Source organism: Sceloporus undulatus, chromosome 2 (assembly GCF_019175285.1).
Source record: "Sceloporus undulatus isolate JIND9_A2432 ecotype Alabama chromosome 2, SceUnd_v1.1, whole genome shotgun sequence".
Classification (NCBI taxonomy): domain Eukaryota; kingdom Metazoa; phylum Chordata; class Lepidosauria; order Squamata; family Phrynosomatidae; genus Sceloporus; species Sceloporus undulatus.
Genome location: NC_056523.1, coordinates 188876585 through 189019786, shown reverse-complemented (window position 1 = coordinate 189019786; position 143202 = coordinate 188876585). Strand labels below are relative to the sequence as shown.

The window sequence follows — 143202 nt, the reverse complement described above, 5'->3', positions numbered from 1 at the left end:
GTGCCTGTTCACTGAATGAGCTCCATGACACAGTGGGGATCTGTACCTAGATGTTCCAAGCCCCAGCCCAATGCTGTAACCACTGCACTGTTATCTCTTCCGACTGACAGTAGTGCTCCAGGATTCCAGGAAGATTTCATGACCAGTCCTGCAATGTGCAAAACTTTGGAGTGGAAATGGTGGAGGTTGAACCTAGGACATTATACATGATCAAGCATGTGCTCTTCTCTGTACTTGAATTATGGCCCCTCCTTATCTTACGCAACACCTTCCAAACCATCCTGCCTACATTACACTAATTAAAATAGGGTGAGTTGGGATTTTGGCGGCTTGTACAAAAGGTGTTTATTTGGAGCTTGGAAGAGTTACGTCTTTGAGATCCAGCACCCATGATCATCCAGCCAACATGGTCCAAAGAGTAACTTTTCCAGATTGTCACTATGTTTATATCCATCCATTCATGTAGACAGGTTTTGGGAAAATGCACAATGGTTTCACTTTAAGGGTACTATACCTCTCTGCCTGGGAGTAGACCCTATTGAATTTAATTTCAGAGAATAGGATTAGACCAGCGGTTCTCAACCGGTGGGTCCCGACCCCTTTAGGGGTCGAACAACCCTTTCACATGGGTTGCCTAAGACCATTGGAAAAACATATTTCTGATGGTCTTGGGCACCAAGAAACCACAATTTTATGATTGGGGGTCACCACAACATAAGGAACTGTATTTTTTACATTCTTTGTTTATTATAAAACATAAAATCATAACCTACGTAGTACACTTAAAACAATACAAAACATACAATCTAACAAGACATACTCCTTACATTTAAAGATCTACCTCTAACAATAGTAAAAAAGAAACACATTTAAAAACAAATCTTCCTTGCTTTTCAAGTTATGCTGATATATTATAAGCTTTTCTCCCTATAAGCTATGAAAATGAAAAAGATTTTTCTACATAATTTTAATCAAATCAAAAATATTTGTAATTTGGTTTTTTCCATTCTTGTACATTTATACATTTTGTAGACTTTTATTAATCCAGGCCACTGTTCCAGTTTTGTCCCCATTTGTTTTCTAAGTAACAAATCAAAGGATTCCAATCCTTTTTGAATTTTTTTAGAGATTTCTTTTGCAATATTTGTGTTAATTTATCTATTTCCATAAAATCAATCAATTTGGACAACCAATCTTTTCAATCTGGAGCTGTTTTTTTCCTTCCACTTAGATGCATACAACAATCTAGCAGCTGTTGACATATAAAACATTAATCCTCCATATTCTATGAGGAACTGTATTGAGGGGTCGCAGCATTAGGAAGGTTGAGAACCACTGGATTAGACTGTGGCTAGATCCATATAAACATAGATGTACCCATTTGACGTTCCTAAATTCAGATTAATACAATATTAATTTCTTTCCTCCCTTTCTCTTGCTTCCTTTAGGATTTCATAAGGGCTCTCATAGGAGCTGTTGCCTTCCTCATTACCTCCCTTATTGTCCTCATAGGGCACCGTGACGGAGCAGGCATCACTGCTGGGGTAAGTGAAGATGCAGAGATTCATGCAGGGCAGGGATAGGAAGCTGAAATATTAATTTGCCAGGGAATGTTGGCATTCAGAAGTGTTGCCTTTAGCAATGGCTCCTTGCCTTGGGCAATCCTAGCAGGGATAACTCTCCAGTAATGAAAATCCTTGGCTGCATCACAATCCAACACAATGGCTGTAGGCCAACAGCCTCTCAGTGTTGTGTAAATATCCTCATGTAGAGATAAGCAAAGTGCCAGCATGGTGTAGTGGTTTTAGCAGTGGACTATGACTATGGAGTCTCTCTGCTCAGGCATGGAAACCCACTGAGTGACTTTGAGCAAGCCACACTGTTTCAGCCTCAGATGATGGCAACATCAAACCCCCTTTGAAGAAACTTGCCAAGAAAATCCCTGATAGGGGTTTAGGGTTGCCATAAGTCAGAAATGACATGAAGGCACATAACAATAACCACAAAGAGATAAGCTAGGCCAGCATTACACAAAGCCCAGGCAGAATAGCAACACTGCCCAACACACGTCACTAACTGTAACGCACAGCCCCATAACCTCAGCGTGCAACATTGCTGTATGTGCTACTCTGGTCCCATCACTGTCAGCAGAATACAGACATAGCACTAAGGCTATTAATTGTGTGTGTGTGTGTGCATACCACACACATCTAAAGCAACTTATGCATGCATATGTCAAAAACAGGGTGTCAGCCAGAACTCTGTACCCTCCAGTCTGGAAAGGAAAAAGAGCTGGTTATGGTAACAGCACAGAGGTCTTGTCTCAGGAGCAATCCATGCTAGGAAAGGTACTGAGAAGACTCGTGTTGTGGAGTGATAAGAAGAGACAAAGCAGATCATCGTGTAAATTACTGCAGGAGGCCCAATTATAAAAATACCCAGTCTAGCCACAAATCAGGTTTCTGCATCAGATTGCATTGCTTGCCATCAGGTTTGCTGTATTCTTTGGTTTTAAAGGGATGTCTCCCCTTTTTCTGGATTGTGCTCCGTACATACTACGCCAATGTTGTTTGTTGTTGTTGTTGTGTGCCTACAAGCCATTTTTTACTTATGGTAATCCTCAGTCGAACTTATGGGGTTTTCTTGGCAGGTTTCTACAGAGGAGGTTTGCCATTGCCATCCTCTGAGGCTGAGAGAGTGTGTCTTGCCCAAGGTCACCCAGTGAGTTTTTATGCTCAAGCAGGGAATGAAACCCTGATTGCCAGAGTCATAGGACCTTATCACAAGGGAGGCAAAGTGCCCAAATCCCATGGATAAACGGGTTTTAGATCCCAGGAATTTCCCACAAAAGCAGGATTGTTTTCAGACACATCGGGCTAATTGAGCATTAACCTGACATTAACCCATGCAGAAAGCGGGCAAAATCAGCCACTTTTTACTTTCGGGGAAAAGTAAGTCCACAGGTTAATGTCAGGTTAATGATCAATTAGCCCGACATCGTCTGAAAGCGATTCCACTTTTGCGAGATATTTGTACAACTAAGTAGCAGCCTTAAGGAAGAGCTGGAAATGCTATTTTTAGAGCATTTCTAATGTCCCTTTACTCCTTAATGTTGCCATTCCTCCTTGTAATTTTACAAAAGTAATTTGTGATGCTTGTTATTTTTCAATTGCCTTTTTACAAAAAAGGAGAGAGAAAGGGAGGGGAGAAAGCCTTAAAACTGAAGGGAATGGCATGAAACCATGAAAAATTCCTGACAAAACGCCTCTAAAAATGCCCTTCAGAGGTAACTTTAGGAAGTAGCTTTGATGATGATGATGAAAATTATATTCCACTGCCCTATTCCCATATTTGGACTCACAATTTAAAAGAACAATACAATTAAAAACATACATAAAACAAGCATTAAAATAGAATTAAATGAGTACAGTATTAAAGCTCACCACACATTAAAATAATAAAATTCAAGTGAAAAAGATAAAAGTACAGATTAAACAGTACAGCACTCCTTAGCCCATTCTTTTTAAACTTTCTGTTTTTAAAAGCATGTAATAATCCTGGTCTCCTTGGGAAGGGAGTTCCAGAGTCTAGGGGCAGCCACCAAGAAAGCCCTCTCTTGTGTCCCTCTTGGGTTCGTACTTGGGATGGTGTTGGGACTAAGAGAAGGGCTTCGCCTGAGGATCTCGGAGCCTAGGTTGGCTCATTAAAGGAAAAATGGTCTGCCAGATAGCCTGGACAGATAGCCTGGTGTCCCTCTTATTCTTTGAAATGTGACATTGGTTCATCCCTTGTTAACACTTCAGATAGTAATTAGTTTCTAGGTAACTATGTTTCTTGTGACTGATTTGTTTCATGTGCAGCATTAAGCAAACAACTGTTGGAGAGATAAGGCTGAACAAACACAGGCTGTTCTGGCAAACCAAATCCCCTTTCATGCTTGGACAGTCCTTCTATGAAAGGTCCAAAACACACTGCAGAAATAATCCAGTTTGAGACTGCTTTAACTGCCCTGGCTCATTGCTAGAGGATCCTGGGAATTGGAGTTTATGGTGGCACCAGAGCTCTCTGTCAGAGAAGACTAAATGTCTCACTAAACTACAGTTCCCCAAATCCCTTAGCACTGAGCCAGGGCAGTTAAAGTGATCTCAAAGTGGATTATTTCTGCAGTGTGTTTTGGACCAAAGTGTGTTACAGAATAAGACCTTCTCAGAAGTGGCTGCTATGCTGTGTCTTGAATTTCCTTCCTGTGAGATAGATAGCTGGAACCATTTGTGGCTTTGCTTAAGAGGCATTTAAAAACTCAAAATAGTTTTCCTTTTTAAGTTGAAAAATATTTTTCTGATGAATAATCATCTTTTTGAATTGTGTCTGTGATCCTGCACGCTTTACATAACTACAATGACACAACTCCATCATTGCCATTACATCTGATGATGCTCTGACCAAAATGTGTCAGGAGTACTGGAAACTGATACACTGGGAATTGACATAAGCAGAATTGACGTGTGGCAACTGGAGGGATCCCTTTGGGTTCCTGCCACAACCGCTTGTCCCAGCTCCCCACAAACATGAAAACACTACAGATGCCAATTCCCCATGTCCCAGTCTCCAGCACTTAAGAAATGTTGCAGTCAAGGTGTTGGCAGGCTGCAAATGTAGGTTTGGAGGTCACATTCAACCATTCACAGGTACAATAGCTTATGATCTCAGAACTGAACAAGATGTTAGCCGTTATTCTGTTGAAACCTGAAGTCTATCTACAATGGTCTCTATTCCAAATTACTTAATGGCCTAAATCCTGTTGTCAGCACCAACTGGATTTGCTCTTTTGTTGACTCACCATGCAAGAATTGAGTCAGTGGGCTGAATCTAACTGGGTCTGCATCTACACTGCAGAAATAGTCTTGCCGTGACCACAACTGTAGATATTTTAGATGAAAATAGGCTGTATAGCACACATAAGTGGGATGCGGTGGCTTAGTAGTTAAGATGCCAATTCTGACGATTGGAAGATTGGAAGGCTGGCATTGTGAGGTCTGAGTGCTGCATGATGGAGTGAGCTCCTGTCACTGGTCCCAGCTTCTGCCAACCTAGCAGTTGGAAAGCATGCAAATGCTAGTAAATAGCTACCACTTCGGAGCAGTCCTTGGACAAGCAACAGAGATGAGCACTGCACCCTACAGTTGGTTACATCTAGACATTCATGTCAAGGGACTAGCACACATAAAACTCTCCCAGGGTGCATCTGCACTGCAGAATTAATTCAGTTTGAGACCGCTTTAACTGCCATGGCTCAATGCGATGGAATTCCAGGATTTGTAGTTTTGTGAGACATTTAGCTTTCGCTATCAGAGAGCTCTGGTGCCACAACAAACAACAAATTCCAGGATTCCAAAGGATGGAGCCATGGCAGTGAAAGCAGTGTCAACCCGCATTAATTCTGCATAGGATTCTGGCCAGAACGTTTGCATTGTTTTTATACTGGAAAGACCGTGGTTCTAGAAACAGGTTATGAAATATAAATTAATGTGAAGTAAAATGATCTAAGCTAAACTGGCATTTCCCTTCCACAGGTGATTGGAATTCTAACAGGGATCCTCTTTGGCTACGATGCTTATACCATCTTACCAAAGCTCAGAAGAGCACACACAGCAGCTCCCACTGGTAGGTTCTCTTGGCAAAAATGCAATTAAATGAGTGATCTTTTCTGGCTGACTCCATGATGGCTTTTCTTTGCTGCAGCAATAGTGAGATAGTTGTAGAGAGATCTTGTAGCACCTTTGAGACTGACTGAAATAAAGAAATTGGCAGCATGAGCTTTCCTCAGATACATCTGAGGAAGCAGACTGAAGTCTACGAACATGCTGCCAACTTTTTTCTTTCAGTTAGTCTCAAAGGTGCTACAAAATCTCTCTACAACTGATTCTACAGACTAACATGGGTATATCTTCAAATTCTAACACAATAGTGAGATAGCTAACAGATGCAAGAAACCTTTTAATTTGTGCTGTTTTAAATTTGTCAGTAGGGGCCTGTACAGACAGGCCAAAATAAAGCTGCTTCGGGTCACTTTGGAGGTATGCTGTTTCAATGCTGCATGCATCCTAAGAGCCCAGAAGCCATGCCAAAGCCACACTCCAGTCCTAAGGACTGGAGCGCAGCTTTGGTGCAGCTTCTGGCCTCTTATGATGCGTACATCATTGAAACAACAATCAGCAGCTTTATTTTGGTCTGTCTGTACGGGCCCTAGGAAACAAAGAGGAGACAAGCTCCATAGGCTCAAAGATGTCCAACTGTTTATTATTGTTTAAAAAGCTTATCTCCTCTTTGTTTGATGCTTGGTTAGGTGCTTTCAGTTCCTTACCAATACTGTTAAATTTGTTGGTAGCCACCTTGTGTCCCTATATCAGGAGAAAGGCAGGATAAAAATAAATGAGATAAAAATAAAAACAGATCTGGGAGCATCTCCAGGGGCTATACAGACTGCCAAAGACACACACAACCCAGAGGCCCATGTCTGATTTTGGCAAACAGATACTTTCTGATGTTAAGCAGTGTGGAGGACTCTGCAACCTATTTATGTGGTGATATTTATGTGGCCACTCTGGAAGACAGTTTGGGGAGCCTGGAAGTGTTGATGGCTGCAAAAGCAGCCTTAGAGACCCTAGTTGGCCCCAGGGCTGCACACTGCTTACCTATGATTCAAAGGTTTGCATGTTAAGATATAAAGAACAAGGTAAATCCTTCCTGTTTCCTGCCACCTGCAAGCTCTACCCTTGTTCACATTATTGATGGGGAGCTGCCATGCCCCTTAAGACTGCTCTGGGCATCAGTCAGCCATCAGATATTTATTAACCATACAATTTTTAGCGGGGGGGGGGTCAGTTTAAATACTTGAAGGGATGCCATGTTGAGGAGGGAGCTAGCTTGTTTCTGCTGCTCCAGAGACTAGGACCCAGAGCAATGGATGCAAGCTCCAGGAAAGGAAATTCCACCTCAGCATTAGGAGGAACTTCCTGACAGTAAGGGCTGTTCGACAGTGGAACAAACTCCCTCAGAGTGTAGTGGAGTCTCCTTCCTTGGAGGTCTTTAAACAGAGGCTGGATGGCCATCTGTCAATTGGGATGTTTTGATTGAGAGTTCCTGCATGGCAGAATGGGGTTGGACTGGATGGCCCTTGGGTCTCTTGCAACTCTATGATTCTAAGGCTAAATATCTCATAAAATTATTTCCCAGCATTGAGCCAGGGAAGTTCAAACAGTCTCAAACTGGATTATTTCTGCAGTGTGTTTTGGACCTAAGTAGAATATGAGCAAAAGTATTGATTGTGGAACTGATTTGGTTCATTCACCTATATCACTTAGGTATCCATAAGATACAATGATCTAGTTGTAATCTTTCCACGTTTTCCCAGTCCTGTTTCTGCATCTCTCTTTATGCCAGCAACATCAGTCTCTCTTCTGTAGGATGGAAATGAGTTTTAATGCTCTTATTATTTTATGGCTGTCTACATGTTCAATAAAAGTGCATAAAATGTATAATAAAAATAAGAAGTGCATTAAAAGTGCAATACAACTCTATATATGATTCAGTGGCTTAGTGGTTAAGATGCCAATTCTGATTGTAAGATCATAAAATTGGCAGTTTGAGGCCCAAGTGCTGCATGATGGGGTGAGCTCCTGTCACTAGTCCCAGCTTCTGCCAACCTAGCAGTTCGAAAGCATGCAAAGGCAAGTAGATAGGTACCACTTCTCAGTGGGAAGCTAACAACATTTGGTACAGTCATGCTGGCCACATGACCACCAGGGCAGTCCTTGAACAACACTGGCTCTTCGGAAACAGGGATGAGTACCGCCCCTATAGTCGGTTACGATTAGACATTCATGTCAAGAGACTACTTTTACCTTTATATGATCAATTCTTATTTCCACCCCAGTGTTGCCATAAACATTGCATTTTCATGATTTAAAAAAAGGGGGGTGGAATAGAGGAAATTGGCAATCACTGTGTCTCCTGCCTCAGCCCCACCTATCCCTATTAAATATATTGATGTATTTTATTCAAGTACATCCTGCTTTTACCCAATAATGGGACTCAAGCTGGCTTAAACCTTATTTAAAACAACACAGAATAAAACTATGCAAAAACATCAGTTAAAAATACAGACCTAAAAGGTGTATGAAAAACAGTTAACCAATTTGTGGAATTAAAACCAATTAAAACCATTAAAAGGCCATAGGAGAAAATCAAGCACCTCGGGCGTGCAAGAATAACTTCACCTGTACCTGTTTGTGACACATATATTTCTTCCTTTACAGGGCCCACAGAAGGGATCTGAAGAGAGTGTCTCCCAGGTTCATCGTGATGGAATACCACACGGGACTCACCGCCTCTTGCCTCCCACCAGAAGGATATCCCAGTCTATCAGTTCGGCAGCATCATGTTTCTCTTCCTCCCTTCCTTCTTTTTTCCTCTTGATATCTCAGTGTGGGCCACATTCCTTCAGACAGATAATTCCTCCCTCTTAATCTCCACTAGCTAACTCCCCTTTTCTGATTCCAATTTAGCAGAGGAAAGAAAGCTTCATAGACTGTAGAGAAAGATAAGTATCCCACCCATACACACATGTATAATCAATAAGATTACCTCTGTATACATTGGTGTATGGAGGAAGTTTCAGGTCATCTAAGGGAATAAATCAATCAATATAGGCTTTCGTGAGATGGTCGGGCAGAAAATGAGACTTAGTTTCTACTGCCATTTCTAGAAGAAAAAAGGGGGGGAGAGGAGGGGAGTCGAAAAGGGCTTTGGAGACTTATTAAGTGCCTTCCCTTTTCTGTCCCCTTTTCCAGATGGGGGACCATAGGCTGGGGTTGCCTCTAATTTTATTTCATTCTGGGTCTCCAGATTCGGGGGCACTATTTTGGAGGAATCTAATAAGCATTGCTTACTTTTTTAAAAAAGCTTTTAAAGATAACTCTGGAGAATAGGTCTCGTTCCAAGCCTTGTCAAGGATGTGTTTTGAGACTTTTTATTAAGCTGCATTGCATGCCAATTATGATGGGACAAGTGATTATTGTTTTGTTTTTTTAAAAAGAAAAGGACCCCAACCCTTTAGTTCTTTTGTTCACTGATTATCAAACCCTTCCCTCTTGGTTTAGGAAGTAAGGTATTTATATAAAATCGGGCACCAGATTTTAAAAAAGCACCAGGTTATGGGCCCAGCTATATAAGCAGAGCAGTTACAAAGCGATACTTGAACCTAGGTAGGTGACAGCTACTGAAACCTTACAGGCAAACCTTTCTGTATTTGGCTCAGAGGGGGAAACTCTTGCATAGTTCATTGCCCCTCTCCATTTGTAAATTATGTAGAAATAGTAGACACTTCGGAATAGTATGAGAAAAGAAATAGTCAAATTTATATACTTGATAATGGTCACAGAATTCAGGGTTTGTTTGTTTGTTTCTTAGGGAATTTGGGTGGCCTTGCTGCAGGTTTCTGGATTATTTTGGTGAAATGCAGAGTGCATGCAGCCATGGCTATGGGCTCTGTATTATTTATAGATCTATCTGGGAATCTTTTCTTTCATCTTTTATAGGAATAGGGGGCTATTACAGCATGTACATTAAAAATGTTTCTCCCACCGATTTGGAATAGGGACACCAAAGAAAGGAGAGGCATGTTTGTTTTCTTCAAACTGTCAGCCCGTCCAGATCTCTTTTGCTCTCCTTCCTTCTCCTGTTGGTCCCTCAGGCAGCTTGAAAAACTGTTTTGTGCTTTTGTTAGAGGAAACAAAACAAATGGTTTATATGCAAATAAAACATAGCTAAATTGGTACTAAGGCTTGGGCCACATCTGTGAACATTTTGCTTCAATTTGGAGCATGGAAAACTTTGCATATTCTCTTTGAGATAATGCCTCAGTTGCTTTCTTACTAAGAAGAAATGTGAGTTTGGCTGACATATTGACTCCTCGTGGACATATGAAATTTTATATGTCTATAGGAGGCAGCATCATTGCACCTTTGCATCTTATTATTTTCTCCGCCCACCTTTCCATTTTCAATCTAGTTCAATGGTTGTTTGGTGGAGTGTGTGTGTTTGTGCAGCATGTTCTCTTCCAAAAGCCATCACTATTAGTGATTCTGTCCAGGGCTGATGATATCTGCAGTCCTGACATTTGGAGTGCCATGCATTCCACATATGCTGTACTGAAATAGATGTTCAGACAATAGCTTTCAGTCAAATATCTGTTGCTATCTCTTGGGTATTTTGAAAAGGTCAGTTGCCTGAAGGGAAGGGGAATCTCTCAAGAGCCATATTAATTCCTTGTTCATTTCCATTCTCCCCTACCCTCAACCATTTGCAAGCCAAACTCCTGTTTTCCACAGCTGTCTTGATAACTTCTGTTTGTAAAAGATAATCTTCCATAAGGAACAAGACTATTCTGGTTCTGACTGCTGGCCTGGGAATGAAGATCTTGGTTGAAGCTCAGGCCAAGGGATGGTGGATGTCTAAGGCTGCTTGGACATTATTCCATACTATGTGGATCTTCCCCAGGCTAAAAGGGGAAGTGTGATAAATACAATTGTTAAAATGAGCCCCTATTCGAAATTATCCACACTGGCCTATCACATGTCTCATGTATTGCTCCAAGCAGCGGCTGCCACTGTGCTTTGATTTCTGATCTCTAAGGCTGTGTGAAGTGTGTTTTAATATTTTTCATTTATGAGGTTAATAAGAAAAGAACTTCTAAGTGAGGGAGGTATCTGTGTGAGTTTACTACTCCAAAAACAACAGTCAGGAGTCTAGCTGCAACTTACAGTGTAAGTATGTGGAGAGCCAGCGTGGTGTAGTGGTTTGAGTGTTAGGCTACAACCCTGGAGACCAGGGTTCAAATCCTGGCTAGGCCATGAAATCCACTGGGTGACCCTGGGCAGGTCACACTCTCTCAGCCTGAGGATGGCAATGCAAACCCCCTCTGAAGAAACTTGCCAAGAAACCCCAAGAAAACACCTTAGGATCACCATAGGATGGAAACTACTTGAAGGCATGCAACAACAACATATGTGGCCTAAATGAGAGCCAGCATGGTGTAGTTGTTTGAGCATAAGAATAGGACTCTGGACATCATGGTTTGATTCCCTGTTTGGCCATGGAAACCCACTGGGTGATTTTGAGCAAGTCACACACTCAGCCCAGAAAACCCCATGATAGGTTCACCTTAGGATCGCCATAAGTCAGAAGTTACTTGAAGGCACACAACAACATGGCATAAATTTTTGTGGACTGCATCAGATGAAGTGGGCTGCAATCCAGATAAAGCCAGTTAATCTTTAAGATGCCACGGAACCCTTTTTTGTTTAAAACCAGCACACAGAGGTTGGCATCTGTTGTTGACAGCATAACCTCAGGTTGACATGCATATGCGTAACCCATCCATGTCCTTTTTAAACCTTGAGAAGCGGGTATTCAGTACCTCCTTGCATAACATCAACCTGCCTCAAGAACTTCCATGAGTCAGGATGCAATGCCATGGCCATTTAGTGCCTAGGAAAGGAATAGCAGGAGGCTGTTGAAAAAAGATAGCTGAGCATTACCCTCTGATATGCAGCAAGATCCTGCCATCTGTCCCCACACCTGCTGCCCTGCAAATGGCTGTGGCAGTGCTCCCTGACATATGGAAGCTGCCAAAAAGGGGGCAGAAGGGATGCACACCGAGTAGGCAACACTCCACCCACATGATCCATGATCTCAGCTTTCAAATATATGATTATTCATGTAATTAATATGTCTTAAGATCTAAAATAGTGAATGAAGCTCATCTGGTGGCCTTAGCCAAGCAAAAGCTACCTGTGGCTTGTCTTCTGTAGAGTTTTCTTCCAACTACCTTCTTGGGATGCTTATGTGTCCAAAAAAATAATAATGAGAATGTTCTGAGAGGGAAAGAGTCGGCAAATCTAGAAACCAGAGTTCAATTCCTCGCTTGGTCATGAATCCCACTGGGTGACCTTGGGAAAGTCACATGTTCTCAGCCTCAGGGGAAGGCAATGGCAAACCTCCGCTGAACAAATCTTGCCAAGAAAACCCCATGATAGGTTCACCTTAGGGCCACAATAGGTTGAAAATTACTTGAAGGCACGCAACAAGGACAACTCTCTCTCTCTCTCTCTCTCTCTCTCTCTATATATATATATATATATATATGCATGTATGCTATCTGCCTTCCTTGGATGAAAGACAATACAAATTAGGTGAACACCCATATCAACAAAAGACAATGGCCATGAATTTGGATATCCAAGCTAAAAATAGTTTTAAAACGTAAATGCACAATTTGCAAATTGGTGATCATTAATTTCTAGGACCGTGACTAATCATATTGCACTGTCAACATATAGACTTACATCCAAGTAGTCACTGTCAGAATAGCAGCCACGTGCATGAGAATTTTTGCCTCAACTACAGAAGGATTCCTTGTGGGTTGAATAATGCCATGACATGATCCATTATCAAATGGCACTGTTGGTGTGCAGATGTTGAGTGTAAAAACACAGAAACATACAGCTAGCTGTACAGAGGGAGGAAATTTCTCTGCAGAGTACAAACTCTAAAGTCAAGTCAGTCAGTATATGGTGCAACTGAGCCATCAGAATAAAGTCTTGCTGTGTCCTTAACAGTGCAGGTTAATCTAGACTGTTAAGGAGTCTATATGTAGATGCACAAAATAGGCAACATACTGCTAATTGGCGCTTTCATTTATTAAATTTTAAAACCAAAGTCATCCAATTTCTAGCTCATATGGTTGCAAAATACAAACACTGCTAGCTGAGTTATCCAAAACCAGCAGCTTTTTGTACTAAGAGTTTCCAGTGGTGAAGGAAGAACTTTTGAAACAAGGGTCAGTTCCAAACACAGTGACTCACTATGAGCTGTTGGAGGCAGAGCATTTCAAAAATATCTTTGGTTGGACCAGTTTCTAGTGGCTTGGTTATGAAGCTTGTAAACAGTTTTGCCTTGAAGTCTACAAATGTGTTTTAAAATATTTCCTACCTGGTGGTACCAATGTCAAAGACTCCTTTTATTTTACCTTTAATGTACACTCTGAGAATCAGTCCTGCTACTCAGTATGCTGATGCACAAATGTCTCCACAAGCCACCAGAGCACTGCTGCTGGGTTACTGCTCTCCCTGCCACCCCACAAAACAAAAAGCACAAATATCTTCACATGCCCCCTCTCCATTTGCCCAGCTCGCTTAAGGCCTAGCACCATGGAATGGTCCAATGCAGCAGCATAAGAATGCTTTCATATGTTTTTATTGAAAGTTCATTTAAATTAAAACCCTTAATTAGAAAAACAAAACAGTCTGTTAAAACCTGGAAATTTGAGAGAAGAGCACAAAGTGCAAAGGGAATGGACAGAGGAAAAGGGGAGACCAGTGCCAGTTAAGACTGAAAAGATCTGTTGTCGATTCTGGGGCAGAGCTTAGAGAAGGTGGGGATATGGGGAAGGAACTATAGCTCCCAGAATCTCCCAGCCAATACAGCCACTTGCCATGCTGGCTGAGAGATTCTGGGAGTTCTAATCCAGACAAGTAACTCTGACTCTGCTCACTGAGTGTCCATATTCAACAGAGTGCAACACTACCAGCTAAGGAATGGAATTCAATCCCACCCAACACATACATAACCAAACAACATCCTTATAGAGAAAACACACCCCAAAGCTTGAAACCACACAAACTTGTTACATGCTTACATTAATAATGGCAACTTGAAAGAGCAAAAGGTTCACCCAGGAGAGAGGCAACAAAGATTCAGAGGTCACAGTGGAAAGGTCAAAGCCAGAGTTCAAAGGCTCCCAGGTAAGAAGTAGCACTTTGAAGTTCACAGAGGGCACAGTGCAGAGAGGTTCTAAAAATCAACTCTGAAAGTTCAAGACAGAAGGGTCAATGTGTATCTGAGAGGTCACAGTTGAAAGGTCAAAAAGGCCACAATGGAAAATAAACACAACCAAACTTCCAAAATCAACACAGACAGGAGTTCAAGATTCTTCACAGGAGGGTCACACATCTAAAAGGTCCAAGGTCACCATGGAAAAGCCAGTGCTCAAGTGTCCCTGAGGAAAGGTAGAAGAATTCAATGATGAAGAGGTCACTTTCTGAGGTGGATCCCTGGAAAAGAACCATGAATCAAAGAAGTCAAGGTGGAAGAAGAAAAAGTCAATGGTCCCATTTCAAATTTTAGAGCCTACCTCCCACAGAATGTCAACACGTAATGCTTTCAACAAGCCAGAAATCCTGATTTGATACTGGTTCATTATGTCCCAAACCTAGAAGTTAGTAAGGTCAGGTTTATGCCACAACACAGTTCTTGTCCCGGACAACCCTCAGTCTTCGGCGCTGTTGTTTACATGTAGAGTCTGTAGAAGGTGCAGCCTCTGTGGGGCTAGCTCTACCTCGGAGGTGGGGGGGGCAAAGGTATAGGCTCCCCCAGAAAGTAGCCTTCCTCCTCTGAGGAAGAATCAGAGGAGTCAGAGGAACTGAAGTCCCATCCTCGATGTGGATAACGTCGATGCCAGGCCGGAAAAGCACCCTCAGAAGCTGAATAAGAGAGGTTGCCCCGTCTCCCCTCCTTGCTGCCCTTCCTTGGCCTCCAGCCTTGGTTTCCCAAGTTAAGTGAGTTGTCTGAGGTGGAACGAGGGTGTCCCCGGCCGGCACCTCCATTCTGAAGCACCTGAGTGCTCATGGAGGTCTGCTCAAGGCAAGGAATGCTTGGCTCTCCTGCAACAAGAGGTTCCCGGAAGCTAACTCGAGGTACCCCTCCCCGGGCAAAACTCCCTGTCTCCATCTCGGTTCCTTCACTGAGTCGTGGCCGAGCAGATGCTTGAAGCTTGGAAGCTGAACTGCTGCTCCAGTCAGGGATTTTAGAAGGGGGAATGCCCAACTCTGGCATGGAGTGGCGCAAGGGAGAGGCACGCTGGAAACGTGGCTGGATCTCAGTCCCTGGAGGAGAAACAAGACTGTTAGCGAGACTCAGACATCAAAACAAGAAGCCTCTCCCTGTCCACGATCCCACAATTTTGTAATAATAATAAGGTACCCAGAACCAGAGAAGTTAACTTCCAGAATTCCTAACCAATCAGCACAGCCAGAAGTCATGTAGGCTGAGATATTCTCAGAGTTGTAGTCCCCCACCCCCCACCACCAAAAGGAAAAGTTTTTGAGCTCCAGTTCTATTTTACCTGTTCCTGGCTGGTGGTTAGTGGCTGGTGGTGGGCAAGTGGAAGTTCCTCGGGAAGTACATTTCACTGGTTCTTTGCAATTCTGGCTGCCTCCTGACCCATTGCTATCTGGATCTGAGAGCTCTTCCATTTCTGCTGGCGTCTCCTCCCCAGGTCCAGGCAATCCACTCCAGCTTCTTCGGAGCCTCGGGGTTGAGTTAGGCAACACCAGCTGCCCGCCAAAGGAAACAGAACGGGCCACATGGGAGGATGGTGAGCGCTGGGCCTGAACTCGCCGTTGCTGCCAGCTGGCTCGCCGCGAGTCCTGGGAACGGGCGCTCTGGAAGGCTGAATCACATGAATCTGAAGCATTGGGGTCTTCGCCCAGGCTGCAGGCCCGAGAGCAGAAGATCTGGCCTTGCTTGGGCAGAAATGGCTTCCCCAGGAGAGGTTGGTGGCAGCGGGAGCAGCAGAAACAAGCATCAGTGGCATGCCAGTGCTGACCCTCATAGGTCATCTGGCCTTGGTCAATGCCTGCAGGGAAGAAGCAAACCGAGGCATGCTTCATTACACAGAAATCACAGAGCTGGAAAGAACAGCAAAGGCCATCTGTTCCAACCTTACTAGCATTGGTGGCTCTAGTAAAACCACAGTGAGCTGGAAAGTGGATTCAGAGGCATCCCCCTTATGCCCCAGCCAGGAGGTCTGGAAGGGATTTCATCTCTGCTCCTGAACACTGGCTACACAAAACATGGTCGGCCCCTCGATGTGCACCAAGATCCTTGCGTCAATTCTGGGCAGACACACTCATTACCTTAAGCATCTTGGATAAGTACAATAACCTCCAAAATCCACAAAACAGCAAGACTTTGATAGGCCAACAAAAGACATGATGCAAAGCTTTCAAAGTTCCATTGGCTTGTTCATCAAGTAAAGGTATTAAAAATCATACAGGAGAAAGAAAGAAAAAGTTTGTGTCATAGGCCTACATTTTGTCAAGATATTGTCATAGTTGTTCTCCATTACAATGGTACAGAGGGAGATCCATGTAGGCAGAAGCCATTCTTTCTCTTTGGCCATACAGGCTTTGGGGGCAAAGAGTTGTAAACTCCAAGAAATTAAATTTGCAGTCCATTAGAAATGCAAAAAAGAAACCTCTCTTGAAATCCAGATTGTCTCTGTCCTGTGCAAGGCTACCTGCCCCTTCTTTAGCAGAGAACACCGAATTTCTCAATTTCTCTGTATTGCTGCATTTGATAAACTCTACCTACATGGATATCACTCTGTACCATCTTAACTGAGAACAATTATAAAAACATTTTGGCAAAATGTAGGCCTATGACTCCAACATCAACATTTTTTTTCTTTCTCCTGTTCAATTTTTAATTTCTTTGCCTGATGAAGAAACCAGTGGAGCTTCGAAAGCTTGCCTAATGTATTTTGTGCATGTTGGTTGCCAATAAAGGAATCACTGTTTGGTGGATTTTAGATGTTACTGTACTTTGCTATGTGGCCAACATGGCTACCCCTGGACATGATATCTTGGACAAGAGTGGGAAAGGTATCTCTCATGTTGGCACAGAAAAGTATCTGTCATATGTGGCAAAAAAGGTGCTCAGTTCATTCACAGTACAGTTTAATATTGCATTTATTCTGAAATTCCTCCAGAAAGGGGCTGATCTACACACTCTGTTATATGAGCATTACATTTAATTTTTCTGCCTTAAATAAATAAAAAAGAAAAGCAGCCAGGGAGCAGGGGGAGGATTGTGTGGTTCCCTCCTATCACTAACCCAGAGAATGTATGAGAAAGTCAAGACTGTGGGCTCTTGGGAAACTGTAGAGCATTCATTCTGTTGTTCTCTATGGATGGCAAGAGCCCTCCCCTCCTCCTGGCAATGGGTTCCATACCAATGTGCTCCCCACAGGCATCACAATACTCTGCATACAGGCTCTCATAGCAGCGGCAGCAGTAAGGACGGCTCTGGCGCATGATGTACCGTTGACCACCCAGGGCCTCCTCACACTCGAAGCAGCAGAAATGGCGCATGTGCCAGTGGCGGCCCTCTGCCTCCGTGCACTCATCCGCAAAAATGATCTTGAAGGGAGAGGAAAAGGTGGAAAATGAGTCAAAGGAAAGAAAGATAGCAGACAAGAAAAAAGGGAAATGCCTCATTCTAAAAGAGTGTTCCTCATAGACATAAACTAATTATTTTTCCAATAAGACTAAAGGGTTGGCAACTGTTGGAGGCAAGGTGTGTGTGTTAACTCCCAGGAAACCATGGGTGCTGTGCCCCACCACAATTTTTAAAAATCTCTCCAAATGCCCTCCAAGGAACACAGGGAGCCTTTTAGAATCATAGAGTTGGAAGAGACCTCAAGGGCCATCCAGTCCAACCCCCTGCCATGCAGGAAATCACATTCAAAGCATCCCCGACAGATGGCCATCCAACCTCTGTTTGAAGACCTCTAAGGAAGGAGACTTCACCACACTCCGAGGGAGTTTCTTCCATTGTTGAACAGCCCTCACTGTCAGGAAGTTTCTCCTAATGTTAAGGTGGAATCTCTTTTCCTGCAGCTTGCATCCAGTGTTCCGGGTCCTAGTCTTTGAAGCAGCAGAAAACAAGCTCGCTCCCTCTTCAATGTGACATCCCTTCAAATATTTAAACAGGGCTATCATATCACCTCTTAAACTTGTCTTCTCCAGGCTAAACATCCCCAGCTCCCTAAATCGTTCCTCATAGGGCATGGTTTCCAGACCCTTCACCATTTTAGTCGCCCTTCACCATGTTTTCTCTCTCTCTCTCTCTCTCTCACACACACACACACACACACACAAGCTATTTAAGTCCAGGAGAGGCTTTTTTAACCATACAAGTCACCAGAAGTCACTTCCTGTTTACTTCTTGTTTTATGAAAGGTCTCTTCTGGGCCTAACATTGTTCAGAGGGTCGAAAAATGAGACCACCAAGATAAACAACATAAAGATTTGCATCCCTAATCAGAGGATTGGGCTAGATTAGGATAGGTAACATTGCCTCCTGAAAAATTAATTAATTAATGGACCAAATTAGACCTGACTTATACAGCAGCAACAGTCAGTTGTGTTTGCCTTGTTCACCTATAAAAGAATGATGACAGAAGGCCTGCTTTTCACATTAAAATAGGTCACTTGGCACCCTAATGGCTCATAGAATCAGAGAATCATAGAAACCATGCCCTATGAGGAACGACTTAGGGAGCTGGGGATGTTCATATTCATATTTATTTTTTTAATATTTATTTCCAACAGAATTACCATTTGCTGGCTAAGTCAACACAGCTAACTTTTAAGTAATAAAAAAATACATTATGGTGCCCAGTTGGCATAATGGATTTGAAATGATTTCATCTTTAGAGAGATCTTGCTGTTGTTTGACTCCACCTTACAGTGAGACTCTCACAGGGTTTTCTTGGCAATATTTGTTTGGGGTGTAGGGTGTTGCCATTAGCTTCTTCTGAGGTTGAGAAAGTCATGCCCAAAGTCACCCAGTGTTTCACTGGCCAGAGTCACAGTCCGACACTCAAAGCACTACACCACAGTGACACAGAACGTGCTTGCTGCATGCCAATGAAATAAGTAAAGACAGCCTTCCCCACTTGAAGGAAGCAATTCCAACTGTTACACAGCTGTACTCAAGCCCTCACCTCATCACAGGCTTCGCAGCGCGGTTTGAGGCGTTCAGCATGGTGACGCCCACAGTAGATCTTGCCATCCTGGTAGAAGTAGATGAGGTCGACAAGGAGCTCCCGGCAGGTGGTGCAAACAAAGCACTGTGGGTGCCAGCAGGCACCATGCCCTGCACGGCTGGCAAAGACAGCAATGTCCCCACCACAGATCTGCTTCCCACACTGCCAACAAAAGGACAAGCATGTGTTAGTGTAGAACACTTTGCAAACAGTTCAAGTCATTTGAGATACACATCTCCAACAATCCTTAACGTTAGACCACAGAATGAATATTTCCAGATTGCAGTATGGAAGCATCAGTGACCTTTCCAGATAACCTGAACCCTCCTCTCATTCCCCGGAGAATGAGCACACAGCTCTCACTTGGGGAAATCAGACACCTTCCCTCAAGGCAACTGTTCTGTTCAGCTAATGCATTTTCCCCCCAAGACGCTGATCCCAACACCCAGGAGGGCATTTAATCTAACTGATAGTATTCTGTGGATGGTGAAGACTGCCTTGCTCCTCATCTGTAACATTCTACTCTTGTTGATCACTAAAAACATTCTAAACTTTTCCGATTCTTGATCACCACAAGAATTATAAGCTAGGTGGCATGACAATTTATCATATATGTTTTGCAAGTAAAATATTTGGAAAAACAATGGGATAATGTCAGTTTTTTCCTTCCAGCTTGCATAAGGGTGAGCCAGATTGGAGCAACATAGTAGTTAATGTAAAGTTGCATTTTAGACTACCTAGACCAGGGTAGTTCTGGGGGGATCATTTTATGTCCCACAGAGCTTGCTACAGACCACGCCAGCCCTGAAAATGTAAGGTGGGGGGAGAGAGAAAACAAAACTAGAAGTTTGCAGATGTCCACCTTCCACCCTGTGACTAGGGAGGGCATAACAGGGTGCAAGGGAACTCTTCATCTTATTTTAATGTAAAATGTCTGCTTCCATGAGTGGAAAATGATATCCCCCCCATCATTCTTTAAGGAGTGCTACTGGGAGTTTATGGGAGGGGACCATGGAACACCAAAACATTATTTGGGCCACAGATGGCCCATGGGCTATACAGTCAGCCCTCCACATTTGTGGATTTGACTTTCACAGATTTGATTATTCATAGATTTGAATACTATTTTCTCTTTAGGAATCTCCATGTCCTCCAACACAACTCTGCAGGAAGCTGAACACAGAGTCATGACAGAGAACCTAGAGATTCCTAAAGAAAACATTTTAGGCATTTGTAGGTTCTTCAGCATGATGTCTCAATGTCTGGTGGATGTTGTACTGGAGGACCTAGAAATTTATAGATAGGTATTCTCTCAGGTTAAAAAAAGTTTATTTGCATTTTTCCATGTTAATAATATATTTTTTTAATAATAATATTTATTTGTATACCGCCCTCTGGCAAACCAATCCGGGCAGTTAACAACAGTAAAATATAAAATATGACAATTAAAAACACTTTATCCCTCCCCCCCTTAAGACAGTATTAAATAGTATAACATATTAAAAGTACAATATCAAGGATAAAAACAGCAATTAAAACTAAAAACCCTGATATCCCTCTGTTGATCCTCAACCCTCTCTAAGATGGGGCCACGGGAGGAATGAGGGAATCAGGGAACCTGTTCACAGGAGTCCTGCACCCCTAACCCTAGTGAATGTGGAGGAGCCACTGTACATTGCCCCTGTCAACCAATTTGGCAGGGGATAAAGCAGGCAAGGCTTTGAGGCAGCCTCTTCTCCATATGACCCTTTCTAGAAAACAAAATCTCAAAGGAGCAAACTCCAGGCAGTTTCTTTCTAGGATGCAAGAGGGTGTGAAATTCAGGGGGTCTTCACAGGGGCAATTGACACCATCAGCAGCCTCACCTGCTGCTCACAAAAACAGACTGGTTGCTCAGGCAGATGAAGAGGAACATCTTGAGCATCTTGTGAAATGAGCATCTTGTGAAATGACCTTGCTTTTGCTACTTTTTTTGTTTTTTGTATACAGTTGGCAAAGCAACATATTTTAAATAGAGGAGAGGAGAGAGCAGGCTGTCAGTTTTTTTGTGTGTTTTTGTGTGTGTGTATGCACACGTGCATGTGTGTGTGTGTGTGTGAGAGAGAGAGAGAGAGAGAGAGAGAAAGAGAGAGAGAGAGAACATAAATAGGAGCCAAGAAAAATTAAACTGCTCATTTGAGCACCAGATGTCACTGTTGTTCCATCAACCTATTTATATCTCTAAAATGGCCTGTCCTACTTGTCTAGGATCAGGTCCATCTCAAATCACTGAATCCAGTTTTGACCTGTCTTTTGAAGCAACCCTAAGCACTAAACTCTTCTACACAGGCAAGGCAGAGTTGTTGTTGTTAGGTGCCAGCAAGCTTTGACTTATTACAACCCTGTGAATGAGAGACCTCCATGTCACTCTGTCATTAACAACCCTTCTCAGGTCCTGAAGACTCAGGACTGTGGCTTCTTTGAATCAATCCACCTGTCTGTCTTTTTGTACTACCTCCCACTTTACCAAGCATTACCATCTTTTCTCAGAAGTCATGCTGATGCCAAGCAAATGCAGGACTGCCCAATATTGCTAGAGAGTAGGACCAAGAGACAGATACACAGAGACTAACTTTTTCTGCCTTGATCCTTTTAAACTTCCCAAACTCTGTTCTCATTCCTTACCAGGAAGATAAGAATTCCCAAGACTTTAGTCTCCAAGGAATTCCTTAACATGAGGGCTCAACCTTGGGACATATAAACAACACTCAAGTGGTTATGCAGAGAAAAGCCTTTACCCCACCAAGAAGTAATCTCAGAAGCCCAATCCATCTAAAACAAAACAAAACAAAACAAAAAGTCCTTCTGTGTCAAAAAGGGTGATTTTTAAGGCAAAGCCATACTCTAGCTCAGTGCTTCCCAATATATCTGATATGAGATATTGGCAATTATTTTTCCCCAGTGTGCCCGGAACTGGTACATATTTGTTTCCAGTCATTTCAAGTGTTGCTTTCTTGGAAACTCTCCAGGGACTGGCAGCCAATGTCTTGGGGACCACTCCTTTGAGTACCAATGCTTTCTTGTTGTTGCGTTCCTTCAAGTTGTTTCTGACTTATAGCAACCCTAAAGTGAACTTATCATGGGATTTTCTTGGCAAGATTTGTCAGGAGAAAGTTTGTCATTACCTTCTCTGAGGATTTGAGTGTGTGACTTGTCCAAGGTCACCCAATGGGTTTCATGCCTGAGTGGAGATTTGAACCCTGGTCTCCAGAGTCGTAGTCCAACATTCAAATCACTACACCACAGCCCTCCTCTGATTTATTTCTGATATTCCAGAGACAGAGGTTTCCTGACTCATACACTGAGATACATGATGCCACCCCAGGCCACACAGATGAAACCCCATGGATCTTGGTGCCTTCAAATGATTATAGCAGCCAACAGTTTTGGCAACTGCTACAATCAGTTGTAAAATTGTCCTCTTTCCTATTAGCCCACTCCTTCTACTGCTAGCAGTGCCAGAGTTCCTCAGTTTAGACCAACACAGAAACCAGAATGTTGTTGCAGCTACCCTGATCCTCTCAGCAGCTCTGAGTCCAAAAATGAAGCCAGCACCGCCAAGGAAAGGCAAGCAAGCAGACACATGACAATAGCACCACCGGAGAGTTGGAAAGATGCTCTCTCCAGGTCGCTGTAGCAGCTGTCAGAAATACCAACTGCTACAGTCATCCATCTTATTCAGTATCTCCTATGAGAAATCAGTGCCATGTCAAAAGCAGCTTAGGTGGGTGGAGAATTGAGCTCTTTATCAACATGTAGTGTGACCTGTGAATGAACTGAAATAATAAGCAAGGGTGTGTCCTGGAATCACCCCCAAAGTCACTGCCATTATCAATGGATCACTGCCCTAATTCAGCAACCAGAGACACAGACTCAGCATCCAGAGAGGAATTAAATCCCACCTATATACTTGTCTCTATGACAGCAACACTACTGTCTCTATGGCAGCAGCACTGCTGGCACAGGAACTAACTACATAAAGCCAGAGAAGCCCCACTAAGGAGCAATTCCATCCAAGGACACAAGTCCCAAGTTCCAGGAGAGGCTTTCCAGCAGCCACCAAGCAATACAAACTTGTCAGAATCCAATTATGGAGCCCAACTGGTGACATACTAGCATCTTCATTCAAGCCCTGGTTTAGACTTTGCAGTGGTTTGGGAACTCCATCATTTACACCCCAAGGTGACCTCCAAGAATCTACTGTTGTAGAGACAGAATTCAGAGACCTAGTTGTGTTAGTCTGGAATATCAGTATGCAGGATCTTGTAGTACTTTTGAGACTAACTGAATGAAAGAAGTTATAGCATAAACTTTTGTAGATTTGGGTGGTGCTTGCACAAGCCAGAATATTCTGGGAACAGCCCAGAATATTTGGCCCTGGACCTGCTCTGACATCCACCCCCTCATTATCTTGTTGAGACACTGGGCAGCTGTCCATAGTGTGTACCTGTGTGCTACCCTGGTGTAGCCACCACCATGGCGAGTTGTTCACTAAGAGATCAGGACAAAGTTCCCAGTGTCGATTACATGGCTGGGCCAGAGCAAGTTACTCACTGCAGAGGCAGCTGTAAGAGGCAGCACAGCAGGATGCATGTATGAACAGCTGCTTGACATCACAACAAGGGCTCTCAGATCTTCTGAAAAGATACAGAACAAAGCCAGGGTTCGGTGCTGAATTGGCCAGAAGTTATCTGGACTGTTCACACTGGAACTGCAGTTTGGGCTATGTGTCGTCTGGACTTCCTGCCAAGGATTGGGGGAGGACATTGTATCTGGCATATGCAGACAGGACCTAGATCTATTTCCTCAGATTCATTGAATCTTCCATGCATCCTCCATGCATCTGAAGAAGTAGACCAAGTCTACGAAAGGTTATGCTGCCACTTCTTTTGCTATAAGATCAATTTGAATAATATTGTAAAGACTGTGAGTAAATGGCCTACTGTATGTCTCACCAAAATACATATAAAAGGTGACAAAGGAGATGGGAGGCCTCAATTTAAAGGGAAATAATGTCCACTTCTTGTTCTCTTTTTCCCACTTTCCCTTTGGCTTTACCAACTACATGTCTAGGAACCTCAGCTGGGAAAAGTTGCTCAGGGTAAGAGTACACTGGGAAGCTCTGGTGGTGCAGTGGTTTAATGCTGGTCCTACAGCCACAATGTTGTAAGTTCGATCCTGGAGGGCTCCAAGGTCAACTCAGCCTTCCATCCTTTTGTAGGTCAGTAAAATGAGTACCCAGCTTGTTGGCAATTGTAAACTGTTTAGGGAATGCTAGTTCACTGATAAGCAGTATAGAAATGTACTTGCTATTGTTATAAATAGCAACCATGGAAGGGCTAAGAGAGCATCTATCTTCCCCTGCCACCCCATATTACTTCTGCCCTTTAGACCATATCTTCCCCACTGTTACTTTCAATGTCTATTAAAACAAACAAACAAACAAACAAACAATCCAAAGATTCCCATCTTCTGTCAAACACTGTGGCGGGGTACAGACCGCCGCTTTGCAGCGGTCTGGCGCCGCCGCCAGAAGGTCCGCGGGGGAGCCGGAGCCTTCAAACGGCCCGACTCCCGCGCGGACCGAAAAAAGAAGCTCCAAAATGGAGCTTCTTTTTGCGTCGCGTTTGCGACGTAGCGAGGCGCCAGGGGCGCGCTCGCTACGTCAGCAGCGGCGCGACGCGTCTGGACGCTGTGCGTCCAATACGCAAAGATGGCGGCGCCCATGTAGAAAGGGCGCCGCCATCTTTTACGTATTGACTAAGTTTTAGGGTTAGGGGGGGTGCGGAAGCACCGCCCCTTCCTAGCCCAAATACGTATTCAATACGTATTTTTTGGCGGTTTGTAACCCGCCTGTGTTTGGTTATAAGTTCTTTTGTTCTCCAGTTTCCAAATAACAGTACAGTGCTCCCTCGGGTTACGAAATTAATTCGTTCCGCCGCCGCTTTCGTAACCCGAAAAGCCTTCGCAAGCCGAAAACCCATAGGCGCTAATGGGGAAAAGCCGCGATTTCGTGTGAAATAGCGCTGAAAAGCACCAAAATTTTCTTCGTAACCCGAAATAACCTTCGTAACCCGGAACAGTTATTTCCTATGGGATTTTTTCGTATCCCGGAAATTTCGTAACGTGGGTATTTCGTATCCCGGGGTACCACTGTAAACCCCTATCTTTCCAAACTGTTTTGATGCTAAGAGGAAACAGAATAAGGCTCCTCTGTGTGTTTGTGTGTTTTCAAGTCATTTGTTGACTTATGGGAACCCCATAAATTTCATAGGGTTTTCTTAGGCAAGGAATATTCAGAGGTAGTTTGACATTGCCTTCCTCTGAAATATCACACATAGCACCTGGCATTCATTGGTGGTCTCCCAACCAAGTTCTAACCAGGTCTGACTGTGCTTAGCCTCCATGATCAGATGGGAGCTAGTACTTCTGGGGTATTTATCATGGCTACCAATACCTGCTCACAAATGGCTCCAGTTATGGTGACAGGGAAGAGTCGGACAGTCCCACGGCCAAGGTTCTCTCTTTTTCGTTGCTGAGAGAATAACTTCAGCTCTTTTGCCTCTTCTTCTTCCAGGGAACTGCAGTACTGAGCCTGAAAAAAATTGTTTGGGAGGCGAAGCAGGGTGGGGTGGAGGACAAAGAAGAGAACAGTCAATCAAGAAAGCCTGTGTTACCTCACACTTTCTTGTATGGATGCCCCTATAGATGCCTGAAGGACAGGGTAGATGTTTCTGTTCCAGAAGCACTGCAAAGAAGAGAGGAAAAGCCCCAAGCTACTTCCAGTGCAATTAAATCAAACCCAAAAAGGACCTGGACAAGTAGGTTTCACTGTGAGCTGAGGCCTAGGGCAGACATATCAAAAGAAAAGGAAAGAATGTATCTGCATGCCCTTGTAGCAGCAGAGTAACCCCAGGGAAACTGAATTCTTGTAAACAAGAAAATGGGTGTTCTGTTGGGATAAAATCACCTAGTATGAGGAGGCATATTCATTCATCCACTGCAGAGCTCAAAATCTTTTCAGACTACATTTCAACACATGCACAACTGTTACAAATACTTGTTTCAGGCGGGTCCAGAAAGAGTTGCTCCTACAATCACAACCATTGCTTGGACATTAATGGGCCCATATAGACAGGCCAAAATAAAGCTGCTCCGGGTCACTTTGGAGGTATGCTGTTTAAATGCTGCATGCGTCTTAAGAGGCCAGAAGCTGCACCAAAGCTGCGCTCCAGTTCTTAGGCAGTTCTTAGGACTGGAGCGTAGCTTTGGCGTGGCTTCTGGCCTCTTAGGACACATGCATCATTTATATGTATTATAAATATTTATAATTTATATATATTAATTAACATAGAGGCCTTGTGGGATTGCTGGGGAAATGAAGTTTCCTCTCTGCAGTGGCAACAATACTTGTGTATTATCTGCAAAGTACCACAAAAGTAGGATAGCTATTTACAAAGCAGCAGTCTCATCCTATCTGTACCATTGAGAGATGTTTGCCCAAACATTTTCAAGCTTATATTTATGGTCAAAAGCCCAAAATCTACTTACAACCAAACAAAATCTATAAAGTGAAATATGGAAAAATAATCAAGAATTTGATTAATCAAGAAAACAACAAACAATACCAGAAATGGAAGACTGGATAAAGAAGTTATTTGATGCAATTCAGTCAGATATTTTGACTAAAATTATATGTAAACAAAAAATAGACATGAAAGAACTGGAATAAAGTCTTGGAATACAGTATATAAAAACTGAATGGAACTTAAGCCACCAAATATGAAAAAGCTACAATATATAGGTATATAGATTAAATAATTTGATAATTACCATATTGTATATAGCAAATGTGTATCTGGTATTGGCAATAATTATATCATTCTTATTAGTTTAAAAGAAAGAAAATTTATCTGTATCCTAAAGTGTTATGATGGAATATAAGATTTAGAAGACACTGTGTGCTCACTTGTATTCTCTCTTTTGACTGCATCCTTACTAAGACAAGCAAATCAAATGGAATGAAAGCAAAAAGAAACATAGTAAAAAGGAAAATGAAGAGACAAAATATGAAGGGTTCGAAACAAGTGTTACTTCAACCTGAACAAAAGAAGTACAAGGCAACACATGAAAAGATAATCTGGAAAATATATTCATTTGGAAGTATATTTTAGTTAGGAAGTATGGATATGTATGATAGAAGGGAAGAATTGATTGGTAATGGTTAGTACTGTTATATATGTGATGTAAGTTTGTATATTTTGCAATAAAAATTAATTTTAAAAAAGGAAAAATAATCAAGAATTTGGATAAATTTTGCACACAATCCTGCACTTTATATCTGAACTGAGGAACCTGAGCTTAATCAAATGTTAGTCCTATGTAAAGAAGATCCACTTAAGTCAATAGGACTTAATTTAGTTGCAAAAACAAATGCTATTCATTTGAACAGGTCTCTTCCTATTAACTTTGGACTTAGCTCTACAATACTTGCTCCATAAGTATCCATCCTCACTTACTTACTTTCCATAGCATCAATTCAGCGTATAGCTAACAAATTCACAGTGCATTCAAATGCACTGTATATACATTCCACAGTCCTTTCCCAAATTATTATTATTACCATAATCAGTGTCATCATTAATACAACAGTAGCAGCAGCAATAATTCAAATTACAAGCAAGCTCATTAGCCTCCCTTTTAGGCCAATGGCAGCTTTGGGAGGGTTATTTTTGTAAGAACTGTGATATGGGGGTGAAAAGATTAAACCCCACCTCTCTTTATGCTGGGGTCTTGATCCTGTTTTCCCTACTTCTGTGACTGCTATTTAAAAACAAACATATTAAACACATTCAAAGATTTCAGCAATATCTGCCATAAAATTTCCAGCAGACCAGGAGGATGCATCAATGACCCTTCCACTTGCTCCTCCACATGTGTAGCAGAAGATAAACAAAAGCTGCCCAAGGATAGGAAGTCTTGAAAATGTCTCATCCATAGGGTCACCATGAGTTGAGATCAACCCAAAGGCAGTTAACAACAAGCCCACCCATTTTGGATAGTTGGTGCTGCTTCTTATTCTGTGTCAGTTCTTGCAGATCACCCATCCCTATGTATACAGCACATGAAACAGGCACAAAAGTAGACCACTGAGGTGTTCACCCTCAGATTTTGCAGGGCATGGGGTATCCTATTCTTCTCTTCTCTCCAATTACGACTGGCGAGGGATTATTCCCCCAAGTGCCTGGGAAGGCCAGTGTCATGTTAGTGAATCTTCATGTGCAGGGTGTGGATCTGTCGGTTAGGGAAGAAATCTTCTCTGGACCCAAGTGGGATAGGAAATCACCACAGGCCAGATTAGTGAACTTCCTCCCCTCTCTGCTTTAGGTTTACACCTCCAAAAATGCCATCAGCTGATTATTCTCCTCCTGAGTTTGCCAAATCTTTTTTCAAAAAACAAAACCCAATTCAAATGTCTGTTTAATAATGGGTCTTTAGCACACAGGTGTCTCCAGGCTGGGTCTTTGAGAGAAGCATGTACAGAGAGTGAAAGGAGCTTAGCTCTTTCTCCCTTTCAATCTCATCTGGCATTTCAACTGGTGCTCATGTCCACAGTTTACCAGACCTATAAAATGACTTGGGTTTTACAGTGCCTTGGCTACAGCTCACACCAAACAGTCCTTTGCTAGAGCTCAAAAAAGTTAATTTGGTGCTACTTTTTGTAGCACCAAAGTAAATTTCTAAGCTCTAGGAAATTCAGTGGCCTATAGTTCCCAGAGCAGGGTTGGATGATTTAAACCAGGTTGACCAACACCATGATTTAAAACAAAACAAAACACAGTTTTTTTTAAAAAAAATTGTTTGTTCATTTTTTAAAAAAAGTCTGGCTACTATTACTATTCTCCAAACCTCTTATTAGAACAGCAACACCTGTTTGAATTTAAACATTTTAATTTTAAAAGTTTACTGGCAGTTGTTCATTGTTAGACCAGTATCCAGTGTCCGTTGCTTCTTTATAATCACTTAATTTTATAGTACAAGTAATGCCATTCACAAACAAATCTTTCAAACTTCAACATAAACAACTTGCTTTAAAAGAGCCCTTTTAAAATAATAATTACTATTTAAGCTAGTAGCCATAAAATCTGAATTGCATTTTGCTACTTAATTTTACGATCTATTCCTATATTAGTATAGTCCTGTACACCTATATATAGGCTACCAACTTGTCAATAAATTTCCCAGAGTTTTATTGAAAGATGTAAATCGTACCAAAGCCTAATAATTTTAGATTGTTAATGTTAGAAAGCATTTAAACACGGCTGATGATGCTTTCTGATACATAAAATAACATTTCACAGTATTACAGGCTAAGTCTCCCTTATCCAACATGCTTAGGACCAGAAGTGCTTTGATTTTGGCGTTTTTCTTATTTTGGAATATTTGCATATACATAATGAGATATTTTGGAGATAGGACGCATATCTAAACATAAAATTCATTTATGTTTCAGATACACCTTCTACATATAACCTGAAGCTAATCTTATACACAATGTTTTTAATCAATGTGTGCAGGAAACAAAGTTTGTGTACATTGGGCCATTAGAAAACAAAAATGTCACTATCTCAGCCACCCATGTGGACAATTTTGGAGTTTGGAATATTTCAGATTTCAAGATTCCGAGTAAGGGAGACTCAACCTGTAATACAATAAGCAGGGTTCAATTTTTTTCATTAATGGGGAAAAAAATCCTGGTTTAAACAAACAAACAAAAAAGCCAGTTTTTAAAAAAATACAGTTTGGGGGGTGTTTTTTAAACCTGGTCTTTTTCCTACTCTGTCCCAGAGTCAATAGCCATGCTACCCAAAGGATTCTAGGAGCTGCAGTCAAAAACCCACTTACCTATCTCCACCTGGCTAGAGAGGGAGGAATCCACCAGAAATTCAGCCTTGAGCTCCAGCCAGCCTCAAGCACTGGTTCCAGCAGCAGCCCTTGCTCTCCTGGTCCAGACAGTCTGACACTTACCCTTGGCTTCACAACAGCCCCTGGCACAGACCAATTTCAATTGTGCCCCATATGAGGAAATATTGTTAATTTCATCAAGCTGTCTTGTGGCTCTCTTATTACACAACAGGATAAATTACAGTCCCACACCTGGTTTCTCCACACTAATCGGGATCTTTATCTCATCCTTCCCTGGCAGTTTTCTTTTGGAGGTCAAGAGTCTTAATCTTTTTTCTAGTCTTTCCTTGCACTAAAAACTCTGCCAAGACCTATCAATCTCCAGTTTTGTGGTTTTTTGCTTCTGAGATGGGCCAATGCAAATGTATCATGCATACGTAGCCCAAGTGAGGCCCTCCCATGCCCTAAAAGCCACCACTGCTTTTAAGGGTGGTAGTGTCCAGTGGTGTGCAAGAACCATGAAGGCATCTAGTAGGTCCCCACATTTGGTGCCATAGTGATGGGACAGTAGGAGGTCCTCACATTTGGTGGCACACGTGAGATTGGTTTTAAAAAGCCCTCACAATTAGTGACACAGGTAGCATAAGTGGAAGCCCCAACATTTGCAATACCCAAATAGCAGCAGTAGGAAACTGCCTCCTTTTTTCCTTACAAACACTCTGTCTGTCACTGCCAATACCATGCCCTGGCACTGAAATACCCTCTCCAACAGTGTCATCTCCCTCCCATAGTTGGAAGAATGAAGATTTTGATGAAAGAGCAGAATCCCAAATCCAGTCCTTATTAACACTTCTAGTCTGAGAGTGCCCTGATTGTTTTCTCCAAGTGCAATGTACAGAAAGATTTCACCCCAGAGATACCAAGGGATAGCAACATGCCACTCAAATCAAAAAAGTAAAGCTAGTCAATGCCAGGTCATTCAATCTAAATTATACCACCACAGTGATGCAGGAATGCTTCATCCAGCCACCCTTCACATAATCATGTATCATAAGAATGCCTGTAAAGGCCAAGGCCACTGATGGATGAAAGAAAAGACATGATATAAACAAATCAAATAAATTGATAAAACCTGCTCAAAGATCATTTCTCATTTTTAGCCATTTTATCAGGTGCCACATCTAGTAAGCAGTTTCCACATCTCTACCCTACATCAGCCCTTCCTCACAAGTGTGCCAAGAGTTTTGCTATTATCAGGTTGCTGACCTTGCATTGTGTAGGCTTGATATAACAATTACACTGCCTTGAGAGACATAAACTGTTCAAAGACACTAGAGAGAGAAGCAGTTTGAGCAAACTAAGTTGTGACACTGGGGCACAATTTAAGAGCTGCATCAGATTGGGCCTCTTCTCTAAAGAGCACTTAGCCTGCAGATTAATCCAGCCCCCCTGGGAGCAAGACACAACGACATGCTGAGAGGGCTGAGCAAAATTAGTCAACACAGAAGCCTTTACTGGATTATACTCTGAAATTGAGGTTTCTAGCCAATAGATCTTCTTTCTGTGTCTTTCTTTCCCACATTACACAGTCAGGAGGGGATTTATTCTGCAATCCTATGGTCAAGAATATCTTGGCAGTTCAATTTTTGTCATTAAAAGAAATAAGTTTCTAGCCCTACAGTGAGTATATGAACTCCACAATGAGGGAATAAGGTTTCATTGTCCCTCCACCCAGCACAGCTATGATGGTGCTAATGATGATGACTTCTATCCCACCTCTTCTCCAGATCAGGACTCAAAGCAGCTAACAACAATAAAAAAGAAATCATTAAAAATTCACAAGATACAAAAGTTAAAACAAGATTAAACAATAAAAAAAATTAAAACCAGATTAAAACATAGGGCTTGAAAGGCTTAGTAGTATTTTGAATTGGACCAGCAGCCAGTGGAGTTGTTGCAACAAGGAAGTTGTGTGTTCCCTACAGCCAGTCCCAGTTAGCAATTAGTTGTGGCTCTTTGGGCCAATTGAAGCTTCCAAACACTCTTTAAAGGCAGTCCCACACAGTACAGAATACACTAATCCAACCAGGATGTAACTAAGGCATGTGTCACTGTGGCCAGATCTGAGATATCAATGAATGTCAGATCTGCCACACAACCTTTAACTGTGCAGATGCACTCCTAGCTACCACTAAAATCTGGGCTTCCAGGCTCAGAGCTGGATCCAGCAGTAGACCCCAGCTGCAAACCTGCATCTTCAAGGGGAATGTGTAACTTCATCCATCTGCTTCCAAACAGACAACTCCTAGCACTACACCTTAAAAGATATTGCACACTTCTTTCCCCTTCTAATAGATATTCCTTTTTGTTGTTGTTAACTCCCTTCGAGTCAATCTCGACTCATGGCGACCCTGTGGATGAGACATTTCCAAGACTCCATGTCCTCCACTGTTCTGTTTAGTTCCTGCAAATTCATAGAGATATTTCTTTGCTGGGGGGGGGGAACCCAGAAGAGATGGGGAAACATGGAAGAGTTATAAAGAGAAGAAGTCATTATTTGCAGTGTCTGTAAAATTCTACAAATAAAGCAGGGCAGTTGCACAATATAAGAAGTGATAGGAAGTACCATTAGACTTGGAAAAATCAAATAAGTAATCCAAAAAGAAAAATAATCTTGAGCAATTTACATGATGTTATGCATTGCAAAATTCAGTCTGGTGAAAAATTCTTGTGAAAGATAAACAAAGGATAAATGAAGTGCTAGGTGTAATTAGCATAATCTGCGTAACAGGTTGTAAGGATAATTGATGTCTTTTCATACAGATTATCAGTCCGGCCACAGGCGTACACAGATTAACCTCAATTATCCAGAATGCAAACAAAAGTGAACAGAGGGCTTCTGAAGGGGAAGACTGCCAATAAAGACAAAAAAAAGTATGTGTGGTCGCGTGCACACAGACAGACAGACAAGCAAACCACCATGAGGCAATGCATTTCCTATGCTGATGATGGAAACTGCTATAACTCCTGCACTTGAAAAAGTTTTGGAGCACTGCAATTCCCATTACTCTCCAGACCCTGCAACCCATTTCCTCCAAACATTTTGTGAATTCATTTGGAGAGAATGGAGAAGAGACACGAACTCATCTGTTATTTCCAAACTTCTTAAACTAGCTGTTGCTTCTCTATTCATCTCAATTCACCTTCCCCAGAATGGTAGGTGAATGTGCCAGTAGCAGTAGGGTTGTCAAACTGAAAATTGGAGTCTGTTCCTTTACTGGTTATGTAGAAGAGGGAATTTCAGCAGGTGTTGCTTGTTATGCAACCAGCTCAAAAGCAACACTTGCTGAAAATTTCTCTTCTACACAACCATTAAAAGGACAAAAGCCCTCTCCAGTTTTTACTCTGGCAACTCTAATCAAAAGGGGGTTTGCTGCTGTATAGGAACTTCAGGCAGAGACCTGTTTTATTTTGCTTTTGCTGCATTTCATTTTCTTGCCTGCTGGACAGGACCCATTGGACTGCTCTAAGACGTTCCTTCCTCCAATCTTTACCTGCAGAGGACCTAGTTAGATTCAAGGGTTGTGGAAGGGAGACAGACAACACATCATCTTTTTCCTACATCCATCCTAGAATATATAGATGTACCCTCTTCTTAAATATTTTTAACTGTATTTTACTCTTTTCATGAGTTATCTGTTTTAATATTGTAACAGTTTGATTCTATTTTAATGCTCACTTTTGTACATTTTAATTGTACTGTTCTTTTAAACTGTAAGTTGTTCTGAGTTCTAATTCTAGGGGGGCAATTGTGATAAAATACATACAATAATAATAATCACAAACCTTGCAGAGCTAGAAGATATTAATATGCAAAGGGATCTTTTAGCACCTTTGAGACTGAAAGAAAGAAGCTGGTAGCATGAGCTTTCATAGACTTGAGTCAGCTTCCTCAGATACATTAGTTTCTTTCTGACCACAGCTCCTCAAATCTTTCACCCAGTACGGCTGTTGGCCTTGCTGCCTGGGGGATTCTGGGAGCTGTAGGTGAAAGAATTAACTTTTTCAAGCTCAACTGTCAAAGTAACATCGATGCCCTTGCTATTTGCATCCACTACCCAGAAACTGACAATCAAGAAAGTGCTTTCCAGCATTCTGACAGGCTGTAATAAGAGAGTGAAGGGAAGGGCTGAGGTATGTAGGCCTCAGCATCCCCTCACCCCCAAGGGCTTTATATACTTCAAAATTAGGTATGGAAAATTGTGTCCCTATGTAATTGGAAAGACAGTGCAGACACTGAGTCCTGGCTGCTCTACTCTCAACCAACCACCCATGCCAGGAGGCAGGGCACTGTATTAAAACTGCTAAGCAGTCATCCAGGGCAGTCTCACAGCAGAGGGCATTGTCATCTTTGGGATGACAAAACAGTGAATCAAAGTGGCCACATCCTGACGAGAAGAAAGTGTTTGTTTTGTTTTGTTTCTAAATTGTATCTCCACTTTCATCATTGTTTCTACTATAATATCATTACCACAAAAAACAAAACAAAACTGCATTATCAGTACCCATCAATTGTATTGCCAAAGGTAACAGGCATGAGAGCAGGGCCTTGACGGGATGGAGTTGTAAAAGGCCTATCTGGCCACAACTGACATGATCGCCTATTCTTCCTTCATCACCTGCACAATACCCTGCAAACTCCCTACATTTCCTCATTTTTGAATCTGCACAGAGTTGGGCCTGCTTTGTTCTTGGACAGGAAATCTCCAGGAATCCCCAGACAGGACTAAGAAATAATCCTAAACTCTGGAAAGCTGCTGCTAATCAGAGCTGGCAATACTGACTCAGACAGATCAGTGGTCGGACTAATGATAAGACCTTTATTCAAAAACAAATACAGTCAGACTTCTATATCCGCAGTAGATCCATTCCGGGGACACACACACTGCAGATACTAAAATCTGTGCATGCTCAAGTCCCATTAAAATTAATGGCAGTGCAGCAGCACCGCACCCGCTAGCACAGCCATGTGCACATGCCACCATTGAGCAAAAGGAGCATTGCCATCTACGGATGGTTAAACCCGCAGATGGTAAATCTGCCAATAAGGTGGGCAGACTGTATTACAAATCCTCCAGGTTTTGAATAAACTAAGCAAAAGGGGGGGGGGGGGGGGGGGCAGGACTCATGCATTTGTCCCTATTGTGTTAAGAGGGCAGGACTTCAGCAGTTTGCTGCAAATCCCGCTTCTAGGCAACTACAAAAGGTGCAGGCATTCTCAGTTTTGTGATCTCAGTTCTAGGAAACTATGAAAGGTGCAGGCATTCGTTAGGCATTCTCACTTCACACCAATGTGTTGTATGTGTTGTGTGTCTTCAAGTTGTTTCTGACTTATGGTGATAGACAAATGTATCATGTTTTGGGTTTGTTTTGTTTTTTTTGCAATATTTCTTCAGAGGTGGTTTGTCATTGCCTTCCCCGGAGGATGAGAGCATATGACTTGCCCAAGGTCACTCAGTGAGTTTCATGGCCAAGCTGGGAATCAAACCCTGATTTCCAGAGTCATAGTCCAATGCTCAAACCACCAATATAAAACTTTTAAAAAACTGTCAGTAAAAGCCAACCTCTGAAAGAACTCCTCTTTTTGCAATTCTAGCATTATGTATGTGTGTGTGTGTGTGTGTGTGTGTGTATTTTAAAAACTTCTCACCTCACTGTCATGTGGAGGAAGTTGGTGCAGTAGCTGGCGGATGCGATACCGTTCTCCAGGGCTATTGACATAGGGAACTTTGTCCTCGGGGAGGCAGCTGAAGAACTGATACACCTGAGGGCCAAAAGGACAGTGAAGAGAAAGAAGAAAAAACAGATCAGCAGTAAAACTCACAGTGATTAAGATGTCCAGTGCCTCAGTAAGAGGCTTCTCTTGCTGGCCAACGAGACCCAGATTAGGATGGCTTTGGCTGGGACAGTCCAGATTAATCCTCTTGCATTCAACTTTTTCAGATGCTTTTAAAATGTCCCAGTTTCTCTTCCTACCTCTCAATTTCCCATTTTGTCCTCACCTTTCTTCAATTGCTGAAAACTGAGTTCAAAGGACAAAAGTAGTTTGTTTACGCTCCATATATTCAGCAGCGGAGGAGAGGGTGAAATCTTGCCCTTCCCAATAAGCTCAGGCAAAAGCAATCTGATGCAGTTTCTCAAGCCGCCATGAATTCCATCTTGGGACAAAGTTGGGATATAAAGTTAATAAATACATATATATTCTCCTGGTTTGTGTTTTTCCTCATTAATAAAATGAGCTATCTTAATCACATGCTGGTGTTGCTTGGTCACTTGTGTCTGGGTTTTCATCAGTGAATTGCTGGAGGGAATTCCTGCATTTATCTGAATGTAGACTCTCCCCCAATAAAACCTGTTTTTCTAGCAGATTCCACAATCAGGATTAGAGGGAAGGAAATGAATGAAAAGTCACCATTTACTCCAGGTGTTACTTTCAGCACAAATTGACAGGTGGGATGATGTAGAGTCCAAAGTTTGCTCCCAGCCTCACTATATAAAGGGTGGGAGGCTATTCAAACAGACCCCAAGACAAACAATGAGAAGTATTCAGGTGCAATGGACAGACACTACCTCCCCACTCCACCAGCTACTGTACCAGAGTCAACTCTCAACTCTGTGGGTGGCCTCCAAAAAAAAAAAAATCATCTTCTCTTGGCCTAACATGCCTTTCAGGGTTCTCCTGATAGTCTACAAGATAAGAAGGGTAAACACTTTCTATAATGAAACCTCCTGTAGAAAGCAAACAGAAAGTGCTAAAGAAATGTTTCTCCGTAATCAGTTTAAAACAAGAGCTCTGCTTAATCAGATTACAAACAATCTGGCCTTGTTGAAGTGGTCAGGTTACATAATATGCTTCCACACACATACCAAGGCAGCAACTGGCTTGTAACTAAACTAACACAGTCTTTTGTTTTCTGCCTTCCCCTCATGTTGTTTTGAAAAACAACCAACCTTTATCAAGGTAACATCAGCACAGACAGATAACAATATATGTCAGTATCTCTGCCCAAAATTTTATGTATCTTATACATTTGCTTCTAGAACCAAGATCAGTTGATTCCATAAAGACAAATGGGATGAACCCAGCAGCCCAGGGCTATTCCTCACACTTATTTCCTAATGTAATCAATGGGCTTTGAAGCCTGATTAATTTGCCTGGGCAAATTATCTGGATACAGCCTATTCTCATATCTGTTCTGAGGGGGTAAAGATAGGAAAATTGGTGCCACTCATTCCATATAGCCCACTGGATGACCTAGGGCAAGTTACATGCTCTCAGCCTCAGAGGAAGGCAAAGGCAAACCTTCTCTGAATAAAGGCTGCCATGAAAACCCTATTATAGGGTTGCCTTATTGTCACCGTAAGTTGTACACAACTTGAAGGCACACAACAAGAACAACGAATTTAAGCAGCAATCTAGTACTTCTGTCAGGGCTGGCCCTACTACAAGGCATAGTGGGGTGGCCACATCAAGCAGCAGACAGTGAAGACAGGATGTACGTGGTACCAGTTTGCCCCAACCATTCCTGCTGAGCTCCCTGATAGTACCCTCAAAGGTAGTGGAGGAACCTCTCACACTGCCAGAGGAGAAGTAAGATTCAGTTAGAAGTATGTTAGCTTCTGTATGAAGAATGGGGGTGCCTGAGACACCACTGTTGCCTAGGCCAATGAATGTCTTGGGCTGGTCCTTGTACAGGTCCCAGAGCCTCTTTGGCTCCAAGATTGTGTCAACTGGCAAATGACCTGTAAATACTTGGCTAGAACTTGGAGTTCTTGTCAAGCAGAGTCAAGAAGTGCTTCTTGATTTGACTATTTATTATACTTAACATATGTTAGGGTTGCCAGGTGAAAAACAAGGCAGAGCTACTGCACCTTTAATAGCTGTATAGAAAGTCACCAGGTCTTGCTTGCCATGCAAGCCCCACGCACTGAAATTCCTTCTTCCACACAACCATTAAAAATAGTGGAGCCATGCCTATCATGGCAACCCTAACATAGCTACGTGCCTCTACTTTTTCTTCTCTTTTCTTCCAGCTAACATTAATAAACAAAAAGGATAGCCCATGGCACCATATTTTAAAAGCTATCACTCTGATCTCAGATGATCATGAGATGAAAAGGATGTAGCAAAGGTTCAGGCTGACCAATGCCCAGAAAGATGCATTAAAATGGCACTCCTTATTTTATTTATATTTATCTATTTTATTCCTTTAAATCCCAACTTTCTCTCAATAAGAGACTCAAGGCAGCTAACAGTATGTGTGTGTGTATACACACACACACACACACACAATACAGATAAAACCAATATACAGTGGTACCCCGGGTTACGAAATTAATTCGTTCCGCCGCCGCTTTCGTAACCCGGAATACTTCGCAAGCCGAAAAACCCATTGGCGCTAATGGGGAAAAGCCGCGATTTCGTGTGAAATAGCGCCGAAAAGCACCAAAAAATTTTTCGTAACCCAAAAAAACCTTCGTAACCCAGAACAGTTTTTTTAATTGGATTTTTTTCGTAACCCGGAAATTTCGTAAGGCGGCGCATTCGTATCCCGGGGTACCACTGTAGTTTAAAGCTATGAAAACCCTCCATAACAGAGTAAATCCAAAAGTTGTTTTAAAACAATTAAACAATGTATAAAGTTAAAAACAATAAACATTAAAAACATGAAAATGCATTACATACAAATCTTAAAAACAATTCTGAACAGTGTGAAAAGCCCATGTCAGTCAGTCTTTTTAAAGCCTGATGACATAAAAATGTTTTAACTTGCTGGCGAAAGGAGAGCAAGTACAGAGCCATCTTGGCCTCCATAGAGAGAGAGTGAGAGAGAGTTCCAAAGTCTGGGAGCAGCCACTAAGAAGACCCTCTCCCTTGTTTCCACCAAATGAGTGTGAAAACTTTACTATAAACTTAATTCAAAGATATAGCCATGTTAGTCTGAAGAATTGATATGTAGAGAGATCTTGTAGCACCTTTGAGACTAACATAAAGAAAGAAGTTGTCAGCATGAGCTTTCATAAACTTAAGTCTATGAAAGCTCGTGCTGACAACTTCTTTCCTTAAGTTAGTCTCAAAGGTGCTACAAGATCTCTCTACATAGGAACTTAACATGGCTGTAGTTCAAAGGCAAGGAAGATGAAAAGTCAAATAAACTACATTCCCAGAAAGCAAAGGGATCTTGCAACACCTTTGAGACTGACTGTGCAAAAGAATTTGTAGCATAAGCTTTCCTAGAGTTGGCCTACTTCCTCAGATGTATGGAATGAACTGATGTGCAGGACCTTCATAGATTGTATGAATACCCATGGAAATGCAAAACATGTAAGTACTGTATGGTGAAGAGGCAACAAGTTCAGTTGAGAGATCACCATCATTAAAACATGCCCCAGCATTCACCAGGCAGAAGCCACAACAGTTAAACTAGTACAAATGACATGTGGCGTGGCATACAGGAGTTTTTAAAACAAACAAACAGCATTATCTTAGAGGACTAATAAAATAAAATAATAAAAGTCAGCACTGCAACATGTTTGGGTGCAGAGGGAGAGATTTAATCTTTTCCTGCATTGTCACAGTGCTCAGGAAAAAAACCCATCTAAAGATCCTATCTGCACTGAGAAGATGCCCACACCCACACAAATGTCATTGGCATCACCTGCTCAGGCTTGAGTCCTGGGGGCACCCAAGCATATTCTTCTGAAGCACAGCCTGAGTCATCGTCTGAGATAGAGTGGCGCTGGAAGTCAGAGATAAGGCGGCACATCATCCTCTCCAAGTCAACAGGCACCATGCGCACGGCATGCTCCTCCCGTGGACACTTGCAGTGTTGGCAGATCTTCCTGCAGACAAAGAAAAAATTGACAGTGATTCAGTCTTGGAACACCCAAAGGAGCCTATAATAAACAAGCCACCCAGGAGCACACACACCTCTTATGGCTCCTGAGATATCTTATAATACAGGGATGAGGAACAAGGAGCAACCCTTCAAATGTTGCTGGACTGAAACTCCCATTAGTCATAAGTAACATGGCAAATAACAAGGAACACTGGGAGTTGCAGTCCAACATCTGGAAAGTCTTACTTTCTTCATCCCTAATATAACACAAGGGAAAACATTGTTCTCTAGATTTTACAATCACTCCTACCAAGTCCTAAAATATAAGGAACAACACAGCAAAGTTTTGACAGACCCTGAGAAATTCTAGATGCACCCCACCACCATCATTTATCCTTACATCCATTCACCCTATATGCAGACCCAGAGATCCTAAAAGACTGTCTTAATGTAAACATCAGGAGCCAGTTATAAAGAAAAAACCTGGTTGTTATGGCCTGAACCCATTTGTTAGTCCTAATTGAAAAGATAAATGGGATTTACTCCCTTATTGACTCACCACTGAACAACTGATTCAATGGGTCTACTTTAGTTATGATTAACCAACAGGATTCTGGTTTATGGGTGATGAATGGCAATGTGGTGGCTGGTGGACAGCTGAAAAGAACCCATTATAACCCCATACCAAGTTCTTTTAACTCCTTTTCTTTTCATTCTATTTATTATAAGTGTTTCTATGTCAATCCTTCAAAGGACAGCTTATAATACAAGGTTCCTCAAGTGGAGGCCAGCATGTGACTATATGGCATATGCCTTGAACCTTACAAAGCCAAAGTGTTTTGATTGTGCATGCTGATTGTGCATGCTTCCCACCCACCACATGACATGCCGAAGTCCATCGTGAGAATTATTCAAATCCCCTCGGGACTGAAAGTCTAACAGCCTGTGTACTCCTTACATACAATGGGTCAATGACTCATTAGTGACAGAGGAGCGAGGAGATTCCCAGGCTCCCCTTCCCAGGGTGGATGACAATCTCTATGGGCAGCATGCAGAGAAAGGAAAGGTTGGTCAAGCAGTGGCACAGCAAGACAGGAGTGGTGAGTGCAGAGATGCAGAAGTGTGCGAGATGTGGGGAAATGGAGCGAGTGATGGAAAGAGACAGAAAGGAACCAAGAGTCTCTTCGACTCTAGGGCTTTCTTGCTGAAATGCAAATTTAAGACAAGGTTAGGAGAAATGTGCATGTGACAGGGAAAATGATGACTCTAGAAGGAATGTGTTTAGAAGAGGGAGAAAGTGGGAAGAAGTGTGAAGAAGAAAATTAAGAGACAAAAACTATGTAAGAAAGTTAGGAGAATAATAATCTGTAAAATGACAAAAAGAAAAAGATGCAGAGGTGGGGTAACATTTTAATGCATCTAAATCGCTGTTCAGAAAGCTTGAGAGGCAGTATTAAGTACAGAATTACAAAAATCAACAGAAGAAATCAGAGGAATGAAAGGAGTGCAAAACAGATTTGATCAAAATCAACAAGAGCCAGCTATAAAAATGAAAAGAAGGGGAGGGGGGAGATGTGCCACACAACACTGTACATGTTTAGTCAGCAGTAAATCCTACTCTCTTTGATGGGGTTTACTCTCTACTTGCGCTGAGGACTGCAGCCTGAAGGCCTCCCCCAAAAAATTAGAAAGAGAGAGAAAAGCAAGACAGAAAGCCAAGATAAACACATAATAAAGCAAGACTGCACTGTGCCAAGAGTGCTTGTGCAGGCCCACAAAAGCTGGTGTGAGGGCAAGAAAAATCACAGAGGGTGAAAGGGGATTTGGTGGAGTGAGGCAGGGAGGGGGGTAGAACATTTTCCTACCTCCATCCATGCACTAGGAAGCCCGGGCACTGCTCCCCGCATGCCTGACACGGTTGGCCCCGGTCAGGATCCTCCACCTCAGGCAGCTGGTGTGAGACAGAGAGGCAAGAAATCAGCCACCAAGATCCACAGTCCCTGACATCACCAGTGTCACCAGCATGCTCCCTTCCCACAGGACAAGCTCCAGTGCAAAGCCAGCATCCACCCATTCTCCAGTATGTTTCACCAGTTTTGCCAGGAGTGCCAAGAGATCATCACCAGCACCTTCTCAACCAGCTTGTTCTCATTGATTAGTATCACCAGCTACAACCACCTCTATCCACAGAAACTGTGCCAATAGCCTGACTTGCATCCTTTGGTTAAGAATCTTGTATAACCAGTGCCAAATCATCAGTATTATTAGCAAGTTCCCATTTGGCATGGACTTTTCAGTAGGACTGTTATGCACTTGCAATTACAACAGGAGTCCACTTTGGGGCATTATTGTTGTGTGCCTTCAAGTCACTTCTGACTTATGGTGCCCCTAAGGTAGCTAACTTGGGGTTATCTTGGCAAGTTTCTTGAGAGGGGGGTATGTAGAGAAATCTTGTAGCACCACGGTCAATGGCCAAATGCATCTGAGGAACTAGATTGAAGTCTACGAAAACTCATATTGCCAATTTCTTTCTTTCAGTTAGTCTCAAAGGTGCCACAATATTTCTCTGCGTACTGATTCTACAGAGTAACACAGCTATATCTTCGAATTCTTGAGAGGGGGTTTGCCACTGCCATCCTCTGAGGCTGAGAGAGAATGAGTTGCTCACGGTCACCCACTATATTTCCATAGCTAAGAAGATATTATAACCCTGATCTCCAGGGTTGTAATCCAGCACTCAAACCACTATGCCACATTGGCCGTCTTTGGGACTTTGACATTAGTCCGTCTTCTTTATCCATGGATTTTTTATCCATGGAATTAACCATCACCAGCTTGAAAACATTAAAAAATAATATAAATAATATTCAAAAATAAAGTAAGAAATCTCATTTGTAATAATACATAATAAAATAAAACTTTTATTTATATTCCGCTTTTCTGTTACAAAATTTTTGCCATTTTATATAAGAGATACCATTTCACTATGATATTGTATATAATGGGATTTGAGTATCCATTATTTTGTTATCGGGGGGGGGGGGGGCCTGGAACCACACCCCAGCAGATTTAAAGCACCCACTGTACCATTCTTGGATTACAACCCTCACAATCCCCCAGCCGGCATGACTCCCTGGACCTAAAGGATTCTGGAAGCTGTTGTCCATCAAATAACTTTTCCAAACTCTGCTTTTATAAAGTAGCCCTGAAACCTACCCCCAAAACTCTCTTATGTCTGGAAACATTTTTACAAGGCCCTTTTGACATGTTGCTGTCATGATGCAGAGCCTGTACCGACATGGACAGATGCTTCCACAGCCAGGATGCATGTGTGTGCTTGTCAAGGGCAAAATATATTCCATCCACTGGTCCTTCCGATGGTCTGACAGAAGTCAAACTTGCAAACCTTTATGGACAGAGTATTTATGGGGGAAAATCCCATTCCCATTTGTGCTGAGAGAGAGGCTTTTATGGAAACAGATTCCGGTTGGGAACCAGGAGGGAAGTGTAGGGAAACTTCTCCTGGGTGCCAAAAGCCAACCACAGGCTAGAACCTGCCTCCCGCTGAGTTCAGCAAGGCACAAAGAGTCCGGATGTTGGCTTCCCGCCATGACAGGTAGCTGAGAAAAGTGGGCAGCAAAAAAGCAACTTCTTTTTTTTGTAGTGAAGAGGGGAAGAGAAAGGCCTTGCCAACTGTGACATCAGGCAGAGCAGAAAATCCCCCTAACTCTTCCTTTCAGTGGCTCTTCTTCCATTTAGCTTCTTCTGCACACATCTCATCATGCCAACGAATAGCTAAGAGCACAGAAAGGGGGACAATACATTACTGGAGGAGGAGGAGAAGGTGCCAGGAGCCGCTCCTACTTTTCCTCGGGCAAGATTCACTGAAGCAGTGCCTAGAACTGGGCAAGAAAAAGTGCATGTGTGTGTGTTTTAATGGCTGAACAAAACGACAGAGAGAAAGATGAAGGAATCAAGAAAGAAAGAGAAGAATACAGGGTTGGAGAAAAGAAACCAGTTTAAAAAGCAAACACCAAAAAAGCTTGCAAGTTTTGGTTTAAACCATTTTTTTTTGCATTATTCTAATGAAAAATATGTGAATCCTGCTTATTATATTAGCACTGTGAAACATTATTTTATGTATTAGATAGCTTCATCAACCATATTTTAATGCTTTCTAACATTAACGATTCAAAATTATTACGCTTTGATACAACTGACATCTTTAATAAAAGCCAATTTTTTATTATTCTTATTAAATCTGACACTGTGTAGACTATACACAATAAAACTCTCAGAGCTATTTTGGTTGAACTTATGTCAACTAAAGAATTTGTTTCTGAATGGCATTTCTTGCACTAAAGTGCTTAAAAAGAAGCAACTGGAACTGGATAGAGGCCTAACATTGAGCAACTGCCAATAAACTGTTGAAGTTAAAATGTTTAAATTCAAACAGTCACTGCTGCCCCAGTAAGAAGGTTGGAAAATAGTTATAAAAGCCAGAAATGTTTTTAAAAGAAAAGAATAATCAATTTTTAAAAAGGGAAGTAGTTTAAAGCAGCCAACACTAGTAGAAAAGGCTACTTCGACAGCCTCCATTAGCCATTTCCCCATCAAATTCTGAAGTATCAGCTGTAACTTGATTTTACATGTTTTTTCTTTTTTCCCCTCAAAGTGATTGAAATATAATTTCAAATGTATTTTTCCAGTGTATTTTAAGTATGAAAAAGCAGCATATCACTTTCATTAGTAATAACTAAAAACAGATTAACAAACCAAGCTCTCCACCGAGACAGAATTTCACTCTCCAAGTCACTTGTTAATGCAGAAATATGTAATGTGTGTTGGAATAATTGTATCATTATTGTCCCACTCCCAGCAGAAAAATGTACTATTCAGAAAAGGAAGCATTCTGTACATGCTCAAATACACCAACTTCTCTATCAACTTAAAAAGAGAAATTTACCATCATATGATAAGGACACTCATCTTAACCGCAGAATAACTTTATCCTTCAATCCTTTAGCTCTGTTAGAGGAATGGCACTCTGTGCATGCTCATAGGTGCTACAGAACATCCCAGCTGAAAGTGGCAAAATAGAATCCCAAACGTATCATGCAGTGGTATTAACAAACTGCACAATATCCCAAATGGCAATGTGCTTCATTTCCCCCTGACATCTGCCAACTGCTGCTAGATCGAATATCTTCCAACTTGCCTGCAGCTTAGAAGGGATTTGGGGGGTGCGATGGAGGGAGATCTATTTCATCAGATACAGCTTTGGGAGGGGGGGAATCAAATCTACCAGGGCTGATGTAATGTAATGTGCGTCCCAGATTTGGGATCTACCACATGTTACCCCACCCACTCACTTTCTCCTGTACCGTACTCACTCCTCGTTCAAGAATCCCTTTCCCTTCGGCTCCCGCCTCCATGGCCCAGCCTGACCCAGAAATGCCTTCAATAATCCCACTGTTAACTGAAAAGGAAATGCTACTGCTGATCCATCAGAACAGGATTTGGGTATATAGAATTCCCAGTTACAGCATCTCAGCGACTGAGGAATCATACAGAAAGAACCTTATGAACTCCTCCTCATTTTCTCTCCCACACACAGAGGCACTCCTGAATCCCCAGGCCTTATTTCACCTCAAAGTTTGGATTTTCACCAGCAAACAAAATCAAGTTCCAAAATTCACATCTGTCTTCCATGAAAAGAAGAGACAAAAATATGCAAGGGAACAGCGATTGTACACAGATAGCCAGGTTTACTGGAAAGAATGTTGTATAGGTTTTACACACTCATAATGCCCACTCCTGCTGTCCATCTGCATTTGGGAACCACTCTAACTCAAGTCCTCAAAGTAAAACAAGAGTTTTTACTTTGTGATGAGGGCTTTAGAGAGTTAGGTATGTTTAGCCTGGGGAAGGGAAGGTGCAGAGGTGATACAACAGCTTTGTTGAAATATTTGAAGGAATGTCACATTGAGGATGGAGCAAGCTTGTTTTCTACTGCTCCAGACACTTGGACACAGAGCAATGATTACAAACTACAGGAAAAGAGATCATTAGGATGAATTTCACAAGAGCCATTCGAAGGTGGAACGCTGCTTCAGAGGGTGGTGGAGTCTCCTTCTTTGGAGGTTTTTAAACTGAATCTGGATAGCCATCTGTCAGCGGTGCTTAGATTCTATGTTCCTGCATGGCAGGTTGTTGGATTGGATGGTCCTTGAGGTCTTTTCCAACTCAATCATTCTAGGTGTGGACTTAACTGAGATTGCCATAAAAAGAAGAAATCAGGTAAGCTGGAAAAGTTGGGAGAGTTAGCAACTTCATCCTCATCAACCCCAAGGCAGAGGTATGGCAGGCAAATTACTAAAATGAGACTATTTTAGTTTGGACATAACAAGAGATATCCTAACTGCTAAAGGCTTATAGGAAGCCAAAATTCAGAAAGCTATGCGATTACCATACTCCTCAAATAATATAGATATCTCCACCTCCAATGCTGGCAGAACTAATCCAGTAGTTCTGTACATGGGTGAAGTAAGGGAAGAGATCTCATTCTCCAAGAAGCATCTTCCTTTCTGGAACTGTGCTTTCTCTTGGCAAATGACAGCACAGCACTTCCTACTGAGTATCCCCAGCATACAACCCTTTGCAGCTAAGGAACGTATAGGCCCTTCATATGTTATCATACTGCAGGTTCCATCAGCTGTGACCAGTAGAGCCAGTGATAAGGAACAATGAGAGTTGTGGTTCAACAACACTATTCCTGCTTCTTGCAGTGACATAGCCCCACAACAACCTCTACCTCCACTTGGCTTCTAATCCCTTTCTTCCTCCTAGTTCTTTGTTTCAAAGCTCTCCATAGGACTGCCTACCCCATCATACTTTCCTGACTTTCTTTCCTCTAGATCCCTACCTACACTCTTTCTCTTCCACTACAACCAGTCTCCTTTGCCAAAACACAACCTGATCTCCAAAGCACCTAATCCATTCTCCCTTGGGTTCCCTTGTATCTGGAATAGCCTCCAAAACACCTGCTCCCAACCGTCTTCCTTCAAGCCTTCCCTCTCCCTCTCTTACCTCTAAAATCCTCAGTCCTGATTAAAAGGAAGCCAAAGAAACAATATTTCCATACATTCATACCCTTAGCGTCTCTCTGCCAACTCTTCCTTTCTCCCCAGCTGTCCCTGTGTCAACATTTGTAGCTCGCACATTCCTGCAGGCAGGGGACCAGAGTACATAATTAACTCGCTCGTTATTCATTTAGTGCCATCAGCATCCATGGCACTTAACGAAGAAAACAATGAATGCTATGGGATTGCACAAGCCATCCCTGCCCATGAAGCATCCCGTGTCAGCCACCACTGCTGAAATTGAGGTATTTGGGAAAGTCAGATGTCCCTGGTGAAATTAGAATTACAGAGGCAAAACCATGCTGAAGTCCTGTTCTCCTTCTTCTATCCCAGTTCTTATAAAAGCCCCTCTAGTTTAGAGACCCATGGGGTAGATTCCACAACACTTATTTCTGGGAAATGTTGGACTTTCTAGTAAACTTCTGCTAGATTTTGCTCCATATGGCTACTGCTCCTAGGAGAGTTGGCGACAGTTCTTGGTGTCCTACTGTGGTTTCTGGAGACCTGATCCTTTCATATTATGCAATCATAGCACTTTGATATCCTACAGAAAACAGGGATTGATAGTTTGGTGAGGCCCTAAGATCCCCTGACAGAGAATCTAAATAACTCATGAAAGCTCCAGAGAGCCATGGCAGTTAAAGTGGAATGAAAATGTTATAACTGTGTGGGCAGAGCCTTTAATAAATTTAATAGATAATTAGATTTAATAAAGAAATATAGCCTGTGTCAAGGTGTGAGTGTATACACACATACATATCAAATATGGATCTACAGTAACCATACACACACACACATATATATGTACAGTATATGCCTCAATAGTGTATTGAAAACAGGGATATATACTTTTTTGTATGATTCTTAACACCTTTGCCTGATGAAGAAATCACTGGCGTTTCAAAAGTTTGCATCATGTATTTTGTGTATTTTGGTTAAAAACGTATCAACTTTTTGTGGAATTTGTGTTATTATACTTTGCTATATGGCCAGCATGGCTACTCCTAAATATATTTTCAGCGATATATAATAGATTTAAAATATTTCTTTGAAATGTTTTACTCACATAAACAATTTTTACACATAAAACAACATACAAGGAACAACATAAAACGGAACTAATAACACCCTCCTCTCACCTCATCCTAACTATAACCCTCCTAAAATTAACCTAAGAAAAGAAATACACACACACACACAGGAATACATGTGGCTTCCAATTTACCAGGTTATTGTAATTTCTCTTATACCACCTCTCTCAGTCTAACACATACTAACAGCTATATAATACTATTACTCTGGCTTACATCACTCTTCTACTGAATATTTTCTATCATATTTCAAATCCTGAAACCATTGTTACTCCAATTCTTCACAAATGTCACAACATTTCCCTATTTGTTTTTAAACAAATCTAGAGGGATTTTCTTCTTTAATTGAAGTTGTCAATTTAGCCATTTCTGCCAATTCACACAACTTTAACAGCCAATTTTCCCATGCTGAGACCATATTCCCAGCTCCTAATTGCTTTCCTGAAGGAAAGATCTGGCAATGCCTCCAGAAGATGCTCAGTTGTTTTTAAGAAAAGAAAGTGGGATTACAGAAGGATCTGTTCTAATGCTCTTGTTATTTCAGCTTAGCATGCAGCCGGCATGCTTAAATTGAAGCTCTTAGCCATGTGTTGACACTCTAGATTGGTTAGGAAGGATCACAAAATTTTGAGAGGATGCCTTAGGTAGGCTCTCCAACCTAGTGCCTTTCAGATATGTTAAGACCACAACTCTCATGATCTCAAATATGCCTCTGGGTGATAGCAGCACAGTATTTAGATACATGGGAAGAAATTTACAGCAGCCTTCTAGTAAGTTGGCTTCACTTTCCTCATGCCCTATTTTTAATTTCTTTCAGTGATTTCTTTTATACAGTCAGCTCTCCACATTTGCGGCTTTGACATTTGTGGATTTGATTATTTCTGGATTTGATTAATATGTTCTCTTTAGTAATCTCTAAGTCCTCCAGCGCAACTCTGTCCGAGGTTGACCACAGAGTTGTGCTGGAGGACATATGGCATTACTAGAAAAACACTTCTCTGGGAATTTGCAGATCCTCTGTCTATGGTCAATTTCTGGCAGATGTTGACCATGGAGTTGCATTGGAGGACCAGGGGGAAAAAGTGTTCTTTTTTATTTTCAGTTTTTCCACTTGTCAAATTTTCATTTCCCCCCTTCCAATGTGTTGGGCTACAAAACCCAATCATCTCCATCTAATGGCTACACTGGCTTGACATGATGGGAACTGTAGTCTGACACACTGGGAGAGGGCCAGGTTGGGGAAGACTGCAACGTTCTCAAACAACCCTCCATGATCCACTTGATGTCCACTCTCACCTTTTTGGACTCTGTCAATGCCATCTTAGGGTCTAAAAAGGACTCTGGTACTCCAGAGGAGCTCATGGAGAGATCGCCATCTCTCAACCTCTCCTGCTCTCAATTCCTTCTAGTCTTCACTAAACCTTGGTGCCCCAAAGACCACTACACTTCCAGCATCTGCAGTACCACCCATAGCTTTTGATGGGCTCTTCCACGCACCCCTGCTGGAGCTCTGCAGCACATCCAGCAAAGTTTCTAGGCCCCTTCTCTCCTCAGCATCTCCTCTTGGGCCCAGGCCAGCCAGGTGGGAGCCATTCCTGGTCCCCAACAGTGACCCAGTCACCCAACTCCTCTCAAAAGGCCTTGTCATGATGCCCAATAAGACAGAAAAACCCAAAAAGACATCTGTAGCTATGGTAGGCCTTCAGCAGTGATTCCGAAACTCTGGCCTTCCAGATGTTTTGGGCTTCAGCTCCCAGAATTTCAGACCACTGGCTAAAATAGCTGGGGCTTCTGGGAGCTGAAGTCCCAAACACCTGGATAACCAGAGTTTGGGAATCACTGGCCTACAGCCGCCTAGGCTGCATTCACGCTGCAGAAATAGTCCAGTTTGACACCACTTTAGCGGTCATGGTTCAATGCTATGGAATTCTGGGAATACAGTTTGTCGTGGCACCAGAGCAAAGCTCTGACACAACAGAGCCAAGCAATCCCAGGTTTATATTTAGCAGGCCCTCCAGGACTACAACTCTCATAATCCCAGGCCAGTGCAGCCATTAGATGGAGATGATTGGGTTTTGTAGTCCAACACATTAGAAGACTGGGCAAGACTGAAAGCTGGACTAAGGGCGATCTTGGTCTGACTAGCAGGTCCTATCTTATTTTGTCTAAGGAAGAACTGGTTGTCAAGGCCTGATTAGTTATGCTGCAACAGTGAAAGTATCCCAAACTGTATGCAGAAAATAATCCGCACTGCATAAATAATTCAGTTTGGCACCACTTTTATGGCCATGGCTCAGTGCTATGGAATTCTGGGAATTATAGTTGGTTGTGGCACCAGAGCTTTGGCAAACCCCCTTATGAGCAAATCTGGGCAAGAAAACCCCAGGTAATAGGTTCATCTCCGGGTGGCCATAAATCCCAACCAACTTGAAGGCACACAATACAAAGGCCATGAACAAAACCCTGGGTGACCCTAGGCAAGCCACTCTCTCTCAGACTCAGGTTAATGCCAAGACCCTTCTGAGCAAACCTGGCCAAGAAAACCCCAGCTAAGAGGTTCCCTCAAGGTGGGCATAAGTCAGAAACAGGCACAATAAGCCCATGGAAACCCCCTGGGTGACCCTAGGAAAGCCACACTCTCTCAGCCTCAGGTCAAAGCCAAGGCCCTTCTGAGCAAACCTGGCCAAGAAAAGCCCTGGTAAGAGGCTCACAAGTCAGAAACACACAAAATAATCCCATGGAAACCCCCTGGCTGACCCTAGGAAAGCCACACTCTCTCAGCCTCAGGAGAGAAAACCATGGCCAAAATACAAAAAAACGCTTCTGGACACAACCTGGCCAAGAAAACCTTGTGATAGGGTTGCCTTAGGATGGCCCTAAGTCAGAAACACACACAATAAGGCCATGGGGGGGGGGGAAACCTGGGTGGCTTTAGGCAAGTCACATCCTCTCAGCCTCAGGGGAAACCCTTCTGAACAAACCTGGCCAAGAAAACCCCAGGTAAGAGGTTCACCTTGGGGTGGCCATAAGTCAGAAACAACTTGAAGACACACAATACAAACGCCATGAAATAAAAAACAACCCTGGGTGACCCTAGGCAAGCCACACTCTCTCAGCCCCAGGTGCAGGCCAAGGCCCTTCTGAGCAAACCTCAGAGAACCTATTAACCTGGGCCAAGAAAACCCCAGGTAAAACAGGTTCAGCTCTGGCTCAGAGACACACAAAGTAAGCCCATGGAAACCCTTTGGGTGACTGTAGGCAGGCCACACTCTCTCAGCCTCAGGAGAGAGAAAACCATGGCAAACACAAAACACACACACACAACCCTTCTGAGCCACAGATCCTGGCCAAAGGGGGGGGGGGACCCAGGTGGCACTGAAAGGAAGCACACAAATAACAACAACAATAACAATAACAAAAGCAGCACATAATGCCCCCCAGGGTCCCCCCAAGGGTCCCCCCATGGTCTTCCTTTTGGCCCCAGCCCCTGAGTGGAGCAGCAGGGCCCTGAAGGAGGAGGAGGAGGCCCAGCCAGCAAGGGAAGGAGACTCACTGCTCCTGCTCCTCCTCTGGAGGACCTTCTTCGCCTGGACGCCCGGCTGAACATGATGGCTCTGGCCGAGGAGGAGGGCCCATCAGGCGGCTCCCCAGCTCCCAGGTGCCTTCCCCGCCCGGCGGAGGAAGAGGAGTGACTCGTCCTCCGGGTCCCTGCTGGGCCCAGAGCACCGCCCTCCTGCTTCCCTCCTCCTCCTCCTCCTCCTCCTCCTCCATGCCTGGTGTCTCCTCCTTCACCCTCCATTCCTGCCTTCTTCTGCCCATTCCCATCTCAGCCTCTCCTCCATTTTGAGCAGGGCTCAGGAGGAGCTTGGCTTCCTGTTCCTGTCACTCCATGACCACTCCGTTGCTCCTTCTCAAAATGGAGGACATGTTGAGATGCCTCCTGGAAAGAAGGAGGACACGGGGGACCTGCCCCAAAATGTAAGGCTTTCCAGGGAAATGTAGGACGACGTTGAGGTGGTAGTTAACCACGTCCTACGTTTCAATGCCCTACATGCAGGCGTCCTCCTTTTTTTATTTTATCCTGCTTGCATTCCCAGCCTTCTGCCCAGGAGGAGTCCTAAATTGCCCTCCATTTTGAGCAGAGCTCAGAAAGAGCATGGATATGTATTTCTGTTTTTGAGCTTTTGTTTGACCATGTCCTACATTTTGTAGTAGAGGCAGGGAGACAGGTGTCCTCCATTTTGAGCAGGGCTCAGAAAGAGCATGAGGTTTGTAATTCTAGGAATGTTTTGAGCTTTTGTTTGGCCATGTCCTGCATTTTGTGGTGGGGCAAGGAGACAAGCGCCCTCCTTTTTTACCCCGGACACTTCTTAAATTTCAGCCATCTGCTCAGGGGGAGTTCTAAATTGTCCTCCATTTTGAGCAGGGCTCATGAGGAGTATGGGTTTGTATTTGTGTGCTTGTTTCGAGTTTTTGCTTGCCCACATCCTACAATTCTCTTCAGTGTCCTACATTTTGTGGTGGGGGCACGGCAACCAGATGCCCTCCTTTTTCTCCCCTTAGACAGGCCCTACATTTCAACCTTCTGCCCATTAGAAATTCCCCAAATGCCCTCCATTTTGAGCATGGAATTGCATTTCTATGAGTGGAGCAGAAGGATCATGGATTTGCATTTCTATTAGTGCTTTGAGATGTTATTTGGCCGCATCCTACATTTCTCATGAATGTCCTACATTTTGTGGTAGGGGCAGGGTGTCCAGATGTTCTTTTTTTTCAGCCTTCTGCCCAGGAGAAATTCCAAAATGTCCTCCATTTGGAGCAGGGCTCCAGAGGAGCATGGATTTATAATTCTGTGAGTGTTTCCAGCTTGTATTTGGCCTTGTTCTACATTTCTCTTGAATGTCCTACATTTTAAGCTGGGGCAAGGCGACCAGGTGTCCTAACTACAAAGGAGGACAAGGCACCACAAAAGGAAGGACTTTCAAGAAAAAGGTAGTAGGACATAACCAAATCAAAGCTCAAAACATTCATAGAAATGTAAACTCATGCTTCAGAGCCATGCTCAAAAGGGAGGACATTTTGAAATTCCCCCTGAACAGGAGATTGAAATGGTGGAGGACACATCCTGGAAAAGAAGGACCTCTGGGCACCCTGTTTCTCCAAAATGAGCGTCTCTGTGGGTTGTCACAAGGTGTTGTTGGTACTGTTGTGTGCCTTCAAAGTTTTTATTGCCATTGCTGTCCTCTGAGGCTGAGAGAGTGTGACATGGCCAAGGTCACCCAGTGGGTTTCCGTAGCCCAGTGTCCAACTCAGACCACTTCACTACACTGTCCTGCATGTGTGGCTGTATAGGGCCAGATATTCTATCTGCAAAGGTGAACCAGGTGCCACAAAGTATAGGACATTCAAGACAAAGGTAGGCCAATACCAAATAAAAGCTAAAGATAATATAAATTGATTTCATGTGGTTTATTTACAGATGTATTACATCTACATTTTGTTATGGACTCAGCTGTATTTTTCTGATGAACTTACCCCCATTAAAATTACTTGTTGCCTTGCAAGATACAGTGGGCCCTTGGTATCTGATGTGGTTTGGTTCCAGGAACTGTGCACAACAAAATCTATGGGTGTTCAAATCCCATTAAATACAATGAAGAGTAAAATGGTGCCTTTTATGGCAAAATCAAGGCTTGCTTTTTGGAAATTGTACTTCACTAGCAACAAGCCCTTGACTGAATCTAACATTTAAGTTGTTCCTTTCCTTTGTCCTTTGTGCTGAAATGGACACAACCTTTTTGACATTTGCGTTGTGTCCTCAAGCATCCCATTGCCTAACATGTTTGTTTTCCTTTTCCCCAAGAAACCAGTGGACTCAGACCTCTGGGTGCAAGTCTTGCCTGCTGCTGCTCCTGGGGAAAAAGAACTCTAGAAGAATCCATCCTATCCGCCTATTTGCAGGGAGGTCAGGCTGCCAAGCAGACACAGTTCTCCAAGGGGAACAACAGATTTTGGACTGGATTGGCATGTTATACCTCAACATCACCTAAAGTTTCCTGATGCAAAATCATGAAGGGTTCTTGAGAAATGCAGTGTCCTCCACCTACAAAGGGGCCTGTGGCCTCACAAAGGATGGAGAATGATTGCAAAGGAAGTATCTTTTTTGTGTTGCAAATGGATGTAAAATTTCCTGGGCTTTGAAAATCTCCCAGTAGACACATAGCCAGAAGGAGCAGGTTCCAGACTGCAAGAAATACTCCTCCATACTATCTGAACCGAGAACAAAAGCAGCAAAATGCAGGCCTATAGCTAACATCTTCATTTTTCCCCCTCCTGTATGGTTTTTAACACTTTGCCAGATAAAGAACCCAGTGGAGCTTCGAAAGCTTGCAACATGTATATTGTGCATTTTGGTTGGCCCAATAAAGGTATCACTGTTTGGTGCGTTTTGGTTGTTATTGGAGCAGGTGTGTGGTGTTACTCGATGGCTTCTTAGTCATGCTCAAAATGGAGGACATTTTGGAATCCCTCCTGGACAGAAGGTTAAAATGTAGGGCATGTTCCAGAAAAAGAGGATGCCTGGTCACCCTGGGTGGTCGCCAGCCACCAAGGAAGGGGTCAGACCTCCTGAAGACTGGCTTGGACCTCCGGGTAGCAGGCAGGAGAGCAGGTGGCTTTGCACTGCACTGTGATGCTGGCTTCTCTCTCTTTCATTTATTCCCCCCTTCTGTCCTCCACTCCCTCTGGTCCCATGCAGCCTTCTCTCACCCATCCTTCCCGCTGTCAGTTCTCATCGATCACTCTGTTAAGCCCCCTGTTCCCCACACATCCGCTGTCACTTCCTATCAAAGCGATCTGTAGACAAGCACTGTTGTTCCTTTCCCTTGCATCCCTGCCCCATTCTTTCTATCCAACTAACTGCCCCCCCAAACACACACACACATACCAGTTCCCTTAGCTTCTTTGAGCAAAACCACTTCCATTCACCTTATTTTACATTCCGTTCTTGTTGTTGCGTTTTTGTAGTCCTTCAAGTCCTTTCTCACTTTTGGTGATCCTAAGGCGAGGGGGTTTTCTGGGGCTAAGGCTGTTAATCCCTCAAGGTCACCCAGTGGGTTTCCATTTTCATGTTGTTGTGTGCCTTCAAGTCATTTCCGAATTATGGCAACCCTAAGGTGAACCTATCATGGGGTTTTCTTGGCAAGATTTGTTCAGAGGAGGTTTGCCACTGCCTGAGAGAATATGAGACTGAGAGAGTGTTACTTGCCCAAAGTCACTCAGTGGTTTTCATGGCCAAGCAGGGAATTGAATCCTGGTCTCCAGAGTCGTAGTCCAACACTCGAACCATTAACCCACACTGGCTCCTTTAACATCCTTAATCTCTTCTAATATGTCCTGTCTAATGGGATGTAAAAGGATATAGTTATAGCCATTGACTATAATAATAACATATAATTAAAGTCAAAGTATAGCCTACCCATTAATCAAATACTTAGATTTTTAAATCTCCACTGTGTCATTTGGGGCAAGGCGGTAAAACAAATTCATTGTGAAATGTAAGAACTGTAACAACTGAGGGCACTTTCCAAGTCATCTCAGGTTTAAAATAAATTTGACAAGGGGGAGGAGGAAGGGCTGAATAGACTCACATTGCAGTTGTTTAGTACCCCAGGATAATGTTTTCTGGACTTAAAATAGTAGGGAAGATCTTTAGCCATTGCTGTTGCTAAATCTGTGCTGCTTTGTTCCCAAGAATGGCCAGTGCCAGTTCTCTCCTAATGGAAAAAAGTAAGTTATGTGTATGTATGTCCTAAAGCATATTTGTACTTAAGCACATTAAACCAGGGAACAAACCTAGATTTGCCAAGGGATGCTTTGGCACCCTCCTGGCTGCACTGAAGGAAACAGGCATGTCATACCATTTTGACAAAACGTTCCACCTTGTCCTGGTTGCTTTGAATAAAATGGGCATATATATATATACACACACATATTTCTGCAGGCGATAACTCACATTTTGATATCATATATTGAAATTGCTGCCAGCAGTATTTTTATATTGATTAGTCAGTACAGTATAATAGGTGGAAAGCTGGATTGTTGGATTTAGGCATGAGAGAATGAGATTGAAATCCTCACTAATCTGATCTTCCTCTGAAACATAGTTTACTTGGTATTTGTTGGTGGTCTCCCATCCAAGTACTCACCACAGCTGATCCTGCTTAACTTCCAAGATCAGGTGGGATTTGGTGCCTTATTTTGACAGACTGTTGTCTGTAGGCTATATTTCAGAGGAAGGAATGGGCAAAACCACCTCTGAATATTCCTTGCTTAAGAAAACCCTTTGAAAAATTCACAAAAGGTTGTGAGCTCTACCATTACTCTATCTTGAACTCCTAGGCAGAAGAGCAGGATAAATAAGTCCTTAGTATATCTGCTGGCGTTTGGTTCCAGGACTCCACATGGATACCAAAATCTGTGGATGCTCAAGACACTTTAAATACAGTGGGATAGTAAAACTGTGTCCCTTATATAAAATGGCAGCATCAAAGTTTGCTTTTGGAATTTATATCTTCTTTGGAATATTTTCAAGCCATAGATGCTTGAATCTGTGGATAAAGAATTTGTGGATATGGAGGGTCAACTGTATCTATAAGGAGGAATAGAGAGAATAATGTCTTCTTTTTGTACTGTATGGTGTTTGCAGTTGATTTGTTTATTTTATGTACAGTGTGTATATGTATGTGTGTGTGTGTGTATATAATCTTAACATTTAAAAAATAATAAAAATGGGGGTTGAGGGGCTTTTGAGTAGCAGTGGGAGCTTCTGAGCCCATGAAAATGGGGTCCAGGACCCGCATGCAATGCATTCCTCTGAGGATGCTCCCTGCTCAAGGGAGATAATGTCTTCTTCTTGTTGTTCTTGCTGTTGTTGTTGTTGCGTGCCTTCAGGTCACCAATTTATGGCAACCCTATCCTGGGGCTTTCTTGGCAAGTTTCTTCAGAGGGGGTTTGCCATTGCCTTCCTCTGGGGCTGAGAGAATATGAGTTGCCCATCCAGCGGGATTACATGGCCAAGCCAGGATTTGAACTGTAATCTCCAGAGTGCTTTATGTAAAATGGCAGCACCAAGGTTTGTTTTTGAAATTTATATACATATTGGAGTATTTTCAAGCAGTGGATGGTTGAATCCATGGATTAAAAATCTATGGATACAGAGGGCCAACTACAATGACAAATAAATGAGATAAAACAAAGGCCATAATCCAGCACAGAATGGAAACGTTAAAACCCTTGTCAACCCAATCAACTGAACTTGTTCCTAAAGATGAGTGTAAGTATGGGATTGCAGCTTAAATCAGACCATATGCTATGTCAGCTTAGTATAGGATTCATAGGCTGAACTGACCCTTGGGCTACCCCTGTAATTTAACAGAACCTTCTTCTCATTCAGAAATGAATGCAGAAATTCTGGCTTCCTGCCACCCCTTCCTTCTCCATCCCATTACGAACCACTCCCCACCAAGGCTGGGAGGCAAAGCAGCCACTGCCACAGGAAGAGATGTAATGAGAGTTTCCATTATTGTCAACATAATATTTCACCTTTATAATAGTGATTTCAGTTGTTCACATGCCTCAAGGCTGTGTAACCTGGGGTGCTCCAGATGGTGTTGGGCTGCAACTTCCATCATGCCTGACCACTGGGCAGGCTGGCTGGGACTGAGGGGTGCTGGAATCCAACACAGGATAGGCACCAAGGCATTGCCAAAAAAGGGTGTCTAGCTGCACTAAAGAAGACAGCAACATTTGCTTGTGCTAAATTTAATTAACTTATGAAAAGACATGCATAAGCAGACATAACTACACAAAGCAGAAATGCAGCACAATATAATATGGTGTGGAAGACTGTGACCAGACCACAATATATGCATACATACTTGCTCTGTCTGCAGTCTCACAAAAGTCTTCCTGCTGAGAGGGATCTTCTCAACCCCTTCTCTTTGAAATGGGTTTTTATTTCTCTTTTGTTTACTCTTTGCTGCCCCATCTTCCTCCCATGTGTAGTTTTGCCATCCTTTCTTCCAAGTGCAAATAGCTCTGAGTATTCTGTGAAATTTCTACACCATGATGTGAGTCAGAATGTGTGTTTGTGTGCGAAAGAGAGACAAACAATTGCAACTACATGCCCTGCACTTAAATCTGCCTATTAAATCAGGCAGCAGAAGCTTGGGAAGGGGCAGGAAGTGCCAGCAGGGTAATGGCTGTGTGTGCCATATTGTCTGTTTTCCACCCGTCCTGCCAGCCCTGCCCTTCCTGCTCACATCACTGGACTGCAGTAACATTTCTCCACCTGCCTCCTATGCTTTCTTCCAGTTTCCCATAAGGCAGATAGGGCTGACCTCCTAGTGTGCCCTCTAAGCCTTTGCCTTGCCATGATGGAACGCCTGCAACCCTCTAGGGCAGCTTTCTCCATCCTGGCCCTTACAGATATGTTGGACTACACACCCTATCATCCTCTAGGATGATGGGAACAGGACCCATCTGAAAAGCATCAGGGTGGAGAAAGCTGGACAGAAGAACTCCCACATACTTGGGAACCAGCACAAATGTGGTGGGAAACCCATCCGCATCAACCCACACTCAACTAGAAAGGAGACCTTTTCAAAGGGACCTCTTCACAGACTAAATAATCATAGATCAAACTTATTTTTCTTCCCACCTATAAATCATACTTTGAGAAGACCCTAATGTGTGTTGGGGGTGGGATGTTCATCTTGTAATCTATTTCCCCCAGCTGTTGGAAACTGGAAGTGCAGCAGTATTATTATGGCAGACCACCATTATTTGGTCCATATTTGTAGGCTCATCACACATTGACGATATATTGAATGATGACTGGCATCCATGAATCAGCCATCACCACACGTTGCAGGACAGAAGAGCTTCCGTGTTACCCAATGCGAACTCAAACACTGACTGCTCATTTCAGATAGAAAAGAAATATGTTGCTCTATTCCTGACTGCAGATAAGACTGTGGGTTCCATACTTTTGAATTCCCTGGTGTGCACAAAAGTGGCCTGAAATACTTTTATTTATCTGTTTATTTGCCTGCAATTGGTGCAATTCCCAACAGTCCTAGCCAGCATAGCCAATGGTGAGGCATCATGGGAGTTAAAGTCTAAAAGGATTTGGAGTGTAATCCTGCCCTAGATGGTGTTTGTTGTGTTCCTTCAAGTCATTTCCGACCCATTGGGTTTTCTTTTTTCTTTTTTTTTAATTAAATTTTATTCAATTTTTGTTATGGGGGGGAATGGACAATATAGTAAATTAACATTAACATTAATGGTGACCCCATTAATTTCATAGGGTTTTCTAAGGCAAGGAATACATACAGGTGGTCTTGCCACTTTCTTCCTATGAAATATAGCCTACAGCCTCTGGTATTCATTGGTGGTCTCCCATCCAAGTACTAACCAGAGCTGTCCATGCTTAGCTTCCAAGATCAGATGGTACCTTTATTATTGTTGTTGTGTGCCTTCAAGTCTTAGGGTAGTTATCCTAAAATTTGCAGGGGAGGGATATAAATGAGTCATTACATTAGTTTTTTTCATTCAGCAAATGAGCTGGGAAAGTTGAAAAGAAACAATGGAAGTTTTATCAGAAATAAGCAAATACAGGCCCTTGGGATAAAGACATTGAATGCTTATATTTTTAATTAATTTATGGAGACAGGATTGTAAGGAATTTTGAAAATGATCACATGAAATTGCGAGTACCCCTGCTTCTACGAATCATCTCCAGTTTGTCCTCAAGGTGGGGCCCTTGCTATCATCACCTTATGTAATGAAAATGTTTCACGGACTGTTCCACATAAAATGTCTTTTGGGTGCCATCTTTTCCATTTAGTCCACCACATGTGCTTCTTTCTTGCCAGTTAAATGGGAGAAAGACAGGTGGCTGGCCCTGCAGCTCAGTCAGGTAAACCACTTGTCCTGTGTCCCTTAAGCAACCTGCTGCTATCCAGGAAGGCAGTGAAAACTCATAATATTAAGAACTTGTGCCTGGGTTTTCTTCTTTTCCTTTTGCTTCCCCACCGCCTTTTCCTTTAGTATCATGACTTTTGAGATTGTAATCCTAGAGGCAGGGGCTGCCGTGCCTCTTTTTTCTTTATATGTAAACTCCTCTGGCAGCCTTTCCAACTGTAAAGTAGGTTATACATGCTTTAAAATAAGTAAATAATTAAGTGACGTTGTGGGTTATGTCCTATCACCATTGCAGAGGAACATACCTTCCAACATTTCATAGATAAAAATGGGGACAAGTATGATCAAGCAACCTCAGAGTGCAGTCAAGACAGCAAAAGTTATTATTGAGGAAGAACACACAAGCTAGAAGAGGCTGCAGCACTTTGCTTTTGCTTGAGCTGACTGGGAAGGGAAAGATTCTGCACACTGAACTCAGTTCCCAGCAAGTGAAGTAAACTAAAGACAAAGCAGGAAAGTGGGAAGAAGCAAGAGAATCTGGGACATTTTAAAAGCAGCTGAAAAGGTGGGACAGCAGAGGATTAATCAGCACTGGAGTTTATCACACGGGAGGAATTTCTCTTAATTTCGAATGAAAAGAAAGTGGGGCCAGAATGAATTCACATGAATTTGCTAGTTCAGCTAATTTACATGATTCGAATTGTGTTCAAACTGACTTCCCATTGCCCGAAAATAGCTTGCCATTGCCCGAAATTGCGTGTGATCACCTCTCACGCAATAATGTGAAACCCCATGATTGCATTTGGACTGACTTCCCATTGCCCGAAATTGCGTATGGTAGTCTATCACACAATAACATTAAACGCCATGATTGCGTTCGGATTGCCATTGGATTATACTTCCAATTTCCCTTGCCTGATAAACTCCACTGTCACTGCTAAATCGGGATTGCTGGAAGATATGGAAATACGAACCAACTGCTAGCTGTATTACTATTGTACACGGAGGTGGAAGGGCAGGTGGAAAACAAGTGATCTAATTGATCCATCTAGCTCAGCATTGTCAAAATCACTGGTAACATTATGCCAGGGTTTCAGTCAACAACCTTTTCTAGTCCTGCCTGGATCTGCCAGTGACTGAACCTGGAACCATCTTCATGCACAACATGTGCATGACAGAGCCATGGCCCCATCCCATCTTATCCTTCATATCAGGAAGCAAAATTATCTGGACAGGTCCCTTCCTAAAGAATTTGCCAAAGACCGCTGAAAAGGAGGTCAAGGGATGGAAGGTACATCAACCACAGTCTATTACTAGATCAATTGGGCAGCAGTCCATGAAAGCTTATACTTCGAAAATCTGAGATTTCATCAGTGTGGTGGAAGTGGAAGAATGTTCTGGACATATTGAACAGTTAAGGTGAAAAGAATAAAACTATGAAAGAAGGGGGGAATTGATTTTGTTGTTGTTTTTTAAAATGTGATTTGTAAACTATCTGCCAAATGAAGAGAAGAAATTTCAAGAGAAAGCAGGCAGGAGATATACAGTGGTAGATATTTTGGCAATACACATTACAAAGAAACATGAAATGACCTTCCTCTTGTCAGATACATATACATCTATTTTTTAAAGTTAATGTAAAATTAAAACAGTACAGTATTTTTTTAAGAAATGAGAGAGAGAAATATTAGATTTAGTGACCGATAACGGTATGAATTATGCATTTCCCAGCTGATAGGTCACGTCAGGCATAGTTTGTGGCTGAGAAATATGAAATTATTTTCCCATTGTCAAATATATATCTATATTTCTATATATATCTGTCTTTTGAAATTGTTTTAACTTAAAATATTGTTTTTTTGGGCAGCGGAGAGAAATTTAATGACAATGAACTAGTCATTTGGCCTTTGGACTAAATGATGCTGGGATGGCACTGAGCACAGGGCACTGCCAGGGAGAGTGGTTTGGCATTTGTTGTGTTAGGACTTCCAGTGGAGAAGAAGGCAGGGGAACTGATGAATTATTTCTCTGCTTCCTTCAGCCTTCTCACCCTCCTTTCTCTCCTGTCAACCACTTTTCTCTTAGCATGTGGTTTCACTTCACATCATGAAAAGCTTCAGTCTTCAGTTCCTGTACAGTAAACCCAAACTGCGCCAAAGACACTAAAGCAGGCCGTGGCAGGGTTTTGTCTCATTTTGGTTTGGACCAGTTCTAACCTACCACTATCCAAACATTTTTAAAAACAAAAGTGGTCATTAGTGGCCTACTATATAATGTGCGATGCTATATTAGTCTGCTGATAAAGTCTCAAGGGATGTAAAACTTTGTATATTTCATTCTCTCAGGCAAGAATGAAAACTTTTACCATTGTTCTTCTCACAGTGAAAAAGTTGTTGAAAACTGCACAGAATATTTACAGGGACATATGTATAAAAAGAATTCACACAGAAAATGTTTGCATAGTAGATGCTATTTGCTGCAGGAAACCTGTTTTCTACCCCAGAAAAATCCTGTTTTATGCACCAAAAATGTGTGTTCTTCACCCAGAATAAGTCCTGAAAGATGAAGATTCTTACTTGTCTAGGATTTCCCTCTACATATATATATATATATATATATATATATATATATATATATATAGTTTCTGCATCACTAGTCCAAACACACATAGCTTACTTTTTAACATATGTTACCAAGTCTGCCATCTTACAGCTTTTATTATATGTGTGCTACTACGTGTTGTTATTTTTACATGTGTAATGAAGGCTCCAATACAATATTTACCAGAGGGTGCTTCCCCCCGACTTCCTTGATTTCATTTTTGTACGATTAAAAGCTTACCTATATGATTTAAATATTCCTCATTCTTTTCAAATAGATTGCAAGCCCTGTAGTACACACAGTTTGGAGGTGTGGCAGACCATCAGCTTGACATGGACTTGCGTGGCTATATGTTTTCGACCAAAGGAGGGCAAACAGATGTAAATTTGCACAGGAAAGTGAAGACAATACAATGCAGATGTGCAAAACTCTATAGCCATTCTCATAATACACTAGCTCTAGGTTTATGTTACAAAATATGTTGCCCTCTTTCTACAAATGTACCTTTCTACAAATGTGGCAGCACATGGGTAATGTCCCAGGCAGGCATAGTTCAATAAAGAGTAAATTTTCCAAACCAAGCTCACTAGCATGGCCTCCCAACTCACTGCTTCTGTGACATTTTCTCAGAGTTCAGAGTTCTTCTGAACCTACATCAAGAGGAGGGAGGGGAGAAGATAGGGCAAGCAAGAGGACTCTCCTAGGTTGCCATGTTCTTGCCTTATCTCTGTCTTCAGCTGGCGGGTGGGGAGAGACAGCTCTAAGTGAGCTGGACAGCAAACTATAGGACACAGAAGTTGTTCGACTTCAGTGCAGGTCAACAGGTAGGAAGAATGGTTTCATTTATGGGCATAAATTGTTGAGATGTTGGCATATCTACAACCTACAGGAGCTATTCAGGGGCAATGCCATTTTTAGCTTTGCATGGAAAAACACTGTTGGTTACTGTTGGTCTTCTGCTACCCGCTACCCATTACTGTATTTGGTGAGGAGTGTGTGTTTTGTGTTTGTGGTCTCTTGGCCACAGGACTGCCACTTTTTAAAAAGGGGCCAGGGTCTTGGGTCTTAAAGCAATAAACAATAATCTGAAACGTAAAACTGGAGCCATTTCCCCTGCTGCACCAGCATACATTCTGCTGGTAAAACTGGTAGCAGGCATAGGAGCCTTCAGTTTAAACAAAAGTGATGACTCTAGCAAACAGTGTAAAGAAGGCCGCTTGTGATGGTAGAATATATTTTGTACAGGCATTGTAAATGAGTTTTGATGCAACGAATTCTTTTCTCCTTATATATCACTCATCTATCTTCCATTCCATTAGCGGAACTGCCTTTTAACTATTCCTTGCTTTTCTTCCTGCTGGCAGTCTTTCTTGCAGCAGGCACAAATTATGATGGGGTAAAAACAAGCATACTTTACATTGGGGGTCTTATTTGTTTTTACATGTACTCTTAGACTGTGCGGCAACATTTCAGTGAGTTTTGTAGAATCAAGAATTTATCTGTGCTTCTATTTATGTATTCTATTATCTTCTATGCATCTTTGGTATTGGCCATGCTCTTTCTAATTTGAGGTCAAGGACATTATACTGTACTTGGCAAGAGTCTGCCATAGCTTTGGACATTTCACTTTGTTGTGGTAGTTGCCAAAATATCTTCTCAAACTCAGGAGAGTTACATAGCAGCTTGCACTGTAGGCTTTCAAAGTGCAGTGCTTGAATTTTATTTAAGGCTGTCCAGTGACCAGGGAGAGAAAAGAAGCTTACATTCTGGCAAGAAAAGCTTGAGGTGCAAAATTAGCAAGTTAAGCTTTTCACAGCATGGAAATACATGTTATCTCTGGCTAACATCTGTACAATGTACTGCTGTGAAAAGCACTGCTACTGTATTTACTCCTTCTTTCCTTACATATATATTAATAGTTGCTGACATACAGTAATTTCAAGGGGGGGAGGGGGAACAATGGGGTGGTGAATGCAAACATGCAATTCCAAGACTTGAAATGATATTGCTTTGCAAAAGCTACTCTGCATGGTTTCACCTGATCAGGTGGTTATAGAGATCTGTTGCAGTCAAGTTGCTATATCTTTTTGTGTGTGTTCTCAATGAAATATATTATGTCGTACACACAGAGCTTTTTCAGCAAAGTGGTTTATAAAAAACAAGAGAAGCCTGTGCTTCACTTATTTGCATTTGATGTTTTTACTGAAAAATATTATTAGCTCTTTTAATTTGAAGTGGCACCAGAACCAGGGAACATCTTCCCTTCAGGGGTGCAAATTTTCAATCTGGCTCCACATCAAGGAGAAAAGGAGCCGATGATCAGCTGCTGCCTGCTGTCTCTACTTTCCAAGAAACCAGGCTAATCTTCCACACCATTCACCTCTTAAGAGCCAAGATCCAGCTCTTCCTATGGCACATTTCACTTTTAACCATCTTTGCTGAGCTAGGGTGTGTTTTGTATAAGTCAGATAAAGTCAGGAGGAGTTATCAGTTCGCAACATATTTGCACACCCTTCCCATCTCTTTGCTTCGTGACAGATCGAGCAGCTGCATCACAACTTGTTGCTTATAGTATGTTGCATACAGACCTTTTTTCATCCCAGATAAATTAATTCAGGGTAACTGTGAGGTGTCCTGCCTATTTTGTACACACAGCCCTTTGGCACTTACAACTGCTATTTCACCTAAGTACTATTCCTCTCTCTTCATCTGTATAGTAAGAGGTTTCAGGGCCAGCACAAATAAGGGCTCATTCCCACTACCAAAAGATTTGTATCCTAAGTTGATTTAAAAGGCCTCAGTTCCCACTAAAAATCGATTCAGATCCTCATCTGATTGATTCCAGTGGAAAAAAGCAGGGTAAATGCCAAAATCCCGGGGTATTTTGTTAGTGGTTCTTTTGTGGTTCCTTTTGTAAGAATCGATCCCAACCCAACCCGTGTCCAACATGTGGGAACATCAGATTGAGATGGATTCTTTCAGAATGGCAGAGGGAGGGGTGTGTGTCATCCATCCTCAGAGATGTTACACTCCCCAGTGCTGCTGCTTTGGGTCCTTTTTTTAAAAAAATTAAAACTAATCGCAAAATTGATAGGCAAAGCAGCTACTTGCAAAGGCGAGTAGCTGCTAGGCCGTTCTACTGATTTTGCAATTACTTTTGGTTTTTTTTTTTTTAAAGGACCCCAAACCCTCCTTCTCCTCTTCTCAATTCCCTTCCTTCCTACTTTTCCTTCCCGCTGCTGTGCCACCACTTCTCCCGGGGCTGGCAGCGCTTCTGGTGCTGCTGCTGGGCCTCTGCTGCTTCCCTGCACCAGCAAGCATGGGATGAGCGGCAGCAGCACACCAACCCTGGGAGAAGTGGTGGCAAGGCAGCGGGAAGGAAAGGTAGGAAGGAAGGGAGCCGGGATGAGGAGAAGGAGCCGGAGAAGCGACAGAGGATGGTAGTAAGAAGAAGGAAGGAAGGAAGGAAGGCAGGGAGGAGAGGGGAGGGAAGCAAGAGAAAAAGGGAGAGAGAAGGGAAAGACCTTCTGAAGGGGTCCAGGGGGGCACTGAGTGCGTGCCCTCCCAAAAAATCGATTCCACACAGGCCCCATTTTCATGGTGGGAATGAGGGGCCTTTTGGAATCAATTAATATTACGGGCAGAGCCGAGTCAGGATGCGGGTTATTCCTCCAGTGGGAATGGGCCTGCAGTGTATACTCCTAATAATACCAGGGGTATACAAGTATAGCATTGCAGCCTCAGTGTCTTGTAAAAGAGAATGCATAGATAATTTAGACTTATGTGGCAGAATTGTAATTTTTAAATTTCTGTGCCTGCCTTGTTCCGCCAACCAAGTCTAGATTGCCAGTCACTCATTCTAGTGGGAAATTCAGAGACATAGCACCGTTAATGAATGACTTAATTAATTAATGAAACTTTATTTTTATACCGCCGTTCCTGCGATCATGGCGGTTTACAACATATGATAAAATACAAAATGCATTGCATAAAATCCCCCATATTAAAAACAATACAAACATCATTAAAATCCATCATTCATTCCTAGTAATTAAAACTAATTAGAAATCAATAAAACAATCCAAAATACGATCACACAGTATACACACAGTATACAGGAGAGAATGGCAGTCAGGAGATGTGGGGGAAGGCTTGGTGAAATAGGTGAGTCTTAAGGTTTTTCTTGAAAGACTCAAGGGAGGGGGCTGAGCGGAGCTCATCAGGGAGAGAGTTCCAAGACTGCGGGGCAACAGCAGAGAAAGCCCTTTGCTCAGTCGCAACATATCACATCTTAGGAACTCTCAAGAGTTTTCTCCCACCTGACCTGAGAGTGCGGGGCGGATTATATGGGGAGAGGCGGTCCTCCAAGTACTCTGGGCCCAAGCCATTTAGGGCTTTATAGGTAACGACCAACACCTTGTATTGCGCCCGGAAGCGAACAGGCAGCCAATGTAGATCTTTCAAAATAGGTGTTATGTGGCTGGCCCTGGGGCTACCAGTGACCAGCCTTGCTGCCATATTCTGAACCAACTGTAGCTTCCGGGTTTGGTACAAGGGTTGCCCCATGTAGAGCGCATTACAGAAATCAAGTTGAGAGGTTACCAGTGCGTGTACCACTGTTTCAAGGTCCCCCCGGTCCAGGTAGGGTCGCAGATGGCGTATCAGCCGAAGCAGATAACAGGCACCTCTGACTGTCGCATCCACCTGAGAAGTCAAGTGAAGCGACAAGTCCAGAAGCACCCCCAGACTGCGAACAGTGTCCTTCACGGGGAGCGTGACCCCATTCAGGACTGGTGGACAAACCTCCTTCCCAGGACCAGGAGAACCTATCACAAGTACTTCCGTTTTCTCTGGATTCAGGCTGAGTCTATTTTCCCTCATCCAGCCCATTACCGACCCCAGACAGGCATTGAGCGGAGAGATGCCGTCCCTAGTCACTGCATCAATCTGGAATATCAGTATGCAAATAGATCTTATAGCAACTTTGAGTCTGAACAGAAAATGCTTTGGCATAAGATTTTGTAGACTTGGTTTATTTCCTCAGACGCATCTGAGATAGCAGACCAAATATACAAAATGTCTTTTTTTATGCTACAATGTCTTTTGCTCAGTTAGTCTCAAAGGTGCTATAAGATGCCTTTCCATATTTTCTTTCTGGGAAAGATGATGAGTGTACAGACACACAGGAAACCTGAAACTTAAATAGCAGTTCTTGTTTAGCTTTTCACATATTACAAAAAGGTATTTCCCCTACTCCATGAAAAGCTATTCTCAGTACTAAGATAAACTCGGCAATGTTTTCCCCATTACCAAAACCTCTTGTCCTTCCTCCCAGGTTCACCCTCATTATCTGTATTAAACTAATGATTCAGGGTTCCCACCTAATTTCTTCTTATCCTCCAACACAACATACTGTTTGTTGTTTTGTGCTTTCAAGTCCAACTTATGAGAGTGTGTGACTGGCACAGGGTCACTCAATGGGTTTCTATGGCTGAATGGGATTCAAACCCTGGTTTCCCAGGTTCCTAGTCCAGCATTCAAGCCACTACTGCACACTAGCTCTCTGAACTCAAATCAGAAAAGTCAGGAATACACTCTACTAGAACACAGCTTCATAGACCAAAAAACCCACAACAAACTATGGATGCCGGCCATGAAAGCCTTCGACTTCACACTCAAATCAGAATATCCTTAAACTAATCACTCTCAAACAAAGATACATTATACTATGGCAGGGAAACTATCAAAGCATTCTCTTCCAAAGACAGATAACAACACCCCCACATTCACTTTTCCCTTGATGAGCCAGGCTGCCTTTTGTCCTGAGGCTGGAAAGAACTCCATGTCTACCACATGGATCCTGTTGCTTGGCAAGAGTTCCATAATTATGTTTCCAAGAAGATCAAAAAGAGTTGTGAGTAAATTGTCCTTAGATGTGGAAAGGATCTGTCTTGCAGAACTGGTTTCCAGGCCACTCCAACTCAGGCAATTGGTTCATACTCCAAAGGCAGATCCATGGCATACCAAAAGGGGGCTGTCAATCAAAGGAGACATTTCCAAGAGCATCTTTTTAAACTCAGTATGAAAATGATCATATTCAAACATCATAATGACCCGTTGGTGTGATTTGTTGAAATCTGGCTTGTGAGTGCAAATCTGCCTTTGTTAAGAAGTTGTGGTTTATTAACCAGACAGAGACTGCAATCTGAATCTATTCTGACTTGTTTAAAACCACAATTTGTTGTGATTTCTAAAGCCAGGGCCATAACTTCTCCCTCCTGGCTTGTTTCTCCTGCTGTGGAATGGAACTGACAATGAAGTGTTTAAATAGAGTTCAGCTATACGTACGGGAGACTTGACCAGATTATTCTTGGGACACTCTTCTCGCTTTGTGTTTGTACAACTCACTGGCAAAAGTGATGGGAAGGAAACAAATCAGATATGAAGAAGACAAGTCACAGTTTGGCTACCAGCTATCAAGGATGTAGCCGGGGGGGGGGGGGGTCCAGGGGGTCCGGCCCCCCCTCATCCGTTAGATACAATGAATGGTGCTTGCTGCCGTGCCACCGCACCCAAGTCCCATTATAATGGTGGCACTTAGTCTGCACCTGTCCCCCCTTCCCAAAATCCTGGCTACGTCCCTGCAGCTCTGCAATTTGTGGTTTAAGTAACAAACCTCATACAATGTACAACATGGCTAACTGTGATGTGTGAACGCCCTAATACTCCACCAACAGAGAGAGAGCTCCGCCATTAGGCAAAATGGGAAGGCATGCTTAGGAGGCATAAGAGAAGACAGGCAGAGAGGGTCGTATCCACTGCTGGCTTTGTACTGGCAGTGCTCTGTTGTTGGTATGTGCCTTCAAATCAACTGATACAGAGTTTTCTTTATTCAGAGAAAGGTTGTCATTGCTTGCCTCTGAGGCTGAGAAGAGTGTGGCTTGCCATTAAGATCATTCAGTGAGTTTCCATCACTTGAACAGAGATTCAAACCCTAGGGTACAAGTCATACACTCAAACCATTAGCCCACAAGGGCACACAGTTGTCAGCAGCCTACACAAAACACCCACTGCACCCCTCTATATCGTGTCCTGTTCTTGAGGTTCCCACAGCTCCCAAGAGCAACTTTTGGGGAAGAGGACAGTCGTTTTGGCCTATAGCTTCCACCAGCTCCATCCAGCATAACAGTACAGGACTAAGAGAGTAGTAGTTCAAAACATCTGGAGGGCCAAAGGTTCTCTGCCACTGCTGTAGCTAACAAAGGAGACAAATGAAAATTGGTTGCTTCACTTGCACAAAGGGTAGTGCATTCTGCCAATGCAAAGCCCTTGTGAGATACGGAACCTAAACATAAACAATACTGATAAATTATTTTCTACAAATCCCATTGAAGTGAATGGTTGGTGTCTAAGACTGTGATTCCCAAAGTGTGCAGTATGCCCCCCCAGGGGATGGTGATAAGATCAAAGGGGGCGTTGAAATGAAAGTGGGGCAGCGGGAGGGTAGTATAAGCAAAAAGGGGGCAGCGGGGGGAGCTTCAGTCAAAGTGTTGGTGCACAAGAAAGACAAGGGAACCAATGGTCTTTGGGCTATGATGAGAATGTGGGTTGTATGCAGGGACTTGGCTGGCAGGTTGGATTTGCACTGCTGTTTCTGCTTACTTTCTTTTGTCAGAAAGGACAAGAGAAGAGGTAGCAGATGAAACAATGTTTTTTGAGGGCACACACTTGAAGCTATATGTGAGGAAGACACATCTCTGGGGGAGGAGGGGGAGGAGTATCCGGGGTCAATTCTTGGGGAAGCCCCTCATCTTGGAGTGGCTCATGTACTTAAACATTCTCTTTTTCTCACCCATGTACCTACAGTTCAGAGCATGTGCCCTCTGTAAACCCCCTACATACACACCAGCTGCACCTCTCCTATCCCCAATGAAGAAGGACTGAGAGTCCCTCCTTGCCAGAGATAAATTTCTCCCTGTGCACCTGGTTACCTTGGGAGCAACACTGAGCAGCTGGCTAAGCAGTGCCCGATAGGCCTCTTATCCGCAATGGCATTTAACCCCTACACTGGTACGAATACAGCCAGCAGCTCAGTTGCTATCCCCAGGGGGACTGGGTGGCAAAGGGAGCAGCAACAGAGATTGGTTGTTTTGAATTTGCAATAGAATAGTAGATAAACATGATGTGTGTGTATGTGCTAGAGTTGTCACCCAAGCGGAAATGGGATGATAGCTCAAAAAGTTTTGGGGATCATTGGTCTAAGTGCTTTGTTAAGTCATGAAGCCAGATATCCACTTGAAAATCAATATTTTTTATCTGGTAGCTCTGCAATGCCAGCTTTTGAACCTGGTCTTATAGATAGACTCATAAATCTGGAAGAAACCTCAAGGGCCATCCAGTTCAATCCCCTGCCATGCAGGAATACACAATCAAAGCACCCCAGACAGATGGCCAATGAACCTCTGTTTAAAGACCTCCAAAGAAGGAGACTCTACCAGACTCCAAGGGTGCAGACTGGGTCAGCCAGAAAAATCAGCAGTAGCAGAACATGCCACAAATCATCCTGGCCATAAAATGTTGTTTGAAAACACTGAAATTCTGGACCGTGCCAATAACTACCATGTCAGGATGCACAGGGAAGCCATTGAAATCCACAAACACCTGGCCAATTTCAACAGGAAAGAGGAAACCCTTAAAGTAAACAAGGTTTGGCTACCAGTCCTGAAAAACAGCAAGCTGAAGACTCCACAAATGCAAATGAGAAATCTCCCAGGGTCAGGGGTTTCCCAGCAGACAATGAGCACTAATCAAGCAGACACTCATCCTCTTTTGCAGACTCTCCCACCCTGAGGCCTGCCATTAGCAACAGAACAATCCACATGCAAATCACTCCTGCCTTCCCAGGTCACACAATATATGTGCCAAACTCCTTTCCAGGCAAGCATTCCCTGAAGATGCCAGCCACAGATGCTGGCGAAACATCAGGAAGAAACTCCTCTAGAACATGGCCACATAGCCCGAAAAACCCACAAAATAACTATGGACGCTGGCCATGAAAGCCTTTGACTTCACATAACATGTGTTCTTAATCATCATTTTCACAAATGGTTTTTCATGTAGCTTTTTCCTTTACTCTGTGGGTGTATATCTAATGTATCACTTTATTGGTTTTGGGTTGTCTTAGAAAGATTGCTCTCAATAACGTGTCTCAGTGTGTTCCACTTGTCAGCCTTGGAGGTACTAAGGAAGGAGAAGACTGTGAGTTAATTAAAGGCCACTGTCCTTTCTAAAAATGCTCAAAAGGGAAACTAGGCATTTAAGATGACTTCAGATACAGATAAGAAAAAATGTACCTATTTTTGAGTGGGTGAGAAAGTCCTCCTGCAATCTGACTCATTGATAAAAGAAAGAAACAACTTGGGGGTGTTGTTCATGTTTGTTTGGTAGATGAATAAGCCAAACCTCTGAGTAAATGTAGTGTTGTTGTTATGTGCCTTCCAGTCAACTACATCTCATGCTGAACCTGTCATAGGGTTTTCTTGGCAAGATCATTAAGAGGGGATTTCTTCCATGGCCCTCCTCTGAGCCTGAGGAAGTGTGACCTGGTCACTCATGGGGTTTCCAGGACTGAACTCAAACCACTACAACATGGTGGCTTCATTCAACTGCAACATATGCTATAAAATAAAATACAGATGTAAAACAGTAAAACCACAAAAGCAGCAGACCACAATCTGCTGATCAAAAACAAGAGATAACATTGAAACTCAAAACACAGCACATTTGAACGTGCCAGAATGCCAGTGTGGGACTCCAGGAAACCAGGGTTCAAATCCCTGTTCAAAAATGGTGATCAGAGATGTCCTAACCATAAAGGAGGACAAGGCACAGTGAAATGTAAGACATAAATGAAAATGTAGGCCATGATGAAATAAAAGCTAAAAACACTCATATAAAGATAAATCCACGCTTCTTGGAACTTTATCACATGAGGGAAATTGAGTTTTTAAAATGTGTTTTAAAATCACACAATTGCGATTAAGATTTTCACATACATTGTGACTAAAGAGCGATTATCCCGGGAATAAACAGGCAATAAACAGCAACAAATCATTCACTGGATTTCCCCATGAATGATTTGTTGCTGTTTATTGCCTGTTTATTCCCAGGAAAATGGCACTTTAATCGCGACAGCATGTGAAAATGCTAATTGCGATTACACGATTTTCATAGGATAATCGCCAATTTTCCCCATGTGATAAAGTCCCTAGTCATGCTCCAAATGCAGGATATTTTGGAATTCGTCTGGGACAGAAGATTGAAATGTAGGGCATGTGTGGGAAAATGAGGACATCTGGTCACTTTGTATTCAGAAGAAGAAAAATAACAGAAGAAATACAGATCCCCACAGACAAAGAGATTTCAGTTTATATTTTGCGGTGAGAGGGGGATGGAACAGAAGGAAGGAAGAAGAAAGAGAAGCAAAGTAACTAAACAAAATGAAAAGGGATGAACCTGGCAATTATCTTTCTGGATTGCTTAAGAAACTATGCTGTAATTCAGATTGTCTTTCACACACACACACACACACACACACACTCAAAGACACACATGCACACACCCCAGAATGGCAACCTACTAGGGCAGGTTCAGTAAATAGAATCTAGACTGATACCTGATTTGTGTCCATATATCAGATGTTCATTTAAAATGGCCAACATAGTGAGACTTGTGAGCTTATGTTAAGGGTTAAGCAATCAGCAACCATGGGAGGATTGTGAGAATTGTTGTCCAAAAATAGTACAGTGGGCCCTTGGTATCCGCTGAAGTTTGTTTCCAAGACCCCCCTCCCATGGATACCAAAATCCATGGATGTTCAAGTCCCATTGAATATAATGGGTAGTAAAATGGTGACTCTTTAATGGTAAAAAGTAAGGTTTGCTGTTTGGAATACTGTCGCCCCTCTGTTTTTGCGGACTTAAGATCTGTGGTTTTGATTATTTGCAGAGGGATGACGTCCATTAAAGTTAATGGTGTGCGCTCACATGGCACATTCAGCCTTTCAAGCCTATAGGACTTGAATATCTGTGGATTTCTGAATCTGTGGGTGGGTGGGTGTCCAGAACGGATCCCTTGCAAATTCAGAGGAATGACTCTCTGTGTGTGTGTGTGTGTGTGTGTGTGTGTGTGTGTAGAGAGAGAGAGAGAGTATTTTTTAAAGTTGTGGATGCTTGAATCTGTGGATAAAGAATCCGTTGATATGAGGGATTGACTGTAACTTTGTTTTCATCAGGAAGATGAATATAAAAGAGAGGTGAAGACAATGTAGAGGATTTGCAATAGATTAGCAAGGCTTTCTGGCTTCAAATATGTTAAAATTATATATTTTTTAAAAAATTAAATGAAATGTTTTAACCACCACAGCTGGCCTAGTTTAAATTAATTTCTCTTCCAGCCTCGTATTCCTCATCTGCAAAGGAGGGGGAAAGTACAGAGCTACTACCAACACAGTTATATGTAATAATGATGGGGGTGGGAGTGGGGAAAGCAGAAGTGTGTAACAATTTTAATTTCATGCTAAATGTAACAATGGCAACAAAGCATTCGTTTTCACAAGCTATAACTGTTACTGTTTCTTAGTTATGTTTTAGTTACTGTTTAGGACATTTTCCCAGGCATTTTTAATTATTGTTTTTAAAGCTGAAGCCCTTATCAATGCTAAGATTGCTGGGATGTATCTTCCAGCAACATCTGGAGGGTGACATCTCTATTCTAGCCAAATCAAAAAGCATTGTGCAGTTATTCTGCATCTTTCCCTCCTAAATTCCTGACCCAAAAAATCTGGTTCACCTTATCCACAGGTCAATATACATACAATACTTTAACTTTTATCAAAATAGAAACCTTTTCCTTCTCTGAGTAGAATGGTGAAAGGTGAGAGCTTAGTCCACCCTCAGAGAACCTAAAAGAAGCACCAACCATTTCTCTGCCATCCTATTTCTGGCCTTTTTGAATGTCTCGGTGGGAAAATAGCATCATGCTTTGGCATCATTTTCCTTCCCTTCATTCTTTACTTTCTTTGTTACATGCCTCTAAGTTTTACCCTTGGCTTATACATGACTTATATCAAAATCAATAATTTTGGTCTCAAAATCTACTCTTGATTCATACATGAGGTTAATTTATAGTCAAACACATACAGTGTATTGGAGGGGTTTACAGAGGATCCAAGCAGCACAAAAACTGGACGCCTTTTGTAAGCCACAGTGTCAGACTAATATGCAAAGGGCTGTTGTCTAGCCTTTGAGACTAACTGAGCAAAAATTGTTGTAGCATACATTGTCCTGAATTCAAACGAGAAATGCATTGGCAGCCAATACAGCTTTTTAAGGCAGGGATTACATGCTGCCTATATGATTTTCCATTCAGCAGCCAAGCTGCTGCATTTTGCAATAGCTGACGCTTCTGAGTCTTCTTCAAGGGCAACAGTAGTATAATCGGGAGGTTACAGTGCATGGACTCAGTGGCATGCGGTGTCGGGGGATGCTGGAGTGGTGGCACACAAAAGAGGGTGCTCAGTCTGCTCATTCCTCATGGTTGTGGAGGTTTCCTCATGAAGAGGCCTCTGTTGATGCGGCAAAGCTGGGAGAGCTGGCATGGCCTTCTCCTTCACCAGAGCAAAGCCAGGAGGGGCGCAGCAAGAGGAGGGCCCAACTAGGTGTCACCCCTCTTCTGGGATGTCACTCAATATGGACTGCAACCCCCCATACTGCCTAATGATGCCACTGCATGGACTACTAATTGGACTAATTGAATATTAGCACTGAGCCAGCATCCCTCAACTCCATTTATTTACTGAGTTACGTAGTACCGCCAAAGTATATGACACTGTATGAAAATAAATCAGTGGAACAGATGTCCTTGCCCATTTAAAGTAAGAAGGGAGAGGGGATATAATCCAATTAAAAATAAATAAAATAGTTCAATACATGGGCAATCTGAAGATGCAAAATTATTTGACTCAGCATTTTAAAGGCATTAAGCTACAAATAGGAAAAAATGCTTAAATTAGATTTTTTTTAATGGTCCAAAACACACTGCAGAAATAATCCAGTTTGTGACTACTTTAACTGCCCTGCCTCAGTGCTAGGGGATCCTGGGAATTGCAGTTTATTGTGGCACCAGAGCTCTCTGGCAGAGAAGGCTCAATATCTCACAAAATTACAGTTCCCAAATTTCCCTAGCACTCAGCCAGGGCAGTTAAAGCAGTCTCAAACGGGATTATTTCTGCAGTGTGTTTTGGACCCATGATCAAAGGAGCAGTCTGCAGAATTCTAGCAAAATGATTTCAAAAATCTGGAGGAACAAGAGAAAAATGATGAAGTTGAGCTAGAGAGCAGGAAAGATTTGGCCGTGTAAGAAATATGGAGTTCAAGGAATGAAGATGTCACTACTTGTGAAGACAGGAGGGCAGGCAGTCAGGGCCAGCTCATCCATATAGGTGAACTAGGCAGCTGCCTAGGGCGGCAAAATTTAGGGGCAGCTTGGCGGCTTTTTTGTATAATTTTTTGGCTTTTTGACTAATTTTCAATACTATGACAAGAGACTGGAACCTACGTTTTATGTCATATTTAGCTTTAACAAACGAAACAGCAGAAATCAAGGAGTGAAAATAATTATGAGGGGCAACAGTAGGTGCCAAAATATTTCTGGGTGGCCAAATACCTAGAGCCGCCCCTGCAGGCAGTGGTCCCCAAACTCTGCCCTTTAAGAGATTTTGGACTTCAGCTCCCAAAAGCCTCAGCCATATTGGCCAATAGTCTGAGATTCCAGGAGGTGAAATCCAAAATCCCTTAAGGAGCACAATTTGGGGACCATAAGGGAATGAGGGCAAGCGATGCAGCACATTCTGGTTTGTCAGCCGAGAAAGAGGAATAGCCAGAAAACTGAGAATGAAGAACCAGTTGACTCCTCTTGTGTTCTACCAGCAACTGCTACTGAGGCAGTTACCTCACTCAGCCAAATGGTTGTGCCAGTCACTGCCAGCCATTGTTTTCCATAGCTTCTTCTGTCTCATAACAACAATGACAACATCTGTTAGAGAGAGGGATAGAGGAACAGTTCATTGTTTCAGGTCTTGTGATGGATAATGCTTGGAGCTCTCTGTCCAGATTCTGCTTCTTTTTCCAGCTGATAGTGAAAAAGCAATGCCTCAGCAATGCAAGATGTCACAACAAATGCCACAACTAGTTATCACAACAAGAAAAGGTTTGGGGAACAGATACAATTCCTCCAGTACTTCATTTTGTACTTACATTATTCATGCAATAACTCATCTCTGAAATACATCAAATGCCTTCTATGCTGATTAAGTCAGCAATAAACTAGGTACAGAAGCACATTGGCCTCACATAATCTTTCCAGTTTCCAAGTGGACACAATATACATTTATATAAAAACAACCATTTGGAAACAACCACTTGGACTTTTCTTTCTAGTAGTTCAGCCATGCTGTTTCTTTTGAGAGTGACATTTAGAAAGCAAATTATTTTGTTTGTCAAAATGCTGATATTTTTTCCTCTGCCCCAAGATTTATTCTGAGCTTTTTGTCCTAATGCACATATGAAACATACGAAAAATTGACATTATTAGCATAGGGTATGGCATATGGCACAATCATATCTTTTCTTCGGCACTGGAACTGCTATGCAACTGTTCTTCATCATTGTAAACTTTATTTGCAGAGCTCAGTATGAGTTATTAGGAATATTTTTGACTAGCCAGGTAGTTAGTTCCAACAATATACTGTGAACTTACATTCATGAACTATAAGCATAAGTTCACTGAGCCAGCATGGTGTATCAGTTTGAACACTGAACCATGAATTTGGAGATCAGAGTTCAATTCCTTGCTCAGAAATGGATGACCTTGGGCAAGTCACACTCTCTCAACCCCACAATACTCTATGATAGACTCACTTTAGGGTCACCATCAATCATAAACAACTAGGAGGCACACAACAACTATATATATATACTGTGTATATATATATATATATATATATATATATATATATATATATATTCATGAAGACTAAAAAGTAACAGTCAGAATTTTAATTTTCTGTTTCTTTATCACATTCTCATCTATTTGTTTTGGTCCTGAGTGAAGCTCACTTTGCCAACTGCTGAGAAACCTGTTCCCTACTTCATATTTTCTTGCACTAAATGTGTCTAGCTGAAAAACAGAATAATACCCTCTTTACCTTTGAAGATCAGAGAGGTGGCTGTTACAAAAATACATGCAGACACATATATGTACATACAGATAAACAATTTTTACCCAGTTCTTAAGCGTTCTGCTTAAGCAGCACAATTCAAGACAGGGCCAGTATGAGACATTTTGGTGCCAGAGGCAAAGGATAATATAGGGCAAGATCTATCCTATGTATTGAAGCTAACTTGAACTGGCAGTTGTGCTAACTTGAACTGGCAGTTGTGCCTCACTTCAACACTAGCAACACAATGGATTCCTCCATAATAGTGCACCAGGCAAGTTTCAAGGTATCTTCTGAAGGTAGGGGCTGTTTCCATTCAAACTGCATCTGCACTAAAGAAACAATGCCGTTTAACTATCATGGTTCCATCCTATAGAATCCTGGGGTTTATAATTTGTTGTGGCACTAGACCTCTCTTACAGAGAAGGATAAATATCTCACAAATCTACAAATCCCAGAATTCCATACCACTAAGCCATGATAGTTAAGGAAGTGTAAAACTGCATTAATTTTTCAGTGTAGATGTCACCTAAGAGATGAAGAATGTCAAGGAGCTCAGGAAAAGAGAGTGCCCAGCCAAAGCTGCCCCCAACTGAAAATGTCTCCAAACCCAAAACTTTCTAAAGATAGCGGAGTCAGCTAGTCAAAACGTAAGTGCTCCCTCATGCTCTCAGCCTCAGGGGAAGGCAATGGCAAACCTCCTCTGAACAAATCTTGCCAAGAAAACCCCATGATAAGGGTCACCATGAGTAGGAACAATTCAGTATAATGAGGGAAAACATTTTAGAATTTGAGAAAACTATTCAGCGTAATGAAACATTCACCGTAATGAGGGAACACATTTTAAAGGTTGAAAACTGTAAAGCATTCAGTGTAAGGAGACATAATGAGGAAACACTTTTTACAGGTTGAAAAATATTTTTAAGGGAGATATGAAAAGGAAACATTCAATATAATGAGGGTGCACAGTTGATCAGAAAGCCTTAGCCACCTTGACTTGTTTCTGTTTCAATTTTCCTCTGAAAATATAGCACTATCTTTTGGTACCATGGCCTCGCTTCTCCAGTGCTGCCCCTTCTTCACCCGGGACCCAGCCATCTTCCTACACAAACTTCGACCCTTGTTGGTCAGAAGTGCTCAGCGTTGTCCTGTGATGGTGGCCCGCAGTTTCTCCCATTCTGTTGCTGACCTGCAGCATGGCAAGGAGACTTCCGGTGATACAGGTGAGCCAACATACTGAGCAGACAGACAGTGATATTGACATGTAGGAGATTATTAAATGTGGCTTTTAAACCACGATTACACCTGGAAAAAGCAGCTTTGGCGATTCTTGTAGTATGACCCGTTGCTGCTGCATCCCTCAAACATGCCCAAGCACCCCTTTTCACTGATGGGGGAAAACCCGTCAATAAGCTATCAGTAAGTGCCCAAGTGCAAAATGTCACCAAACAGCCTGATCACCTCCCCGCCCCAATTTATTTAATTATTTTTAAAAACTTTTTTAAATTGACACCACTGGAGCAGGGGTCTGGAATTGTGTGAGTTAAAAGAAAAATAAACAAAAATACACTCAGCCCTCTGCATTCACTGGTTTTTTATCCACAGATTCAAGCATCCATGGCTTAAAAATATTCCACACACACACACACACAGTGGATCCTTGTTATACGCTGGGGTTTGGTTCCAAGATCCCCCGTGATTAACAAAATCCATAGATGCTCAAGTCCCATTAAATATAATGGCATAGCAAAATGGTGTCCCTTATAAAAAATGGAAAACCAAGGTTTGATATTTGAAATTTATACTTTGAACATTTTCAAACAGTGGATGTTTGAATGCATGTATAAAAAATCCGTGTATAAGAAGGGCCAACTGTATATATAAATTCCAATTAGCAAAACTTGATTTTGCCATTTTATGTAAGGGACACCTTTTCACTATGCCATTGTATTTAATAGGTTTTGAGGAAATAGGAAATTGGGACTTATCCCTACTAAACTAGGACAGTTGGTGGGCATGCTATTGTTTCCCACCTTTTTTTTCCCAGTCCAGAACTAAAGGCAGCTTACAAAAGTTAAAACAGGTACAGCTTTAAAAATTTGCATAAAACAAATGTTAAAGATATAATTAAACTATCAGTACGTTTCAACTCAGTTAAAAACGTGACCATTAATAATACAACTAATAGATAACACAGCACATTATGAAAAGCATTTTCTCCTAAGCAAGCAATCCTTATTGTGGCACCAGAGCTCTTTGACAGAGAAAGCTAAATGTCTTACAAAACTATAGTTCCCAGAATTCCCTAGCACTGAGCCAGGGCAGTTAAAGTGGTCTCAAACTGGAATATTTCTGCAGTGTGTTTTGGACCCAAGAACTCTGGAACGACCTGCCGGATGAGATCCGTCAGTTGACATCATTAGACAGCTTTAAAAAAGCGGTCAAGACGGATCTCTTCCGGCAGGCCTTTCCAGATTAACCATCCCGGCCCGGGCTCCCTGATCCCCTCTTTCCTCTCGTGGCCCCATCTTTAGTGATGGTTGAGGATCTCCAGAGGGACACCAGGGTTTTTAGTTTGTTTTAACTATATTTTATGTTTTGATATTGTGTTTTTAATCTGTCATATTTTTTAATAGTTTCATAAGGAGGGGAGGGATTATAATGTTTTTAATTTTATATTTTACTCTGTGATTTTACTGTTGTCAACCGCCCGGATTGGTTCGCCACAGGGCGGTATACAAATAAATATATTATTATTATATTAAATATATTATAAGAAAGATGCTCTCCTGTATTCCCATCAGATATATCTGTAGTTTTCTTCAAAGTGCTGACCTCTAGTTGTGTTGCACTACTGCTCCCATTATCCCCAGTTAGCTGCTGGAGAAGACTAGTCAGAAAGGCTGGACCCCAGAGCAGGCAGTAGTGGGGCTGGTCAGACAGGTACAGTGGTCCCTATACATTGACTGTAGTTAGGGGTAAAGGAGCCCTGTGAATGTGGGAAAATGCAAATAAAAAACCCACTGTTCTTCAGTGGTGTGGGTGTCCCACAGCAGGGTGTCACCCAGTACGGGGGACAGGTCTTTGGGGATAGGGCTTTGGGGCAGAGCCTAAGGGGCTCATGCGGAACTCCCTGTCCCATGTGGTGCACATCAGGAAGGTGGGGGGGGAGGCTCCCTGGCTGTCACCTCCCTTGTATGATATCACCAGTGTGGTCCATGCTCCCTACGCCCCCTAATGACACCACTGCTATTCTTTTTCTCCGAGAGGATACCTCTCTAGGAATCTTCAGGTCCTCCAGCACAACTCTGTGGTCAGCATCTGCTAGAAGGTGATCATGTAATCAAACTGGATGATGACCTGTTTTCTCTAAGAATCATTGGGTTCAATTTCTGGCAAGTTGCGCTGGAGGACCTAGAGATTCCTAGAGAGAACATATTAATCAAACCCGCAAATAATCAAATCATTCTGTTGTTTTTACTGTACTATTTATTCCTTTTGGGTGTTGTTAATGAATAATCAAATCCACAAAAGTCAAAGCTGCAAATGTGGAGGGCCAACTGTGGTCTCATCTCAACCTGAGGCAGCTTCCTGAGTCCAGCTTAGAAGAAGTCTACAGCCTAAATTAAATGGGCTGCACAGCAGAACGCACACAGAATCTCTCTCTCTCTCTCTCTCTCTTGATTATGTCCTCTAGCCTCCATTCTGCAGACGGCGCCCACCTCAATCCCCACCACCCAGTGCCCTTTTATAGAGTCAGAGCGCCAAAGCGGCCGGAGTCCCTTTGTGCAAGTGGCAAAACCTGAGGTCCAGGAGGATGTCTGGCCTTCCAAGACAGGTAAGGAATGAGGTCCCCATGGGGCTGGAAACTAGACGAAGAACACTCTCTATGCCTTCTCATTACTAACCAACTTTGCCCTTCTCTCTAGGGGTGCTGAGCTCTCTGTTCAGAGAGGTGCAATCTAGCCTCAAGAAAAAGTTGCTGAACTCTGACGAAGCATCACACCTCATCCGGGACAATATGCCAGGTCAGGGGATGGGGAGGAATTCACCAGTTGCCCCATCACTGTGTTCACAACCTCAATGTTGCTTTGAATCTCAATTTTGGGGGGAAATTAGGGTACCAACAACAACAACAATGTGAGTGTGTGACTGCACAGCGACATTGTGTATCTATTAAGTCTTCCAAATGGGGGGGGGGTGCATTCTACTGGCATGTCCTTATGGTTGTTGTGCTCCATCAAGCCGTTTCTGACTTATGGTAACCCTAAGGCAAACCTATCACGGGGTTTTCTCAGCAAGATTTATTCAGAGAAGGTTTGTCATTGCCACTCCCAAATTAAAACAAGAAGTGCTCCCCAGATACCTTGATGTAGAGCAAAAATGCAGCGTTTTTGCCTTTATAATAAAATTTGGCCAAGCAGCAATGGTGCATTAGGGCCTGCTAAACAGACCACATGCTGCATACCCCTGCTTTAAATGAAACATACATGTATGTCAGTTATGACTATAGAATAAAATAGACACACAACCTTTCCTGACTGGTATTCCCCCCTTCCCCCATGTATTTTATTGAGAAAAATTAAATACTGTATATGGAGCTGAAGTTTAATTTTATCCTCCATCATCCCATACCTATCCTTTGGTCCTGGCACCCCAGACCTGTCAATACTGCCTAACATTACCCCTTGCTTCCTAAAATCTCTAAGCCCCACATCCCAAATGCCAGACTCTACCCACCTAGGGTACATTAGGGTACTGTAGAAATAATGAAGAATGACACCACTTTAAATGCTGTAGCGCCATCCTATGGCATCCTGGCATTTGTAATTTTACAAAGGATTTAGCTGTCTGGCAATATGTGCTGGTGCCTCACAAAACTACAAATCCCTGTAGCATGGAGCCATGGCACTTAAAGTGGTGTTAAACTGCATTATTTGTACAGTGTAGATACATCCTAATCTTTTCAAAGGTGTCATTCTGGATGCTGGACTACTAAATACTAATCTGAATAATTGCTATAGCCAATCAAAAGTCCATGGTTCTCTTCATCCTTTCAGCTGTCAGTCATTAGTTGCAGAGAACATAAGTGATGTGCATTACAGGTGTGTCAACCAGGTCTATGTGATTTCCTAACAGGGAGTGCTGTGTTTGATTATGATGCCTTCTTTGAGGCCAAGATACATGCAAAGAAACAAGATCACACCTACCGGGTCTTCAAGACAGTTAATCGCCGAGCTGATGCCTATCCATTTGCTGAGGACTACTCGTGCTCCCAGGTTGAATCGCGAGAGGTGTCTGTCTGGTGCAGCAATGACTACCTTGGAATGAGTCGCCACCCTCGAGTGTCCCAGGCCATCCAGTAAGTGACAGGGTGCTTCGGTCCGCTTCCTGTCACACAGACATACTTAATCTTGCATTCTAAAAATCTGCATTCTTTGTTGTTGCTGTGTGCCTTCAAGTCAGTTTTGACTATCAAGCAGCTTTCTTGGTAAGATTTATCCAGAGAGGGGATTGCCTTTGCCTTCCTCTAAGACTGAGAGAGTGTGACTTGTCCATGATCACTATTTATCTTGAGACACCCTCAGGACTAGCTGCTTGAGCTGGATCATCAAGTGCTCCTTCCTATCCAAATCAAGGTGCATAGTTCTGAAAACCAGTCAAATTAATTGGCCCTTTCATGACAGCCAAAATCGGCTGCTTAGGGTGGGTACTTCACTATTGCAAATGATAGGCCTGGTCCTAAACACCAAAAACCTATTTCGGGTATTGGTTTGATGCTCTGGATGAGATAATGAAGCTGAGGGACCTTCATGTCAACCAACTTCCCCTATGCTAGAAACACACAGGATTATTTCACCTGTACCCACCACACTTCCAGTGAGTTATAGGTTTGGGAAAGAGATTTCTTTTTTTTATATGAACTCTTACTTCCGCATGTCCTATCAGCACCCATTATCAACATACAATACAACCCCACTGCCAGTACAACCCCAGTACACCAGTAGGGCCTGTTGCTGATGCCTATCCTGCATTGCATTGCAATAGGCCACCACTGAGGTCTCTAACAGTGTCCTGGCAGGACACTCCCATTTTCAGCTCCATAAGAATCAGGGCTTTTGTAAAGTTAATGGATCTTAGTGGCACATTCACATGATTGTGCTACCACAAAATACTGAGCATTCGAAAATTAATAGGCCCAGGGGTGTAGCTTCAAGGTGTGCAAAAATAAGGCATGGTCTCCCAAATAAGAATTCTGTTCTCAAGTATTTCTTTCCCTTTCAATTCTCAAATTTCTGGCATTGCAGAAAGTGAGAGTGAGAAATTAAATGCTATTCATATGCAGAACTCTTACATTTGCTGTGTACTCACTCATCTTCTTGCTAATTTTGCCTTTTTTTTATTTTTTATTTTTTTATTTTTTTGGATGCCTAGTCTGTAGTTCCAAAAGCTCAGTTAAGTTCCTGCAATACTAGAAAATTGGGGCCTGAATGAAAATTTGATTTGGGGACAATGCAACAACATATTGGGAGGGAAACAACTCTCCTGTTCTTCTTCTCTCACCCCCACTACGAAGGTTGCAGCTAAGCTCAGAAGGAAAAGGGAAGTCTCAGTTGGGTTGGCAGATGTCACATCCCTGCTAATAAAAAAGTAATGGTGTTTCACCCTCTGAGGTTCCATGTCACTGTGCCTTAGGGGAAAATCTCAATCCCTCTTCAATAGAAGTATAGTGTCTAGAGATCAAGGGAAGTAACAGTGCCACTCTATTCTGCTTTGGTCAGGCCCCACCTGGAATACTGTGTCCAGTTCTGGGCACCACAATTCAAAAAGGAAATTGACAAGCTGGAGTGACTAAAATGGTGAAGGGTCTGGAAACCATGCCCTATGAAGAGAGACTTTTTAGGGAGCTGGGTATGTTCAGCCTGGAAAAGAGAAGGTTAAGAATTGATATCATAGCCCTGTTTCAGTATTTGAAGGGTGTCATATTGAGAATGGAATAAGCTTGTTTTCTGCTGTTCCAGACGATAGGACCCGGAGCAATGGATTCAAACTACAGGAAAAGAGATTCCACCTAAACATTGGGAGGAACTTCCTGACAATGAGGGCTGTGTGACAGTGGAACACACTCCCTCAGAGAGTGGTTAAGTCTCCTTCTTTGGAGGTCTTTAAACAGAGGCTGGACAGCTATCTGTTGGACTGGATGGCCCTTGTAGTCTCTTCCAACTCTATATTTCTATTATTCTTCCACCTCAGAGAGACACTGCAGCTGTATGGAGCTGGAGCTGGAGGCACCAGGAACATCTCAGGTACCAGCAAGTTCCATGTGGACCTGGAACAAGAACTGGCCAGCTTGCACACCAAAGATGCTGCCCTGCTCTTCTCATCTTGCTTCGTGGCCAATGATTCCACCCTCTTCACCTTGGCCCGCTTGATGCCAGGTAACAGCGCAGTGACCTTTGACTGTCAATTGAGCCTGGGAAGCAAGACTTTCATCATTACCCAGAGGAGGGGAAGAACAGAGACCATGCCAATAGATGCTACCTGTGGGCTCCTTTTTCTCTTGTAGGCTGTGAGATCTATTCAGATGCTGGGAATCACGCCTCTATGATCCAGGGGATCCGAAACAGTGGGGTTCCTAAATATGTCTTCCGCCACAATGACCCTCAGCACCTGGAGGAGCTCCTGAGCAAGGCCAAACCTGACACCCCAAAGATTGTTGCCTTCGAGACAGTGCACTCCATGGATGGTAATTGCTATCCTTTGCCTCTTGGTACACTCTGTTCTTATCTCTGGATCCAAGCCTATTAGGGGAACTTCTAGCCTAGTACTCCATGAACCATTTTTAATTGTCATACCAGCTCTTCTGGTCTTCTCTCAGAAAAGAAAGCAACTTGAATACTTTTCTCTGTGCAGAGACTGGCATGGCCCACTGTGCCTCTCCCTGTACACAAAAAAGCATAAGAAACTGGGTAGTGTTGTGGGACAGAGCTTTACCATCTAGATCAGCAGCCTTATAGATTGGTCTCAGCCATTACCAATACTGTTCCCCACCCACCACCTTAGGCAGAGATAGGTGGTTGCCTTGGGTAGTGGGCAATGTGGTGGGGGTTGTAGCAGAAGCTTCCTGGATACACCTTGCTGCTGAAGGACATTCCTGTATGTTCTAACTTCCTCATCTGCCTCCTTACTCCATCCCACCTCAAGCTAATGTTTTTGGTCTCAGATGAGTTACCATCACCAGTGTCAAAGTAAGATTAAGTCTGTGCAGGTTCTGCAGCTGGAATGTGGGGAGTTCAATATGAGTCAACAATGTGATGCAGCAGCTAAAAAGGCCAAAGTATAGCATCTAGATTAAGGGAAGTAATAGTGCCAACTCTATTCTGCTTTGGTCAGGGCTTACCTGGAATACTAGTTCTGGGCCCTGCAATTTAAAAAGGATGTTGAGAAACTGGAGTGTATCCAAAGGAGGGCAACCAAAATGGTAAAAGGTCTGGAAACCATGCCCTATGAGGAGCAATTTAGGGAGCTGGGGATGTTCAGTCTGGCGAAGAGAAGTTTGTGAGTTCCTGCATGGCAGGGGGTTGGACTGGATGGCCCTTGTGGTTTCTTCCAGCCCTGTGATTCTAGGATTCTATGAGTACTATCTTCTCTTCTGCCTCAAGCCAGAGTATGTGAAGATCTTAGAATCCCCCCCCCCCAAGGTCTGGCTTGAGGCAGAAGAGTATCTTGTGCCCGGGACGTAGCTAGGATTTTAGGAAGGGGGGGGGGGGGCCAGACTAAGTGCCACCATTATAATGGGGCTTGAGTGCGGTGGCGCAGCAGCACACACCATTCATTTTTCTAATGGAAGGGGGGGTCCGGCCCCCCAGATCCCCCCCCCCGGCTACATCCCTGCTTGTGCCAGCTCTGCTGAACCCCTCCGGCCCCTGAAATATGATCCCATCTCACACAGAGCTGATAACCCTGGTAGGTCTGTGAGTACTTTGGCTGCACCAGCCAAACAAGAGCCCCCTTTCCCTTCCCAGTGTTTACCTGGCTTCAGCAGCTACTCTGGAATAGCCATAAATGCAGAAGGAACAGAAGGTCTGCTGTTGCTGCTGCTACTGTTCCAGTCTAGTAGACAAGGGAAGGACTCCAAGAGCAGCACAAGGTAGTGGATGGGTGGCAACTAGTCTCATCACCTGGGCAGTGTTGAGCTACTGAAGTTTATGGAGGAAGGAAGATCCACCAGGAAGCTCAGCTAAAGAGAGGATGAGACTGTGGATAAGAGAGACATCAACAGGCTAATAGGAAAAAAATAGTGTACTCAGGGTAGGATTTTGGGAGACAGGTTCACAGCCCCACTCAGAAAAATGGATCATGATGGCACCCCGGAATGTAACAGTGCTAGATTGCCACATGTTGATGTGAATAACACAGACCGTTTCCTAAAGAATGAAGGAGTGAGGGTTAAAGTAATTAAATTCTCATACTAATTACCTGACTGCATTGCTGATTAGGAATTGGGGGCAGAAGGCAAATGAAGGTTACTAGTTTAGTTGATGGTGAGAATGCTGTGGATGTCCAAAATATTATGGGGGAACAAATGCTTTGCTGCTATCCAAATAAATAACATTCACAGCACAAACGTAGTCCACAAACTAATTAAATGTGGATTAGGGAGAAACACTGTCAGATGAATCCATAATTGGTTGGAAAACTGTGCTCACAGAGTTCACAACTCTTTTTGTATGCCTGCAGGTGCCATCTGCCCACTGGAGGAAATGTGTGACGTGGCACACCGCTATGGAGCCATCACTTTTGTGGATGAAGTCCATGCTGTTGGGCTGTATGGGATGCATGGTGCTGGCATTGGAGAACGCGATGGAGTAATGGGCAAAATAGACATCATCTCTGGTACTCTAGGTGAGTCTGGGAGAAGTGAAAGCTCACCAAAGGGGTGGGGGGTGGAAATGTGGACTGCTATTTCCATTATGGAAAGTTCTCAATGAGAATATTCCTGCATGTTATTTTCTTTTAAATGCATGAAAATGTGCATGTATTTCCATGTGCATTTTCATTTGTCATCTCTGCTAATATAAACTTCTACTATATAGCTTTCTCTAAAACACACATTTCTGTATGTAATCTTCTCTGATATAATTATTTTGGTATGCAATTTGAGTCAAAACTTTATCAGAAGTGAAAGCTCAACAAAATCTAAAGGAGAACTGCATTCCAATTAGCATGTTAGTTCAAGAAGCACAGATTGGATTGTTTTGCTTAAAAAGATGGAATGGATAAAATTCTTCCTCATTTCTAGCTGAGAGGATGTTCCGGAATGGGAAAGGAACATCATGCTGTAGGCTAGCAGTTCTCCAATGGAGAGGAGGGCAACATAATGTTAGAGAATGCAACAAGTCATAGGTGGAGCCTATCCAAAGTGTGTTCTGGATCCACAGCACTGCCCTACATTATCAACATGACTCTCAATCATCCTGAAACAGAACTGGCAGTAGCACCTGAGGACTCCCAATTTTTAAAAATGTGTCTTTATCAAAGATGCAGTTTCATTTTTATTCTAAGGAGGGGGGAACCCATGTGGATTTCTTTCATATAACTAATTCATGCATACTCTGGATGAACAAAATGAATGCTATTATTCTACTGAATGGAAGCATATTAATTTCTCAGAAACCAGGAAAAGGGTGATAAAGATTTCCAGTAGCTGAGACAGGGTTTGTCTGCCCAGCCCACTGCCTTGCCTTATTCTATGACATGCAGAAAGAAATATACAAAATTAATGATGTTACTCTGATTTGTTTGTATAATGCTGTCAGATTTCAAAATCCAACTTCACTGGACAAAGAACCCAGATTATAGAATCTGGTACACATTCTTTGTTTTAAACTGCAGCTACTGTGCATACCTCAAACAATCACTGACAAACTGCCATGCTTTTCCATCCTTCCCCTGCAGGAAAGGCTTTTGGCTGTGTGGGTGGGTATATCGCCAGCACTGCCTCCCTTATTGATACAGTGCGCTCCTATGCTGCTGGATTCATCTTCACCACCTCCCTGCCTCCCATGGTGCTGGCTGGAGCCTTGGAATCGGTCCGGATTCTGAAGAGTCCTGAGGGACAGTCACTGCGCCGTGCCCACCAGCGCAATGTGAAACACATGCGCCAGCTGCTGATGGATGCTGGGCTGCCTGTGGTCAGCTGCCCCAGCCACATAATTCCCATAAGGGTATGGATACTCAGAGCACTGAGTGATGTCTCTGGCAATAAGGGTTGAGGGATGGAGTGTAGCATCCAGATTTAGTCACACAGACTGAGTGTTCTTTATCTGGAATTCCAAAACTGAAATACTCCAAAATTCATAATTGTCCACATGGGTGATGCCTTTGGTTTCTGATGGTTCAGTGTACGTACACACACTTTGTTTCACACACAAAACAATTTAAAGTATTATGTATAAAATTACGTTCAGGCTATGATTGTAAGGTGTATACAAAACATAAATGAATTTCATGTTTAGACTTGGGTCCCATCTCCAAGGTAGCTCATTATGTATATGCAAATATTCCAAAATCCAAAAAACTCTGAAATCCAAAACACTTTGGTCCCAAGTATTGCAGATAAGGAAGACTCTACTTAGACATGAAAAAACTTAGACTTAGGTCCAAAACACACTGCAGAAATAATAAAGTTTGAGACTGCTTTAATTGTCCTGGCTCAGTGCTAGGGAATCCTGAGAATTGTAGTTTATTGTGGCACCTGAGCTCTCTGACAGAGAAGGCTAAATGTCTCACAAAACAACAGTTCCCAAAATTCTCTAACATTGAGCTAGGGCAGTTAAAGCAGTCTCAAACTGGATTATTTCTGCAGTGTGTTTTGGACCTTAAATTAGTCATTAATCAAGTCCCATGAATTTCATCAGGTCTACTCAAAGTATCACTGGCTTGTGGCAGAAGCCAGCCAAAGGGTTCAGCAACTTCACTGGGGAAACAAAAACAATGAACAAGAGTGGGAATGAATATGATGAGTATGTTCACAACACACCAACTTGCAAGAGGGAACAAAGCAAACTAGAAACTGCAAGACCAAAGCAGGTCTGTTGATGTCGAAGGCTTATGGAAAGATAGAAATCTTTCATAAAGTCACTAAAAGTCAAAGCCGATTGGATGGCTAATACTGCCAATAACAACACCCCCTTCCTATTTAAATCACTGAGATTTAACAGTGCCTTACTTTGGCCAGATATGAAGGAATGAAAGGTGGGATGGAAGAGGGAGGCCAGAGGCCAGACTTGCAAGGTTTCTTTGCCCTCTGACAGGTTGGAGATGCTGCCCTGAACACCCGCCTTTGTGACTTGCTTCTGTCTGAATACAACATTTACGTCCAGGCCATCAATTACCCTACTGTGCCTCGAGGAGAGGAGCTCCTGCGGCTGGCGCCCTCTCCCCACCACACACCACCCATGATGGACTACTTTGTCGGTGAGTGGATGCAGGGCCATTCACTCCAGTCTACTGTTTTAAAACTTAAAGAAAAAACTCATGATAGAAACTACAATATTGTTCTATAGTAACAAATGTTCATAAAAAGAAAGTTAGATTTCTGCTTTCCCCACAAGCATACACTAAAAGGAAAAGCAAAATCCATTGCCGTACTAAATTCACAGCACCCTGTGGGGAAAAAAGAAATAAATTAATGGCAAGCCCCTAAATATCCTAAAGGCAGCAGATCCCATCTGATGTTGGAAACAAAGCAGGATTACCTCTGGTTAGTAAAGTACTTGGATGGGAGACCATCAGAGGAATACCAGGTATTGTAGGCTATATTTCAGAGGAAGAAACTAGAAAAATCACCTCTGAGTATTTGTTGCCTAAGAAAACTCTAAGAAATTCATGGGGTTGCCACAAGTCAACAGGCAAGTTGAAGACAGACAGACACACACATATTCATAATGTGTCCAGCAAGCACCCCCTTATAAAGTAGAGGTAAAAGTCATGCTGTCATACACAGCAAGAGCCCTAACAAACTAGAGCAAGGAAGCACACGTTTTCTCTACACATTTTGAACAGGAAGGTGAATCTAACTAGTCTTGCCCAATCTGGCACTTTTCAGATGCATTAGACCAGTGCTACTTGAAGTGGAGGTCCATAGAACAGCACAGGTCTGAAAGACACTCTCAATCTGCAACAAGTTTGCAATAAATAAATAAAGAGTTGTAGTCAATAGACACAGATACCAGTCTTTGGCATATTTAGATAGAAAATATTGGCAGTTCCCTACATCAGACAAAAACCCGTCCAACATGGCCAATGGCCAATGCAAAGTTCTGTATATGTCCTTCTGACTACCTTCCTCTCTTTCCTACAGAGAAGCTCCTGGCAGCCTGGAGGGAGGTTGATCTACCCTTGCAGTCGCCAGCATCTCCTGAGTGCAATTTCTGTCGCCGCCCGCTGCATTTTGCCCTCATGAGCGAGTGGGAGCGGGATTACTTTGGCAACATGGGACCCCGCTACATCACACTTTCTGCCTGAGAGGAATGTTGCTTAGAACCTGGCCAGAAAAGACCTGCTCAACACTGATGCTGCAAACAAGAAAGTGGGAAGAGAGGAATCAGTACTCAATAAAGTTCTGCACCTGTGCCTGTATCTTTCACTGCCTCTTACTTTGTAAAATCTATGCTTAGGCTAGCAGAGTTCCTCCAGATGGTTATCCATATTAGGTGACAGCACACAGGGAAAGACAGCAGCTTCACAGGGCTGCAAAAGGCTATTGGGGTATGCACACAAAAAAGAACCTAGGTGAGAGCCCAGGCAGGGGGGAGCAAAGCACTAGAAGCTGGAGTCAGGAAGTTTAATATTTCTTCCTAAGCTGCAGATGGGCAGAAACTTAGCTTCAGCTGCAAACTTGAGGCCATGCTGCCTTCCCCCCTAGAATTACTTCTGGTTCAACCTCTAAGCTTTCTTATTTTAAGCTCAACTCTGAAGAAAACAGGAGAAAAAAAGTGGATGCTAAGCAACTGAGAAACCCTTGCTGAGCTATTACAATTTACCCAGAGATTTACCAATAGGCCCCTACATGTACTACTGTCTGTTCATCTTGAGCTACAGCACTAAAATGCCTAAACCTATCCCTACTCCATTTCCCCTTGTGGCCCCAGTGGACACCTTAGATCAGGGGTAGGCAACCTGCGGCCCGCGGGCCGAATGCGGCCCGATGAGGCCTTGGGACCGGCCCCAGCCCGGTTCTGCCGCCGATTGCCGCTGGGGCCTTTGGGGGGGCAACTGTCTATAGAAACCTCAGAAACATGCATTTATATGAACATTTTTTTAAAAATCAGCAATTTTTTTCGCGTGTCCTCCATTTTTTTTAAAAAAGTGTCTTCCATTTGAAAATGTTGTCCTACATTTGTCCTGGTTTATTTATATATTTATTTTTTTAAAAAAATAATTAATTAATTTTTTTTTTGGCTTCGGCCCCCCAGTTGTCTGAGGGACAGCAACCCGGCCCCCAGCTCAAAAAGGTTGCCTACCCCTGCCTTAGATACACAGTTCTACGTTTTTGCAGTCCAGCAAAAACCAGGCAGGAATCAATACTCTTCACATGTAACCCCACACTTGATGCCCCTTTCTACTCAAGAACACATCTGGAGACATGTGGAAGGCAGCAGTGCCCATCTGCTAAAGTTAAGCTACTGTAGCTGGAGCACTTGGATGGAGCAGAAGTACCAAAACAGCATTGACAGAAGTTCCCAGAACCAAAGCTGAGTTTGTTGCATGGGACTACTGTCCAGCTTCACCCATTCTTTTCAGAGAGAAATACTTTCTCCTCCTAAAGAGAAAACACTGGGGAGAAGGTGGAGTGTTAATGTCAACATCTTTATTTTATCAAAAGTAAAAAAAGTTTCTTTTTCATCCCTCCCCAAAGAAAAAGAGGGTATTTCCCAGCAAGGACATATTATTAGGAGTTTGGTACTTTTAGAGACAAAGAAAAATCTGCACCATTCCCACAATACAGCCATTTTGAATTGCTCACTAAAGATTCAAATATGCCTGTCCAGGCATCTCCAAGGACAGTGTGCACCCTGACACCAAGAGATTCGCTGAAGATTCTTTTTTTAATGAAAATCTAACACTTCAAATGATGCCCCGATTTCTCTTTAAGGCCTACTCAACTTTCTCCGTGGTTCAAGGTAAGCTCCATTGTGTCCTAGTGTGAATACATGCTTCCATAGGCCCACCCCAAATGGGATCCCACAAGAATTTTGCCCAGAGCACACGTGACTAACTGGCAGTAAGGAAGAGCTTACCAGGGGATTAGGATCTTTCTTTCTTAAGAGGTAGGCCAATCATGGTCTTAACCATTAGAGAGCAAGAGTGCTGCTTCTTGATTCTGGAATCACCAAAGGTACAATATCCTATAATGTCACGTCACCTTCTCTTTTAAGAATTGCCCCGACTGGCCCAGAGAAAGAAGTCACAGCGGGCACGGGGATCAGAGGACTTCCCGAGGGGACGGGCACAGACATAAAAGCGCCGCCCACAGTTAGGCCCTGGTTTCTTCACTGTCCGGAGGACGCAGGGCTCCCCATGGGCTTTGCAGCATGGTGGACGAGCAGGACCAGGCAGCAGGGATTTCCATAAGGCAGCAGATTGATTTGGCTTGGAGGGAACTACATCTTTCTCACAATTCCTGGTTCCCTCATTGGTCACTCCTATAGAGGACTCCTCTCCCAAAACCCCAAGAGGCACCTGGGTTACAGTGGCAACGTCCTCCATGCCATGTTCATCAGCTGTCCTTTCAGCAGTCTTAGCAGGAGGTTCTTTCCCAAAATCTTCTGCTGCCCTCTGCAACATGTTCATTTCTGACTGGTACCCAGCACTGTCAGTGTTGCCACCCTGGCTGTTCCCAACTTTGAAGAAGCTGCGCAAATCACCTTGCCCCTTCCGTGACAGGCCAGTCCGACTCTTTTTGGAAACTTCCATCACTGCACTCGGTTCCACCAAGTCCCGCTTCTGCCCCTTTTCCGGCAGGCCATTCCGTTCCACTTTCACCAGGAAGCGGTTGAGTTTCTGCTGGGTGCCAGCAAACTCAGGCAGGAAACGGGCACAAAGGGGTGGGCAGCGGGGAGCCCCCAGACAGACACTTTTCAACACAGCCTGTACAGGACAGTGGTCAGAGCCTAACACTTCTGGCCTGAGCTGGGCTTCTTTCAGCTCTGACAACACAAGGGCACAATCGGCCAAGATGTAGTCAATGCGGGTCCCGTAATTGAGGTGCCGTGACCCTGTCACGTTGCACCAGCAGGTATAGGCATCCTCCTGAGTAGGGTGGAGAAAGCGGAAGGTATCAACAAAGAGTCCTCCATGTAGGGAATCTTTCCCTGGCTCCCACAGGAAACCGTCTAACCAGCGGCGACCAGGATGCTCATGAAAGGATTCCTGTAGAAGACAAGGGAAGTGTTAGGGATAGGCTATGAGACCACAATAATATAGTTAGCTCTCTGTATCCATGGATCCTTTATCCATAGATTTATGGCTTGAAAATATTCAAAATACATAACTTCAAAAAAGCAAACCTTGTTTTTGCCATCATATATAAAGGATATCATCTCACTATGCCACTGTATTTAATGGGACTTGAGCATCTACAGATTTTGGTATCCACGGGGGAGTCCTGGTACCAAACCTTTTATTGGCAGTTGTTCATCATTAGACCAGTATTCTTTTTAATCAATTTATTTTATAGTGCAATAAATGCTATGCAGAAATAAATCCTAAGTGCACTTTTAAAAGAACAATTATTATTTAAGACATTGGCCATAACACCTGAACAGCATTTTGCTACTTAATTTTCTGATTTAGCCCTATATTGGTGTAGTCCTACACATTAATGCCATGTGTGTGTGTATGTGTGTCTCACTGGCTTAACCCAAAAAACACAAGAGTCTGGGTTTAAAAAAATGTTTTTCCACCCAACTCTGCATTCCACACAGCCCCTCCCTACCTATGAAACAGACTATCTTGGGAAGGACAAATTTCCATTTTGCTGTCCCTCCGCCACTGGGGTTTGGTGGGTAGAGAGATCTGTCTAGCTGTCCCACATTGACACAACCTCTTGCTAATTTCACAATTCCCACCCACATCTATGGCTATTACTACATTATTAAATATTTTCAATCCTCTGCTAAGACCTGTCCTTCCTGCCCCTAGGAGAGGAAGGTGAACACACCAGTACTTCCAAGCCAGCTCACCATATCTCCTGGGTCACAGTGATCAATGGATTTGTGTGCAGTATTGATGTCTCCCATGATGACAACATGGCTAGAAGGGGGGGAAAGAGGATGACATGAGTAAAAATGGTATCGCTCCCACATTAATACCTCAACCTCATGGTGCAAACCAAAAGCATCTCCTGGCAATAGAATTCAATAGAATTCAATATTCAATAGAAAGATTACAGTACAGTTAGCCCTCCTTACCTACTGATTTCAAACATCCACAGACTGAAAATATTAAATAAAAATCCAGAAAGCAAACTTTGATTTTGCCATTTTATATAAGGGACACCATTTTACTACCCCATCGTATATAACAGAACTTGAGCATCCACGGATTTTGGTTAGCACAGGGGTGGTCCTGGTACCAAACCCCAGCAGATATCAAGGGCCAACTGTAATTTGGAAATACCAACAGCAAAGCGGCTTATGCTGGGCCAGAGGTGGGAAATGTAGCCCTCCAGATGTTGATAAAACTACTTTTTCCATCATCCTTCATCACTGGCCCTGCTGATAAGGAACTGAAACCCAACAATATTGAGAGGGACAGGTTCTGCAGCCCAGCACTGGAGCAGGGATGTGAAACTTGTGACCCTCAAGATATTTTGGACTACAAAACCCACAATCCCATTCCATTTCCTATGTTGGGTGGGACCTACAGGGCAAAATATCTGGAGAGCCAAAGTTCTCAGATACCACTGATAGAAAAACACAAAATGCAGTTTTCAGAAACTCACCCCCTTGCTCCATATAACACAGTGCTGCATACTCCGATTGCCAGTGCTTTTAATGAGCATCCAAGAAATGTTGTCTTTCAGCACCTCCTACTGACATCCTTTTTGCTGTAGATTGATCTTGAAGCCTCCTCAGGCCAAGTAGGTGTACTGAGCCACAACCCCATCACAAAAGCAGGGGGCTCCTCTGAGCCAAAGTACCACTGTGCAGAAAGACCCTTGCCTAAGATATCCATATTAAAGTCAGAGACAAAATGATAGCTACCATTTAGCTTAAAAGACCGACGTTCTAAGGGAGGTCACATTACCTCCCAGCATTTGGAGTGGGCACTGACGAAGAAACTAAGCACTGCCAGACTGAATATAATGTAACATGATAGGGAGCATTTTTCAAATTAAAAACAACCACCACCTGCCTTTCAAATATATATATATTCCTAGCCAGCTTCCTAGTTTAAGTGTTTACACAGTGCAACCAAGGAATAAGATTCAGAGAGTTCAGCAAGACTTATGTGCATAGGATTTCATGGCATGTTGCTATTCAAACAGGTGCAGGAAACAACACTTACCCCCCAGCTCTAAGAAGAGCCTCCGCCCTGGTCTGAAGGAGGTGGTAGAAGCGCAGCTTGAAGTCTCCTCGTTCTGGCTTTTCAGGGTCAGCACGGGGACAGTATACGTTGATGACTGTCAGGGTGGTCTCCTGCTGTTCTGAAGTGCTGCAGCAAAAGGGGCAAACACACATCTGCAATAAGGGGCTTGCTGCTCAGTCTGAAGCTCTTTCTATGCCAGGGCTTGAGAGCCTCTACCTTCCATATGTTTTGGAACTAAATTCCTCGGATACAGAGGTCCAACAGTAGTATGTTCCCTCTAGGAATCTCTAGGTCCTCCAGCACAACTCTTCCCGAGGTTGACCATAGAGTTTTGATGGAGGACCTATGGATTCCTAGACAATCCCTTCTCTCTAGGCATTTGTAAATCCCCTAGCAAAATTCTATGGTCAATTCTGTTAGTATTTACCATAGAGTTGAACTAGAGATTTCTAGAGAAGTGTGCTTACATTAAAAAAATAGTGTACAGTGCTTCCTCGGGTTACGAAATTAATTCGTTCCGCGGCCGCTTTCGTAACCCGAAAAGCCTTTGTAAGCCGAAATGCCATAGGCGCTAATGGGGAAAAGCCGCGATTCCGTGTGAAATAGCGCCGAAAAGCACCAAAATTTTTTTCGTAACCCGAAAAAACATTCGTAACCCGGAACAATTATTTCCTATGGGATTTTTTCGTATCCCGGAAATTTCGTAACCTGGGTATTTCGTATCCCGAGGTACCACTGTATTTTATTATTTGCAGTTTTCCCACTTTCATGGGGCTCCTGTGCCCTTAACCACTGTGAATGTGGAGGGCCCACTGTAATGCCATTTGACACCACTTTAAATGCTGTAGCTCCATCCTATGGAATCCTGAGACTTGTAGACAGACTCTTTAGCCTTCTCTGCGCCACAATACTTCAAATCCAAGGATTCTGTAGGATGGAGCCATGGCAGTTGAAGTGGGGTCAAATTGCATTATTTCTACAGTGTAGACACACCCCAAGTCCCATCCTTACCAAATCCGATGGCGGGTGATGACCGCCCGACCTTCGCTGTCCAGTGCCTGGAGCTCCTCTGTGGTGAATTCCCCCAGGTCTCCATAACAACCCACAGCTCCCTCATGCTTGGTCCACAGCCCCGACAGGCCCTCCTCAGCCGCCTCTGGAGTAGCACTGGCTTTACAAAAGGTGGCAACACCTGGGAGAGAAGAGATTTAAGATGGCTGTCCTTGGCTCTGGAAAGGTGGCAGTACCATCCATTTACTCTCTGGGCAAAAGGGAGAGAGAGTTGGAGACAAGCTGACTTTTTGACTGGACGCAGCAATCCCAAATATGCAAGGGAGTGTTCTGAGGGGCTGGAGCTGAACATTCACATGTGCACTGCTACAGATAAAGCACAGTTAGAAAAAAAGGCAGTTTTTGAAAAACACGCACCTTTTCCGGTTTAAACCAGAGTTTTTGTTTTGTTTTGGTTTTTTGCATTAATGCGTAGGTCTACACCAATATAGGACTAAACCAGAAAACTGAGAAGCAAACTGCAGTTCAGATGTTATGGCCACTAGCTTAAATAATAATTGCTCTTTTTAAAAGCACTCCTTTAAAGCAAGTTGGTTTATTGAACTTATGTTAATGGAAGGATTTGTTTCTGAATGGCATTTCTTAAACTATAAAATCAAGCGTTTAAAAAGAAACAACTGATTCTGGATACTGGTTGAACAATCGCAACTGCCAATAAGCAATGTTAAAATGCTTAAACATAAACAGTCATCACTGTTCCAGTAACAAGGATGGAATACAGTAAAACCCAGACGTTTAAAATATGTATATGAATAATCAATTAAAAAACCCAGGAGTGTTTTTTAAAAATCATAGGGTTTAAACCAGCCTGGTTTAAAGCAGCCAACCCTGGGACAAAGCCACTGTCAAGGTGCAGGTACAGGCTTGTCACTTTCCTTTTGCTAATGCCCCCCATTACCTGAGTAGCCACTGCGTGTTCGGCTGAAGCTAAAATAAGAGTTGTAGCCCTCCACTATAGCCAATGGCTCCTCAAGCAGGTCTCCTGATAACAAAGAAGAAATGTGGGGAAAATAGTCAAGGTAGAGGCATTTTTTCAATCTTTTTAAAGAGTCTTCTTCTTCTTTACATGGAAAAAAGATATCAGGGCAATTTTTTTTAAAACTTAGGCTGATGTCACATTGCAAAATCAATGCAGTTTGACACTGCTTTAACTGTAATGGCTCTATCATATGGAATGTTTTGTATTAGAGCTATCTGACAGAGAAATCTAAATGTTTCATGAAACTACAAATCCCAGAATTCCATTAGCATTGAACCATGACAATGAAAGCGGTGTCAAACAGCATTAATACTGGAGTGTAGATGCAGCCTTTAATCAATCAGTAGGGATTATCTTCCAATGATTCAAAGTACTGTACTAAAACTAAGAAATCTCTCTTTCTTCCTGACGGAGGCCATGGGGAGCATAGATTTACAAAGTATGTTATGTTGTTGTGTGCCTTCAAGTTGTTTCCAACTTATGACAACCCAAACATGGGGTTTTCTTGGCAAGATTTGTTCAGAGGAGGTTTGCTATTGCCTTCCCCTGAAGCTGAGAGCCTGTGACTTGCCCAAGGGCACGTACTGGCTGAGCTGGGAACTGAATCCTGGTCTCCAGAATCACAGTCCAGCACTCAAACCACTATGCTTTGCTGGCTCTGCCTTCTAAATGTTGGACTGCAATTTCCAGCAGCCGTAGGCAATGTAGTTAATGGTGAGTAATGCTGTGAGTTGCAGTCTAACAACTCATGTCTTGTGTTCATGTACTGCTTCAGGGGCTTCCACTGTCATCTGATCAGCCAATGTAGAAACAGAATTCTGAAGTAGTTAAGACACTGGTAGATCTGAACTTTTCTTATATTCTTACTATTTACTGCCATGCAAGAAAATGCTGTATCAGAAATGGGGAATATGAGTGACCTTGGGTATGTCACACTCTCTCAGCCTCAGGTGAAGGCAGTGGCAAACCTCCTCTGAACAAATCTTGCCATGAAACCCCCCCGCTAGGTTCACCTGAGGGTCTCCATAAATTGGAAATGACAACACAACAATTTACTTTGCTACAAAATGCTGAATGAAAGAAATCCTTGGCTTTGGTCTAGTAATACAACATTTAGGTCAGGGTTGAAGAATTCATGGCACTCTAGACCAGGGATACTCAGAGTGCTCCCTGGTCTTGCATTGTTACCTAAGACATTCTCCAGGAGAAACAACTGCATCCAATGGGCACATATTTAATGTGGTAACAGACATACTGGAAAACAATAATTTGTTCCCTGCATCAGAAGCACTTTTCTAGTTATTGGACTGCAACCTCCATCACCCTTGATGAAGTTTTGTAGACTTGAGGCTAAGCAGACAGACAGGGAAAACTGGTCCAGTCTTCATTTTCATGAAAGTGGGTGGCAGCTTCACTCTCCACATGGCCCACTCCAAAGGCAGACCAAACAACCATGGGCAGTCTGCACAACATAGTGCCATACTGCACTTCTTGGTGTTTCTCCCCATCTCTCTCCATACATGTAGAATCATAGATGTTTATCACACTATGCTCTTAAAGAGGTACTATTCCAGTGTGACTCCTCTAGCTGCCTCCTGTTGCATGCTGGGATTGGCAGTTTTAAGGAGGGGTATTTAGAATTCTCAGGCAGAGAAGTTCAGCTCCTTAAAACTGCCCATCCCAAACAATCCCCCCCCCCAGACCTGGCCGAAGGATGGGGGGGCGGGGGGCGCGGCGGGTGCAGGAGGTCAACTGAAGGCTGCTAGAGGAGTCACACTGGAATAGTACCTCTTTAAGAGCATAGTGTGATAAACATCATAGAATCAGAGTTGGAAGAGACCCCAAAGGCCATCCACTCTAACCCCCTGCCATGCAGGAATTCACAATCAAAGCACCCCTGACAGATGGCCTCCAAAGAAGGAGACTCCACTACTCTCTGAGCACCATCACATGAACACACCACTTGAGAAGGGAATTACCTCCCTCTTGCCATCCAGCTGTCATCCCATCAAATGCACCATGTGACCAGCCACACAAGCTATATACTACCCATACAGCGCATTGATGTGCCCAGAGACACAATGGGAAAGCCCAATCAAGGAGCCCCCTCCCATACATGTCCTCTTTCTCGCCTTCATCTCAAGCCTCCCTATTGGGACTATCTGATTTGTGTATGTTTTAACGACATCCATCTAAGGAAGTAGCCCTAGGTCTAATCTGCACTGCAGAAATAACGCAGTTTGACACCACTTTACTGCTATGGCTCAATGCTACGGATTTCTCAGATTTGTACTTTTTGTGAGATATTTAGTTTCCTCTGTGTCAGAGACCTCTGGTGTCACACAAACTACTACAATTCACAAGAACCTGTAACACGGAGCCATGGCAGTTAAAGTGGAGTCAAACTGCATCATTTCTGCAGTGGAGATTAGACACTAGTCTACAAAAGCTTTGTGCTACATCTTCTTTCACACAGTTATCCTCAAAGGTGCCAACAGATCCTTTGGCACAATGTATCTATATCTATTGCACTGTTAAAATATGGCTGGTATGAATTCACAGCCTCTGTGTGGTTTTTAGGGTCTGCTGCCCCAACAGATGTGCTTCATTTAAAAGAAGTCCAAAATCTCTTCAAGGGCACAGTTTGGGGGAACCAACCACTGATATACTGGAAATGGGATAAGGTTCTATAAGGCAGTGCTTCCCAAACTTTGGTCTTGGGACTTCAGCTCCCAGAATCCTAGCAAACAGGCAGGAATCATGGGAGGAGAAGTTCAAAATATCTAAATGCACAACGTTCGACAAACATTGCTGTCGGCTGAAGTGGTCCCCAAACTATGCTCTTTTAAGGGGTTTTGGACTTCAGCTCCCAGAATCCCACGCTATTGAGCAACGTGGCTGAGGCTTCTGGGAGATGAAGTCCAAAGGGGACAGTCTGGGAAGCACTGCTCTAAAGCTTGCCCCTGTGCTAACCCTCCCTCCAGCCCTGAGGAAATGCCTCCACTCACGTGTCACCTTGGTCTCCTGCAGGCAGATGACATCCGCCCCCAAGGACTCCAGCAGCGGCCTCAGCGCCCCGGCCCCGGCCCACGCCCGGAGCCCGTTCACGTTCCAGCTCAGCAGCCTCATCCTCCTCCCCCTCCCAGGCAGGCGCTAAGGGAACCCCCGCACCGACGTCACTTCCGGCAGCAGAACGCGCCAAGCAAAAAGGACGAAGGGAGAACTACTCCCGCCCGCGCACCCTCACTTCCGGCTCTGAGTGGGAGAGTAGATAGCATAAGGAACCATAGAGAACAGATTGAATCACTCGGGCTTGGATTGTCATTTTAATACTGTAGATACATAATATCACATATTATATTATAAACTGTACAATATTATATAGTATAAAATAAATAAATTATATATATATACATACATACATATATATATATAATACATATAATATTTATTTATTGTATTTATACCCTGCTCTTCAGACCTAAATGCTCTCAGAGCAGCTTACAGAAAGTTATATATATATATATATATATATATATATATAAAACATATATATAAAATTTAAATACATATTATATAACATTAATGTTATATACATATATATATATATATATATAAAGTAATATATATGTGTATATATATATAATGTGTGTAGAATATTATTTTGTACATATATATGAATATATATACATATATATACATGAATATATGTGTACAAAATAATATTCTACACACATTTTGTTTTATTTATTCATTTCCATGATTTATATCCCACCTTTCTCCCACAGTGGGATTCAAGGCAGGATACATAATATACTGTATATATATATGATATAATATAAGCTGTTTCATGAATAGGTTTTGTTTTTAAATCGGGGTATTGTTCCAAGGCAGCCTGTATGGTGTAGTTTGAGCATTGGATTACGATGCTGTGAGGCCAGGGTTTGGATCCCTGCTTGGCCATGAAGACCTATTGGATGACCCTGGGCAAGAGGCGCACTCTCTCAAACCCAGAGGAAGCAAGAGAGTAGTGGCAAACCCCTTTTGTACCAAACTAGCCCACCTTAGGAAGGCACACTCCCTCAGCTTCAAAGGGAGGCAAAGGCAAATGCTTCCTTAAGAAATCTTGCAAACTAAATCCCAGCGAATAACAAGGGCCCACTGTGTTCTCTTTTGAGGCACAAGGGTCATCTTCAACCCCTGTCAGGCACCACTAGGGTTCACCTCCATTTGACCAAGCTTCGCTCCAGATGCCAGCCTTCACCCGATTCTCCATGTCAGACTTGCAAGAACAGCCTTCTTCAACCTCCTGCCCTCCAGATGTTCTCAATTCCATATCTCATCATTTCCACCCAAAATGGCCAAATAGGGGGCATGATGGGTATGATAGTCTAATGCAACTGGAATTAAGAGAAGCTACACAAAAGAGGAGAGCCCATGTAGTGTAAGTGGTTTGAGCATAGGACTAGAGGATTGTCAGCAAAACAAACAAAGCCACTTCAAACTGACATAACAGCTACCTTTTCAGATGTTGTATGGTGCCAAACCGAACTGAAACCAACATGACGCTGCACTCTGGGGGGAAAAACAGAGCAAAAAGAAGCACTAATACTCTGTTTTAATGCTGAAAATGCTCATGGCGCATGGCCTGAATGCAGGAATGTGGGAAAGCCCAGGCACTGTATGGAAACATTAGAACTGGTGAGATGCAGCCACCGATGTCAGCGCTCACTATATGTTTTTTTCCATTTTGAGCATAGAGGCGCATGAGTGGCCAGCTGTACCATCAACCTGTCACACACCTAATGATGTGAAAATACAACAAACACAGCAGGTCACCAATAATGCAATGGATGTAATTAAAACATACACAAAACAGACAGTCCAACGGGGGCATAAGGGAAAAGGAGGGGCTTCATGATTGTGCTTTGCCAATGTGTCACTCTGGGCACATTAAGGCACTATAGAATCATATAGTTGGAAGAGACCAAAAGGGCCATCCTGTCCAACCCCCAGCCATGCAGGAGTATACAATCAAAGCACTCCTGACAGATGGCCATCCAGCCTCTGTTTAAAAGCCACCAAAGAAGGAGACTCCATCACACTCTGAGGCAACATGTCCCACTGCCGAACAGCTTTTACTGGCAGGAAGTTCTTCCTCATGTTTAGGTGGAATCTCATTTCAAGAGTGGGAGCTGGAGTTATAAGCATCTTTCACACTCTCTTAGTCCAGTGGTTCCCACACATTGGTTCCCTGATGCTTTGGACTTCAGCTCCCAGAATTCCTGACTGTTGGCCAAGCTGACTGAGGCTTCTGGGAACTGAAGTTCGAAATATGGGCAGCGCATCACTCGTGCAACTGTGGTCGGTCACACACGGGGCATTCAATGGGATGGCAGCTGTGCAGGAAGACAGAGTAATTGCTGGCCTCAAGTGATGTTTTTGTGCTATGGTGGATGTTCATGGAGGGGCAGGCAGGGGAAGAAAACCCAGAGAGGTACGGCTTGATGCCTCATGGTTCAGACTGCCTGTGGGTGTTTGGCCACCTTCGGAGCAAGCCATGCAGACGGTGAGGCTTCCACTAGCTTTCATAAAAACTGGGATCAGCTCAGTTTTCCCTGTCCATCTGCTCAGTTCCTAGGACTCTGGAGATTGGGGTCTGATTCCCTGTTTGGTATGGAACGCTCATGGGTGACCTTGAGCGAGTCACAATCTCTCAGCCTCAGATGACCCCTTTGGGTCGCTATAGGTTGGAGACGACTTGAAGGCACATGACAACACAAAAGACCCACACGTGCTAACTTGCCAGCAGTATACAAACGGCATGTGCCATGGGAAATTTATGGTGGAGTCCTCCAACACTGTTTAAAAGCCAACACAGAGGAGAAAGGTGTGGGTTCCAGAGGCCACACGCAGCCTGCAAAACACATTTGCCCCATTTGTCAGGGTGGCTGGTAAAAGGGGTTCCCCAGAAATCCAGCCACCCTGACAAGAGCCCTTCCTCCTTGGGCCCAGTGCTTCTTTCTGTGCCTCCCCCTCTCTTCCATTCCAGCTGCAAGGATAATATTAGAGTTGACCTTTCTGTCAAGGCCACTTGGCTCCTTTTGGAAAGACTCCCTGGATTGTTTTGCCTCTGGCTCAGTGGCGGCTGTGAATGACACCCCCAGCATGAAACTTGAACCCAAGAGAGATCCTTGCTTTCTGCCGGGTGGTAGTTAGATGACAGATCCCGCCATGCCACGGCTCCTGGCAACTAGGGAAGACCGAGCAGCAATGGAGGAAAAACCAATCAAAATCCCAGGTAGGGACATGTCCAAGTGGACAGCAACAAGGCTGACTGTTAGAAATCTAGAGGAAAACAAGGGAGGGAACCTAGTAACTCCACAAATGGACAAAATGTTCCCTTGTCAGAGCTAGCCCTCCCATTGGGTGAGATGAAGCCTCAGGCAGCGTATTTGGGGCATTGGTCAGTGTAGAAACTCTTTATTTTGTTTACTTAGTTGTTAGTGTACTTTTACAACCAAGGATGTGGAGAGAAATGTTTGTAGTTTTTTATGACTTGAGTGCCAAAACATGCCTTGTTTGGGATGCTGTGCATCATGATGTAGGTGGTGCCATTTGGTGTTCAACCTCAGACAGCAAAATATCTCTGGAGGATCCTGTCTATGATAATGTATTGTTTAAAGACACTGATGGTGTTGCAAGCTGGAACTACGAAGGGTCAGATTCCTTCATTTCTACTATGGGAAGACATCAAGAGCTTTGAACCCTGATGGGAGATCTCCAATTCCTGGGTATACAGGTTCCTTCTCTTCCGCTTTTCTTCTGTCACTTGTTAACTTGAGTTAAAGCCCTCAGTGTGTGCTTGAACTACCTAAGGTATCTTGTATTTCTTGGCCCAGAACAATTTCAGGAGATAGCAAGCCAAAGAGAGCTGGGAAATGTTACTTGCTGAAAGGATACAGACACATGTGCTGTGGATGTGCAGAGTATTATTATGCTCTGCAAACCTTGCCAAGAAGACCCCATGATGGGGTTGCCTTAGGGTCACCATAAGTCAGAAATGACTTGAAGGCACAACAACATACAAAGATGCACAAAATATAGCTTGGATTTAAATGTCAGAGTGTTGGTGTCCTTTATTTTAATCCAAGCTGTGCTTGGTGTTGCTTCTGCATACAGGCTACTAGACAATATACGGTACACTAAAAGTTCTCAGTTTGCTATACTAAAAACTAGAGTGAAGCTTCTTTTTCTTTGATGGTTTTAGGCTTGGATTCCCCATTCAGCCATGGAAATCCACTGGGTGACCTTGGCTGAGTCACACATTCTCAGCTCCAGAAAAACCCGTGATAGGGTTGCTACAAGTCAGAAACAACTTAAAAGATACAACGACAGGAAAGGCAGGTGTTAGTTGTCATGCCACTAAATAAAAACAACACCTGATGAAATCCCTTCTTCTGCACATCCATTAAAGGTACAGGAGGTCTCCTGTTTTCAGTCTGGCAAAGCTAACCACAACTTTGCTGCTGGCATCAAAGTTGGTCCAAGTTGTTATGTTGCCTGTGGCAAAGCATCAGAATGGCACATACTTCACTCACCTAATCCAAGTATTCAGTGCCCAAGGCCAGTCAAATTGTATTGTTATTTGAGGCAGAAAACCCCACAAAATCTTCTAACTGTTCCTGGCTTGTAAAAAACAATAACAACAACATAACTAACAATTTGCTGGCTTTTCTGACATCCCAGCCATGCTTCCTAAGGCGAGTGATTCACTCTGTCTCTAATGGAAGGCCCAGGCCTGGCTGTTGAGATGTGTATCATGCTCCCTCCCAAAGAGGAATAAATGGGTGATGAGGTTTTTTTTAAAAACAAAGTATCCCCTTAAACACAATCAAAATACAACAAAATAGCTGAAACCATAATAATTAAATATACATATCATACCCTCCAATCTCTTGTCGTGTTTTTTTTTCAGCTGCTTTTAAAATGTCCCAGTTTCTCCTCCCATATTCCCTCTTTGTCCTTAGCTTACTTCCGATGCTGCAAGCTGAGTTCGAAGTGCTGGGATCAGACGGGAAGAGAAGGGACCATAATCTCCTCCTTCCCAGGAGATTCAGACAAAAGCAAATTGCTGCAGCCTCTCCTTGGTTGTCCATTTTTCTTTATGATTAATTTTTGCCCTTTTAGTCACACTCTGATATTGCTTGGTCACAATATCTGTGCCCCAGTTTTCATCTGTCTAATATTGGAGGTTATGTCATATATAAATTCCTTAATACATATATACATTCCGTAATACTCCAATACCCAAAAGTATGTCTAAAGTTTAGTTTTCAACCTCAGCTTCCAGTCTGTGATACTCTACTGAACTCAGTTGCAACTTTGCCCATTCTACTGTTTCAGGAATTGTTCTAGTGAAATAATTATCTGGGGAGATCTAGAACTGGATGCTATTGTTGTTCCTATTCTGAGTAAATTGTATATTCTTCATCCAATCTACTGGCAATTTGCCCTGCACAAGCCTCAGTCCATTTAGCACAATTCACCTTCTCCCCCTAGTAGCATTTGGGATGGAGGGAGGGCCTTTCATCTGCTTCTGGGTTTAAACGTTTACTGCTTTATTGGGGCACTCTTTTTAGGTTGATCTGGAATAATGTCACTCAAATGGCCTTGGGGGGTTAGTCAATATGTTATTGAAGGACTCTTGAAAACTCTTCTCCCTTTATAGGGTAGTTTATTGTTTATTGCTGTTCTAAGAGACAGCAGCAAAGCAATATGCTGAAGGCAATTAGAGCAAAAAGCAAACTCTGGTAGATAACAATAATCCTTGTATTGTTTAAATTTATTGGTTACATTTATATGGTACTTTTTACTTAAGGAAGTCAAGTCAACATACATAATTGTCCTGCCCATTTTAGCCTTACAACAAACCTAAAAGGTAGATATGCAGAGAAAAGGTTGAGAGAGAAAGAATGAGGGAGAGACTTAGCATAGCTTAAGGTCAAGCCAGCATGGTGTAGTGGTTTGAGTGTTGGAATCTGGGGAGGGAAAACCACTGGGTGACCTTGGGTGAATCACACACTCTCAGTCCCAGAAATCCCCATGATAGGTTTGCCTTAGGGTCGGAAATTACTGGAAGGCACACAACAACAACATCAACAGCAACAACAACAAGGTAATACTGGGAGTTTCATGGCTCAATAAGGAGATGAGTTGAGATCATCTCTAAATGCCAGCCCAGAGCAAACCACTACACCACATGGGCCTCATATCCACTGAGGGCAAACTGAAAATGCATAGTTGCCTCTGAAGGTGCCAAAACTTACTGCACAGAATTCCCCACAATCCCTTCCAGTATAAGCCTCTAACACTGAAATTTCTCCTCTCTAATAATCCTGCCAAATGGAAAGTTGAGTCCTCAGAGAACCTCACCAGGAAACTAAAGTCTACTAACCCATGATTGGGCACTCTGGCATGGGTCCATGGCATATGCAGACCTGGACAGTGTGTACAGGTTGGTATCTCTGACATGGTCTCCAATGTTGACTCAAGGGCATTCCTCTCACCACCACACTGTTCCCAAGCCCTTGCAAGCCCTGAATTTCTATCTCACAAAACCAAGAAGAGAATTGATGTGTGTGTCTTAACTGCCTTCAAGTCAATTTTGGCTTAGGGCAACTCTATGAATGAGAGACCTCCAAGTCACCCTATTCTCAACTGCCCTGCTCAGCTCTTGTAGATACATGGACTGAGTCCTTTCTTCTCATGATACAACAACCTCAGTTTAGCCATCTTTGCTTCTAGGGAGTTTTGCTCTAGGACCCATCCATTGGTCTTTTTTAGACCAATTAGACCTAAAATTAGGGAATCAATAGCAGATCACTATATTATCTACAGCCATGGATGTGCAAAATCCATCAGTTTTTCTTCCTTCTATGTCACATTTTTTTCAAAACTTTTAAAGTTCTGTATGATATCTGAATTTTGGCAACATCTTCAGAAAACAAACTGAAATGAAATTTTCATCCATCTGCACTGGGCAAATTTATGAAGTATTGCAGATCCTAGCATGAAATGGATCACATTCTACCTTCCTGCCATGTAGGTGTTAAAGGGAGCAAAAAACCCTGACAACCTTAAGTCAAAGCATTAACATGGCTGAATAGTGTCTACATTTGCGCCTTCAAATCACCTATTGAGCTATGGCAACCCCATTAATTTCATAGGGTTTTCTTGAGCAAGTAATATGCAGAGGGGTTTTGCCAGTTCCCTCCTCTGAAATATAGCTTACAAGACCTGGTATTAATTGGTGGTCTCCCATCCACATACTAATCAGGGCTGACCCTGCTTCAACAGGCAGATTTTTTTAGAGTTAAGCACTTGAAGCCCTGTGAATGCATGGACAAATCTGTCACTTTTATTTTCTCCTGTTTTTTTTTTTTTACATTCAAATTATTTCCATTTGGACTATGAAGAAATGTGTGACTATCTGGAAATTCTTATTTAAAAATGATCTACAATTAAATGCTCTGCCATTCTTATTTACACTGAAGCATACTCAGTTATATTCCCCTTTTAAGAAGACTTGAGGGAGAGGAGGGTTGCCTTTGAATCTGTGTGGCTATGATGACACCGCAAGGAACATAATATGAATGTGGCAGTCAACATAGAATCTAGTAGTGTGTCCTGCTATTTCCTGAAGCAAGAAGTACCTAGAATCCTAGATGTATCAAGTGGCCTTTCTGTAGATGTTACACAGGGCAGCTTTGGTTTGGAAAGCAGGTTGCCACCTCCTACATCAGGTTGAGCAAGTTTTCATCCTCCAGATGTTGTTGAACTGAAGCTCCCCAAATCCCTCAGGATTGGCTGTGCTGGCTACTATGGCTGATGGGAGTGGTAGTCCAACAACATCTGGAAAGCAATACACATCCCACCTATCTTACACAGTATTGTCACAACCATTCTAAATTTTCCAAACCACTGTTCTTTTAGGTTGACAGCAGCCTGGACTTTCTTATCCCACAACTGCCACCAAAATATATTATGTGACGCACACTCTCTTTAAACTGCCACCAAAATATATACTTACATAAGTTGGTCCCCCAACTTGAGCTGACCCTTTTAAAACCCTCTCTGGTTTTTACCCTACTGTGTAGGCATGATGGTAGCGTGGTTGTAAATTTAAACTGTAGATAAGCTTTTATTGACATAAACTCTGAACTTTATTAAACAGACGATTTAAACAGATGTTACTTAAATAGCTTTAATATAAACAATTGTTCAGGCACTGGTATTTCTTAGATGTCACTTTGAGCTTTATCACACTAGTGAGATCCCGCGAGAAAACGGAAGTCAAACGAGAGTTAAGTTAAATTCAATTTTAAACAGAACTTGCAAATTCGGAAAGTTTATCACACTAATTGCTACTAAAACAAAATAACGTGAAATTAATCTGCAGTTAAAGCGAAGGAACCCAACAGCTTTTTAAATTCAGTTTGTTCCCACTTTAAAAAGCTGCTAGTTTCCTCTGCTTTGTGCTCGGATTAACTTCGTGTTATTTCACGTTAACTGTGATGTTGTGTGATAAACTTTGGGCATTTCTGGGTTATCATCATGTTATATTGCGTTTAACTCCTGTTTTCCCGTGGGATCTTGCTGGTGTGATAAAGTCCTTTGTTGCAAACCAGTCAACCCTTTACAGTGTGTCAATGTTATTGGTTCTCAAGGGCATTCAGCCTGCCCTTTTCCCTTGCTTAGTTTCCCTAAGCCCTATCCTGCCACTCAAGAAAAATTTAACCCACAGGTTATTCCTAATGATAACTCCCTAACCTGGAGTATCTGTCTGGTTAAAAGCCCTCAACTCTGGCTATAACTCTTAGTTCCCCTTTGGAACTCGTAAAACCCCATCCTTCACTTGGACTCAGCAGAACCCTAACTGAATTTCCTAACTGCCATAAAGGAACGTCCAACCTTTCCCTGCCAGCATCTCATTGCTTGATACTCTTTGGCCTGTGACTGGTTGTTGCATTGCTAAGCTAATCTATATTATATTATTATTTACAGTATTTATTTATTTATTTATTTACTCGACACTGGGAAAATTACATTTTCATTGGACAATAACCCCCAGAATTTTCCAGCCAGCAATGTTTCCAGGCTCTGGTTCAGACGAACTACGTCGATTAGGAAGGCAAGGGAAAAGCATGGGGACTTTCCATTGCTAGGTATCACCAGTCCCTTACATTGGCAACTCTCCAAAAGACAACAGGCAGGGATACTTTCTCTCCTGAACAGCGAGGTGTGTTTGGACAGAAGAAGTTTATCTGCAAGTGATCTGCAGTGTACACAGAGGTGGGAGTTCAACGGCCACCCTGTCCCATGGTGAACCTCTCTTAACTTGCATGCGCAAACACAAGAGAAACCATAGTAAGAAGGAGCCTCCCTTGGGAAGAGCCAGACAGTCCAGTTTGGCAGAACAGGACAGCAAACAGGCAGGATGTCTTCAGGAGAGTTTGGGGAGCTCACACAGACTCCCCTACAGAAAGTATGGATTCCCCGGACCAGCAAGCGCCTGCAGCAACGTAGAGGATGTGAGTTGGAGCCGTTCTTCTGCTTCTCAACATGCCGGGTGCATGGGGTGTATTTCACAATGCAAAAAAAGAGAATCTATTTTAGACAACATCAGGCCAGAGGGAATAATAATCTTTTCCCATGAGGGAAATTTGGACATGACCATCCCAGTTTATAATGAATTAATTAAGCCCCCAGCTCACAGGAATGTGTCCTCTACTTAGATCTCATCCATGGTTGCAGGGCAGGAAGACTACAAATTTCCCCTTCCCACAACTGCTTATGCTACTTCTTGTGTCTATGTCCCCATCAGTCCTTCCAGTTCATCCAAAAAGTTTGCTAGGCAAGTAACAAATGCATGTAGTGCAATCTCTCACTCTGTATGTGTATGTGCCTTCAAGTTGCCTGTTGACTTATGGCAGACCCATTAACAGGGATTTCTATACAGTTTGAATCTCATCTATATGAAATACCTGGGACTAGAAGTGTTTCTGATTTTTTAACATTTTATTTATTTATTTATTTATTTATGGATTTCTGAATGTTTGCATATACGTAATGACCTAGTTTGGAGATGGGACCCAAGTCTAAACATGAAATTGATCTGTGCTTTGTATACACCTTATAGCCTGAAGGTAAATTTTATACAATATTTTTAATAATTTTGTGCATGAAACAAAGTTTGTGTACATTGAACCATCAGAAGACAAAGGTGTTACTATCTCAGCCAACCATGTGGACAATTTTGGATATTGGAGTATTTTGGATTTTGGAACTCCACATAAGGGAGACTCAACCTGTACTGATTTTAATTATTTGTAAGCTGCTATTGAGAAAAATACTGGATAGAAATTAAAAAAAAAAACTAATTGTCATTCTCATCATTGTCATAATTGTTCTCCCCAAGCTTTAATTTTGCTCAAAGGCCTCATTTGTTCCCCTTTCTACAGCTTCCGTGCCACAGTTCACCAATTCACCAACCATGGTGATCATGGTGGGGTTGCCGGCCCGTGGAAAAACCTACATTTCCAAAAAGCTCACCCGCTACCTCAACTGGATTGGCATCCCTACGAAAGGTAATGGGGGAGAAGAAGGGGCCCCTTCAAAGTGGGTGGAACCCTAGACTGGGGCACAAAGTGGGAAGCCTCTTGAGCAGATGTTGAAGGGACTCCCTGAAGAACCCAGGCCATCCTAGTCTTCATCTCCCCCAGTGTTCAATGTCGGACAGTATCGTCGGGAGGCCGTCCAGACCTACAAGAATTATGAGTTTTTCAGACCTGACAACGAGGAGGCTATGCAGATCCGGAGGTGAGGAACTCATCTAGAACTTGGATAATTTGAAACCCCACTAGACACATCTAGAGGTTATCTTGCAGTCCAAGGGTGGGCAGAAGGTAGGTTTGGTGGGTCTCTGGACAATTTGCAAAAGATTGGCAAGGGTATCTGACCCTGATTTATTTAACAATAGCAACAGAAAGCATACATCTCTCTCCCCATCCCACTCTCTCTCACACACACACAAACACAGTTGAATTCCTAGCACTTCTGGGAAAAACAAGGGAAGACTATTGTATTATTAAAAACAAACCTGCAAAGCTACTGCCAGTCATTGTGGAAAACACTAGCTAGATGGACCAATAATCTGTCTTAGTAAATGGAAGCTTCCTTTGTTCCTGTGAGAAAGAGTAGGAGACATACAGAAAAGCAATTGAAAAAAATAAATCTGTGCCATTTTAGGATTTGTTTGCTAGGCAGATGGAAAGGTAGATAATTTAACTACAAAACCATTGCTGAGACTGGAAGCTCTCAGCTTAGACACTGCCCATGGTTCCAGAGAACCAAATGTTTGGATTTCACAACTTTAAGGAGCTTTGGTCTGACTGGAATTTTTATCTATGTGGCGGCATGGGCAGAACTTGTAAAAGTTAATTTTTGGATTACAAGTCCCAGAAATCTCCAGCAGCGGGACCAATGGCATTGTTGGCTGGAAGATAGTAAGAACTGTAGTAAAAAAGATATTTTTCCGAGCTCTGAACACAGTCTCTACTTTTAGCATTTAATGAAATTGTCTCAGGAAATATGTACATAGATAACTATGCATCTCAAGTGCTGGTTCTGTTATTTTGCATATTATTATATGCAGCACAATACTTGTATTATTCTTCATGATGGTCAACATACAAGTTGTGTTGTTTTTCTCACACTTGGAAATTCTTGTGCCTCAGCTTGGGCATTTTTTAAAACCACAGTTACCTAGAAATGTGTCCATCAACTGATAATAAAATGAAATAACATCTATTCTGGTCACCTGCACATAGTTTATTTACAGCAAAATCTTATGACTGCCTACTTAGTAGCAAACCCTAGTAGAACATACTGTATTCCTAGGTAAATGTGTAGAACCAAAATGGTAGTTTGAGCACTGGACTATAAGTCTGGAGGCCATGTTTGAATCCCCATTCAGCCATGGAAACCTACTGGGTGACCTTAGTAAAGTCACATTTTCTCAGGCTCAGAAGAAGGCAAAGGCAAAGGCAAATCCCATCTGAACAAATCTTGCCAAGAAAACCCTGTGATAGGATCATCTTTGTTGTTATGTGCCTTCAAGTTGTTTCCGACTTACAAGGATCCTAAGGTGAACCTATAATAGGGTTTTCTTGGCAAGATTTGTTGAGAGGAGGTTTACCATTGCTTTCTCTTAGGCTGAGAGCGTGTGACTTTGTGACCAAGCTGGGAATCAAAACCCGGTCTCCAGAGTCACAGTCCAGCACTCAAACACCATGCTGGCTTTCTAGGGTCACCTTAAGGGAAATGACTTGAAAGCACACAACAAATGTGCAGAAAATTATAGGCATAGTTCTCTCAGCATTCTTCTCCCGACTGTCATTCCAAACCAACTGGCAGTTACCTAAAGTGTAAAAATAAAGCAAGCTACTAAATATGACAATCTTATCAACCTCCTGGCTGGTTCTTTTGGAAGGATGGGAGATTGAGAGGTGATGGGCTGGGATGAATAGGAGTGGAGTGAGAGATCGAAAGAGTGGAAAGTGGTTTAAAACCTGGAAGGTTCTTTTGGAAGGACAGGAGGTTGAGAGGAAATGGACTGGGAAGAACAGGAGTGGTGAGAGAAGATCTATGAGCTGAAAAGCAGTTTAAAATCAGGTGTGAAACGGAGTGATGGGCTGACACTGTTGACAAGAGTCTGTAGCATGTGAGTTTGGAGACCTAGAAACATTAATGTTTTTTCAACTTTTGCTGGGGTTCTGCACCCCTAACTCCCACTAATATGGAGGGCTGACTATATTTCTTTAAAAGCCTGACATGTTTTGGCCTTATCACCATTTGGCCTTCTTCAGGGGCAAATATCAGAAATTTCTGGAGCTGCAGTCTGCACTGCAAAGAGGACCTTCTAAGTAATAGGTCAGCCAGTCACCACAGTTCAGACACAACAGGGTTGGGTCACAGGCGTTACATTTAGGCTTGCCATAACCCGGCGGGGGGGTGGGAATTTCCCGCTTTTGGACCGTCTGCATGGTCACGGTACAGTTTGCCCCCCACCCCCAGGTTTGCCCCCGCCCCTGGGCTTTGTTATTGTGCCGCTATGGCGGCGCCTTTGGCCGCTCTTGTGGCCGCCACCGCCGCCACCACCATTGCAGCCGTCGCTGGGTGGCCCTGCTGTGGCTGCTCCTCTGGCTGCTGCTGCCGCCACCGCCGCAGTTCGCCTCTGCAAGCTGGGCCTGCTGCCTGTGCTGAGCCCCGCGCCTCCACGCGCCCACACTCACATTTAATCTTCCCGGGCGCGCTGGAGGGCCACCTACTATTGTCTGGCAGGCTGGGCCTGGCTGGCCAATAGCGGAACAGCCCGCCCCCTGCTTCAGTAGTCTATGACTGCTGGCAGGGGCGGGGCTGTTCCAGCTCTCTGCCCCCATTGGCCGCCCAGGTTAAAGAGGAGGAGCTCTCCTCTGTTTACTTCCTGGGCCGGCAAAGGACTGGAGCGGAGGGCAGCCCCAGCTGCAACAAAAGCAGCAGCAGCAGCAAAAGGGAAAGGAGAGGACCAAAGGTAGGCCTCTCTGGGCCAGGGTGTGTGTGTTTTTGGCTTCCTAGATGTGTGAGTGAGTTTGCAAGGGACCTTCCACATTTATTATTATCATCATCATCATCATCATCATCATCATCATCCAAAGTCCTAGCTGTGTGAGTGTGAGTCAGTTTGCAAAGGGACCACCATTCCCAGAATTCCCTAGCATTCAGCCGAGGCAAGTTAAAGTGGTCTCAAACCAAATGATTTCTCCAGTGTAGATGCAGCCCAAGCCTTTTGCCTCTCTGATGCCTGACATTTCAAAGCCCAGCCTTGGCACCACAACAAACTACAAATCCCAGGATTCCATAGGATGGAGTGATGAGAGTGAAAGCAGTGCACAGCAGCCTAAGTGTGCTTAATGCAGTTCTTAACATGGTGCACCTCTTGCCTACAAAGTCTCCCAGGCCCCAGCGGGGCCCTAGAGTCCTGCAAGGCCTTGCTGGGGCTTGGGAGAGGCTGTCTCCCAGGCCCAGCGAGGCCTTGGAGAAGGTTTAAAAATGTAGGACCTTTTTTTTTTTGTTAATTTCCTGGCCAGGAAATAAATAAATAAATAAATAAATAAATAAAGTCCTACATTTTTAAGCCTTGTCCTACATTTTTCCCGGTTTTGAGGTCCTCCTGGATGGCAACCCTAGTTACATTGCCTTTGAACTTGACCACCATGGCTTCTAGCCAGCTTTCAAGTTAGGAGCCAGAAGCAAGCCAGTGCCAAAATGCTTTTGGCAAATGTTGATGATGTGGTTTTGCATCCTTACCTTATTTGCCACACTTCTGGATTGTTAAAATGCAGTTTTAATATCAGGAAAAAATATGTACAAAGACCTATTCACATAACAATGAAGCTGTTGTTGAAATGTGTAGTGGGATCATCCAAGAAGAAGCAATTTAAAACAGTCAATTTTTAAAAACCAGTCTATAAATTCCACAAGACCAGGTGGAATAACATGGCTCAGTACTTAATTTCCAGGTGGAAATGCACCACTGCAGCAGCAAGGAGAAACGAAAAACACAAGGAGGAAGCAGCTGGGCCTGGAACTTAGTACAGGGTCAGCTTTGATGCCTGCCTCTCTAGGATGTGGAATTCAGAGGCTTAGTCTTGATACTATATATGATATTCATAGTTGGGAATATCAGTATGCAAAGGCATCTTGTAACACCTTTGAAACTAACTGGAAGAAACAGGTTGGTAGCATAAGCTTTCATAGACTTGGTTTACTTCTTCAAATGCATGGAGTGAACTGTTGCCCAAGAAGGACCTTTATAATCAGACTATATACCGTATATACTTGACTATAAATCAACCTCATGTATAAGTCGAGGGCAGGTTTGGGGGCCAAAAATTGATTTTGGTGTGAGCCATGGATAAATTGAGGGTAAAGCTTAGGGGCATGTAACAAAGGAGCTAAAGGATAAAGCAAAGGAAAACAATGCCAAAGAACATATAAAATTCCAGTGGACATAACTGCACTTACCCTAAAGGCTAGGTTCCTTTTTTATATAAGAGTTAAAGTACAGTACTTACATTGACCTGTGAACATGTTGACTCAGGGTTTTTTTGGATCAATTTTTGACTAAAACTTCTAGACTTATACATGAGCATATACAGTAAATGGCCACAGAAATACAAAATTTGGGGGTATGGTAATGAAATAAAAAGGTATGTTTTAAATATGGTAGTTGAGGGAGAAAGAGAGGAGGTAGTATCATCCTCTGTATCCATGGATTGTGCTTCCATGGATTCAAGCATCCACGGCTTGAAAATACCCCCCCCCAAAAAAAATCCAAAAGCAAATCTTGATTTTGCCATTTTATGTAAGGGCAGAATTTTACTACCCCATTGTATATAATGGGACTTGAACGTCCATGGAATTTGGTACTCACTTGGGTTCTGGGACCAAATCCCCATGGATACCAAGGGCCCATTATATATGTATATTCAATCTGTCAGGTGCTGAGTACTGGAGACTTTACAGGCTGTGGTTGCTGCTGATGGAATTGCCTCAGAAAAAGTGGAGCCAAGGTGGGAGGCAGGGGTTTGCAGTGAAGTTGACAGGGCTAGACCTGCCATTAGACAAAGGTGGGCACCTCAGGCGGTAGATGTTGAAGGCACCAGTGGCTAGAAGCTTCCTAGTCGTTCCTCCTAGACTGCCTAGCTAGTTCCTCCTGTTGCAGAATAGTATTATGCATGCTTTGCAACCTGTCCTTCTCTCCCATAAAGTAGCCTGCTGCCTCGGGTGTAGTAGCAGCCACAGTGTCATCTCACAAGCATTGAAGAGAGTTTCAGCTGGCAGTTCAGTTGCCTTCTGTACATGGGGTACAGAGGGAACATAATCTCCTCCTCCTCTTCAGGAAGCAATAGGTGTGGCTAGCCCTGACATAGGAGGAACCATGGCTCATATGCCTAAGGGTAAGACAGGATACAGTTGGCACGGCTATAAAAAATACGAGGCATACCAGCTGGGCAGCAAGGAAGTCAGGCTCAGAAACATGTTTTCTGACATTTTCCCAAAATGCCTGCAGTTCCCTGTTTGCAGTGCCAAAACTCTGTGGTGGTGGGTTAGAGTCTTGAGCTGCCCAATACCATGTTATTGACTTGGAATATTTGCTTCATATGCAGAGCAAGGTGACTTGGGCAAACACAGCATCCAAGGCTGCATTCACTGGGTCCCAGCTGTTTTCACTGTAGCACTTGGTACAAGTTAGCAGTTTGTTAAACCCTTCACTTAGCATTAGTTCAAATTGAACAAGGCAGATATGACCTTCCTGTCTGTATCCCTAATTTACCAGAACTATCACTCCAGATTCAGAAACCAGAATCTGTCATTCAGAGACTTTTATATTGTATTTTGAAGGCGTATTTCTTGTCCTTAAACCAGCTTATATAGGTCTGAGAGTGTATGAACAATCCCTGGTAAAATTACAGGAGGTACAATAAAAGCTGACTGTGGTATCAATTGGCCATAAGTCAGAGAACAAGGGGCTAACAGAAGCAGGATATGTTAGTTTACACTAACTTATTTTAAAACATCCCAAAATATGTTACTATCACCCTCCACCCATGGCAAAAACAAATTAGTGAAAGCACTAGAGTGGTATTAATGTATAGGGGCTAGCTTAGTAACTGGAAAGCTCCCTGTTCAAGTTCTGCTTGTATGATAGATTAGGGCCACGTTCCCACTATGATTTAAAGCAAATTGTTGGTCAGGTTACTGTTTATGGCCATCGTTCCCATTTGAAACTGGTTCCAATCCTATTGTGATCGGTTTCAATCCCGATAGGTTGATCCTTCAGATCCACACATTCCTTACTCATGGATTCAACCATCCATGGTTTGAATGTAAACTCATGCTTCTTACTTATGGGCAAAATGGAAGACATTATGGAATTCCTCCTGGACAGAAGGTTGAAATGTAGGACATGTCCTGGAAAAAGAGGCTATCTGGTCACTCTAGATGATGTAACATAATCATGTAACCTCTCCTTTTATTCCCCAACAGACAGTGTGCACTTGCAGCTCTTTGCGATGTCAAAACTTATCTGAGTGTGGAAGAGGGGCAGGTTGCGGTAAGTGGACAAAGGCCTGATAGAGATGTTACATATTTTGCTTTGACTCAGAATGCAGCCGGGTTCAGCTGCCCTACTCTCTGTCCTTTCCTTAGGTTTTTGATGCCACAAACACCACTCGGGAACGGCGTGCCCTCATCCTTCAGTTCGCCAAGGAAAATGGCTACAAAGTAAGTGACAAACAGCCCCTAAAGACAGAGCAGTGGGCTTTCTTTGCCAGAGGAAGGTAGTCCAGAATCTTAACACAGAATGAATTAAGCAAAGTGGAAAGTAATGGATATGTTCTGGTTTTGCGCATCATTGCTCAATCTCAGTCCTGTTTTCATACACTGTAAGTTGTGGTTCTAGAAGCAGCTGGTATTTTGTTTGTTGAAAGAATAAGATGGAGAAAGACAATGGTGTCCCCTGCCTCAGTGACATCACTAGGGTTCATAGCATCATGGAGTTGGAAGAGACCACAAGGGCCATCCAGTCCAACCCCATTTGTTAAAAAAATATTGAAAAATGTATTAAACGATTTAAAATAATACATCCATATCTTTGTACATTCATATCATCAAACAATGTTTATATTCAGTACATCAAAACACTATATCCCTATCATCATGTCACAGCAACAGAACAGTTCTTGAATAAAGAAAAGTGTTTCTTATCTATAAACTTTGTTATTGGTAGCTTTCTTACATTCGAATTCACATGTTGTTCCCTTTCCCTTCCTTCTTGATTCTCCTTCTCAAATCTTCCTATGCATTCTTCATCTTGTATTCCTCCTAATTAGTTTTCAGGATTTTACCTCCTATCAATCCTCTTCAACAAATTCCTCATACTCCTCCTTCTGATTAAAAAAAAAAATACTACCTTCACATACCCTCTTCAACTTCCTTTAACCCTCTAAACCTATCAAACCTAACCCATTCCTCAACTCTCTTCTTCATTCATACCGCTCATCCCAAACTTCCTTCTTGCCCTAACTGGAATTATAAATGGTTTACCAATGGCCTTCTTGAATATATTTCACAAAATGGTTCAGTCCATCTGCCCCAGACAGATGGCCATCCAGCCTCTGTTTAAAAACCTCCAGAGAAGAAGACTCCATCACACTCCGAGGGAATGTGTTGTTCCACTGTCAAACAGCTCTTACTGTCAGGCAGTTCTTCCTAATGTTGAAATTGAATCTCTTTTGCTGTTGTTTACATCCATTGCTTTGTGTCCTTGTCTCTGGAGCAGCAGAAAACAAGCTTGCTTGTTGCCGTCACCTAGTGTGGTAACTCATGGTGTCACACACAGCCCATGACCTCCTCTGATACCACACCATACAAAATAGATTTAGTACAAAAGTTAATCATAAATTGTACAGTTGGCCCTCCACATCTGCGGCTTTAAATTTTCTGGATTTGATTAATATGTTATCTCTAGGAATCGCTAGCTCCTCCAATGTGATGCTACTGGACGTTGACCACAGTCACATTGGAGGACATAGAGAAAACACTTCTCTAGGCATATGTAGGTCCTCCAGCATGATTCTGTGGTCAATTTATGCCAGATGTTGATCATTCAGTTCCACTGGATGACTTAAAGATTCCTAGAGAGGTTAAAAAAGGGGTTTTTTTTATTTGCAGTTTTTCCACTTTCATGGGTGTCCTGTGCCCCTAACCCCAGTGGAGAGACCACTGTAATACCCATATATCACTGAATGTAATGGTAATAACTGTGACATAAACAACTAGCAAAATTAAAAGTATACCTTTATATTACAATATCATATGCACAGTCTAAATGTATTTACAGGTACATGGTTTCATGTAGTTACAGTGAAAATTTGGCAAGATGTAATTAAAAATTTAAAATATAAAATTTATTTTTTTAAAGCCTGGGGCCTCTCCTTTCTCTTCCCACTGAGCTTTGCCACACTCATACCATCTGTTCAGCTTTTTAAAAGGACACAGGCAAAGGCCACAGCCTGTTTCTGCCAAAAGGCAGATATTTGGAGAAGAGTGGTATCACCCCCCCTTAGGATGTCACCTGGCGCAGACTGCACCCCCCCCCCCAGTGATGCCCCCTGCCCTGTCTCAGTAAATATTGTAGTATTTACAGTACGCACTGAACATATTCCTATGAAGCATAATAACTACTTTCAACCTGTTGATGGTGGCTGGCATTCTACACCACTTTCACCTTGCATGATATGTCACTTTCTTGTAACAGGTCTTCTTCATTGAATCTATCTGCGATGATCCAGACATCATCCAGGAAAATATCAAGGTAAGGGCTCTCCCCTCTTTGTCCCAGATCAACCTCCTTGGTAGTACTTAATTTCAACACCAGACATCCATCCTGTTTGGAAGTTACCCTCTATTAAGCTTTAAAGTTCTTTCCTCCAATCCCAAATCAGGGCAGTGAGAAAACAGAATCTAATGATTCCTTTTTCTCTCACCTTGTTATCTTGCCTGCTTCCCCCTCACAGCAAGTGAAACTAACCAGCCCAGACTATAAAGATTGCAACCGTGATGAGGTTGTGGAAGATTTTCTCAAGAGGATTGAATGTTACCAGAAAACCTATGAACCCCTCGATGACGAGTTGGATAGGTAAGGAAGCTTGTGGGAATATCGCTCCTGTTAAATGATCAAGGGAGGTTTATGTATTATTGAGAAAAAGATTTGCTGTCACAACTAATTGCTGTAAATATTCTCTGTACTTTGAAGAAAACTCTTTTGGTTGAAATAGTTATTTTCAACCAAAAGATTTTTTAGTACAGTACTAGTTCTAAAAAGCTGATGCTGGAGCTCTCATACATCTTTGCACATAGCTAATAGGCAGCATTTGTGTAGCCCTTTTTCAGGATTTGAAATGCTTCCCCAGAGTGACCAGACATCCTCCTTTTCCAGGACGCATCTTCCATTTCACCCTTCTGTCCAGGAGGAGTTCCAAAATGTCCTCCATTTTGAGCATGATGAAGAAGCATGATTTTATATTTATATTAGTGTTTTTTTGCTTTTGTTATGCAATGCCCTACAATTTCCTATAATGTCCCGTATTTTACAGTGTTTTGTCCTCCTTTGCAGTTACGACATATGATCACCCTGTGCTTCCCATGTATCTGCATTTTGTCTGCAGAATGAGATACTTATGCAAATTGAGACAAAATATGAATTTGGGTCAAACAGAGCAGTTTCAGTTTTCAGTTGATGAATTCCAGAACATCTCACAGAATGGATTGTCACAGGGACCCTCCAGCCTATAAATCCATTTCTCTTTCCCCCTTCCCACAGCTCCTTATCCTATATCAAGATTTTTAACGTTGGCAGTCGGTACTTGGTGAACCGGGTCCAGGACCACATCCAGAGCCGCACAGTCTATTACCTGATGAACATTCACGTGACTCCCCGTTCCATCTACCTCAGCCGCCATGGGGAGAGCGAGCTCAATTTGCGAGGGCGCATTGGGGGTGACTCAGGACTATCTGAGCGTGGCAAACAGGTACAACGGGAGGGGAGATCTAACATAAAATAAAATTAAAAATGAAAAGAAAAGAAAAGAAAAAAGAAAAATAAAATAAATATTTTAAAAATATTTTAACTATAAAAATACAAAATAAAAATAAATAAATAAATAAATAGTAAAATAAGATAAAAATAGAATAAAATATAGAAGTAAAAATAAACATCATTTTTATTTTGTTACTTTTTAAAATTATTAATTTTTATTATTTATTATATTTTATTTTTCATTTTATTTTTATTAGTTTATTTTATAATTTATATGTTCGCCATCCCTGCACCGATCCAGAGACTAACCCGGGTGACAGCACAAGTATCTTAGCTTGTCTGCTCAGGCTGTCTGAAGCAGAATGCTGTTACTAGAATGGGAGACAGCAGCCTCCACTTTCGGGAGTGGGATGCAAGAGGAATCCAGAGAATGGCTGTTTTGAACATGTAGTAGAACAGCAGATCCAATATCAAGAAATACACGTTGAGGTGGGGGCGCTAGGATTCTACATTCTGAACAAATTTTGCCAAGAAAACCCATGATAGAAAACTCCCCAAGAAGATAGCGGGCAGTAGCCCAAAAAAGTTTGTGGACCAGTTCTTGTCTACACAAATGGGGATTACTTTGAAAAGTTATTGTTGCTGCTACCGCCTTCAAATAATTTCAAACTTATGGCAACCCTAAGGGGATTCTTCTAGCACAGGTTTTCTTGAAAAGATTTGGTTGAGGCAGGGGGTTTGACTTTGCCTTCCTCTGAGGCTGAGAGTGTGTGCCTTGTCTAAGATCACATAGTAGGTTTCTTTGACTGAGTGGCAATTCAGCCTCTGGTCTCCAGAGTACACCATGCTGTCTCTCACTTTGAAAGGCTGTCCCTGAACACCATCTGCATGCTATCATTCACACTTTAAAGAGATCTTCTTCATCTCTCTTCAACTATAAAGCATGGGGTGTTCGACAGTGGAACACACTCCCTTGGAGTAAAGTGAAATCTCCTTCCCTGGAGGTCTTTAAACAGAGGCTTGATGGCCATCTGTCGAGGATGCTTTGATTGAGATTTCCTGCATGGCAGGGGATTGGACTGGATAGCCCTTGTGGTCTTTTCTAACTTTATGATTCTATGATTCTAAGAACAGCATTTATTCTTCTGAAGGGATGAATGGGACTTTTCCCCCTTTGAACCAATTCATACAATTTTCCTGGTTGCATTATGGCAAGGTATATAGATCTCACTACACACAACAAGCCTGTATCCCCTTTTCTGTCTGTCTGCCAGTATGCCTGTGCCTTGGCTGGCTTCATCCGTTCCCAGTGCATCCGAGACCTCAAGGTATGGACGAGCCACATGAAGCGCACAATCCAGACAGCAGAAGCCCTGGGTGTACCCTATGAGCAATGGAAAGCATTGAATGAGATCGACGCGGTAAGAACCAACACTCCCTTTCAATCTCATTCCTACATCTCACAAGGGGAGGCAGAGTCCATGGTCTCACCTGTCTAGAGTGACAAGACATTCTCCTTCTCCAGAATATGGCCTACATTTCAACCTTCTGTCCATCAGGAATTCCAAAATGTCCTCCATTTTGAGCATCACTAAGAAGCAGGATTATTATTATTGTTTGGCTTTTATTTGGGAATGTCCTACACTTTGCAGTGCCTTGTCCTCTTTTGCGGTTAGAAGGACATTTGATCATCCTGCACCTGTCTCTATTCTTCACCCAATAGCTGCAACCCTCCATCTTTCCCCACTGGCCATAAGCTGCTAATATCCATTCTTTGCCCCCACCTCCACCCCATTGGATACTAGAAAGAAAATCCATGCATCTTACCACCTCATATTCCTTTGTACACCAGCATAGTAGACTCAACTCTTTCTTTTTTATACCCAGAACTGAGATATCCCAATTTCTTATATTTCAGGGTGTCTGTGAAGAGATGACGTATGAAGAAATCCAAGCTGCTCATCCACAAGAGTTTGCTCTGCGAGACCAGGATAAATATCGATACCGCTATCCTAAGGGAGAGGTACGAAAGGCCCCATAAGGTGTAATTTGAGAACTGGGCCTATTGAGTTAGCATGCCACATGCCTAGAAATTTGTGAATTGTGGGATCTTACACAGCAAGATGCTTCCCAAGAGGATCTATAATCACTGAATTGCTAACAAGGAGAGATGTACATTAGTTTGTCAGAGAGGCAAAAGAGAAATCTTCCCAAAAAGCTAGGGCTGAAGCCATTGGTAAGGGTCTCTCTGAATTTATTTTATCTTCCCACGCAATTAGTCCTATGAGGATTTGGTACAGCGATTGGAGCCTGTCATAATGGAACTGGAGAGGCAAGAGAACGTGCTGGTGATCTGCCACCAAGCTGTCATGCGCTGCCTCCTGGCCTACTTCCTGGACAAGAGTGCAGGTACCAGAATCTACTGTTTTGCATAAGAAGACTTGAATGTCTCCATCTCCCCAGCTTCACCTTCTCATCAGATAGACTGTGCACAGGCACTGTCAGTAGTTTGGCCCCAATATAACTCCTTCAGTGTGTGGGATATTCTCTAACAACCAATCCCCTCCTTGTTAACACCCACTTCTGGAAAATATCTGAATTTTCTCAAGAATTATCTGCCCTTGCAGAATTGACTGGGTGCTGTTGGGCAGCAACTTCCCCCAATTTCAGGATTTTGGATGTGGCATATCAAGCATTTATGTACTCACTAAGATGCTGACTAGGGCTGACAGTTCAATATTTGGATGCCCACGGGCTGCCCACTCCTGAAGTGCTGGCAATTATAAGTCATTTTCCTCTGTGGCTTTGACTTCAGCCTCCAGCCTCCCTGTGTGGGAACTGAATAGGCAACTGTAGCCCTGGATCTGTTGTTCAGTCCTCCTTTGACCCATCTGATGTTCTCTCTCCAACCAGAGGAGCTGCCTTACCTCAAGTGCCCACTCCACACCGTTCTCAAACTCACGCCTGTGGCCTATGGTGAGTGTCTCAACCAAGGACAAAATGCCCTTTTACTCTGAGGGAAAGGCCTGCTTGTGGACTTTAGAAAGCAATGTTGTTTACTTTGGGAAGAGCTGGGAGACAACCAAACTCAGGGGCATGCAATGGACATCTGCCAGGGTGTGACTCCCTGGTTCATGCACGTTTGAAGATACGCAGCACACAATGCCAATTCAAACATGCCATTCCACTCACAAAAGTGTTGAATTTTGTTCTTTCCCCAAGTTCAGCATTTTGGTTCTGGGATATCAAGTGGTCATATGCCGACTCAGGGGTTCAACAGATAGCCCCTAAGGGGCAGCTCCGTGCCACCCCTTTCCTTGCCAGATCAGGTTTGCAGCAATCGTACACCACAGCCCCAACCTGGCCTTTCCACCTCACAAAAAGAAGGGGCAAAAAGTGGCTCCTTTTCATGCCACGGAAAGGGTGCTCTAGTTGTGATGGCGACGGCAGCTTTTCAGCACTCCTTTGGTGCAGTGCGTTTAAATGCTACACCAATGGAGCGCCATGATGGCCCCATCATAGTGTTGGGCGCACAGTGTGACGCTAGCGTGGGGGCAGCCAGCGTGCATATGCACGCCCCCATACCGGTATATAACACCATTCTGTAGAGGCTCTTAGTGACCCTCTCCCATGTGTATGGACAAATACAATGCTGCAGAAAGAGAAAGATTTGCTAAAAGGCATGTCCATAAGGCTGTTAAGCTGCCCTGAGAGCCATTAGAGCTGAAGGGCAGGATATAAATACCTAAATAAATAAATAAAATAAATGATCCTCCTTCTCTACTGTTTGTTATTGCATTTGTCAAAGGATGGACTTTTCTATTTTTGCAGTCACTAGAGTAACAAGTAACAAGGATTTCATCAGCAACCACTGGTATGGTGGAATTCTAGATTTTTCTCTTTGCAACACAGTAAATTTGAAAAGATTTTAAGGCCTCTCTAAAGAAGAAAAATAGCTTAAAGTCACATACTCAGTTCTCCATTAGAACCAGTAACAGTTCCTTTCAAACAAGTAGCTTGCTACATCCTAGTACAGTACATAAACCCAAGATATGCATGAACTGAGAAACCGGGTGAATGGTTATGTTTGCTATTTCCTTTTAACATTTGGCAATAATGGATTTGTCCTTTTGGGGGCAGGCTGTGAAGTCGAATCCATTTTCCTTAACGTCGAAGCTGTGAATACACACAGGGAACGTCCTCAGGTAAGCAGAATTCCTGCCCCATTAAAGAGGATCCCTTGCTGTGGATCCAGGGCTTCCTCTTGAGAGGGTCTGCTGAAGAACACAATTAACTGTGATTACTGTACAAGCTCTGGGCATCACTTACTTGTTATGAAGTGTCCTCCAAGTGATACCATTAATGTAATGAACTTTGCTTCTTAGCAAAATCTATCAGCTCCACACCTAACCCAACCTGTTCACTTCAAAGTGGATCTTCCAGTAGAAAAGATTACCATGTTCAAAGTCACCTGCATATCTCCCTCTGTAATATTTTCCTCTTATCTCCACCCTACATCCTCAGCATCTTTCCTACAAAGCTAGCCAGGCCCCCTTGTACCGGCATTTCCGCGCCGTGCCAATGGCCAGCCCTGAGCCAACAAAACAACCCTGCCGGAAAGACCTGGGCCTGCCCCCTCTCCCTTGCCTGTTTGACCCTCAGGTAAAGATTTCCCTGTTCTCAACTGGCTCACTAACCAAATTCAATCACCCTGGATTTGATCACCTTGGCTTGCTGTGTATCTTAGTTTCTGTGCTAACCTGGTGGACAGCTGTGGGAAATTTCCAAGGCTTTCCTGGCCAAGATTTGGCCCTCCAACTGGGAGAGGGAACATATCACAAATGACAACCCACAAGATATTAGAAAATCACATTTACAAGAGATGGGAAGGTTTTCATGCAATGGGTCCATATTAGGACAAGTGACAAAACTAAGGTATCCTATGCTGTCATTCTAATACTCTAATCATTTAACCATGCCGATTTAAATTTGTCCAGTTAGGACTCACTGTTTCTTGAAGCCATTGGTAAACTATCTTAGACCTTGTTTTCTGTCTTTTATTGCAGAATGTTGATGTGACACGCGATCCTGAAGAAGCCCTGGACACAGTACCAGATCATTATTAGACGTATTCTCAGTAAAATACTTGTTTTCAAAATCCTATTTTCCATTCTTCTGTGGAATCACTGATACTAATGGAGACACACAGTGCTGGCTAGAAAAATAAAGATGGGTATGGGACTGCTGGACCAGCTGATAATGCATGCCTTACACAAGTACATCTCTCCAAAAGGAAATTGTTATACTGGCCTATCTGTTTCAGTGGACATGTGGAGCCTTTGTTTCAAACATCCATCGAGGAAGAAAAGAAATGAAAACAAGGAGTATTTTTTAAAAAAAGATGAAGCACTGTCTGGACAAAGTCAAATGCTTTTGAAGCCTGGTTCCTTTCAACTGGAAAGAGGGTTAAGTACAAGAATAACTGAAATTAATAAGCTATCAAAATGTATAACTTTGCCTAGATTGTGCTGCTTATTTTTATTTTGTTTTAACAAATATAACTTTCTCTGTGCAATTTATGGGGTGACATTTAAAAGCAGAAAAAATAGTCTATGAATAGTACTCTTTAATTCAAGTCTATACTTCTTCACCATTATCAAACCATCTGGGAAAAAACAGTTTTTCTCCTAGGAAGTGGAACTCCTGGCACTTCCTCCAGTGGCAATCACTTAAGGCAGTGGGTGGCTGAAGTTTCTGAAAGCTCCACATAATCTGACATCATCATCCCTAGTGTCTTCGTGTACCACTGGCCTCTGCTTCAGCTTCATTGTACTGGTTCGTCCAAGTTTTAGGATTCTTGTTCTGTATCTAAGGTAGAAAAATAAGATGAGCCCAATTGGGAAAATCCAGAGTGGAAAAAGAAAGAAGACACCAAGATCCCTTTTATGTTTGTACTGAAGTCACCAGCCTGATGGAGAAGAGATCGGAGAAACTATCCACAAGCACAAGGCTCAGGCTGTACCCCTGTGCTTTTAACCCCAACAATATAGAATCTGTTTGCCTTTGCACAGTTTAAGATCATGTTTTGTTTTTTAACCTTATTACAGTACTAACTTATACTTCATGACCCCTGAGAAAAGCCTGAATACATTCAGATGTCAAGGAAAAGCTATGAAGCACTGCCAATATCCTGCAGAGGTAGTGAAGGCCCCCAAAACGCACAATCTAGATTATTCCCAACCTTCACATCTCTACTTCTTCCACTCTGCCAAACTATTCAAACATCTCTGAGAAGGGTGCATCAACATACAACACACCAAACTTATAAATACATGCAAAGTGAATCCCAACCCCAGAATCTGGGATTTCTTCATGCAGACACTTTGGATTTACTGCAAGTAGAGATTTGCTGAAATCATGGGTACAGCCACACAATAAACTTTATTAAGGACTCTTGATGAAAACAAAAACCTGTGGTTTAAATCCTTCACTTGACTGCCAATTGTATTGTAGCAGCTGGTCAATACCTTAGCAACAAACTGTAGGATCTGTTTCTTGGAAATCTCTTTAGCAGCTCGAGGTCCCCATCTGAACTCAAACTCTGGTGGATCTGTGAGGGGAAGACGAATGTATTCCAAGTACCTAGAAAGTGATGAAAGTGATAACAACTATGACTGCTACATTCATATGTAAAAACAAGCTATCTCCCAACCAGGAGTACAGAAGCAGAAAATATCTCCAGCTAAAAGCTGTTTAGTGTTATCCAGAACAAAGGAAAGATTCCTGTAACTCCTCTACAATGAGCCACCAGCATTCATATGCAACAGCATAAACAGTGAGGGTATGTTTTAGTCATTTGTACAGTCCATATTAAAGATTTCACCATTACTACTGTACAAGGAACAAATTAATGAACTATGGTTACAGCTCTAGGCATATTCAATCCTTAGCTGTACACTGCTACATAAACCTGAGGATCCAATTTTCATTTATGCCTTGCAAACTGATGAAGTTTTAGATGCTTTCAACTCCTAAACAATGATAAAGTGACAAAGGATAGATTCCCAACAGCCTACATTTTAATCCCAACTCCATTCTTTAAAAGGACAACTCTGATCTTGATTCTCCAATACATTTTAGCCATTAGAAAAACACCACAAAACAGAACAATGAGTTCTGAATTCCAGTTTCCAGATAATCTCAAAGCAGCCCATTTCTTTTAGATGAGGGGTAGGCAAGTGCAGTCCCTCCAGACGTTGTTGGACTGAAATTCTAGCATCCTTCACCTTTGGCTATACTGGATAAGGCTGATGGAATTATAGATCATACCTGTCCACCACTGTTCTACCATTAAACACAGAAGGCTTTGCAATGTCAACTCACTTTTGTTTGACAAATTCATCTGTCACCAGTTTCTTCACATCACCAAAGATTCTGTGTTTTTTCCTGGAAAAAAGGAAGAGTGGGATTCTGCCAGTGTACAAAGCATCTGATGAACAGAGTTATTGGCTTTCCCAATCCCTGAATACAATTCCATTCAGCCCACTCATAGATACATAGGTCAGTCCTATGGCTAAGATGCTTATCCATTTCCCACCCCATCCCAAAATGAACTTTTCTGAGATCAGCCAATAATTACCCAGAACATTCAACATGTAGTCTCCTCAGCATCTCCCAGACAGCAGCTGAATTGAGAGAAAGCAAAAAATAAGGGTTGGCAAGTGAGGCTAGCAAGGAAATGGGATGAAGGAAGTACAACCGAAACTTACATTCTTTGACCACATTGCCCCTCATGAAAATAAGGCTGAGAATGATTATAAGGAGGCCCATCTTGGGGGAATTCTCATCTCTGGAAGAGAAGAACAGAACCAAGCTTCTGCAGTCAGACATGAATGCTGGATTTAGGAATGTAAGAAAAGTTGGGGTCACCTTTCACACCAAACAACTGCTTTTAACTTTAGAAATTAACACTTCTGATATCTTTGTTAAAACACACCATACAATGATGAAATAAGACTTGAATCAAATAATCACACAAGCACTTGATTTTGGTAGGGTCATAAGCCCTCCCTCCTATCCATCCATCCATGGGAGGAAACTAACATTCTAGAGCAAGGACCAAACAGTGGTGGGTAAGGACAGCCTTCTGCTCCCACCTCCATTTATCTCAGTGTGTTAAGAGAACAGAGTGATCAACACCAAGAACAAGTCTGATGAGGCCTCTAGAGAATCGGAGTTGGAAGAGTCCCCAAGGGCCATCCAGTCCAACCCTCTGCTATGCAGGAAGACACAATTGTTACCTCCAAAGAAGTAGACTCCACCACACTCCCAGGCAGCATATTTCACTGTTAAACAGCTCTTAGCTCTCAGAAAGTTCTTCCTAATGTTGAGCTGGAATCTCTTTTCCTATAGTTTGAATCCACTGTTCTGTGTCTAGTCTCTGAAGTAGCAGAAAACAAGCTTGCTCCGTCCTCAATATGACATCCCTTCAACAACAAGGTTGTGTGTGCACCATATCAAGAGATGACTAGTGGTTAATTCAGCTCCAATTATGACCAAGCTGAAAAATTGTAGCAAGCCTTGAGCAGTAACTAAAATGTGTAACCAACATGATCTTGCCCCTTTCCTCAGTGTAAGAGGTGCAAGATAAGAGCCAGCCTTTCCTCTATGAAGGAGAGTCAACGTCCTGGCTGCCGTACATTCTCTCTGCTGCACTACATTCCAAAGGCAACAATGGACCGTATCTAAAATACAGTGTAACTTTGAAACCCAAGCTCTCCTCCCAAGCCTGGAGGAGGATGTGGATCACCTCTGTGTTTTTCATACTCTTTGGGTCTGAGTACTTCTTAGTGCAGTATTCAAAGACATATGTTGGTCTGGAAAATCAGCATACAAAGAGATCTTGCAGCACCTTTGAGACTAACTGTAGGAAAGAGGTTGTTAGCATGAGCTTTCATAGACTTGAGCCTACTTCCTCAGATGCATGTCATTAAGCCCAGGGACAGACCTATATAGCAGTTTTATGTGTGAAAATGTCCATAGGAAAACAAAAACTTTGTGAGTGTGGAGATCACATGACAAGTTCAATTTTAACTTGGGGTCAAGGCAAGGATGTTGCCTAAAGCCAAGGTTAGTATATAATCATATGAATGAGTATTGGGATATAGTATTGGAGCCAAAAATAAGATGTGATGAACTGCCCAAGAGAGACCCCATGTGCAGTGTGACAGAAGCAAACATTAGTCTTTGAGGAAGAAATATCTGATTTGTGACACCAAATGTCCTGGGGTGCATGTACAGATTTTAAATATTCTTTGTGTAAAACTTTATTTCTGTTTTAGCCAGGATAACCAATGCAGAACTGGACCACCCCACCATCCCACCTCTCCTTACTCTTTCATGACGTCCTCTTCCAATGGTGGCAATTTACTGATCAGGATGTAGGTGTGATACTTTGGATCAATTTCTACCACTTCTAGGCCAAATACCTGAGAAAACACAATATAAAGATGTATTCAGAACAGAGTCTGAAACACCCTTCTTCTCTTTCAATGAGGAAGTACAACCAGACACAGATAAATAAATCATTTCTGTCACTTGCCTAAGTTATCGTGTTTATGGAGAACACTAAAATTTGGATTGCTATATTGGGGATCTGTCTTGCAAGAAACCAGCACCTTGGTCGTGGGTCCAGATTCCACACAGTTAAAAATTAAAGATCTGAGAAGAAGACAGATAAAGTCATAAAATCTTGGCAGACAATTTATGCTTGTCTTATTCAAGACAAGACAGATCATGTCACAAAAACCGACTGCAAAGACAAAGCCCCCTGACATGCACCTCACTTTTTCACTGTTTACAGCAGGGGTGAGAATAATAATAATAATAATATTTATTTCTACCCCGTCTCTCCAATAAGATTGAGGCAGCTTACAGCAATAAAATCCATACAATATAATAAAATAAATCCCACTATCACCTCCCTCCTTAAAACAAATCAACATAATAATTCCAACATGATAATAATAAAATACAATTAAAATCATTAAAACAACCAGACACAGGAAACAGGACATATTGGGGTAGTCACTAGGATAGTCCATATCAGTGAGGGCGACTGAGTCAATTATTCAGGGAAGATTCATCTTGATAGCCTTTTTAAAGCCATCAAGGTTGGTAATATGTTGGATATCCTCTGACAGGCCATTCCATAATCTGGGAGCTGCAAAAGAAAAGGCCCTCTGGGTAACTGCAGACAACCTAGTCTTTGCTGGCTGCAGTAAATTTTCCCCAGAGGATCTAAGTGCGTGGGGCAGATTATATTGAAGAAAGCAATCCCAATATTTTGTTGCTGTTTGTCAGTTGTTTGAAAATTATGTTGTGCTACTTCAGTATTTTAAAGTTCTCCTGATGAGAGGTCAGTGCCCCCAGAGACTGCAAAGCTGCAAGTCCTAAAATTCCTTACCATTGGCTATGTTGGCAAAGACCGCTAGGAGTTGCAGTCCATCAAAGTCTGGAGGGCAATATGATTCACACTCCTGACCAATAAGTAACTGAATGCTAGAGCAACCAATCTGCCCTCACCATATGTTCCAGTGACTTTTCCTAGTCCAAATATCTTGTTGAGTTTTCCCATATCAGAACCCATGAGATAAGCAAATAAGGGAACCCGATATTTCTACCCCAACCACCAACAGTTTATTTCATCACCTGCTCAAGAGTTTTGTTGGCACGTTTCAAAATCTCAGGAAAGATATCCTTATAGTCTTTGATGACATAGTTTAGAATTTCTGTAATGAAACAAAAGAGTTGTTGATAAGGTCTGATTATACTGAAAATCTACAGCACTACATAAATAAATAAATAAATAAATACTGGTTATATGTAGATATTGCAGACAAAGAGCAAAATGTTCCAGGAAGGTTTCTATACTCAGAAACACAGAGTAATTAAATGCAGAGATACCACATTTAAGGTAAATGTGAGGTCCTCATGGTTGTAGAGTTTAGAAATATGTGATCAAAGCTTGCTAAGGAGTCAGAAACCAGACAATGCTGGGCAGAGCTTCCACTAGGTGTGGCAGTGTAGGAGGTAGCCTATCTTTCTCCATCTAAGCCCATCACTCTACCCTTCTTTCTCTCCATTCTCCAATAGAACATCCATTGCTAAACAAGCTTATGTTCTTTGAAAAACTGAACCATACAAATTGAATCATTGGAGCAGAGACATACACAAATCTATTTGGCCTTAATTTAGAAACAGAGTGATAAAAATGAAATAAAATAAAATCAGTGCTATTTTTACCTTTCCGTTTAATAGGGATCTTCTTCTGATCTTTGACTAGCAGAAACTGCACTAATTCATTCACCTGAAAAGATGCAGGCAAGGTCATGTACATGCTGTAGTGCTGCACAGAGTAAAGCTTCATGTGTCTCTAAGCATTTTTTAAAAAACAGAAGAGCCATTTTCTAGAATTATGGCTGCAAAGATATTTTTAAAAGTGGGTGGACAGTGCTTGCTAAAATGGCAGAAGTTGGAAGTGAAGCTGAAATAGATTTCCAGGTGCTGAGGGGAAGGGCTTTAAATGTTCTTACCATTCTCATAACTTTAAAGTCTAGAATAAAACATTGAACACTGTTTCATTTAAAAAATTTATGTGTCACATTGCTCTTAACAATTTTTTTTCTTTTTTAAGCCAAATATACACAGCCCAGGCTACAACTGATCATGACAGACAGGCTTCAAAAGCAGACACTCTCTCACTTTCTGTTCCACTTGATTCTGTGGCCGTCGTTCCAAGTTGCGTTGCACTTGACTGGGTGTCTGAGTTTCAGTCATTGTGTATTCTTCATCTACATCCATGGAATGTTCCTGGGAGAATACAGAAATGTTTTTTAAAACTGGATTTGAGAGCCACCAGTCAGATGCTCAGGATATGTCACCCATCTGGGGGAACATGCACTCTCTTGTCTAGCTTTGGGAATGTATAGCTCTCCAGATGTTTAACTCCCACCATCATATCTCATCACTTGCCAGGCTCAGTAGGAAGGATCAGGGGTCCAAAACACACTGCAGAAATAATCCAGTTTGAGACTGCTTTAACTGTCCTGGCTCAATGCTAGGGAATTCTGGGAACTGTAGTTTTGTGAGACTTCTGTCAGAGGGCTCTGGTGACACAATAAACTACAATTTCCAGGATTCCATAGCACTAAGCCAGGGCAGTTAAAGCTGTCTCAAACCGGGTTATTTCTGTGGTGTATTTTGGACCAAAGATGCCCTAGCGGCCAAATCTAAACCATCTGTTACCAAGGTAGAAATGTTCTTCTCACTGACCTGGGAGTAAGACGCAATGAACACATTTACAGTACTTCTAAATAAACAAGCAATAAATTACACTTCTGATCAGTTATTTCACACTTGGAAGCCTGCAGAATTTTAGAATGCTATTTCATGCTTATTGCACAAAATACAAATGGAAAAGGATCAGGCCTCCTTTATTCACAGAATTTATATACCACTTTTCAATAAGCATTCTGAGGTGGTGTGCCTTATATGACTAAAAAAAGGAAATCATAAAACTTGGAAGTACCATATATATTCAACTATAAGCCGAGCTCATGTATAAGTCGAGGGCAAGTTTTGGGGCTAAAATTATGGATTTTGATATGACCTGTGGATAAGTCGAGGGTAAAACTTAGGGACTAGCATAGGATCTAAAGGATGAGGCAAAAGAAAACAATGCCAAAGAACTTACAAAATTCCAGCAGGCATAACTTTTTGTGCTCATACTAAAGGCTGGATTGATGCAAGAGTATGTGTGTGGGGTGCTTCCAAGACAGATTATACTCTTGCCTTTCACCAGTGTTCCTTTTGTAAAATAAAAGTTAAGATAGAGTACTTACATTGACCTGTGGATAAGCTGGCTCAGGTTTTTTGGGGTTTTTTAACCTAAATTTCTAGACTTATACATGAGTATATACAGCAGCCTGATAATTCACAGGTTGTGATTAAATGCCTTGTGCTACTATTCTACAACAGCAAATTTGTTATTACTTGCTATTTTTGAAGGAATAGGAGTCAGAGACAGAGAGTAGAAAAATAGACAGAATTGGAATGGAAGGTCTGGCGTATCAACTCTTCAACTCCGCTTGCTAGGTGCTAGAGGACATCATATTACAGCAGACCCCCATGCCTCCCCCAGACACATTTTATACAACCATGGTTTATATTTATTTGCTGAAGACACAGGTTTTATTCTGTCAGGCCAGGGTCTTGATAGCCTCCTTCTTCAGGCATCCATCTATGGTTTAAGATAAGCCAGTAATAACTTTGGGATATTGCTTTGGTTGATGGCTGTGTGGCTCTGCCATTTCCTTTGCTTTCCACCTTAGAGGGAAACAAGTGTGTCTGGGGGAGGCATGGGGGTCTGCTGTAGTATGATGTCCTCTGGCACCTAGCAAGCGGAGTTGAAGAGTTGATATGCCAAACCTTCCATTCCAATTCTGTCTATATCTAGACTATATCTTTGTTTTAAAATGTGTACGTATTATTAGTCCTTTTAAACTGCTGCATGTTTTAATTCATGTGTTTCAATTGATGTTGTTCATTGTTGAGTTGTTCCCCGCCATGATCCATGAGGAGAGGTGGGTAAGAAATAAGTATTTTCTTTATTATTGAAGGCACACAACTACAACAGGACGAGCTACACATTAATGAAACCACACAATAAAACAAGAAGCTGACCTACCTGAGAAGGACCGGGTCCTCTGCTACTGCGCCTGCGCTGTGACATCTTTGGGATGAGATTTCTGGGAAAGACAGAAAAAGGAGGTTAGGGCAGATAGCCTGCTGTTGGGGAAATGGTTTATTTAAGACCTCCAACCATTACTCCTGACCAGAAATTTAGAAATTTCTGGAAATGTTGCTGTACCAAATCTCCTCAAGTCTAGAAGTTAGTTTTGGGACTGAAACTTTAAGGAACCCACATACGTGGACACTTGGGATTTGTTTCCAAGAAAAAACAGTAACAGTAATAATCCAGGGATGAATCCAAAGTCTTTGGCTGACATAAGGCAGGCAGAGATCCAACAGGTGCAGCTGACCTCAGCACAGGAACGGAGACATTTGACTTGTTTGTTTATTAAGGCTGCATCCTCACTGAAGAAACAATCCAGTCTGAGGCCACTTGAACTGCCCAATGCAGTAGTGGTTTTTTGTGAGGCACTTGCAATCTTCTGGTAGAGAAGGCTAAATGTCTCATACACACACGAACCAATTGTATTTCAACAGAATTACTTACACACACACATATATGCATAGGTGTATATGTATGTACATTTACATAGGTGAACCAATTGTATTTCTACAGAATTCCACACATACACACACACACATAAATATGTGAACCAATTTATTTCTACATATGTGGGTGTATATGTCTATAGGTGTATACGTACATATATATACATAGGTGAATCAATCACATACATAGGCGAACCAATGGCATTTCTACAGAATTCCATACATATACATGTATATATACACATATATAGGTGAACCAATTGTATTTCTACCCAGGAAGAGGCGGATTCCAGTCCTTTTATGTGCTGAAAAATAACAACCTGGGCGCCTTTTGCAGCCCTTTTGCGACTTGCCTCAAAACCCTCCTCGCTTTCCGGTTCACTGGAACCAACCGCGGCCTCCTTTGCTACGTCTGCGCATGCTCCACTACCCGGCTCCCCCCCCCCCAGTGCGCATGCTCCTTTTCGTCAAACACCGCCTTCTCGGAGGAGGGGGCGGGGCTCGCTTTTCGCGCGTGCGCTTAACGGCCGCTCCCCCCTTTTGGCTTCTCTCTCTCCCTCAGAGTCAGACTTTGCCTGAAGGGAGAAATGACGCAGAGTCCAAAACACGCTCCAGAAATAATCCAGTTTGAGGCCGCTTTAACTGTCCTGGCTCAATGCTAGGGAGTTCTTGGAAGTGTAGTTCTGTGAGACGTTGAGCCTCCTCTGTCAGAGAGCACTCTGGTGCCACAATAAACTACAATCCCCAGGATTCCCTAGCACTCAGCCAAGGCAGTTAAAGCTGTCCCAAACCGGATTATTTCTGCAGTGTGTTTTTGGACCTTTTTTAAAATCAAAGAAGGATAAGGCTCCACAAAACGTAGCACATTCATGAGACATATAGGACATGACCAAATAAAAACTCTAAACACTCACAAAAATATTAATCTATGTTTCTTAGGCTATGTGCGGACTACAGAAATAATTCATATTGGCACTACTTTCACGGCCTGTGGCTCGATGCAGTGGAATTCTGGGAATTGTAGTTTTGTGAGATATTTAGTCTTGTCAGAGCTCTGGTGCCACAACAAACTACAAGTCCCAGGATTCCACACCATTCAGCCATGGCTGTTAAAGTGGTGTCAAACTGGATTATTTCCACAGTGCGGAGGCAGCACAAATCATGCCCAAAAACATGGAGGGCATTTTCAAATTCTTCCTGGACAGAAGGATGAAATGTAGGACATGTCTTGGAAAAAGGAGGATGCTTGGTCACCCTAAAATGGCGGTTGAGGGAAAAGAGGGGCTAAAGGGAGCTTGCTTCCACATAAGTCGCTCCCACCTGAGCCTGGCATGCGGCCCCTTTATAAATCACCAGTGACCACTTCACAGAAATAGTAGTAGTAGTAGTAGTAGTAGTAGTATGCTTTATTTATATAGCGCTGTAGATTTACACAGCACTGTACATACAAACAATAAAATACATAAAAGTAAACCTGCCCATGGCATACATTCTAAGAAATAATAACATAATACATATCAATAATACATAACAATAGAGGAATGCACCACTTTAACTGCTCAATGCTATGGAATGCTGGGAATTTGGCCTTCTCTGTCGGAGAGCTCTGGTGCCACACAACAAATTACAATTCCCAGGATTCCACAGGACTGAGCCATGGCAGCTAACGCACTGTCAACCTGGGTTCTTTCTGCAGTGTTGACACAGCCATACAGGGATAAGGAAAGCCTGGTCCGCCCAAATTGCTTCCTGCATTTTAAAACCTCAGAAAAAATAGTTTTTTATAAACACTGAGGCTGCATCTACACAGCAGAATTAATGCAGTTTGACACCGCTTTAACTGCCACGGCGAATCCTGGGAATTGTAGTGTTGAGATCTGTAGCCTTCTCTGTCAGAGACATCTGGTGCCACAACTACCAATCCCAGATTTCCACAGGATGGAGGCATTATGACAGTAAAGTGGTGTCAAACTGTATTAATTCTCCAGGGGGAAAAATGCATACAGCTAATATATAGTAATTAGGCTCTGACACTTCATCCAGACTATACTGAAAAGAAAAATAAAAAGGCGAAAAATATTATTCTACCATTATTGATCCAAATAAATGATCCTGCTAAAACTACTAATAATAACCATAGCCAAAGATTATCACATCTTTAGATTTCTTATTGCTCAAACAATCCATAAATCGTTTCCAGTCTTTTAAAAAGTCTTCCATTAGCTTATCCTTTAGAACCCACTTTAATGTAACCATCCGCACTGCACAAATAATCCAGTTTGACACCACTTTACGATTGTCCAATGCTACGGAATTTTGGGAACTGTAGTTTTGTGTGATATTTAGCCTTCTCTTCAGAGCACTCTGGTGCCATAATAATAATAATAGTAGTAATAATAATAATAATAATAATATATTTTATTTATAGCCCGTCTCTCCCTACAGATTGAGACAGGTTACAACAAAGAGAATAATAATAAAATACAATATACAATTAAAATTCACATTTCTAATTAATCCCCTACCCCAACCCCCCTCCCAATTATAAAAAATAATAAACTAAAAACAATCTAGATAAATAAAAATGTAAATGTTCATTTGTTCAAAATCTTAAATCTCCGAAAGTTCTCTGATTGCTTTGAAATTTTGACACAACGTTCCATTTGAATACACGCATGTTTTTATATACACATACCTACTATTATATAGATGTCACACCTGTGACAGGTAAAAATATGTGTTTTTTGGAAAAACAGCACCATCTGTTGGATGTAACATCAACACATGCTATACTAAATATTCGACACACATTATTGATCTAAATGTTATCTACACATCAAAAGAAGGAGACTGGCTAAGGAGTTAGGATAAGGATATTCCAAAGAAGATGACAGAGACAGCCCAAAGATTACCCCCTTTTTCTGTCCATCTCTATCCTCACCTGGATTCATGGGGAGAGGTGGGTAAGAAATAAATAATCACAGGCAGCCCTTCTTATACGTGGATTTTTTATACATGGATTGAAGCATCCACGGTTTGAAAATGTTCAAAAAAAGTATAAATTTCAAATCTCAAAGCTTGATTTTCCATTTTTTATAAGGGACACCATTTTGCTATGCCATTATATTTAATGAGACTTGAGCATACATGGAGTTTGTTATCCATGGGGGATCTTGGAACCAAACCCCAGCAGATAACAAGGGTCCACTGTATTACTATCATCATCATCTTCATCTTCATCTAAATCAGACCAAACATTCCCTAGTAAGTGGAGTTCCCAGAGCTCACAGTCTTCCCCTTTTGTCCAATCCCCAGGTAGGACAAGGGGAAGAACCTCAGAATAAGGGTTCTGCTATGAAATATGCGTATGTACAGTATTTTCCTCATTTGTTTGCCTTTGCCCTTTTTATTTAAAATGGAATTCTCTGGCTACATCTACACTGCAGAAATAATCCTGTTTCACACTGCTTCAACTGCCATGGCTCAATGCTATGGAATTCTGGTCACTGTAGTTTTGTGAGACACTTAGACTTCTCTATAGTGAGCTCTGGTGCCACAACTAACTACAATTTCCAGGATCCTATTACATTAAGCCATGACAGTTAAAGCAGTGTCAACCTGCAATATTTCTGCAGTATGGATGGATGCAGCCTCTAAGCAGATGTAGTCAATGCTCAATGTATCATGCTTAATGATACCACCAATACCTCTTGTAACATCAGCCCTGTAATACCACCAGAGGCCCTCCTGTGACGTCGCAGGCATCATTCCTAGGTCTCGGTTTTTGGTCCTGATATCTCAGAGTCTGGAACAACTCTGATCTAGCAAGCCTACATAGTAACTTACTTGTTTCCAGAAAATCTGAATCTTCTTGTCCTCCACTGTGTCCTCGAATTTCTGTGCCCCCATAGTTTTCTATGAGAATACCATGCAGGGTTTGCACATCGTTGAAACCTCCAATTCAGCTGGGTCTGAAGAGATGGTGGCAGGCCAGATGATCTCAAGGAGCACTCCACCTACCTCCAAAATATGGGCATTAGAGGTTGACTGAATTATTTGTATCTGTCTCTAGTGTGTAATTTTGAGGGAAGATACCTGTGGAAGATTTAGCAATAGAGTTAGTATTTACATTTCTTTACCGCTTCATAGTGAACTCAGCTGTCTCTTAAACAGCTTACAATCTGTAAGCCAATTGCACCCAACAAGCTGGGTACTAATTTTACCAACCTACAAAAAGGATGGAAGGCTGTGTGAACTCTGAAACCCAGGGATCGAACTCACAACATTGTGGCTGCAGTATCAGCATTTAACCATGCACCACCAGGGCTCCTTTTAATTTAGATTTAGGTATAATAAAAGCAAGATCCAATGTGGTAAAGTGGTATGAGCATTGGATTATGGCTTTGGAGACCAGGGTTCATATCCCTGTTTAGCTGCTCAGCCATTAAAACTCTCTGGGTGACCTTAAGCAAGTCATACATTCTCAACCTCAGAAGGATGCAAGTGCAAACCTCTCTCTGAACAAATCTTGCCTAGAAAACCCTGTGACAGGGTCACTATAAATCAGAAGCGACTTGAATGCACTGCAGCAAGAGTTATTTGATAGATGCTGTACTTTCAAAACAAGCTTTTGACAAAGTCTCTCACCAAAGATGCCTGAGCAACTGGAGTGCCCATGGCCTAAGAGGAAAGGTTCTGTTACGAGCTGATAACTGGTTAAAGAATAGAAAAAAGATAATAAAAATAGTAGATTTTTCAGTCACTTTTTGTGATCATAGCTTAACTGCTCAGCCTCCCCACTGCTCACTCCTAACTCTAGATCATTTATGCGCAAGCTTAATGGCACCTTTCCTAACACAAATACCTGGCTCCATTTTGGAAAATTATCGAATTCTCCAGAATGGTGAAATAGGATTAAAATGGCAAACAAGGTTCAATGAAAGCAGTATAAAATTATGCAGATTGGAAAGTGGGTGGAATCCTACCTTACTTATACCTTGATGTGTCTCTGCTGGTGATGAATGATAAGGAAAGATATCCTGGATCTGGAAAATATCAACCCAGTGTGTTATGAAGAAAATTTTGGAGTGTATTATGAAAAACATACAAAATAAAATTGATTGGATAATAACATCCACAGGGTTCAACTGCACTTGGAATATAGTACTCGATTCTAGTCACCACACCTTGGAAAGGATAGGATAGAGCTGGGAAAAGCACAGAAAGGGACAACCAAGGTGTTCAAGAATTTGGAGCAACACTCCAATATGGAAAGGTTACAACACTGGAGGATTTATACCTTCAAAATGTAAAGATGGGCATGATAAATGTACACAAAAGTATGTACAGTATGAAAGAAGTAGCTGGAGATAACCTTTTCTCCCTCTCATAACACTAGAGTGCTTAACTCTATTTCTGTAACACCAGCATTTAACATGAGTGGTAGATAATCCAGGATAGATAAAATGAAATACTGTGGTCCCTCCACATATGCTGGGGTAGGGGTGAAGGACCCCCATGAATGTGGAAAAAATGCAAATAACAAAAAACACTATTCTTTTTAACTCAGAGAACACCTCTCTAGGAATCTCCAGGTCATTCAGTGCAACTCTATGAACAACACCTGCCAGATGTTGACCACAGAATCATGCTGGAGGACCTACAAATGCCTAGAGAAGTGTGTTCCTCTAGGAACATCTAGTTTCTCCAGCACAATTCTATGGTCAACATCTGGCAGAGCTGTGCTGGAGGACCTAGAGATTCCTAGAAAAAACATATTAATCAAAACTGCAAATAATCAAATCCAAAAAAGTCATAGCTACAAATGTGGAGGGCCAACTTTACTGCTCCCTAAATGCAAACTTAAACCATGGAATTCACTGCCGCAAAGTGGCCATACTGATGGCCACCAACTTGGCTGGTTTTAAAAGAAGGTTAGGCAAGTATCAGGAAGATAAGGCTGCCAAGGGCTACTGGTCACTATAGCTATCTAGTGCCTTTGGCATCAAAGACAGCATGTTGGGAGCATAGGCAGCAGGATATTATTGTGCTCATCTCTTATTTGTTTGGCCGTTGAATAAACAGAATAATATGCCTTTGGTCTGATCCAAGATAGTTTTTATATTCTTGAGAGAAAGAAACCTGACAGGCACTGAAAGGGTGACTTGAACTCCAATGAAATTCCTCCACTCCTATACGAGACATTTTCCAGTGAATAATTTGTCTTCAGAGTCTCTTATGGCAGGCTCCAGGAATAGATGCTGAAGTGGAAACCTCCCATTTAAGTAGTCTTCTGGCATTCCCTGAGAGAGCTGGAAATCATTGGTTAGTTATGGCTGCTGTTTCTTGGCAGTGCTTGAAACTGTGCAACCGTGGGACTCCCATGCATCTTAAATTATGTCTTATGTGTGTGTGTGTGTGTGTGTGTGTGTGTGTACACATGCACATCTACACGCTTCTTAACCAGTGGATAGACCAAGGGGATGGACCTGGCATTCAGCTGAATTGTCCAGGCTATGTATTAGGTGTTAGAACTGAACTGTCTGCCCACTCTTACTCCCTTTCCAGGATCAGCATGGACAGGTTCAGAGCTGAGAAGGATATGGCCTTTGGCAGAAAGATCAGAAGCTAAGAACTGAAAAAAGGAGTCACTGTTTGAG

The 143202-nt window shown here is 42.6% G+C and overlaps 6 protein-coding genes and 2 long non-coding RNA genes across 19 annotated transcripts in view; 3 read left to right on the top strand and 5 right to left on the bottom strand.

The window, feature by feature from the left end:
• PLP2 (proteolipid protein 2) overlaps positions 1-9838 on the top strand; it is a 31104-nt gene extending 21266 nt beyond the window's left edge. The window contains exons 3-5 of the mRNA XM_042455854.1: positions 1449-1544; positions 5574-5664; positions 8319-9838. Of these exons, the coding sequence (XP_042311788.1) occupies positions 1449-1544; positions 5574-5664; positions 8319-8338 (207 nt within the window). The 3' untranslated portion in view covers positions 8339-9838. The remainder of the gene's footprint in view (positions 1-1448; positions 1545-5573; positions 5665-8318) is intronic.
• Positions 9839-13301: 3463 nt separating this feature from the next.
• PRICKLE3 (prickle planar cell polarity protein 3) lies at positions 13302-51764 on the bottom strand. 2 transcript variants are annotated; one of them, XM_042452282.1, is made up of 9 exons: positions 51582-51764; positions 41661-41746; positions 39616-39799; positions 35607-35720; positions 25449-25586; positions 18911-19114; positions 17135-17321; positions 15245-15757; positions 13302-15005 (listed from the first exon to the last, which is right to left on the bottom strand). In XM_042452282.1, the coding sequence occupies exons 1-9, from the start codon at positions 51633-51635 to the stop codon at positions 14455-14457; spliced, it is 2031 nt and encodes a 676-aa protein (XP_042308216.1). In that variant the 5' UTR covers positions 51636-51764; the 3' UTR covers positions 13302-14454. The 2 variants fall into 2 exon arrangements, with proteins under 2 accessions (XP_042308216.1, XP_042308217.1); XM_042452283.1 differs by lacking the exon at positions 51582-51764 and adding an exon at positions 46948-46986.
• Positions 51765-63315: 11551 nt separating this feature from the next.
• On the top strand, positions 63316-91535 carry ALAS2 (5'-aminolevulinate synthase 2). The gene is made up of 11 exons (XM_042454462.1): positions 63316-63438; positions 78923-79114; positions 81589-81729; positions 81821-81919; positions 83031-83253; positions 85146-85330; positions 85459-85638; positions 87633-87797; positions 88851-89119; positions 90209-90371; positions 91258-91535. The coding sequence occupies exons 2-11, from the start codon at positions 78940-78942 to the stop codon at positions 91419-91421; spliced, it is 1764 nt and encodes a 587-aa protein (XP_042310396.1). The 5' UTR covers positions 63316-63438; positions 78923-78939; the 3' UTR covers positions 91422-91535.
• A 1211-nt stretch (positions 91536-92746) lies between these two features.
• On the bottom strand, positions 92747-101691 carry APEX2 (apurinic/apyrimidinic endodeoxyribonuclease 2). Its single transcript, XM_042455474.1, has 6 exons — positions 101547-101691; positions 98458-98541; positions 97500-97680; positions 96468-96614; positions 95141-95210; positions 92747-94328 (listed from the first exon to the last, which is right to left on the bottom strand). The coding sequence occupies exons 1-6, from the start codon at positions 101665-101667 to the stop codon at positions 93330-93332; spliced, it is 1602 nt and encodes a 533-aa protein (XP_042311408.1). The 5' UTR covers positions 101668-101691; the 3' UTR covers positions 92747-93329.
• Positions 101692-104692: 3001 nt separating this feature from the next.
• PFKFB1 (6-phosphofructo-2-kinase/fructose-2,6-biphosphatase 1) lies at positions 104693-127853 on the top strand. Of its 8 annotated transcripts, none has more exons than XM_042449285.1 (15): positions 104693-104839; positions 112062-112187; positions 112323-112419; positions 118690-118756; positions 118852-118926; positions 120962-121018; positions 121221-121342; positions 122027-122234; positions 123517-123663; positions 124161-124265; positions 124522-124651; positions 125156-125218; positions 126383-126447; positions 126767-126904; positions 127309-127853. In XM_042449285.1, the coding sequence occupies exons 1-15, from the start codon at positions 104758-104760 to the stop codon at positions 127366-127368; spliced, it is 1542 nt and encodes a 513-aa protein (XP_042305219.1). In that variant the 5' UTR covers positions 104693-104757; the 3' UTR covers positions 127369-127853. The 8 variants fall into 8 exon arrangements, with proteins under 8 accessions (XP_042305219.1, XP_042305223.1, XP_042305225.1 ...); XM_042449284.1 differs by lacking the exon at positions 104693-104839 and adding an exon at positions 110724-111131; XM_042449286.1 differs by lacking the exon at positions 104693-104839 and adding an exon at positions 111032-111169.
• LOC121921350 lies at positions 120485-125320 on the bottom strand. Its single transcript, XR_006101904.1, has 5 exons — positions 124951-125320; positions 124070-124254; positions 123734-123833; positions 123481-123626; positions 120485-122253 (listed from the first exon to the last, which is right to left on the bottom strand). It is a non-coding gene; the product is annotated as an uncharacterized LOC121921350 (long non-coding RNA).
• On the bottom strand, positions 127852-137027 carry LOC121921349 (non-structural maintenance of chromosomes element 3 homolog). Of its 4 annotated transcripts, none has more exons than XM_042449293.1 (11): positions 136897-137027; positions 135990-136050; positions 134006-134113; positions 133547-133610; positions 132953-133032; positions 131636-131730; positions 130012-130091; positions 129882-129927; positions 129626-129688; positions 128770-128884; positions 127852-128110 (listed from the first exon to the last, which is right to left on the bottom strand). In XM_042449293.1, exons 2-11 carry the CDS (start codon positions 136032-136034, stop codon positions 128030-128032), a joined length of 777 nt encoding a protein of 258 aa, XP_042305227.1. In that variant the 5' UTR covers positions 136035-136050; positions 136897-137027; the 3' UTR covers positions 127852-128029. The 4 variants fall into 4 exon arrangements, with proteins under 4 accessions (XP_042305227.1, XP_042305226.1, XP_042305228.1 ...); XM_042449292.1 differs by having other exon boundaries at positions 136816-136920; XM_042449294.1 differs by lacking the exon at positions 136897-137027 and adding an exon at positions 136787-136871.
• A 3368-nt stretch (positions 137028-140395) lies between these two features.
• LOC121921396 overlaps positions 140396-143202 on the bottom strand; it is a 3719-nt gene continuing 912 nt past the window's right edge. Inside the window, exons 2-3 of the long non-coding RNA XR_006101939.1 lie at positions 141540-141588; positions 140396-140559 (exon numbers count right to left, since the gene is read on the bottom strand). This is a non-coding gene — a long non-coding RNA (uncharacterized LOC121921396). The remainder of the gene's footprint in view (positions 140560-141539; positions 141589-143202) is intronic.

Bases quoted from the DNA above. Each gene is read 5' to 3' on its own strand.
- APEX2 (XM_042455474.1), bottom strand. From the start codon at position 101,667: ATGAGGCTGCTGAGCTGGAACGTGAACGGGCTCCGGGCGTGGGCCGGG. The intron at 98,542-101,546 runs GTGAGTGGAGGC...CTTTGTTATCAG, and splicing joins GCAGGAGACCAAGGTGACAC to GAGACCTGCTTGAGGAGCCA. The intron at 96,615-97,499 runs GTAAGGATGGGA...CTTTTGCTGCAG, and splicing joins ATCACCCGCCATCGGATTTG to CACTTCAGAACAGCAGGAGA.
- ALAS2 (XM_042454462.1), top strand. From the start codon at position 78,940: ATGGCCTCGCTTCTCCAGTGCTGCCCCTTCTTCACCCGGGACCCAGCC. The intron at 81,730-81,820 runs GTAAGGAATGAG...CCTTCTCTCTAG, and splicing joins TGTCTGGCCTTCCAAGACAG to GGGTGCTGAGCTCTCTGTTC. The intron at 90,372-91,257 runs GTGAGTGGATGC...TCTTTCCTACAG, and splicing joins CATGATGGACTACTTTGTCG to AGAAGCTCCTGGCAGCCTGG.
- PRICKLE3 (XM_042452282.1), bottom strand. From the start codon at position 51,635: ATGTTCAGCCGGGCGTCCAGGCGAAGAAGGTCCTCCAGAGGAGGAGCA. The intron at 41,747-51,581 runs GTGAGTCTCCTT...GTCTCACACCAG, and splicing joins CCAGAGGAGGAGCAGGAGCA to CTGCCTGAGGTGGAGGATCC. The intron at 39,800-41,660 runs GTAGGAAAATGT...CTTTGTCTGCAG, and splicing joins TTCCTAGTGCATGGATGGAG to GAAGATCTGCCAACACTGCA.
- LOC121921349 (XM_042449293.1), bottom strand. From the start codon at position 136,034: ATGTCACAGCGCAGGCGCAGTAGCAGAGGACCCGGTCCTTCTCAG. The intron at 131,731-132,952 runs GTGATGAAATAA...GTGTTTTCTCAG, and splicing joins CCAACAAAACTCTTGAGCAG to GTATTTGGCCTAGAAGTGGT. The intron at 128,885-129,625 runs GTGAGTTGACAT...ATCACTTTCTAG, and splicing joins GATGAATTTGTCAAACAAAA to GTACTTGGAATACATTCGTC.
- PFKFB1 (XM_042449284.1), top strand. From the start codon at position 111,038: ATGTCTTCAGGAGAGTTTGGGGAGCTCACACAGACTCCCCTACAGAAA. The intron at 121,019-121,220 runs GTAAGGGCTCTC...TCCCCCTCACAG, and splicing joins TCATCCAGGAAAATATCAAG to CAAGTGAAACTAACCAGCCC. The intron at 121,343-122,026 runs GTAAGGAAGCTT...CCCTTCCCACAG, and splicing joins CTCGATGACGAGTTGGATAG to CTCCTTATCCTATATCAAGA.